This window comes from Polypterus senegalus, chromosome 2, assembly GCF_016835505.1.
Source record: "Polypterus senegalus isolate Bchr_013 chromosome 2, ASM1683550v1, whole genome shotgun sequence".
Taxonomy (NCBI): domain Eukaryota; kingdom Metazoa; phylum Chordata; class Cladistia; order Polypteriformes; family Polypteridae; genus Polypterus; species Polypterus senegalus.
This window is the reverse complement of record NC_053155.1, coordinates 3,392,536-3,536,714: the sequence shown is the minus strand read 5'-3', so window position 1 is coordinate 3,536,714 and position 144,179 is coordinate 3,392,536. Positions and strand designations below refer to the sequence as shown.

General features: G+C 42.1%; 2 protein-coding genes and 1 long non-coding RNA gene across 3 annotated transcripts; 2 read left to right on the top strand and 1 right to left on the bottom strand.

Annotated features, from left to right (window-relative positions):
• Positions 1–12,355: 12,355 nt before the first annotated feature.
• On the bottom strand, positions 12,356–14,851 carry LOC120521643. The gene is made up of 3 exons (XR_005632181.1): positions 14,769–14,851; positions 14,492–14,611; positions 12,356–12,499 (listed from the first exon to the last, which is right to left on the bottom strand). It is a non-coding gene; the product is annotated as an uncharacterized LOC120521643 (long non-coding RNA).
• A 22,892-nt stretch (positions 14,852–37,743) lies between these two features.
• On the top strand, positions 37,744–44,688 carry LOC120521534 (E3 ubiquitin/ISG15 ligase TRIM25-like). The gene is made up of 4 exons (XM_039743099.1): positions 37,744–37,770; positions 37,903–38,488; positions 42,864–42,959; positions 44,639–44,688. The coding sequence occupies exons 1-4, from the start codon at positions 37,748–37,750 to the stop codon at positions 44,657–44,659; spliced, it is 726 nt and encodes a 241-aa protein (XP_039599033.1). The 5' UTR covers positions 37,744–37,747; the 3' UTR covers positions 44,660–44,688.
• LOC120521452 (NACHT, LRR and PYD domains-containing protein 3-like) lies at positions 44,661–135,836 on the top strand. The gene is made up of 10 exons (XM_039743055.1): positions 44,661–44,871; positions 49,597–49,756; positions 58,824–58,889; positions 58,979–60,164; positions 112,660–112,833; positions 118,201–118,374; positions 124,499–124,672; positions 128,287–128,460; positions 133,957–134,130; positions 134,802–135,836. Exons 1-10 carry the CDS (start codon positions 44,776–44,778, stop codon positions 134,899–134,901), a joined length of 2,478 nt encoding a protein of 825 aa, XP_039598989.1. The 5' UTR covers positions 44,661–44,775; the 3' UTR covers positions 134,902–135,836.
• Positions 135,837–144,179: the final 8,343 nt, after the last annotated feature.

Genomic DNA, 144,179 nt, shown 5'->3' with positions numbered 1-144,179 from the left:
TTGGGAACACTTCCGAGTCAGGGTATATAAAAGGACTGTGGGAGCTCCCAGACGGCGAGCTGAGCTGGGTGGAAGGGTGGCAACGCATCTGGGAGTGGAGGATTGTGTTTGTGATTAGTGATTGTATTTATATGAGTATAGTGGAGGAGAGGGTGCTTTGTGCACTGTGGCATTTAAATAAAGTCGATTATTGGACCTTTACCTGGTGTCTGGAGTCTTGGACAGGGGTTCAAGGGAGCGATACAGCCCTAATCTGTCACAATATATATATGTGTGTGTATATATATATATATATGTGGTTTATATGTACGTATGTATGTGTGTGTATATATATATGTATGTGTATGTATATATATGTGTGTATATGTATGTCTGTATATATGTATATATGTATATGTATGTGTGTATATGTATATATATGTTTATATGTGTGTGTGTGTGTATATATATATATATGACAGTAACACTCATAACAGTGACAAAACAATTACATTGACAATCATGTTACGTTATTTTTAAAATGTTTCCTTTTCTTTTTCATTACTTCTTTAACACACTACTTCTGTGACAGGTGTCTGGTCACACTTACAGGTAATCTAACTTAGACACCATCCAAATATCCGACTACTCCACCCAGTTTTATCAAGAGACTGGGAACTCCTCAAATTTACCAATAATAGCACACAGGTTTCTTTAAATTGAGTGGTGAGTAAACACACAATGAAAGACACAACAGTAATTTCAGGAAAAGCAACAGTAACTTCTATTACACTAGACAATAATAAGTACATGAAAAAGATAAATGAACATAAACAAAATCTAACACTATCAAGAATAAATTTCCTCTTTCTAAAAGGAAAACACACAGTCCACACTCTAAAAGTTCGTCAAAAACAGAATTGGAGGATACAACCTTTAGTGGTGCAGAGTCCAGTTTGTTCTCTGTGTTGCCCCAACACTTAATTGTTCAACGGTCCATGGATGCACTCTGTTTCCTGGACACTCGTTCCCCTACAGAAGTTGTGTCAAATTGTTGAATCCCTGTCAGCGTCTCTTTGTTGTTCCTTTTTCTTTCACTCTGGGCTCCTTGTGTGGCTGTGACCTAGGCACACCTCATTTCTCGTCTGTCAGCTTCGCTTGGTCCTTTCATGCAGTTTACCTCTCTCGCTGAACCCACATCCGGCATCTCTTTGTGGAACTGTCTCTTCCTCCCTGGAAGTGTTGCCGTCCTTGTGCCTCACGTCGTGCCAGCCAGGTACCTTTGTCTGCCTGCAAGCCCCTGTTCTCTGTCCGAGTGCCTTGGCAGCGTTTTCAGTGGACTGTCCCCTCTGCCTTCTGTTGCCAGGAGTTTGTATCTACTTCAGTCCCTGCCATTATCAGTTCTGGACAATCAGATTAAACAATGGTACATCTGCATTTCCTGTGTTTAACAATTAATGAAAACACAAGCTAAAAAAAGGAATTGTTACCAATCATGAATAAGTACAGATATGCTGATTAGAAACCAATATTTCCAAGTCAGGTAAATCCAGACATCCTCCAAGGCCAGACTTCAAATCGGCGACTCCTTTGCAAGACAGCAAATACTTACACAAGCAATCCTGACACAATCAGTAACTGGATTATCCAGGATCCTCCAAGGAAGCAGCAGTTCTGTTATCACACGTGGTATTGTTTGTAAATCTCAACCAGCCATAAACTTCAAAATGGTGACACCTTTGCAATACAGCCAATACCTACAATCTGCAGACAGCCTTTTAACTTCTTGCCCCCACTGCCAACAATGGGTGCCCATTGCCTGTTCATCTGCTGGGCTTTAAATGTAATATTTGCATGTTTCTTTTCCTAAGAGAGAAATGGAATGACCCAGTGTACAAAAATGTCCCCCCTCTGACACTTCTCCGCTGCGAAGTGTGGGTATTTTGCTAGTGATCAATAAATCTGAGAATCAAAAGCATCTAAGAATGTTATATTCCTCCATTATGGAAGGAGTGTCTAAAGTAGCAGACCTGCCAGCCTCCAGACTGTTAACCATAAAACAGAGAAACAGCTGCTGAAATCTGAGGTGGAGAGTGCAGTCCTGAGCAAACTCTGGTCTACACGTGACACAGACATAGGCTTAGTGGTCACGGCTGATTTAGTTGAGGTGGGAGTGAAGCCTGAAAGCGGAGCCCCTTGGAAAATTCAGTATCCACTAAAACTAGAGGTCAAGGAAGGAATTTACAGCAAATAACAGGCTGATTGCAGCAGGAGTGCTAAGAGAGACACCAAGCATTTGTAACACGCCCTTCTGAAAGCTGACGGATCAAAATGGAGGTTAGTGCAGGACTAAGAGCAGTCGATGAAGTAGTGCAGGATCGGCCAGCAGATGTCTCTAACTCCACACGCTGCTCACAAATGTTCCAGAGACTGCAAGATATATTTCAGTCATTGAGCCGTGTGCAGCTTATTCCAGCGTTCTGTTAGTTGAGGCAAATGAGCCACTGGTCACCTTTACATAGAGAAAAGCTTTAAACATTCATGGCACATCTTCAACCAAGTTCTTCAAACTGACCTGGAAAATTTAGTTTTAGACAGCACGTCAATCCAGCATGTGATGGTCTATTGCTCTGCTCATTAATAAAAAACCAGTAACATGCTATTAAAGTGCTTGAGAAATTGGGAAAGGGGGTCACAGGGTCTCAAAAGCAAAACTGCAATATTGTGAACCTGAGGCTGAGGATCAGCAGAGCAACGGCTCCGTCACAGCAGGAGGGAATAAGTGAGATACCTCAGGCAATGACTGTGGGACAGATGGGGACATTTTGAGGAGACTTTCATGTACTGACTTTAGCTCAGACTGGATTCTGGAATACATTTTAAAAACAACTCCTCTGAGAAACACAATGAAGGCTGCAGGGTTACAAAATGTGAAAAATCATTTGAATTGGACAATTGCTGCTAATATGCCATTTATCTCTATTAAGTAGGAGCTGCAAACAGCTGTTTTTCTGAAAAGTATAAAATAATAAGAATGTCTTAACATGTGGCAAACTGAAAGATAATATAATGAACCAGAGAGTAAAAGGATGTGTTAATGTGTTAAACGTAATAATACTGAGGTGAGTTTGAGTGTGTTAAATACAGTTTGGTTATTATGTGTGTGTATGTGTTAAAGAGATCCCTGTGCAGGCATGTAAAACAAGCATAACTGTGTTTGAGAGAGTTAACACATGTGCTGCTGTTTGTGAGGATGAGGCGATTGATAAAATGTGTGCAAGAATGGAAGTATATTTGTTTGTTTAAATTAAAGGAGCTCTTCATTCTAAATTAAAGAGAGATGAATAGGTTGTGGAAAAGGTCTACAGATTAGACATGACACTGTATGAGCACCTCATTCCTTTGAGTACTGGCCAGGCTCAAACGGAGAGAAGATTTTTAATAAATAAATAAGTCTTCTTCTTCTTCTTCTTTTGGCTACTCCCGTTAGGGGTCACCACAGCAGATCATCATCTTCCATATCTTCCTGTCCTCGTCATCTTGTTGTGTCACACCCATCACCTGCATGTCCTCTTTCACCACATCCATACACCTCCTCTTAGGCCTTCCTCTTCTCCTCTTCCCTGACAGCTCTTCCTTAACATCCTTCTCCCAATATACCCAGCATCTCTCCTCTGCACATGTCCAAACCAACGCAATCTCGCCTCTCTGATTTTGTCTCCCAACCGTCCAACTTGAGCTGACCCTCTAATGTCCTCATTTCTAATCCTATCCATTCTCGTCACACCCAATGCAAATCTTAGCATCTTTAACTCTGCCATCTCCAGCTCTGTCTCCTGCTTTCTGGTCAGTGCCACCGTCACCAACCAATATAACATAGCTGGTCTCACTATCGTCCTGTAGACCTTCCCTTTCACTCTTGCTGATAACCGTCTGTCACAAATCACTCCTGACACTCTTCTCTACCCATTCCACCCTGCCTGCACTCTCTTTTTCACTTTGCTTCTACAATCCCCATTACTCTGTACTGTTGATCCCAAATATTTAAACTCATCCACCTTATACTAATAACCCAATTGTGCTCCACTCACTTAGAATCTGGAACCAATGTAGAAAGCATTTTAAGATGGAGAAGCTTCTATCTGTGGCACCTCTGCAAGAGAACCACCTCTTTCAACCTTCACAAACATATGCAGTTTTTAATATCTGGAAAAAATTTGGAATTAACTTGCTTAGAGATCTTTATATAGACAACGTCTTTGCATCCTATGAACAATTACATTCCAAATTTAACATTCCACCTACACATTTCTTTCACTATCTTCAAATCAGGAACTTTGTTAAACAGAACCTTCCAGATTTTCCTCATCTTGCACCCTCATCCATGCTGGAAAAAATATTGCTCAATCTCAAGGAGTTAGACTCCATCTCTACAATATATAAAATCATTTTAAAATCCCTCCCTTTCAAAGATCCAAGAGGACACTGGGAAAAAGATCTCTCAATTAATATATCAGAAAAGGAGTGGGAAGTAGCAATGCAGAGAATTCACTCGAGCTCCATATGTGTAAAGCATACAATTATACAACTCAAAATTATATATCGAGCACATCTGTCTCGCCTAAAACTCTCTAAAATGTTTCCAGGACATGATCCAAACTGTGAACACTGCAAACTAGTGCCAGCCTCACTAGGTCACATGTTCTTAGCCTGCACCAAATTAACATTATTCTGGACAAAATTTTTAATTACCTCTCAGACAGCCTTGGACTCACAATCCCTCCTAACCCATTAACAGCTGTGTTTGGGGGTCTTCCAGAGGGTCTTAAAGTGGAGAAGGACAAACAAACTGTGATGGCATTCACTACACTCTTGGCACGCAGACTTATTCTGATAAACTGGAAGAACCCAAACTCTCCTTTTTTAAGTCAGTGGGAAACTGATGTGTTATATTATTTGAAATTGGAAAAAATCAAATATTCAGTTAGAGGATCCGTACAGACTTTTTTCAAAACATGGCAGGATCTAATCAGTAATATTTTAAAATAAGTTCATAAAGCACAGAGAATTTATTAATTTAGAAGTTAGTTAGTTTACAAGTCTTAAATTTAACGCCGTTTGGCTTGCTCTCTCTCTCAGGGGTGGGGATCGATCTGTTCTTACTCAATTTTTTTTTTTTGGAAAAACTTGATTGCTGTGTATGGATTGCAATAAACATAATAAAAAAAGAAAATAAATAAATAAACTCATCGACCTTCACCAACTCTTCTCCCTCATCCTCACCATTCCACTGACCTCCCTCTCATTCACACACATGTATTCTGTTTTGTTCCTACTGACCTTCATTCCTCTCCCCTCTAGAGCATATCTCCACCTCTCCAGGGTCTCCACAACCTGCTCCCTACTATCGTTACAGATCACAATGTTATCAGCAAACATCATAGTCCATGGGTACTCCTGTCTAATCTTGTCTGTCAACCTGTCCTTCACCATTGCAAATACGAAAGAGCTCAGAACTGATCCCTGATGTAATCCCACCTCCAACTTGAATGCATCCGTCACTCCTACCTCTGACCTCACTACTATCACACTACCCTCGTACATATCCTGTAGTACTCTTACGTACTTCTCTGCCACTCCCGACTTCCTCATCCAATACCACAGCTCCTCTCTCCTCACCCTGTCATATGCTTTCTGCAGGTCCACAAAGATGAAATGCAAATCCTTCTGGCCTTCTCTGAAATTCTCCATCAACATCCTCAGAGCAAACATCACATCTGTGGTGCTCTTTCTTGGCATGAAACCATACTGCTGCTCACTAATCATCACCTCACTTCTTCACTGAGCTTCCACTACTCTTTCCCATAACTTCATGCTGTGGCTCATCAGTTTTATCCCCCTGTAGTTACTACGGTCCTGCACATCACCCTTATTCTTAAATATCAGCACCAGTACTGATATAGTTAAGCTTCTCAATCTCACTTGTATGGATACTCTGGATCTGGTCAAACCCTTAAAGTTAAGGAGAGCCAAGGTAAAGGTCAGTGTTCAGCTCTCGTTAAATGACGCCACTTGTGCGCTCAGACAGGAATGCAGGCAGGCTGAATGGAGATGGAAAAAGGACAAACTGCAGGTCTCTTATGAAATTCTCAGAACTCTCTTGAAGTCCTATCAAGAGGCTGTGAGATCAGTAAAATCACATTTTTTATTGTGTTTAATTGCAAATGCTGCCTTGAGTCTCTGTGCGCTGTTTAGCACCATTAACACTCTTTTAAACCCACCTGTCAGCGGCTTCCCTGAGAGTATGCCTGAGACCTGTGAGCTTTTGCTCAACTATTTTATAAATAAAATCCAAGTTATTCATTCCAGAAATACTCTTTCAGGTGTTGATCACTGTGGGACGACAGCAGCCCCTCTAAGGCCGGTGCACAGCCAATTTACTTCTATTCAACCTACTGACTCTTCTCAGCTGGCTGATATAATCCTGCATATGAAACCTTCCAATTATCTGCTAGATATCTTACCCTCATGCCTATTTAAAGATACTTTTGGAGTGTTTAGTCCAATTGTGTTGGTTGTTATTAACAACTGTTTAACATCTGAAGTGTATAATGCCAGACAACTTTAAACACGCAATTGTTCAGCGTTTGCTGAAGAAGCCCACATTTGATCCTACAGCTCTTTCAAACTACAGGCCTATTTCTAAGCTCTCATTTCTGTCCAGAATTATGGAGAAAGTGGTTTCAGAGCAGGTAATTTCATATCTGGAGGATAACAATGTATGTGATGAGTTTCAGTCAGGTGTTAAAAAACTGCATAGTACTGAATTGGCTCTGCTGAAGGTAACAAATGATATTCTATTAACTTTGGACTCGGGCTCTTCTGTAATATTAGTCTTACAGGATCTCATTGTGGCATTTGAGACAGTGGACTATGGGGTTCTGGCAAAATAGCTAGAAAATGAAGTGGCCATTCAAGGTTGTGTACTGAGATGGTTTGTGTCCTACCTGAAAGGCAGATCTATGTCTGTTAACACAGATGGGAATTTCTCTCAGCCAGCTCCCCTCACACGAGGCGTCCCTTAAGGTTCTGTCCCAGCTCCCCTTCTATTTTCCCTTCATCTGCTCCCCTTGAGGGCCATCTTTTACAAACATAACGTCACTTCTCATTGTTATGCTGATGACACACAGCTCTACCTCAAAGTTAGTCCTGACTTCACTTCATCTGTAAACAAGCAGTTGAAATGCTTTGAGGATATTAAAAATTAGATGGCACAAAATTTCTTACAATTAAACGAAAATTAAACAGAGGTCATTATTTTTGGTCCTACCATATCTGCAGTTGAAATCGGCATGCACTTAGGACCTTTGGCAGCAATGATTAATAATGATGTCAGAAACCAGGTATCATCTTTGAGTCATCACTAAGTTTTGAAAAACAAATCTCCATGGTAGTAAAGTCCAGTTTTTAGCAACTGAGACAAATCTCTAAACTAAAATCCTTTCTGTCACAGAAGGACTTGGAAACAGTCATTAATGTTTTAATGACATCTCAGCTGGATTATTGTAATTCCTTATATGTGGGTCTGCCCAAATCTGCTCTGTTGTACCTTCAGCGGGTTCAAAACACTGCAGCGAGATTCTTAATTAGGTCGAGAAAAAGGATCACATCTCTGCCATTTTAGCCTCAGTCTCCAGTGGCTACCAGTCAGGCATCGCATTGAGTTTAAAATCTTGTTAATTTTTAAAGCCTTGTGCCACCAAGAGCACTGAGGTCATCTAAACGACTGCTCCTTGTAGTGCTGAGATCTCGGCTGAAGTCGAGGGGAGATAGAGCTTTTTCATTTGTTGCTCCACGGCTTTGGAATGACTTGCCTCTGCACATCAGGTCTTCATCCTCTATTGAGGTTTTTAAAAGTCAGCTTAAGACCTGCTTGTTTTCTTCTCTTTCATTGTGTATGATGGGATTGTGGTGGATGTACAATTGGTTGTTTTATTAATCTGCTTTTGCATGATTGTTTGTATTGTGTTTATTTTAATGCTTTTTTGTACAGCACTTTGGCGCAACCTCTGTTGTTTTAAATGTGCTTTTATAAATAAATAATCTAATCTAATCAGTACACTTCTTGTCCACTCCTCAGGTATCCTCTCACTTTCCAAGAATCCATTAAACAATCTGCTTAAAAACTCCACTGCCATCTCTCCTAGACACCTTCATGCTTCCATAGGTATGCCATCTGGACCAACGGCCTTTCCATTTTTCATCCTCTTCATCGCTGTCCTTACTTTCTCCTTGCTAATCCGTTGCACTTCCTGATTCACTATCTCCACATCATCCAACCTCTTCTCTCTCTCGTTCTCTTCATTCATCAGTCTCTCAAAGTACTCTTTCCATCTGCTCAACACACTCTCCTCACTTGTGAGTACATTCCCATCTTTATCCTTAATCACCGTAACCTGCTGCTCATCTTTCCCAGCTCTACCCCTCTGTTTAGCCCACCGGTACAGTGTCCATTTTAGGACATCCTCCTCCCTCCGAGAAAACTCCATCCTTCCTACTACCTTGGACAAAACATTCCTCCTCCCAGCGAGGAATCCCCCGTCAACCCTCCTCCCTCCTCCCTCGTTCCACCACCGTCCGCTCTCAGTTCTCAGTTCTCCGATGTCAGTTTTCTGTCATCCGCCTTCAGGTCTACGTCATCCCCAACCCCCCTTGGCATTTTCATTAAGGAAGTGACGTAATACTCCAGCTCCCCTTCTTCACAAGTTCATTCACCGAATTGTTTGTCAATTATATTTCACAGTAAGAATTTACAGCACGACTCAAACGTGGGAACGAAGGTAAATGACGTTAATTGTTGAGTGTCTTTTAATACTGTGTAAGTATACATATGAACACGTGTGCATTAAAACGTGTGCATTTACGGGGCGATTTTGCAGGCTTAAAAGCTCAACTTTTATTAAAAAGGTAAATGCAAACTTTTTTCTTTCTGAAGGGCACAAACCACTTCGAATTTCAGCCATTAATAAATGCGCGAATATTTTGTTACAGATAAATAAGCGCAACATATTATCAGTTGTATTGTATGCTTACAATACATGTAGAAACGTGTTAATCATTAACTCATAGTATGGGATGGGGTTTTTCTACTCAGCTACAGATGCCGATGGAGAGCAGAACTGCTTTGGAAAAATCCGAACGCCTTGGGGCCGATCTGGAAGAAGGCAGCGCAACGCTTTGATTTAAACGACTCCATGTCTTGGTGGGTTTGCGTAGCTTGTTGTCAGTATCTTTACACCTGTTTTTAAGGCTTATTGACTGAAAGGGGCTTTCATGAAAAAGTTAGGGCTTTGCTACAGGATACGCCCTCTACAAGTCAAGGAAGTTAAAATAAAGGTATATATTTCTGTTTTATTTAAACCTTTTTAAGTTCCTATGTTTAACTATGACAATTGAAACATGTTAAGTGCTACAAAAGGCATCGTAAAAGGGTAAACAGCTACACTAACCCTGTTAAATCAATTCTAATAGTATTAAGGTAACATTTTAAATTGTACATGTGGAAAGTATGGACCATCTATGCAGCTATAGTGTTAATTTTACTGTTTATAGTGATATAGATATTAGCGTTATAAATAAAATTATACCTGGAAATTACAAGTTCACATCAGCTTTTTTAGGATAACTTCCTGACCTTGATGCATTGAATATTACTTGGATAATTCAGGTTGATTTTACAAATCATTTCTCATTTTGTAGTTAGAAGCAGAAGAAAAAAAAATATGTTGCACTTGATGTGTCAATGGCTGTGCAATACATCCATTCTAAGAATGTAATCCACCAGGACCTGAAGCCTGCAAACATCCTGGTAGGATATATTTTTTAAACAGAAATTGAAAATACAAGGAAAACAAAAGAGTTACTGTGTTAGTATGGTTTCACTTTGATACCTCTTTTGTAAATTAACATGGCCTATTAAACCCCATTTAGACATTCTTTATGTGATTCTGGGCCATATAAAAATAAATAGCTGTTTTGGGATGTTTTTCTATATCAGTCACAATTGCAATTTTAACATTTTGAATTCTAAACTTGTGTTTACCTTTGTGCAAAACGCAGGGTAGCCATGTATTCTGTTTAGGTAACAAACCTATGCTTTGTTGATCATTTGTGTTTCATTAAGTACATTTATTTTCATTTCTGTAATTTTTGTCTTCTAGATTGAAGGCAGCAGCAAAAAGGCCTATCTTACCGACTGGGGTTTAGCCAATGTTCGTGACTCAGTTTCGCTAAGGCAAGGGAGCAAAATATCTGGGCTTTTAAGTGGACCTCTTGGTGGTACTGCTATTTACACAGCTACTGAATGTCTGCTAACTTATCAACCTTGTTCTGTACATTCAGACATTTGGTCCATCGGCATAACATTTTTAGAGCTGGACACAAACACTGTTCCATGGTCTGTAAAGAGCTGTAAAGAGCTGTGCCAGTTAATGTCAAAAGAGGCAGCTCCAAATGCTTTAAACAAATTTGATTCATTTTGCACACAATTAATATGTACATGTTTAAAATATACACCATCGGAAAGAATTTCGGCCTCAAACCTAGTTCTTCTGTTAAAATCATTGGACAACACTGATTTAAAAAAACATTATGGATACCATTGGTAATTAGAAAATGAAATGTTTTAGATGATGACCTTTGTTTTATTCATCCCCAAGAGGAAAGTGAAATGTTTAGTTTTTCCTGTCATTAAAATGTTGTGTTAAATTATATACTGTATGCAGGAAAAAAGTCCATACAATTATTTTGATTGTTGTTCTTCTTGATGTTATGACTGTAAAATTGTGATGCAAATAAATAATGTCTCTCCCAGAGAAGAAAATCAGCCATCTAAGTTGTACTCAACAAATTCATAAATGGTGCTTGATTCTTCTGTCACAAGGAACTCTAATATCAGTTCAAGTTCATACAATTAATGGACTGATAATGGTTAAACATAGATTATGGAAGGATACTAAAGGTTCTATATAAATATCCTCTGGGTTGTTTTAAATTTTTATAATGGATCTTTCTATGTGTAAAGGCTAAAAAAAAAAGTATGATTAAACCAATTTATTTTCACAACAACAAAATTTATTTAGCATGAGAAGAATTTACTATTTTTTCATATATTTCAAAAGCCTGTACAAAGTTATCTGGCTCAATCAGATTCAAACTGGCCATAAGGGTTGTGATGTGATTTGCAGTTGTTAGATAGGAAGCCACAGCATCATCAACTGAATAACCATCCATTGATCGAGGGAGAGTAAACACAGTGGAGCACAACTGCCAACACTGGCCACAGTCAGGGTGGATCCCTTTTCACAAGCCATAGTGTCTGCATGGCATGCTGCTGAAGATCATCATCAATTGTGCACAGCATATTTGGAGTTCCTATTAATGACAAAAAATAAATGAGTGGAATGAGTAGACAGTAAATGAGCACTCTCCATAATACCATATATGCAAAATACAATACTAAAAAACAGATTAGACAATGGGTTAGGCTTGGCAGATTTTATTATCTCACAGGGAAATTTGTTTGCAGTGGTAAAGTGTAAAAGCACAGAATATTGTTACAGACACAGGAAAACAAGCCAAGACTAATCACATGACAGGAAGTCAGTACATACTCAAAGGCACACAAGATTCTTACAAAGAAAAATAATTTTAATACTATGTAATAACTCCTACAACTGCTGGAATTCAAAATGCTTATAACTGTGGGAATCAAAGAAATCTCAAAAGTATTGATCTTAAATCATTTAGAACCTTAATCTGCAGCCTTATGGCAACAAATAAAATGTGGGAAACAGAAGATTGCCCTGTGTGAAAGAATTGAGCTAATCTAACTTTTTTTGTGGTGTAGCTCAGTGAGAGAGAAATGTATTGCTACTTTTGACAGTGTTGTTTATACAGTTTATGTTCTTCAAGGCTGAAGTTTCTGAGCTAACAGATAAAACCATCCATCCATTCTCTAACCCGCTGAATCCGAATACAGGGTCACGGGGGTCTGCTGGAGCCAATCCCAGCCAACACAGGGCACAAGGCAGGAACCAATCCAGGGCAGGGTGCCCTGCATGTCTTTGGATTGTGGGAGGAAACTCCACGCAGGGAGGACCCGGGAAGCGAACCCGGGTCTCCTAACTGCGAGGCAGCAGCGCTACCACTGCCCCACCGTGCCGCCCCCAGATAAAACCAAAAGTGACAAAATAATTAATAGTTGGCTTAAATATGTTATCATAGTTTTGTCCAAAATAGTTTAAACATAAAACCTTATCAGGTAAGCATGAAAATGGATTTGGATAGGCTGTGTTTAAAGGTAACATTACCGGATGGAGGACAAAAATAAAGTATGTCTGGTTTTCCAAATGGTCCTGCAGCTAAAGTCTGCTTACGAATCCTGTGGTTGTTCCATTCAATGCGCTCAGAGTAAAGCTGCCTTTCAATTAGAGGTAAAAAGCAATATTGGACACAGTGTCTGAAACAGAAGGAAATATATAAAAAAACATTTTTTTTTTTAATTTTCTGATTAAACTGTTTTATAGTGATGTAGACAACTATCCTAGTGTATCCAGTCACAAGCAACTGTGAATAGCATGGCAGTCTTGTTGTATTCTCTCACAGGTACACACAGTTACAACATTCACCAAAACTTCGGGATGCCAAGTAACCTTAACACATGTCTGTGTGATGCAAAGGAAAACACGTTTCTGGAAAAAGCTACTCTTAAATGTGGTTAACATGAAGATTCCATATAGATAGGTACCAGGCCAATACTTCCTACTGGCAATACAGTAGAGCTAAATACTGAACCGTTATAATGCTCAAAAATACAGCATTTTTGCTGATTACTTCATAAGGTCCTTCACAAAAAAACATCTTTATTTCCAACATACAATTTTCAGATGCTTCTCCATCATAGGCTGCATTAATAATGGAGATGAGTCAAGAGTACAGGATGTTTATAGAGGACTTTGTCTTGCGGTGCCAGGACAACCTGCAACTCAGTATCAGCAAGACAAAATGCCTTTGACCAATCACCATCCAGGGGAGGACGTGTACGTGGAAGAGGTGCAGAGCTACAAGTACCTGGGGATTCACATAAACTACAAATTGGACTGGTCTGACCACACAGTGTCTCTGTACAAGAAGGTCCAGAGCAGAGTGTACTAGCTATGGAGACTCAGGTCTTTTGATGTGTGCAGCAAACTGTTCGAAATGTTCTACCAGTCCATAGTAGCCAGTGTGATGTTCCATGCTGCAGTCTCCTGGGGAAGCAACCTGAGCACAAAAGAAGCACAGTGCCTGAACAAACGTATCAGGACAGCCTGCTCCATGACAGGGCAAACCCTGGACACACTGGAAGCTGTTGTAAAAAAAAAAATGAGGACTGTGGCAAAATTGGATGCCATCATGAAAACTCCCCTCCAGTAGGCAGTGTCTTGGAGTACTTTTAGCCACAGGCTCATTCCACCATGGTGTGCTAAGATGCACCTCTGGGGGTCTTTTCTGCAAACTTCTATCAGGCAATTCAATGCTTCCACCAGGGGCACTTGTGAAGTCCTTTTTGAAATATCTGCACAATATACATTATATTTATAGTTGCTTATCGACTGATTGATAGTTTGGCAATATTATTTATCCTGTGAGTCTGCTGCTGTATGTGTTTCAATTTCCCCATAAATGACACCTTTAATTGGCTAACTAAAAAGAAACTCAGGCCCCTTTACATCTTACCTTACATTCAGTCTCCATTATGTAAATACAATTTTTAATTAGAAAAATATTAACTAATAAAAAGATAAGCATTTACATATACTGTATACTGTGTATATGAATCAACTTATACATATATATATATATATATACATACACACACACACATTTATATATATATATATATATATATATATATATATATATATATATATATATATATATATATATATATATATATATATATATATATATATATATAAAAATAAATGTACAATACATACATATGTATGTATGGGATTGGATAGTTCCAAAATTTCAGCTTCCACCATTGCCTGTCAAAAAGGCTAAATTTCTTAAATGTACTAAGGGAAAAAATGCTAACAATACTATATGTAATCATTAGTTAATCTTACATCTACATTACATACCTCAAAATGTTTTTGCCAGGGACATATCCATGATTTTTTAGGTATCCATTAAAATACTCTGCTCGCTTTTAGAAATAAAAACGGAATATAATAATATTGGTGATTTTTTCACCCAAAATATTAAATTCAGTCATTTAAATCCTGTCAGCAAACACTCACAAGGGATATTGTCACACATCACATTACTTATGATAGGCTTTATGATGCAGTAATTGTTGAAAGCATGTGCATTTTCCTACTGTACATAGGTCTTTCATCTTTAAAGGTAAAGTCACAATAATGAAATATACAGTACAACAATCTGGTATTTTTTGTATACTTACTTGATTATGTATAGACTTCCCATATCTGAAACTGTTAACTCCTGCTAAGCTGTCATGGTGACGGGGTGGCAACTAAAGAATTTTCACAACCCCTATCTGCTCTCACAAGGTGTGGACAACCTATAGCCATAGCAATTCAAAAATAAATAAAACAGCAATTTAAAGCACACAGCCAGAAAAGTGTTTTATAAAATATTAAGAAAATCTTCTAACAATATACAGCTAAAGAAACTAATTTATTATAGGAATTAGCTGGAAACGAAAGTAAATGTTTCACCATTTTCTGTTTCCACAGCATCAAGAAAATATCCAGCAATGAAACGTGGATTCCGATTGTAGGTCCCTGCATGTAGAAATATAACACGTCTTGAATATCTACATAAAGATATGAAAGTATGCAAAAAAACATACATAGAGAATATAAATATTAACAGAACAGTACTGATTACAATAATACCGATTCAGCTTGTCTCTACATTCCCATCAATACACAGATGAATCCAGATTCCATAAAAACGCAATTTATCATTTCCTGTAACAAACAAAATTCAATAAATGAACCCTGCAAACACAGTAATAACATTGCATCTACATTAAAAAACATTGGGTTTAAAGTACCTTGTAAGAATCTCAGATTTCACAGTTTTGCACTTTCTATTCTTATCATATGGATCATGTACATTAGAAAAAAAACAGAAAAACAAAGCCAATATAAGACATGCCATCAATGTGCCAAGTGTGACTGGGGCCCTTTGTTGAGTACTGGCATCTCAGAATTTTGCGATTTCCTGGCTGTCGTCTGTGCAGCCCCCTTGCATCCAATTGACGCATTACTTCATGTACATCATTTCTACAGAAAAAAATAATTTTTGAAGTCACATATTTAAGGAAGGGAATGAGTGTTTACTGTTAACCAAGTAGTCAAAGAAACAACATAAATAATAGATAAAACATGAAACATGCTGTAGAATTAGACACAGGATACCGACAGCATGGTCGAATTCCTCTGAAGTCCCTCACACGTCTATACATAGCTCGAACACCTTTCATTGGGGGCCACTTTTTTAATTCACTCTAAGATACAAAAATAATTTGGATTTAATTAATTCACTTAATGATCACCTCCATAATCAAGGAGTCAGTAATACTGGTACCTCAACTGCAGCAAAAATTTCATTTTTGGGGCGGTCATTACTCCTTCTGAACAATTTCATTTTGTGCAAAAGTCTTCTCAGTTGGCGATCTCTGAAAATGTTACAAAAATTAACCATGTCCTTCTGTTCTTTAAATCTTAAAACAATGCATAATATTTGTAATTGGTGGAACAAACTTTTATGTTGTAGTCATCTGCTGCATTAACTCACTAAGAAATATATTATCTGAGATAAAATTTGATAAAAAAATCATTTGCATATGTTTGTTCTACCAAAATAATTTATAGACTAAGAAAAATATTAATGCTTTATACTGAACTATGTTTTTACACAATACACACTAAGTGAACCAATTACAATAGCATATGGTACAATGAAATTTGAAATTAAAAATAATTATGAATGACCTTTCCCAAAGTATAAAGATATAATCCAAAATCTTATGAAAATTTATGAAAATATTTAACTTACGATATTTTTCCTCCTCCAAACACTTCAATTACTTTAACCATCTCCTTCTGAGTATACCCTTGCTCAAATAAGTTTCTGATAATACGCAAACCTATGACATGAAACATTTTGATACCAGAACTGTACATACTAATTCAGATTTTTAACAAAAATGTATTTTATTCAGTGTGCAAAACATATTAACATCCTTATGGGATAATTCTTTGTGAGGTAAGTTTATAAAATTTAAATTATATTACAATTGTATTATTAAGGCTAGTTACTTACGATCATGGTTCTTTACTCCAATGACATGTGAATCTGTGATACAAAACAAGATATGCACAATAAGCCAACACATTAAATACATTCTGAACAATACATATTGCTGAAAAAATAATATCTCTGTAGAAAGCCATGCATTTTGTTAACGTTAAGTATGCAACTTTTTTTGTATTTTCAACAACTTGCAAGTGATTATACTACTGATAGTCAAGTATCTACGTTATGTCTCTAAAATTACACTTTAAATATCAATGTTGTTAAAGCGGCCAAATGGCGCTATGCATACGAACTTAAAAGGTTTAAATAAAACAGAAATACAGTATATACCTTTACTTTTACTTCCTTGACTTGTAGAGGGCGTATCCTGTAGCAAATCTTTAACTTTTTCATGAAAGCCCCTTTCAGTCAATAATCCTTAAAAACAAGTGTAAAGATATTGACAACAAGCTACGCAAACCCACCAAGACATGGAATCGTTTAAATCAAGGCGCTGCGCTGCCGTCTTCCAGATCGGCCTTAAGGCGTTCGGATTTTTCCAAAGCAGTTCTGGGGCCTCATGTATAAACGGTGCGTACGCACAGAAATGTTGCGTAAGAACTTTTCCACGTTCAAATCGCGATGTATAAAAGCTACACTTGGCGTAAATCCACGCACTTTTCCACGGTACCTCATACCTTGTTGTACGCAAGTTCTCCGCTCGGTTTTGCAGACTGGCAGCACCCAGCGTCAAAGCAGTGCTACTGTTCCTGTGTGGTTACTCCTTATTTTCCTGACACGGCTTTATAAATACACTGAAACTAACCGCATATTGTTTATTATTGTAACGCATCTGATTGTAATTAACTTGTAACAATATAATGGTCCAGGGAATAGCTATAGTATTCCAAATACCATAACTGCTTTAGCGTTGTTACTCTCACTGCACCTTCTTCTTCTTCTTTCAGCTGCTCCCGTTAGGAGTTGCCACAGCGGATCATCTTTTTCCATATTACTCTCACTGCAGCACTCGGAGTATTTATATCACTGTATCTGAGTGTGAATCACAGCAGCAGCTGATCAAAAAGAGAATTATCGGTATACAGCTTCAAGGACACGCTGTCTCAGCCACTGCAAAATGTTTTAAAGCCTTTCCTGTACGGACCTCGCGGTTCAGAAACAGTTTCATCCCAAGAACTTTAAACGCACTCAATCAATTGCTCCTTGTAGAACTGTTTGTACTTATAAGTACAATCACCCCACTGTAAACTTGTACTACAGTTATAATATTACACAGCCTGAGCCACTTTATAAAGTGCGTATTTACATATGATGACGATATCATTTTTAAGATGAAATGCAGCAAAATATGTTTATTATATTATACAGGTAAAACTTTAACTTCATTTAAATAATCTGTATTCTTCACTGGGACTGGCGTGAAGGATAGAATAATTAAACATGTACTACGAAGATATTTCAATGTTCTTTAAACGTTTTGAAGAATCGGCGCTAAGCTTACAGATGGCTTAACATCTATTACAGAGCTGATTGTGTGGCAATCGGTTACTTGGAGAAAGAAAAGCAAGAACTGCATGGGCGGCCACGCCAATACATATTGAATATAAAACAGAAAGAGAAAATAACGACACAGCTAAAAATGCAGCGGCAAATTTCGACAAAAGTTAAATGCTTGTGTCATGAGCACGAGGCGGCTAGTGTCTGCAACGGACGTGGCCATCCGCCGTGCATAAGCTACCTCACTGACATTTGCGGGCGAAGGAGCCACCAATTCTTTTTCTGCCCAGTGCCACCACAAACCTAGAGCCGCCCCTGAGTACTGCTGCAATAAATAATTTCATCGATGGTCGTGCACAATCGCTGCGCTGTAAAACCCATTTTTAATAACGTGCTTTAACTCTTAATGATATCATGTATACATCTCAGTATTTTAGTTATTCAGAGAGCTGTAATATCACAAATGTAATGGATTATGTGTACAGTCGGAGGAAGAGAGCCGGTTTAAAAAGCAAGTAGTGATTCACACACATAGATCACATAGAAGATCAAATACAAAACAAAGCATTTAACGTGCTACTTTAATTACGATGTGATTTGAGAAACTGGTTAAGTAAATGATTTTAAGATGACGTTTATGATGTTCTACTTTAATGACAAAATAAACTACGTGATTAAAGTGTAAATTTCGAGATTGAAGTTGACATTTCGTGCTTTTTTTCCCCACTGTGCCTTTTTTCTCTGTACCCTAAAAGCTTTCATATGACACTCAGACGGTAGGCTACGACTCGCCTTTTCACGGCGACTGATATCTGAGCTTTCAAGTTTCTCCAACACGCTATGTCACTCGATCAACTTCATTTTGTTGATTATACCACGGTTTGTTTGAACAAATAGTATGTTTTTCCTTTTCCCCCGTGCTTTTCCCATTGTCTTTTCACAGAAGGCTGAGCTTAAGGGTGATTTATATTGATTTGCATATTCAAAGAGGCGTAATTCTGGGAGGATTTGGGGCGTTACATAATGCGCGTGCGAAGCGTTAGTTTTCACGCTGATCGGGATTTATGTAACGGAAGAACGTGGAAGTTGGAGTACGCACAGATTCATGCATCTGGATTTTTCTGTGCGTAAGCACATTTCGGCTTTTGTGCTTACGCCATGTTATAGTGCGAATTCTACGCACGGCGTTATACATGAGGCCCCTGGTCTCAATCGGCATCTGTAGCTGAGTCGAAAAACACCATCCCATACTATGAGTTAACGATTAACACATTTCTACATGTTTTGGAAGCATACAATAAAACTGATAATATGTTGCGCTTATTTATCTGTAACGAAATTTTCGCGCATTTAATAATGGCTGAAATTCGAAGTGGTTTGTGCCCTTCAGAAAGAAAAAAGTTTGCGTTTACCTTTTTAATAAAAAGTGAGCTTTTAAGCCTGAGAAATCGGCCCGTAAATGCACACGTTTTAATGCACACGTGTTAATATGTATACTTACACAGTATTAAAAGACACTCGACAATTAACGTCATTTACCTTCGTTCCCACATTTCAGTCGTGCTGTAAATTCTTACTGTGAAATATAATTGACAAATATTTCGGCGAATGAACTTGTGAAGAAGGTGGAGCTGGAGTATTACGTCACTTCCTTAGCGAAAATGCTATGATGGGGGGGCAGTGTGGGGGATGACGGAGAGCTGAAGGCGGATGACGGAAAACTGACATCGGAGAACTGAGAGCGGATGGTGGTGGAAAGAGGGAGGAGGGATGACGGGGGATTCCTCGCAGGGAGGAGGAATATTTTGTCGAAGGTAGTAGAAAGGATGGAGTTTTCTCGGAGGGAGGAGGATGTCCTAAAATGGACACTGTACACTTGGTTTGCATCTGTACTTGCACTGTTACTTCGAGTCAGATCGGGTTTTGTTAGAGCGCGTTAGCTTATTCAGTGCAGCAGGAACAACGCACATGTTGATCTTTTTTTTCTTTCAGTACATGTGCCTTCCCTGTTTATTTGTATATCTAGTGACTTATCTGCCTATCTGTCTCTCTATTACGCAGTGCTCTGTCTGTCTGTGTTTTATGGATCTTAAAAGTAACAGTTATAAGGACACTTGTTTATGTTAATTGCAGTCTCAATTGTTAAAAAAATATTTAAAAAGGAGCATCCCACATGAAAATATAACAATCTCATTAACTGACAGTGCACACCAGTTTATAAATTGTATATCCGTTTAAAAGGTTTAAAAGAAGAAAAAAAAAAAAGAAGTCATCCCCAGAAGGGGAATTGAACTTGGGTCTCTGAGGCACGGCAAGCCCACCACACTAAAAAAAATCAACGACTCTTATCACTAAGCTACAGAGCCTATCCAATTGTACTTGAGCCATTTGTGAAAATGTTTATTTGATGTTTGGACTTTATGTTTTTACACTTTCTATAGTTTATGCCTACATTTTGAAACATTTATTAATAAAATGTGACAAAGTTTCTGTTTTAACAATGTGTTTACACAGATTACTGTAGAAACGGAATACACATGAAATGCATGTGTTCCAAATATCGATCTATTATTTACACTCTAAAACTCCACTTCACTTCCGGGTAATCAATCAAGGCATGAGCTGGGAGAACTTAGTGAACGTTCTGCGACAGTGGGGGATGGAATAGCCGGCTGCTTGATGCTTGTCTTAATCGGCACATTTACAGGACAAAAGAAGCTGGCGGAGAAGTGTGAACGGTTTTAAGGAGGGCCGGATCTACGATTTTTTTCATAGACTCTGGTAATTCTAGTGTTAATGGAGGATCCTTGTCAGAATATTCAGGCTCAAAGCAGTGCTTTATCTGTAATGATGGTGCAGTCAGCCCTGAATGTGAAGTGTAGCCGATGGTTGAGGCCGAGATCACACCCCACAACATACACAGTGCTGATGGCGTCCTGGAGAAGAACACTCCGACTGCGGCCGGTTCAGAGTCTGCTGGCAATGTTATTTAGCCATTTATTTGGTTTATAAAGCCTTAAATAATCTTGCTCCATCTTATATATCGGAATGTCTGACACCTTATATTCCAAATCGTAACCTTAGATCCTCAAATGAGTGTCTCCTTAGAATTCCAAGAACAAAACTTAAAAGAAGTGGTGAGGCGGCCTTCTGCTGTTATGCACCTAAAATCTGGAATAGCCTGCCAATAGGAATTCTCCAGGCTAATGCAGTGGAGCACTTTAAAACACTGCTGAAAACACATTACTGTAACATGGCCTTTTTATAACTTTAATTTAACATAATTTAACTTAATCCTGATATTCAATTCATCATAATAACTATTCATGGTGGCTCTAAAATCCGTACTGACGCCTACTCTCTCTTCTGTTTCTTTTTTCCAGTTTCTTTGTGGTGGTGGCCTGCACCACCACCATCTACTCAAAGCACCGTGATGTTCCAGCATTGATGGATTAAAAGCCAGAAGTCTGCATGACCATCATCATCAAGTCCTTCCGTGAGAACCCTAAATCCAATTTCATTTATGTTAGGTAGAATGCCCAGAGGGGACTGGGCGGTCTCATGGTCTGGAATCCCTACAGATTTTATTTTTTTCTCCAGCCGTCTGGAGTTTTTTTTTTTCTGTCCCCCCTGGCCATTGGACCTTACTCTTATTCTATGTTAATTAATGCTGATTTATTTTGTTTTCTTATTGTGCCCTGTGTTGGCTGGGATTGGCTCCAGCAGACCCCCGTGACCCTGTATTCGGATTCAGCGGGTTAGTAAATGGATGGATGGATGTCTTCTATTTTTCTATTCTTTATTATGTAAAGCACTTTGAGCTACTGTTTGTATGAAAATGTGCTATAGAAATAAATGTTGTTGTTGTTGTTACTGTTGATAAGCACACACAAGTGACAGCGCCAAGCCTCTTGCGAGTATGGATGTGGGAAAAAAATAAAGCAGTTCTGCTCAGTGTTGATATCAAAGAAACCGATATTATACTAAAGAATGTTACGGCTGAGCGAAGTGCTGAGGGTGACATCGATAAGTTGAGCACTCCAGCAGAAAACAGAGCGCAGTTCAGGAAATGGAGGATGTAACAGAGCTGGTAAAGCCCATGACATGAAAAAGAAAAGATGCATCGGCTAATAGACGGGTAGCCATAAAGCACAATAAAGTCGAGAGCTCAGTCAATGCAAATGGCGGCCCTTTGAAAGTTCAGGGTGTGACTGAGGTGCCTACAGACACGAGTCCAATGAGTGAGGGAGAAGAGGTTAGAAGGCAGTGACTCGTGGACATCTGTCAGGTGCAGTCTGTTATTTCAGCTGAACCTCCTCGGTGACTACAGCAATGAGAGCATAATCCATTTTTTTAAGTTTATTGCAGACAAGAGGGGTGTAAACTTTAGTCTCCATTTCCCTGATCTCCAGCAGTTTCTGAGTTCACCTAAGCGGGTTCTACGCCAGGATGACAGCTTTAGGTTTAAAAAAAACAGAAACATGTCACGAGTTGATTTAAAGGTTTTCTCAAAGCCAAACTGATATGACACACTGCTGGAAATACCATGCCATATCTTTATTGAATTTGATTTTCATGACCGTCTTTCTTTTCTGCTTTTTGATGCCTTTGTTCAATTTTGGCAAACTTAACATCAATGAATGTCAAAATACAAATAAAACAGACAGCTGTTCTTGATTGTTTGAAAAGAAAACAACTTGCCGTTATACTTTTGCAGGAAACCCCCACAGATTCTGCTGTCCAGGCAGACTGGCACCGAGGCTGGCAGGGGCAGGTGTTTTTAAATCACGGGTCAAGTGTTAACACCAGGGTCGTCATTCTCTTTTCTGCTGGTTTTTCATATGACTTGGCTAGAATGACAGAGGTGGTCAAAGGCAGACTGCTAAAATTTGAAGCCTGCTTAGAGGGGAAAAAGTCTTGTCCTTCTCAAAGCTTACCTTCTATTTCAAATGTCCTTTCCTTCACACTGGCACTTCAATAACAGCTTGCTGAAGGATGCCCATTTCCTTAGAGTATCCGAGTTCTTCTAGAAGAGCTGGAGATCAACAAGTAACTCCTTTTCATCTCTGTGACAATGGAGGGACTGTTCAAAATCAAGTTGTTATGTCAACAGCACACCCAGAATGTAACACAGAACTTGAAGAATTTAATGGTAGAGCTGGAGTAGGACATTTTGGAACTCTCTTCACTTTTAGACAGCTCTTTCAATGATGGCATTTTTGAGAATTTAAAATCAAAGAAACAAGAGGTTATGAACTTATTTGACAGACGGGTGCACGGATTCAAGAATTGGCTCAAATGGATTCCCCCACACAAGACTTTTTTGGACTAGAAAAAAAAATCACAGAGTAAAATGATTCACTGTGTGAAAAATGCAGATGGACGCATCATTTAAAAGTTTAAGGTCATCGAGACTCTAGCACTGAACTTTTATAAAAAGTTTTATTGTGCTTCTGAGACCAGAAGCCTCATAGAAAATCTGCCATTAATTCATAAAACAGAAAAGGAGCTTCTGGGAGCAAACATCACCGTGGAGGAGTTGACTACAGCCCCTGCGAACTAAACACTGGAAAATCACCTGGAATAGACGGCCTGACAGTTGAATTGTTTTTTTATTCAGTTTTTAATTTTATTGGGAGCTGATTTATTGGCAGTATTCAAGAAAAGCATGCGAAATAATGAATTGCCATTGCCCTGCTGAAGGGGTGTGCTTGCTCTGCTTCCAAAAAAGGTGGTCTGTCTGACCTTAAGAACTGGCGACCCGTTAGCCTTTTGTGTCCAGGACCCTGGCTAATTGCCTGTGGAGGGTAATGGAATGCATCATCAAGCAGGATCAGATCCTACTGCGTGCCAAATTGGTCCATTTTCGACAATATACGAGGGGGGATCCAAAAGAAACAAGACTGGCCTCCGTGTGGCTGGACGGCGAGTGTAGGGGGTTGGATCAAGGTCAGTGCTTGTTCTTTCATCCCTCACCAGTCAATAGACAGGTGGACGCCTTTGTGAAAAGATGTCACGCAGTCATTGTTTTTAGAAGCTGTTCTTGCGACCCTGTTTAAATTGTGATGTCGAATTTCACGGAACAAAGAACGTGTTTGAAATTTTGTTTTCTACTTGGCAAAACACCAACGGAATCGTTCCAAATGCTTCAGATGGCTTTTAAGGAAGAAGCTCTGAGTTGGGCGAGAGTTTTCGAAACGTTTTCGTGCTTTAATAATGGACATTTAAGCATCGAGGATCAATCCCATTCTGGACGCCCTTCAAGCACCTGGAATGAAGAAAACATTGCAGATATCCACAGAAAAAATAAATGAAGACCATTATTACACAATTGACAAGTGGTCAGAAGCTACAGGAGTAACATGGAGCTCAGTTCAGTGCATTTTGACTGAAGATGTGGGCATGAGGCGTGTTTCGGCCAAATTTGTCCCCCGTCTGCTAACAAATGACCAGCAGAACACTTGACTCAATGTCTGCAAAGTCTTAACAGGTCATAACAGGTGACGAGAGTTGGTGTTACGGGTATGACCCTGAAACGAAACAAACATCGAGCCAGTGGAAGAATCCTGATTCACCATGGTCCAAAAAAGCCAGACAGGTGAGATCAAACATGAAAACAATGCCGATTTGTTTCATTGACATTAGAGGCATTGTGCACAAGGAATTCATTTCAAGGGGTCAGACGGTCAACTATCTGGGGGTCTTAAGATGGCCGGAATTGTGGCAGTTGGGTGAATGGCTCCTTTACTGTGACAAATTCCCGGCACACACAGCGTTGCATATTCACCAGTTTTTCAGTCAGGGCATGACACTCGTGCCACCACCTCCCTTACTCACTGGACTTGGCCCCCTGTGACTTTTTCTTGTTCCCCAGAATGAAAAGGGACTTGAAAGGGCACCGATTTAACAGTGTGGAGGACGTGATCGCTGTTTTGACGACAGCACTAAATAGCATCCCAGTTGAAGACTTCCAAAAATGTTCTGATCAGTGGAAAAGGATATTGAACACGTGTGTGTCTTCCAATGGGAAGTTCTTTGAAGGAGACTAGTACATTTTTTGAAATATTTTAAATAAAATGATTGCTTTTGAAAAAGTTATGTTTTTTTGGGTCTCCCTTGTATATCTAGCACAAGACCTAATTGTAACTTCAAAGCTTCTTGGATTCAAGACAGGATTGATCTCTTTAGATCAAGAAAAAGCTTCTGACAGAGTGGATAATAAATATCTTTTTAAGGTCCTGGAGGCTTTTGGGTTTGGGTACTCTTTTGCTAAATAAATTTAAATACTTTATACAGACGTATTTGGCGTCTTAAAAATTAAAGGTGCTCTGAGAACCCCCTTCTCCGTCACCAGGGATATTTGCCAGGGCTGCTCCCTCTCAGGGATGCTCTACTCTTTACCCACTGAGCCCTTCTTGAGCAGCTTAGAAGTCATCGTTCTGACCTCAGCATTCCTGTTTGCCGCAGTACACATTTTAAGATTGTTACTATGTGGATGGTGTGACTGTGCTTGTGTCCTCTTCTTATGAGGTGAACACTTTAGTCGGCTACTTTATTGTTTTTCAGAGAATGACATCAGCAAAAGTTAAATTGGTTAAAAAGCAATGCACCTCCTCTGGCTCTTCTCGAGACCCTCCAATGGAACAAGAACGTCTTTCGGTACCTGTGCGTGTAGTTGGCTGAGGAAGGCACCGCTGAAGACAATTGGGTGGTGTGGACAGAGAAGATTGAAGCTCGGCTGAACTGTTGGAAGTGGCTCACCTGATTGCCTCCATGTTTCGGCACAAACTCAGGTGTGCTGATCCACCCGTAGCACCGAATAAATCCATGCAGATGATCATTCTAAACTTGCTTTGAGACAGTATGTGCTGGGTCCAGAGAGGTGTGCAGCACCTACCAGTGGCAGAAGGAGTAAAATGGAGGCCTTCAGGCTCCAAACACTGCAGAGGTTCTTCAAAAGGCCCAGCAGACATCTGGCTTTTACACTCTTACAAAAAGTGAACAATTTGAGATTTGATAGGCAGCTACTCCTGTTAGACCTATCTAAACTGACTTGATCATCTTTGCCAGAGTTTTATCAGTCCATGTTTTTACATGGGAAAGTAAGTTTATAAGAACTCGTTTTGTTTTCAGTAATCTTCATTGTTGTCTGATTTAAAACAACATAACGAAATCTCCTCTGCTGTGCTCATATCATTAAATCTTAACGCGCACACGTACCGGTCCCGGGACAAACAGCGGTTCAAAAACGTTACAGTAATGTGTGCATGCCCATCTTGCCATGCATCTCGACACCCTACCCATCAAATGAAACTTCAAAGTCTCGTCTTTCCGATGATATAAACCATTTTGACACACAACAACCACAGCACTGACACTAAAGCCTTTTTTACAGAGAAGTACATACTTTTAAGAGTTGACTGTGCCTACCTTTGAAGACCCCCTGCAAGTCAAACATCAATATTTCCGAGCAGTATTGATCCCATTGTGTCCGTAAGGCTCCAGCGAATATAATCCAGTAAAACGATTAGGTCCAAAACACACGATATATTCTCAAAGGGACAAAAACTCCAGAAAATGTTTCATAACTTGAGACCACCTAAGTAATTTTTTTTCACTTATATTGCTCATATTAGACGTACTTTGTTTCTGTCGGCGATAACCATGCTACCGCATGAAACACGGAAGTGTTAGCTTTCGAAAGACACCTAAGTTGGCCAATTACGACGGGTCTGGGGTTGACTGGCACCTCGTATAGCCAACCAGTGTCACAGAAAGCTTGCAGGGTGACGTATAGCTTCAAACTCTGGTAGAATCTACCAGTTTGATTGGACACTGTGACTGACACTCAAAACTTACAGCCAATGAGCAGACAAGCATTTTGATAGGTAACTTGCTATACTTGTAAAAAAAACAATCAGAGCTGCGTGAAGGTGGCATTTGTGCCAGTCTGCAGAGTTGGTGCGTGGTTGTTTATTGTGATTTCGCCAAGTTTTTTTGCAGTTTAAATATGAATAAAAGTAGAAGTTTAAACGTAAATAAACGCTCGATTAAATAATAGATGCATGTACGCGTTGCGAAAGTATTCAACCGGCACACGGGGCATATAATGGGAGAGAGCGACGTGCCACGCCCTTGTGCTTTCTGCTTGCTAGTGATTGCTGCCATCAAGTGGCACATGGAAAAACGCTGAGCTGTGTTGTAACAGTTTGTAAAAGAAATATATATATAGTTTGTGTGCATTTTATAAAAAAAGTAAAAAATAAAAAATATAAATATATTTTTGGCCCATAACTTGTATTGACCATTTTTACATAGAAATGTGTATTTTTTATTGTTTTTATTATGGAACATGAATTTCCATAACTAATACAGTGACACTGTGTGTAGATATAGATTCCTTTAGGTGTAAGCTTTCAGTAGAGCCCTCATTGATATCTGTGGGTTGAAGCATTCAAAAGTTATTACACTTTTAACATACGTTCCAAAATGTGGATAATGGTCCCTCTAAAAAGCCCCTGGGCATGCCCACATAAAAACTGGTGTAAAAAATGTCATTTTTACAGGTATTCTTTTCAAAATAATGAAATTTGAGTAGTCAACAAGTTATTCTGTTGGTACATAGTGTGTTTCTGTCCCCACCTACCTACTGCAGCTATAGAGGCCTTTATTTTCACAAAAAAACTTAGGCGAGAACAAAAAAATTCGTTTTTTTTGTGAGTTCTAATGTGCATAACTTTTGATCAGTGACACCTACAGTGATTCTGACTACTAAGGGTGAAACTAGAGAATGTTACCTTTACAAAGAGACCAAACGTGTTTATACTCCAGATAGTTCAATAACAGCAATGATTCAAATTTGGAGAGGTCAAATTACAGGCGATTTAGCAAAAATGACCCCAAATGATAAGGGGTTAAATCTCAGTCCTTCAAATGAAAAAATAAGGAATCACAAAGATTTGTCCCGTTATAGACAGCTAAACGGGCATGTAGTCCACTAGAGTGAACCTCACATCAGTCCTGGGCATGAGGTCTGAACGGCTCACCAACCAATTTCTGTGCCAGTTTAAAGAGGCCTTAGTCAACTTAGGCCCAGGGTCACTATGGGAGTACATCTCTCCTACCAATCAAATCTTTAGCTCAGAGGTCACAGAGCTCATCATTCAAATCAAACCAAATATCACAGATTGCACCGATCAGCCGAGCTTGATTCTTAGATTGGTAATTTAGTAGGCATTTTGGTGCAATAGGAAAAAACGATCAGAACCAGTTGTGTGTTAAAGGGACCGTTTACAGATTCCTCAGAGATTTACCAAGAACTGCATGTTGAAGTAATCAGAACTCCAGCGTAGAGAGCTTTTTACAAGCTATCTCTGCAGAAGAGACTTGGTTACCAGCAATGGAGGATTGTCTCTCCTGGAACTCCTGACTGTTGTTCTTCTTGTCAGCAGAGATAAACTGTCTGTCACCTTATTGTACACTGCAACAGACTCAAACCTCTCTTCACATTTCTAAGGGTCTCTTTTTGATGGGATAGGACTGTCTCTTTATCAACTCCTGATTTATTTTTGGGATCAATTATAGTCTGAAAAGAGAAGAATGTGAGTGCTGGGCCATACACTTCTTGGCCCAGCATAGCTGTCAATTTTTAAAACACGAAGAAACAAAGAAGAAAAACTCAATGACAACCAACATGCTCCTGATGTTCAAAGTACTGGTGAAGTGCAGAGTGAAACTGGAGTTCATTCACCACCACCTTTTTGGAGACCTTCTGTGATTTATGGGAGCTTGGGGAACACCGTGTTCTGTTGAGATGGGCGAGCTGGTGACTGGGTGACGACTTCCTTCAATGTCATTCTCAACATTTAAACTTTGGAGGTTTGAATGCACAGAAGAGGAGACGTAGTGGGGAGTGGCAGTGGTGATACAGTGTTGGTTTTATAATAAATATTTGAATTATAATGTGTGGAATAAGGAGGCATGTACTGGGGGTAGTTGTGAAGTAAACTGATTTGAGTTAATTCTTTGTTAACAAATGTAACTTTTTTTATCACGGACAATTATGTGAATTTGTGTGGTGTAGGTGGCATGTACTGGGGGAGTAGTGATGGAGTAATATAATTATTAACTTTCTTGTGAAATTGTTATTTATTAACTGTACTGTATAATACTGATAAGTTTGTGTTTTCTATTATTGTGCAAAATAAAGTTTATTTAAAAATAAAAATATCTATTATATAGTGTCCATCACATCTATTATATAGTGCCTTTAACTCTATGTACCTGTTATATAGAGCCTTTCTTGTGTATTTGTCTACCCATTATGTAGTGCCTTTCACATCTGTTATATAGCGCCTTATCTCTCTCTCGATTACTGTGGTCTGCAGTGGGTGAATTCGAGTGGTGGTGTGAGTAAAGCTGAAGTGGATGTCCATCTGTCAGTTTGTCTTTTATCTTCTTTCTTTGATTAGTATTGTCACTGTGTAGTTATTGTTCACTGTTGATTATCGATAAGGCTCAGCTTTAACATCTTCCGCCTCAGATGCTTCTAAAATAGCACCACCTGGCTTGTTGCCTGAACAGTTTGAGAGTCTTCTTACCTGAAATGGAGTTAAGCTTTTGGTGGGCCTACAGGGGTCTGCTGAAGTGTGTGCGGTGGAGGCAGCGAAAGCGATTGGTTACAAAAACGTTCATTATGTCTCCAGAATGAATTAATCCGTAGTGGTTTTTGTGAATAAGGAGGCACTATCTAACAAACTTGTTGAAGGATTAGTGATTTGTGGTGCTTTACCTCATCAGCTCTGGTGAAAAAAACATAATTTAAAACTTCCCACCTTTTCTTAAAAAATGACATTTTGTTAGGAGAACTAAATTGTTAGGAGAAGTTCTGTCGAGTATTATTATGATTCCTTTAGGATGCAGAATGTAAGAATTTCAGAGGCAAGTGTACGTGATTTTATTAACAATGATTTTAATGTAGCACTTCAATTTCTAGCTGATGGCAGTAACTATGTGGTGTTTGTGACCTCTGACACAATGAAGTGCTTTAACTGTGGCAGACCTGGACAGGAGACGTCACAGCGTCAAGTGGAAATGGGTGGGTTACCGTGTAGCTTTGCTCCTTCAGTGGAGAAATCAACGGAGGTAAACACCAGGAATGAAGAGACGAGTCAGAAAGGGAACTGGGAATCGAAAGTATGGATGATTGTGAGGTTGTTGTGAACGGGGCTGCTGCAGAAGTGGGTGCTGTGAGTGATCAGCCCACCAGTACAGCACAGCCTGACTGAACTGAATGAAGTCACACCAGCTGAGGATGAGTGTTTGTCTGAGTCTGTGCCCTTTATTAGTGCAACAGGTACGCCTGTGAAAAGCTACTTGGAAAGAGTAAATGGAACATTTGAAGTAAATAACAGCGGGGAGAAGACTAAGAATGTGTGCTCAGAGCAAGCTGTGCTAGTCGTCTCCACTGAAAATGAGTCTCTGACAACGGAAATAAATGAAGTATTGACTTCTGGTGACAAACCTCAATAGCGAGTGCCATGAAGTGGACCGTGGAGGGACACTTGAGTGAGAAAAGCCAGGGTGAATGTGGAGAGAGCGTGTGTGCACAGATTGGGAGTGCAGGCATGTGTGCGTATCTGAAATGTCTTTTAAAGATCCTTCTAAAAAATGAAAAGTCGAGCAATCAAGGCTAAAAAAAAAGAAACGTTTGGTGTCTGGCGAGCGGTCTGGGGGAGGCAACAACTGTTTTAGATGCCAAAGAGACATAGCGAGTGATTTGGGTGACAGTGATGGACGGGACAACGACATAGATGGCTCAGCGAGGAGTAGGACCTCCACACACTGCCAGCATGAGAACGGTTTTAGAATTTACTGACAGTAAAAGAAAAGTAAATGTAGAAGACCACTATCCTGATTTTAGCCTCTTTTTATGTGTCAGCTTAAAGAGTCGTGAGAAAGGCAGTTCATTTAAGAATGGACCAGAAAGAGACCACCAGGCTGAAAAATGTCATGAGTAACATGCACAAGGCCATCTATCACAAATAATGACTCCTTCATTTAGTTTTACTTTGTCAGTTTTGCGGTTTATTTTGTTGTTTTTTCCACTTTATGTTTTCACCATGCAGTTCTTGCATATTGGCAGCTTAACTATAAAGGGGGAGCTGCAAAGAGATCTGGGGTCTCATGTATAATGCCATGAGTAGAATTCACACTAAAACATGGCAAGGCATAAGGACAAAAGCGGAAAAGTTCGTATGCACAAAAAAATCCAGATGCATAAATCTGTGCATTCGCCAACTTCCACATTCTTCCACTCCATAAATCCCGGTCAGCATGAAAAGTAACACACGTGCACGCACCTGCTGTCCCGCCCCAACTCCTGCCAGAATTACGCCTCTTTAAATATGCAAATCAATATAAATAGTCCTTAAGCTCAGCCTTCTGTGAAAAGGCAATGGCAAAAGCACAGGGGGGAAATAGAAGGATATCAGCGAATCCCAAGTGGAGGCAAAGAAAAACATAGTATTTGTTGGTTTAAACAGTGGGATAAACAACAAAAAGAAGTTGATCGAGTGACATAGCATGTTGGAGAAACTCGAAAGCTCAAGATCACAAAGTCGCACAGTGCCCGAAATAAAAAAAAAAAAGTTGTCAGATATCAAAGTCGTAGTGAAAAGGAGAGTCGTAGCCCATCGTCTGAGTGTCATATGAAAGATTATTAGGGTACAGAGAAAAAAAAAAATACGGACACAGTGAGAAAAAAAGATCAAAAGTCAATTTAATCACGTAGTTTATTTTGTCATTAAAGTAGAACATCATAAACTTCATCTTAAAATCGTTTAATTTACTAGTTTCACAAATCCCATCGTAACTAATGTAGCTCGTTAAATGCTTTATTTTGTATTTGATTGTCTATGTGCTTTATGTGTGTGAATCACTACGTGCTTCTTAAACACGCTTTCTCTTCCTCCAACAGGACACAGAATCCATTACATTTGTGATATTACAGCTCTCTGAATGATTAAAATACTGAGATGTATACATGATATCATTTTCATGATGATAGGAATTAAAGCATGTTATTAAACATGGGAACACGGTGGCGCAGTGATAGTGACGACCGGGCACCCCAACCAGAGATTGTTCCTGCCTTCCACAAGATGCTTGCTGCGCTGTGCACAACCTTCGATGAAATAATTTATTGTAGCAGTACTGTCTCTTTCAAACGTTCTAACTCCCAATTCCTGTCTTTCCTTTTCTTTCTCCAAGTAACCAATCGCCACACAATTACCTCTGTAATAGATGTTAAGCCATCTGTAAGCTGAGAACGCAGATTCTTCAAAACTTTTCAGGAACATTGAAATATCTCCATAGTATGTGTTTAATTATTCTATCCATCTATCCTTCCAGTGTCGCACCAGTCCCAGCAAGAATACAGCGCGAGGCAGGAACAATCCCTGAACGGGGTGCAGGTCATCACTAGTGCTACAACACCATATCCTCACATGTTAAATTACTAACAATACAGATTATTTAAATGATGTTAACATTTTATCTGTATAATGTAATAAACATATTTTGCAGCATTTCATCTTAAAAATGATATCTTCGTCATATGTAAATATGTGCTTTATAAAGTGGCTCAGGTTGTGCAATATTATAACTATCACAAGTTTACAGTGAGGTGATTGTACTTATAAGTACAAACAGTTCTACAAGGAGCACTTAATGGACTGATTGAGAACTTTTAAAGTTCTTGGAATGAAACTGTTTCTGAGCCACAAGGTCCGTACAGGAAAGGCTCTGAAGCGTTTGTCGTATGAAAGAATTTCATATAGACTGTGTGCATGGCTGAGGCAGCATGTGTTTGATGCTGTATACCAATAATTCTCTTTCCGATTAGCTGCTGTAGAGCTGTGATTCCACACTAAGATACAGTGATATAAATACTCCGAGTGGTGAAGTGAGAATAATATTGAAAAAGATGATCTGCTGTGGCAACCCCTAACGGGAGCAGCTGAATGAAGAAAGTGTAGTGAGAGTAACAATGCTAAAGCAGCTATGGTATTTGGAATAGTTTGGCCATTCCGTGGACCATTATATTGTTACAGGTGAATTACACTCAAATGCCTTAAACTAATAAACAATATGCCGTTAATTTCAGTGCATTTGATAAAGCCACGTCAGGGATGTGGATCTAAAAAAGAAAGGGAAAATACACTTGAACAAAAGCACTGCTTTGATGCTGGGGGCCTCCAGTTTACAAAACCAAGTGGAGTACAGTTTAGTTTTTATACATCGCGATGTGAGCATGAAAATGGACATGCGCAAAATTTTTATGCATACACAGTTTATTCATGAGAACCCTGGAGAGGGCATCAGCACAGCTCCTCCCCATCACTTTGTTGTCTTTGTTTAACAGGACAGAACTGTGGTCCAGAAAAAATAGACTTTCTATCTGGCAGAACAACAGCCGTCACAGGACAGGACACTTCAACCCCACAAGTCTCCACTGAAGGAGGGGCAGTGTGACAGGCAATCTCAGCCATTACCTGGCCAGGACACCACCTGGATGGATGGACCAGGGGAGAGAGCATCTGTGTGGCATTATACCTCCCCTGGACACTAGAGGGCAGCTCTCCTGGGCGGCTGTGGTGCTACGGGCTCAAGGGTATGGGGTTCTACAGGCTTATAACACAAGAGGTAATGTTAAATCAAGCTAAAATAGTGCAAATAGGCACACAAATCAAGATCATTGCTCCAAATTTTGATAAGCCCACATATGTGAATCACAAGTGATATCACTGTATGAACACACAGGTGCTCACAGGGGCAAACTGTATTATAGTAGGCAGCATATGACCCTGAAGACAAGCGATGCTGGGTGGGTGATTGACTGTGAAATGCCACACAGGTACACTGAAATGTGCACTTCATGAACCTCTTAACATTCCTGTTACACTTTATAACACCAGAAAGCTTTAAAGAGACAGGTGAAGACTCCTGGAGTATTTGATAATTAGAACCACACAGAAGAAAATGGGGGGATCATGGAGAGAGGGACGGCACACAACTCTGGAAGATGATCAGTGACACTGGAAGAGTGAACGTGACTTTAGAAACAGCGTAACATACAGCAGTAGGCTGCGTTCAGTAACTGATAGTTTATGAGGCGTTTGTCATGGCCACAACAGCAGGAAGGTGGTTCTTCTGAAAGTACGGCTGTGGATCATTGAATGTTTAATATATGTGCCTGTTATCGAGCTTTACTCCTAATCTGTGTCTATGTGTCTCGGCCTTTTCATTTTGTTGTAGTATTATTCTTTATGTTATCACAAAGTTGGAAAAATGAAGTGCAGCTGAGCGCAGCATCCCACCTTAGTATGATTTGCTTCCTCTTCATTTTCTTTTACTTTAAATATTATTATTATTATTATTATTATTAAGCCATAGCATTAGTATTAGAAAAGTACAGAAGGTCATAATGAAACTACAAAACGCCCTCATGAGCGAGAGTTTGTGGCTGATCGTGATGTCACTCATCCTTGAACATGAACCTTTACACCTAGCTGGTAGTGAGTGTAACACTCCTCATAACTACTTCTCATGTCCTACTCTGTAGTAGAACAGACTCTTATCTTAGTCTGATGTTTAGTGCAACACCTAATTGTAATTCTGAGATGCTTGATAAAGATGGACATAGAAGAAGATCATAAACAAATCTGGCACATTGATGATCAGAATGACCCATCATGACTTTACATTTCAGAAAATGGAGGGAGAAGTTGCTTCTTATATTTCCAAATTCAAGAGTTAGAAACTGAAAAAATATTATTCACATACAGTAACAGGAATCAAAGTAAATGCAGAGAAAGGCAACCCAATATGATAAAAAAATGATGTCCAGCTATTCAAATATTCACCCCACCAATTCAAAGATCCAATAGAGTATAAACTCCTAATGAATGTTCTTCACACTCGAGGGCCTGATAATGAAGTTTCTCAGCTGTGTTGATCTTCAGACAGGTCTTCTGGAAGTCTGACAAATCCCTAATCTTTCTTTTCTCTCCTTCCTTCACTTCTTCTCCTAAGTGCTGACTGATCAGTTGAATGCAATGAACGCTGCACTTCAAGCTTTTTGGCTCTGGCCAATTCAGATGTTACTTACCCCGTTTGCTGTCTGTTGCCCACCTCCATATTGTCATGGTGGTCACATCAATTATGAATATGAAGGATTCACAGGTCTTAAACACGTCTGTGGTAAGCCACCTCAGACCACCAAAGTGAAGTTCTGTTAGCAGGCCATATTGCAGAGATGAATAAACACTTCACTGATACTTAGTAAGTGTTATGAAGACCCAAAGAAGTGTTTCTTGTGGTCTTGTCACATAATAGTAAATGAGTAGTAGACACATTCTGGCAATACCTAAACTGAATTATTACCAGAAAGGTCTCAGCAAGTACATTCTACAGTTCTGTCCTCTTTCCATTTCAGATCTTAGGAAAATAATATTAAAGAACACAAGCAGCTGAACAAAACAATGACAACTTCATCACCTAAACGCAGGCCCTGATCTTTCACTGTGCAGACCTCTTCAAAGATGATGCTGCTTACGTCACACAGAGAAACAACCAGAATTGAAAGACCCCACAGGTAGTGTGAGGGCACCATAGCAGGGCACATTTACCTGAAATACCCCACACTGTTGTTAAAATACGACCTTAAAAGTCAGAAAACACTAAAACAGATTGAAGAATTAACAATGTGTACGGTCGGTTGATGCACCTTGAAGGACTCTAGAACTCATCTCCACTTAGATACAGCACTGCTTCACATACAGCATAGAAGATACTGAGACTGAACTACTGAAGGCACCTGAGCTCAGAACGATTATTGTGTACCTCAGCGTCTTAGAATCACATCTCAGGAAAATCAACTAATAAAGAGAAGTTAATGAAATAACAGAAAGAGAAAAAGGACAAAAGTAACTGTGAGTGAAAATGAGGTCCCAGGGTGGGGTCTTATTGGTGGTTCATGCCTTAAAGCTTGGGGACGGCTACACCCTTCGCTGAAGTGATGAGACAGTGGGCACAGACTGGCAGTGATTTGGACTGTCCAGCTAGAGGCCTCTTTCAAAGCCTTTAAGACAGATTCAGGTATCTCCACTGAGGGCTCTCAAAATCCCCAGATGGACATGCGTGAAAAATGACAGCAAACAGTGTTGTCCTGGAGCTTTGAAGGTGTAGACTTTCTTACTGTGCACATCAGCTGCCAATCACCACCCTGAAAGGCTGTGCTGCCACTATGGGTTAGGTGGGTATTGGCACAGTTCAACCTGATGAGACAAGAACCATGTAGTAGAGGCAAAGAGTGCCCTCCACCACAGGGAAAGTTCTCTGTTCTAACCCCAAAATGACGACATAGAACTGTACACGGCATTGGACATCATCCTTAAAGGCTTGGTGTCATAAAACTGTTCATCTGCACTAAGCTACATCAGAACTCTAAGAAGCAAGTAAAACAGCCAGCTGAAGACCACCTTTGTCATGTTTGGTTGCGTCCGTGTGTGATGATGCGGGTTCCGCTCCATGCTCCCAGCTCTGGAACCCGACACCGTCGGTAATGTCACCGATGAGCTAGGCAGTGAGGCACAAACAATGAAACAAGGGGATGGTGCAAAAAGTGCAAAGTGCTTTTATTTAAAACCAACAAACAAAACAAGTCAGTGTCCAAAATAAAGTGCAGTGCTTCTCAATCCTTAAATAAATAATCCATTAAAATAAAGGGACATTGTGGAGGTTAAAATCCATTAGAAAAAAAACTTTTAAAAACAACGAAGTTAAAACAATGGCTGGAAGATGTCCCTTTAAATAAATCAGCCCGGTGCCTTACTTCTACTGGTGACTCCTCTGCTTCTCCCTTCCAGGCTATGCACCAGGGGAGCGTACCGCGACTTGGGCTCCCCAGCGACTAGGGCACTCACGCTGGGCCTTTCACGTCCCAAGTCCCGACTCCTGTTGCCTTCTTGGCCTTACGCAGCGAGCCATCCTTCTTCCGGTCACTCCTGCTCTTCACAAAATGCTCAGCAGGAGCGACCACAATCGACTGCTCCTCAGGTGCCAGCCTAATACCCAGGCTCACTGCTCAGCTGCCCTCGAGCCTGCGCTCATTTATTCTCACTCTCTAGCACCGGCTTTCCTCTCCCTGCTTCCTGCCTTCTTCTCCTACAACCTCTATTCATTTTTTCCTTTTCTTTTTTCATTGCCCCCTCCTAGCCATCTTACGCTTCTGTTTATCATGAGGACATGGATCAGGTGTGGCAGTCAGTAGCTCCCAGCGACAATTATGGATGCGGATGACTCCTCACCTGTGTGCTTAAGCAAACTCCCACATCACGAACTTTCCTGGGAACTGCTTCCAGCCACACTACCACACCCTCTCTATAAGCCGCGAAGACAGCGATTATTTATTTAAAAAGTGGCCTTTTTGACATGAGCTGTGGACCTGCTACACCACACCGTGTAACAGGCTCAAGACCGGGTCAAGTAAACTTTTTACAAGCCTTCTATTACCCAAACACTAAGCATCTAAGGAGGCCGAGCTGACTGTGACGTCAGGTGGTTAAAATTCTAAAGTAAAATGCTGAACTGAAAAGCCAAGAAAATCTGAAAATCTGGAGAACATCCAGCATCTCTAATGTGGACTTCACTATGTAATAAATAAATAATATATACTGAAGTGAGTTAAACTTTAACAGACACCCTGGGACAGTGCATCTCGTCTGTCAGTGTATGTCATATTGTCACATTGTGATCTTCACTCTCTGGGCTCCTGTCTCACATTAACTGTTCACCCTCATTGTCTCCTCAGATGTTCTCTCTGTCAGCTCTCAGGTTTCTCTTTAAATCTCCTCCTCCTCCTCCTCCTCCTCCTCCTCACTGAGCACAGACAAACTTTCACTTTCATTTCTTCACAACTCACTTCCTTGTTTGTCTGACTGACTCTCTCTGCCTGTTTCTCCTCAGACTGACGATGGCCGAAGCCCAGCTGTATGGATTACAAGATGAGATCACCTGCTCAGTGTGTCTGGACATCCTGACTGACCCCGTGTCACTGCATTGTGGTCACAGTTTCTGTCTGAAGTGCCTCACTGACTGTTGGGATCAGAGCCAAGTGTTCAGCTGTCCTCAGTGCAGAGAAATCTACAATCTGAGGCCGCAACTGAGAAGAAACACTGTGCTGAATGAAATCGTAGAGAAACTAAAGAAGACAGGACTCAGTTCTTCTCCATCTCAGAATTATGCTGGCCCTGGAGATGTGGAGTGTGACGCCTGTACTGGGAAGAAGTTCAGAGCGGTGAAGTCCTGTCTAACCTGCTTGGTCTCCTTCTGTCAGCCTCACCTGCAGCCTCACACTAAAGGACACACCCTAAAACACCACAAGCTGACTGATCCTGATGGAAATCTGAAGGAGAAACTCTGTGCAAAACATCAGAAAAGTCTGAAGATATTTTGCAAAACTGATGATTCGTGTATCTGCATGATGTGTGTGGTGACTGGACATAAAGGTCATGAAATAGTGGAGCTGGAGACGGAAAGAAAAGGAAAAGAGGTGAGTGGGATTTGGTGTTTAATTGAAACAAATTACATAACAAGAGTTAAGGGATTTGTAAATGCAGTGTAACAGAGAAATCTCTTCATCCATCTTATAAACCTGATTTTCCAAGGACTTAGAGTAGTGTGATGAAGTCTAACCTGGTGAAACCTTGGGCAGGGCATGAAACAGTCCAGGATGGGATACCAGGCATTACCCATGAACAGCCGAGCGAGTTCATTACGCCAAGCTGAGTATTTGTCTGCTCTAATCAGTTTGTCTTTTGAGTATCTAATGCTGTGGAGGACAAACTACAGAAACTACAGAACGGGTCCCTGGCAGGGGTATGAGTGGCATGTGGGCTACTCACAGAAATATCTAACATCCCAGCCCTCTTAAGGTGTGTTTAGCAGGATCATGTTACAGCAAGCATAAGCATAGGAAGTCACCAGGCAGTGTCATTAAAAACGTAATTCAATACCTCAAGCTTTTACCAAATGAATGGAGACAATCCAGGGTGCTGCCACATACACAGTAATTGTGTTTAGCTGCTTACTTCCATTGTCTTCTTTGTGCATTTTTAACAATTTGAGTGTGCATGTGGCTGATCTCAGGCCTTTTAAAGAGACACGTCAACCAGACGATACTGCACTACAGAACCAAGTCTAAGATTCTTACAATGAATTCAGCTCAAATATTTCAATGTAGCATTGCTGTAGATATTCTCATTGTAATTTAAAATAAGTAATCGTGCACTGAATTAGTGATTATTTGTGATCATTAAGTGCAGTAGAAAAGATATTTTGAATGTTAACCCCCTGGTTATACCAGCTAATGTCTGATTGTCAGATGAACTTTGACCTTCACCAGTGTGATAAATGCCCACCAAGCCCAGCAGGTGTGTAGATAACTTGTGAAGATGCCCGTTTGACCATCAATGCCAGGGGTGTCCAGCTCCAGTCCACGAGCACTACGGTGGCTGCAGGTTTTCATTCTCACTCTTTTCTAAATCAGTTACCAGTTTGTGCTGCTAATTAACTTCTTTTGTCTTCATTTTAAATGACTTGTTATTTAAGACTCAGACCCCTCAATTAGAAGCTAAACATAATGGGATACAAAATGGGCCAACACATAACCAGCTCCCTGTGTCCGTCATATAATATCTGAACATAAAGAAAGGTGAAGGTCTCCATCATGTTGATCTGCTCAGGTCCACAAAACACTTGGGCTTTAAGAACAAAGAAAACCAACAGTTTGGGAAATGTCTGCCTTTGGAGAAGAGAGGCAACAAGCCATGGGATTAAATCACGGGTTTAATTAACGACAAGAACTGACATCTAATTAAGAAACTGGCTGGAGTTTGTGGCTCTGAGTTTGCTGTTGGCTCCTCACTTCATATCTCATTTGTGTTTGAATGCCATTTAACAATTCAGAGGAACGAGTCTTAAAAAACATAGCAATTAAAATGAGTGGAAAAGAAGTCAATTAACAGCAGAAATTGGTCACTGGGTAAGAAAGTGGCAGCAAGGAAAACTGCCAGTGCAGCTCTCCAGGATCAAAGTTGTACCCCCGTGATCTGTGCCAACATTAAAAACACCCATCATCTTGAGATCTTAATGTGCGCTCAGGTTTGTAAGTCATGATAAGTTCAGACAAGTAAGCGGACCTCAGCTATTTAATGCTTTATATGTTAAAAGGAGGATTTTGAAATCTGCCCTAAACTTAACCGGGAGCCAGTATGAAGATTTAAGAACTGGAGTTATGTGTTCATATTTTCTTGTTCTTGTAATAATTCTTGCAGCAGCATTTTGGATTAACTGGAGCTGTATAAAGAACAGTTTGAACATCCAGTGAACACCGCATTGCAGTAGTCAATCCTACTTGAAATAAATGAATGAATTATTTTCTCAGAATTCTGTTTATTTAGAAAATGTCTTAATTTTCCCAACATTTTTAAGATGAAAGAAACCTGATTTGGACAACTTTGTAATGTGTGCTTTAAATGACATGCTAGAATCATCATGACAGTGCAGGCTCTAGAAACTTGATAAGTAACTAGGAATTGATCCATCTAACCTTCTGAAAGACCAGAAGTGAAACAAGAACATTTAAAATCCAGCCCTGAATCAATAATGTTTCCTGGGAAATTCTATTGAGAAAAATTAGATCAATAAAAATCACAAGTTATGTGCCTTTCTCTATGGGAAACAGGAAAAAGATCAAAGTAAAGTAACACAGTGTGGCGGATGGCTGGGGTCCATGGGGCACCGCCAGGGGGTGCTGCAGCTGGAACTCCTGAGCCCTTATGGGCAGTGTTTTCACACACCCAGAAGTGCAGCCGGAACTTGGAATCAAGCACCTGGAGCACTTCTGGGGAAACTATAAAAGGGGCCAGCAGCCACCACTACTCAGGAGGCAGAGTCGGGAGGAGGAGGACGAGGTTGTCTGAGAGGAGTGGTGGAGGAAGAAAAGAGTGCTGTGTTGTGTGTTTTATTTGGTATATTTGTGCTTGGGACTGTGTTGTGCCTGTGGGGATTAAGGGGAAGACGTGCCCCACAGGTGAAGAAAAATATAAGTTTATTTATTTTACATGTGCCTCAGTGTCCATCTGTGTCGAGTCAGGCCCCCATATAGTGCCTTTTGTTATAATAGATTTATGCGTTTTCATTGTTGTCCTTTGTCTGTATATACTTTTAGACCTGCAGTACTTCTTCTGTTATCCTTATGTTATTAGCATGTTACATTTTTTCATTGAGATTCATTTCCGAGGTGCTCCGTGTATGAAGTTTGTATGTTCTTCTTGTATACACATTGGTATTCTTTCAGTGCACCAGATTCCTCCCATAATCCAAAGACATGCATGTTAGGTGGGTTGGGGTTGCTAAATTAGCCTTTCAGTGTGTGTGTGTGTGTGTGTGTCCTGTGATGGACTGGCACCCTGTCCAGGTGTTGTCCCTGCGTTGTGCCTGATTATTACTGGGATAGACTCCAGCTACCCCACCACCTTTGCATTGGATAAGCAGGTTAAGAAAATGGATGTTTGGATCATTTAGTGCAGCACGCGTGTTTGGGTTATTTGATGATAAATATTCTAACAGCAGGTCTGAACCACAGACATAGGAAGTGAAAAGTGATTTGTGTGGACCTTTGACAATTTATGAACTTCAGCCATAAACTGAGCAGATCTCTTCATAGTTCTGGTGTCCTGGCTGGAAGGTGGTACAGAGACCTCCATTGCTGGATTTACTGTTTGGTAGTTTCATAATTTAATACATTTTATTCTGCTGTATCTGAGTTTCCAGATGTTTTGGTATTTTTTGATGTAAAGTAAGATTTTGACAGAGTTAGATGAGGATATTTGTGGACCTTATTGTATAAATTTAGGTTTGGTCTCCATGTCTACATGTGGATTCAGCTACTATACTGTAGTTGAGAAGTCTTTGTGTTAATAAAATTCATTTTCACTATTTCAGTTTACAATGTGGAAGCAGACAGGGTGGGGGGGTAGATTACACCAATGTTGTTAATGATTGTATTTGAATTCCTGCCTATCCACCTTTGGAAGCTGTCAATGCTAAAAGATTTTAATAGGTAAAGGTTTAGAAGAAAAAAGTTGTTTCTTTCTGTTAATGATATGGTGCTCGGTATCTCAGATCACAGTCACGTGTATTAAATCTATTGAGTGAATATCATGACAGTCTATTGAATAAGAGTGATCTCCACTCTGTGAATTCTCTCACATGCCAAACCAAACCTGATCGCTTTTGTGTGATTGTCTCTGAAGATTTTGTTCTCCATGAAAACATGAGATCAGTCATCACTACACAACACATGGGGTAAGCAACATAAAATACAAAAATATAATTTATAGTGCAGAGTGGACCATTAAATTTACCTTCTTACTGAACTGATCACAAACACGTCTTAGTGGCTTCACTTATCTCAACTGACTCAGAAAAATGACAAAACACATCACAATGTTCTCACGAGTCTAACTTTGGTTATCAGATGATGTTGTAGGTCCTACCATTGCTGCCACTACGTGTCCATGTCCTCCTGGGTTCTGAAATCCCATATCTTCTACATCTACAGTGTGCCTTCAAACTCTTGTATTCATTTGTCACTCTCTTCAAGCTCAAACTCCATCTTCACTCTTACTGGTAAGTTAAACTTTTCTTTTAATCTTGTGTTGCTATTCATATTTATTGAGTCAAATCTGTGGATCACCTCGAGTGTCAATATGAAGGCAAGTGTGACAAAAAAGTTAGTTGTGCCACAAAATGCAAAACAAATGTGTTGTAAAAAATTTCAGGACTCACAAAGAGAACAAGAACTCAAAATGTGAAAGTAAATGTTGATAAGACCATGTGTGTCCTCTTGTGTGTCCAAACAGAAACAGTTGGGGAAAACACGGAGTGAAATCAGGAGGAGACTTGAGGAGAGAGAGAAGAAAATGAAGGAGATGAGAAATGTGGTGGAGCAGATAAAAGTGAGTTGAATTAAGACGACCCTTCAAATTATGGACATGAGAAATAAATGAAAACTAGAAAAGCCAGCAAAGCTTCACTGGTGATGACGTGTAGGGGCAGACAGAAGGACAGAAGACATTTTATTTTATCATCCATGGTATTTCACTGTCAACAGTGCTTCTTGTTATTTCATTGCAGATTCAGACAGTAGGACCCTAAATTAGTGAAACCTGAACTCACCCGTCTAAACCCATGCTGACCGCTCACTAACACTCCTTTTCTTAACATGTGTTGCTTAGTATTTTATTTATTAATGATAGTAAAAATAGATACATGTTAATCTTACAGGTATGTGTTGCACCTTCTTATCCCCTCAGTCTTCCTGGACTGCCACAAGGCACAAATAGACTTTTTGAGATGATCACTTTGTCAGTTCTGCTCCTCAGCTTTATTCTTTAAGTTTGTCCGGCAGATCTGGCACTCTGTAGATAACAATGACAATGACAGCTGTCAGCCAGGAAGGTAACACACCGCATGAGTCTCTGGAACAAACCTTCATCTCATCTCCCCTAATATTTGAATCCCCAACTATCACTACTTCCCTCTTTCAGCAGACTAGTATGGATGTTAACCTTTAGGGTTTTTCATTCCTGCCTGGTATCTCAGGATTACCTGAGTCAACTCCTAACAATACAAGGTCTTGAAAACAGGTGGACATCTCCAGCTTTGTGGTTAATGAGCTTAGACAGTGTGTACTGCTTACCTTACACTTACATCAGACTGTGACCTACCTGTCACTGCTCTAGCCAGTGCTGTGTCCTATGCCACTTTGGAGTGCACACTAACACCCCCTACAACACCTGGGTGAGCCATTCAAATATAAGCCATAGTAGCAAAGGCTATCAGTAATAATAAAAAAGTTAATAAGTGAACTAGAAATGAAGACTCAGCCCTGAGTTTGACATTGGAAAAAAGAGGGACAATAAATAAGCCAAGAGTTCATGAAGTGAAATTAAATCAGAATTCCTTACCAACCACAACACACTTGTGTGTAATATCTCCATTTATGTTTGATATTGTCACCAACAGGGAGCATCAAACCAGAACCAAACCAAACCAGAACAAAACTACCCCACACACGTCTCTGGTCCTAAAGACTCTAATTTTCACACAATTACCTTCCATCACACAGGCATTTGTTTACAATACCCAAAATCATCATCATCTTCATCATCATCTTCTTCTTCTTCTCTAATTCCATGTCCATTTCACCTGGCTGGGCTGGAGAGACAATTTTTACTAAGAGACCCAGTGGTACTTCCAGTACATAAGAGAAACACGAGAGAATCCCTTCTGTGTTAGAGTCCTCATAGGATAATGGAACTGTCCCCTCAGTAGGTCCTTCTAATATCTCTAAAGGACCTCTAAAGGGCTGACTGTTCAGATGTCATATCCCATTCACCCTTGCAGACACCCTGCCACCCAGAATACTAGATGAACATGTTGTCCTGGCTAATAATTCTCTGACTGCCCTCCCATTATTCTAGTCTGTTGTTTCAGTGAGGTACCACCAAACATCTTGACCAGGATGCCAGCCAATCCAAACTATCCTTTACAACATTAAAATGCCCACAAAGTGTTTCAGGACTGGTAATTCTTATTATGTGACTCAATTCAATGTCTTTCTTTATTCAATCAGATATCTGTGGAAAGAGAGTAAAGGAAAATGAGAAAAGCTTCATTGATCTGATCCACTGCATTGAAGAAGCTCAGAAGAACTTGTTTGAGAGGATCAGAGAACAAGAGAAGAGAGAAATAGAGAAGGCTGAAAGAGTCATGGAACAACTAGAGAAGGAGATTGAGGAGCTGAAGAAGAGAGACACTGAGCTGAAGGAGCTTTTTGACAACAAGGATCACGTCCACTTCATGCAGGTGAGGGAAGCTCCTTACAGGAAACCTAGTCAGATTGGGATGTGTGGGACCTGAGAACATTTAAAAAGAAATTCAAAAGATCTGAGGAGTTTTTACAACATGACAAGGATAGGCCATTCAAAACAACACAGAATGTCTTTTCATATTCCTCTAATATTGTCAAAATGTATAAAAGTCTCTGAGTCTCTGCTTTTTAAACATCTCTGTCATATCACCTCCTAATATTTCTATTCTAAAACTCATAAGATTCAAATCCTTCAAATCCCACAGTCCAGTCTCTCTTCCCTCGTCTTTCTTTTGTGCTGTTTGTTCATTTCTCTAATATGGAGACCAGCACTGCACACAATATTCCTGAACTGGACTCACAAGTGTGTTCTTCATGTGATGGAGATTCTCTTCTTGATTTATACTTCACACATCATGGACACTATATAACTCAGCTTCTCACTAGCCTTCTCTAATCTCTACTAGCTGAGGATGGTGATGAGTACACAAAGGGCCACAAGTCTTCATCACAAGTTACACCTTCTAGTGCAGACCTTCCATTGTGTAATTATACTGAGGAGCTCTCTTACTTCATGTATATTTATTTACATTTAATTGAATTGATTTCACCTCAGAACTCTGAAAAGCCCAATGTCTTGCTCTCTTTGTCAAGTCAGTTCTTTGCCCACCTGGCCGCTGTCCCCTCAGTCCCCTTATCTACAGTCTGATTACTCTGCTCTTATGGTGTCCTGCATGAACAGCTTATTGAAAGTCAAGTCGATCTCTTATGTCTCACTACACTGAAATACTCTGTCATTAATAACCAATAAATGAATGAGAGGTGATCTCCACATTTCAATCCCAGTTGACTGCCCATCATGTGTGGCGCGGACACATAACGTAGTTTACTGGTTTGTCTTCTGTCTCTCTGTTGTGTCATCCTTGATGTGAACCCTGTCTCCATCTGGGGCACGTATAAGAAACTGGAAGGAATAAAACAGACGTCATAAGCATACTGCAATATTGAAGACCTTTGTACAGTATAGTCAATTGTGACAATTTCTGGGATATTGCCATGGTGATAGATACCAACCAATAGTTAAATAAGCAGCATGAAAAGGAAAGAAATAAAGAGCAAAACAAAACACAAAGTTTACGGTGAATGTAACAAACACAAACTATCTAAGACCAGAGAGAAGATCGTCTCACTTGGGTATCGAGTCCTCTTTCTTTTTGGAAGTGGCCACCTTGAAGAATTTCCCAAAGTAACTTTTCCTGAGCTGAGGTGGTACAGCAAGAAACGATCCATTAACACAGGAATCCCCACCAAACTTGTTTCCCTTGATCACCTTATTTTTCCCAACACACGTGAGGAAATTCGAATGGCCTTACCACCTCAACAAATTTCCTGCTGATAACTGCCAATCGCACTTCTGTGACATCTACCGACACGCAGACCTAAATTGTAATTTCTTATTAACTTTTGCAACCAAGAAACCTACACAGACAGTAACTCAACAGAAGTGTGTTTATTATTTCAGGTATGACTGAATGAATGTGAAACACACACAAACACACACTCATGTATGAAGACGTCTTGATATGGAAACGCTATTTGGGCTTCCAAGACTGTACACATTCAGCAACATGTCATTTAAATGATTCTTTTTATTCAGTTTTATTCCTGAATAAAAGCACACTTGTTTCGTCATACCTTTTGTGAAAGTGTTTATTTAATATTCCATGTCTTTTTTGTTTTTAAATTTATTGATTTTATTAAAATCCAGTAGCATTCCATATTAGCAAGTCAAGTTTAACAAAATGAAGTTCGAAACAAATCAACTCCCACCCATGACAAAGAGAGCTAGGCCAACCGAATAAAACTTTAATAATAGTAAAAATAAATAAATAAATAAATAAGAGGAGACAGAATCCACTTCCTCAATTTAAATGCTTATTCTAAAATGTTATCGATTAGATCCTGCCAGGTTTTGAACAAGTTTTATAAAGACCCTCTAAGTGAGAATTTACTTTTTTTTTCCAATTTCAAATAATATATAACATCAGTTACCTACTGACTTAAAATGGGAGAGTTAGGAGTCTTCCAGTTGAGCAGGATAAGTCTACGTGCTAATAGTGAAGTAAAGGCCATTACAATTTGTTTGTCCTTTACTTTAAGCCCCTCTGTGAGCCCACCAAACACAGCCGTTAGTGGGTTAGGAGGGATTGGGACACCAAGGCTGTCTGAAAGGCATTTAAAGATTTTGGTCCAAAATGATGTTAATATGATGCAGGCCCAAAACATGTGACCTAGTGAGGCTGGAGCTCGATTGCAATGTTTGCAGGTTAGATCTTGGCCTGGAAACATTTTGGACAATTTTAAACAAGAGAGATGTTTTCCAGACATTAAAAGCTGCGTACGTTTGAGAGGGCGGAAAAAGGTGATTATCGTGCAGAGGTGCCACAGATAAAAGCTTCTCTATCTTAAAATGCTTTCTACATTGGTTCATATTCTGAGTGAGTGAAGCACCATTGGGTTGTTAGTAAATTGGCGATAACTTGTACTTATTGGGGTACAAAGCAAGGAATATAAACAAGAGCTGCAGGATTTTATTTCTATTGTAGACCAAGCCTGTGTGTGTTTGTCTATTTGTGTCCATGTCCAGGTTTTTATTGCTTGTAAATTTGCTGCCCAGTAATAAAATTGAAAGTTAGGTAGAGTCATGCCACCATCTGCCTTAGGTCTTCGTAGGGTCGCTCTTTGAATAAGTGGATGTTTTGAATTCCAAATAAATGAGGTTATGGTTGAGTCTAATTTCTAAAAAAATAATTTATTGAAGTATATTGGAATGTTATGAAATAAAAAGAGAATTTTAGGAAGGATATTCATCTTAACAACTTTAATTCTTCTAGATAAAGTGAGATGAAGGGTTGACTATCTGTGCAAGTCTTGCTTAATTCTTTCCATGCAGACAGCAACATTTTGTTAATAAAGAGCTTTATGTTTACTTGTTATGTTAACCCCTCGGTATTTAATCTGATCTGCGATGATAAAAGGGAAGGTGTCCAATCTAATATTGTGTGCTTGAGAATTCACTGGAAAGAGCACACTTTTAGTCAAATTAATTCTGAGACCAGAGATCTTTTGAAATTCTGTAAGTGCTGTTAGGACTGCAGGCACAGTATTCTGTTGATCTTATATATCTACAGTACCATATCATCTGCAGAGAAATATTTGGTTCAAGTCCTTCTCTGATAATCCCCTTTATCTCATAAGCGTTTTGACAGTGAACTGCCAGTGGCTCAATGGCGATTGCAAAGAGCAGTGGTGACAGGGGGCATCCTTGTCTGGTACCACACTGTAGTTTAAAGGAGTCTGAATTCATGTTGTTAATACAAACTGAACATTCTGGACTGGTATACAGTAGTTTGATCCATGCACAAATGTTTGGGCCAAACCTAAATTTCTCCAATGTAGTGAAGAGATAGTTCCATTCAATCATGTCAAATGCTTTTTCTGTATCCAATGATAATAATATCTCTGGGATGTTAGACTTTGTGGGTGAGTATATTACATTAAACAGGCGTCGGAGATTGGAAGCTAAGTGTCGGCCTTCAATATATCCAGTTTGGTCTTGTGATATTACTGAAGGCAGCACTTTCTCCATCCTTCTAGCTAGGACTTTGGAGAGTATCTTCACATTCCACATCTTATTTTGAAAATATTTGAACTTCACAGTCACAAAACAATTTGGCTTTTATTCAAAAATAAAAACAAATGTAAAGAAATCGCTTAGATGACATGTCGCTGTGAATGTGTAAAGACTGTGAAGTCCAAATATCAGTCGGTACAAAATAAGATGTTTGCATTCATATGTGTGATAACGTGTTTCATTTTCAAACGGACATATCTGATGTAATAAAAACGTGCATTTGATCTGAGTCTGTAACAGTCTGTGTAAATGTATGGTTCTTGTAAAAGTAAGCTCAATAAAGACAAATTGTTTAATGGTTGATGTCACAGAAGTGCGATTGTCAAAAATAAAAACTCACATTCAAGCAGTTATATTTGATATAATAAAGACATACATTTGCTTTGTGTCTACAAGACGTAACATTTCTTGTTTTGTCGTACATTTACACAGATTGTTGTAGCATGGAGCACACATGAACTGTCTGCATTTCAAATACTGATATATCATTGCTAACATATCTCTGCTCAACTCTTTGCCATATAAATTTTCAAAGCAGACTTGTGCTGTAAGTTAGAGAATTTGAGCTGGTGGTGTTACACAGAGAGTGTCAGAGTCAGGAGTGGCAAACGGCTGGCTGAACGAGGGATGGGTCAATGGAGGTTCAGCGCTGCTAACTGACACAGTTACAAAACAAAGGTGTAGTACGAGGGTGTTGTACCGTGTTGGCCATTATGGATGTAGTGAGAAGTCAAGTGAAATGACACCTTTTATTGGCTAACTAAAAAGATTATAATATGCAGGCTTTCATGACAACTCAGGCCCCTTCTTCAGGCGAGATGTAATCGAAACAAAGGTGGTTATCGGTGGGCAGTTGCTGTGACAATAAGAACATAGGAGTTTCTTCATGTGTGTTTTGGGGGAAGTAGGCTTTACAGGGTGAATGAAAAATTTTGAAGACATTGGCACAGTGTTAAAGATCTTCTAATAAATGATTTTTGTTCTTGATCCTCTCTGAAATCTCATCCCCTCTTCTCTCCTGATGCAGACTTTCTCATCTCGCTGTGTCCTTCCTGCTGATGGAGACTCGCTCAGCTTCACTGTCACTGCTGATTTCTCTTCTGAGGACCTGAGAAATGAGCTGTCATGTCTGAAAAAGAGTTTGGAGAAGATCAGCCAGTGGGACATCAAGACATCGACTTCATCAGGTACAGCGTCTGTTCATGTTGTTGTGAAAGGCCACTCAATGTCCTCTTATTGTCCTCCTTAGAAGGACCAGAGTGACGACAAGAGGACATTGAGTGGTGAGACATGAAGAAGGCCTGCTCTTTGACATTTATTTTGATATCAAGAATGTTTTATTATACACTATGTAGCTGCGTTTATTCAGAATTACTAAGGTTCTGCAGCTTTAGTTTGCTTCATGGGATTCAACGATAGCTTGACACGTTGAAATGATTCCACAGACAAAATATCTTCATTTCTAAAAGCTTTAGTAAAACTTCAAAGTAAAACAGTTCACAAAAATAGAGAAATAATTGATACAGCAAAGAAAAGAAAAGAAAAGATTAAGAAAAGTCCTGTTTAAAGCTTCTATATCTTATTTGTTTCTTGAAGTTATCTCACTTGTAAACTGCAAAATGAGTCTACCAGGCCATGCTAGCAATGAGACTAACTCCAAACACACACTGACTCAATTAACACACATTATTATTTATATAGCAAGAAAGTTCAATCTCATATTAACTTACATGGCGTGAAAGACTACACCATATTCTATGTAGAAGCTAATGTTCTGTAGAGATCACACAAACACTAATATGAATTTAACTTAAGAATTCACTTTCTAAGATTGGCTCTTACATTTCTGACCCCTAATTAGCTATGCAGGAGCTGACATAATTACTATACTATACTTTACTTAATAAGAGCCACTAACTTTACTTTTACATTAACTAACGCAGTTTTCAAGTCACTAATAAGAACACTGCAAACAAACATTTAAGGATTTCTTATTTCAAACTTTGGCAGTTTCTTGCAGCAGGCCCAGTTTATTCACAGGTCTGTCCAGTGTGCTGCACACAAACTCTTCTGACTGCCCCTTTGCCATCTGCCATTGTCTTGATGAGTCGCTCCTTTAATTACTCAGGAATTGTGAGGTGCAGCATCATCTACAATTAAAACAACCTCCCTGTTCAAAGTTTCTTCTTGCTGTAAGCCATTTCTGACGTTCTTGAAGTGTTGGTAAATGCTCCTTAGTCCATCTTTTACAAAACAAACCAGCTGTGTATTGAAGTTACTTACAGCGTCTCCGAGTGTGTGTTGGTCGTTTTTAGACAAGAGTCCAGGAGGCTTGTCAGGTTGTGTCTTCATTAACAGCAAGTGATTGGGTGTGAGTGCCTCCAAGTCATTTGGGTCGTCTGATGTCTTTGTCAGAGGTCTGTTATTGATGATTGAGTCAACTTCACACATCATTGTTTGGAGTCTTTCATCATCGAGTGTCTGTTGTTTTAGTGTTGAGTTTAGAATCTTTCTTATGCTTCTGATTTGTCTCCCACACTCCACCTTGATGAGAGGCTGATGGTGGATTGAAAAGTCTTTAATTCTTCTGTAAATTTTTGCAGTTGACTGAGGCGTATAAGCTCTGTTTCAGCTTTAGCCAAGTCTTCTGCTCCAAGAAAGTTTGTTCCTGGTTCTAAAATCAGTTTGTACTTTTCATGTGCTTTGTGATGAGTGATTTTTGTTCTTCTGGATTACTTTCAGACTGACTGACTTCTAGTTGAAATGTTTGTCTTTCATTTTTTAAAAGCAGCAGTATGTCTTTAAACTTGAGGAGCCAAGCCACTGCTTTCTTCAAGCTTGGCCAATCTGAAAAGTGAGTGATTAGTTTGTTGGTGGGCTCGGTCGCCTCCTCTGTTCTTGTCATGTTAACTGTACAGATTTTGATTTCTGGATCATCTTCAGAAACTGAATCGTTCAGTTGATCTGGTCTTTTGGCCACTCGTGTTCAGGCTTCAATAAGAAACTTGGACCTTGTGACCATGTGGTGCTTTTGAGAAAGTTTTCTATGCTTAGCCCTCTGGATGCTTGATCAGCCGGATTAAGGGCAGATGTGACGCACCTCCATTGTGAAGGTTGTGAATGATCTCTGATCACGGAGATTCTGTTTGCAACAAAGGTCTTGAATCGAGTGCTTTCATTTGAAATGTATTTTAGCACCGAGGTGCTGTCAGTCCAAAATGTAGATGAAGCTCACCTTTTAGCATTTTGACTGCCACAACGGCTGCTGTCAGGTCTAATCTTGGAGTCGTGACCTGCTTCAATGGTGCAACTCTTGACTCCCCCATCAGCAATGAACAATGTTTTTTGCCTTCTTTGTTAGTCAGGAGACGATATGTGACAGTGCCATATCCATCTTCACTGGCATCTGCAAAACGGTGCATTTGTGCTGACTTTATGGTTCCCAAACCAGGCAGGTTTGATGTATCTGTTCACTTTATAGTCTGTAAGTAACTGTAAGTCATCCATCCATTTTTTCCATTTCTGAGTGTGTTTGACTTCTACTTCTTCATCCCATCCACATTTCTCTTTACACAAGTCTATTAGAATAAGCTTTGCTGGCAGTATAGTGGGTGCTAGAAAGCCAAGTGGATCATAAACTGAGCTAACAACAGACAGAATACCACGCCTTGTAGTGGGCTTGTTTTGTAACTTCATCTGAAATTTGAAACTGTCTGTTTCTGTGCACCACTGGACACCCAGGGCACGTTCTGTAGGAAGAAGACTGTGGCTCAAGTCTAAGTCCTTTTGTTCATGAGCTCTGTCTTCTTCAGGAATAGACAATAAAACTGCTCTGTTGTTACTCATCCACTTGGTCAAATGAAATCCACCTCTATGGCATAGAGCTTGGTGGTCCTTTGCCAGCTTTATTGCTTGTTCTTCTGTTGCCACCGACTTTAAGCAGTCATCCACATAGACATTATTGAGAACGGTGTCAGCACCTTCCTCAGGAAATGTATCTCTGGCATCTTCAGCTGTTCTACGCAAAGCATAAGAAGCACAACTGGGTGAAGAAGTGGCACCAAAAAGATGTACTGCCATTTTGAATTCTTCACGGTCTTTACTTAGATTACCTTCAGGCCACCATAAAAAGCGTAAAAGATCAGTGTCTTTATCTGGTACTTTAACTTGGTAGGACATTGACTTAATGTCTGCCATTAATGCTACTGGCTCCTTTCTGAATCTTGTAAGGATGCCAATGAGTGTGTTAGTTAGGTCAGGGCCTTTTAATAATTGTTAATTAAGTGAAATCCCCTGGTAGGTGGCAGTGCAATCAAAGACCACTCAAATCTTATTTTCCTTTGGATGATACACACCGTGATGTGGGATGTACCACACTCTGCCTTCATTGTAATTCAGGCTTTCTTTTTGTACCTTGACAGCGTAACCTTTCTCAATAATGTCTCTCATGAACGTTTTATAGTCTTTGTGGAAACCTGAATTTTTGCTCAGTTTTCTCTTGAGTCCAATAGCATCCTGTTCAGCAATACAGCGATTATTCTGCATTTTAAGTGTTTCATCCTTCAAAGGCAAATTTAAACAATAGTGGTCACCTACCAGTCTCACAGATTCTGAGGCTATGCACATGAACTTGATGTCCTCTTGTGACATCTCCTCCTGTTCTTCACAGCTGCGCTCTGGAAATCTGTGCTATACTGTTGCAGCAGCATATCCTCAATCTCTGTTATTGACACACGATTGATCGAATGTTTGGACAGCTTGCCACTTTGTTTTAAGAGGTCATCTATCTCTTTGTATTGTCCACCGACCGCCCATCCAGGTGTAGTCTTCACATCATGAGGTCCATCTCCTTGGCTAGGTATGATTCGTGACTGCCTGAAGATTTCTGGGTTGTTGATTTCTATTAAAAGATCAACTTCAGAGTCAGTATGAGATAGACGTACCTCTTAAAGATATGCCCACTTATCGATATCTTCTTGTAGTGGAATACTTCCTCTGTTCACTGGAATGGAGACCTGTGTGAAGACCTTTGACAAATCAATATATTCATCATCATTGAGACCACAGACTGGCAAATCTGACAGAGCATTCAGTTAGCATGTTTGAATCATCATCATAATAGTTACTCATAGTTTTGAGGTATACTTGTGTTCTTCTCTCTTGAAGGTTTAACTGTCTCTGGAGCCTTTCAGTGCAGATTGTTACTGTACTGCCGAGGTCTATAAAGGCGTATGTTTCTACATACCTTTCACTCTTCTTAGATTTTAACTTAACAGGAACCACATGCAGTACACATTCTTCACTGGCCCCAGTAAAGGCACAAGTTCCAGTCTTGGTTCCCCTTCAGTAGATGTTGCTCCACCTTCTTTTTATATGCAGGATATCTGAGTGCTGCAAAGAACGTGACTGACATTTCATTCATTCTTTACAATTCTTACCAAGGTGCCCCTGTTTTAGATGGTGAAAACATAAACCTCCTGATTTTAAAAGTCATTTCTTTACTTTATGCGGTAACACTTTGACTTTACTAATTCAATGAGAGTATGCTGGCTATTGCAGAATACACAAAGCTTTTTAAATCCACAGAAGTCAGTAACAGTCTTTTTGACGGAGGTTTCTCGAGTCCCCCTTTCAGCAGCATCAGAAATACTTGTAGTGAAGATACTTCCTGATCTCTGGCCGTACTTTAGAGGTGACCTACTCTTGTCGAAGCTTTTCCATAAATGGGATGCATTAACATCTTAGCCTGTCAATGTAAAAAGGTAGCTAGATCATCAATATCTGCCTCTCTGTTTTCTCTTGCTCCAAGTTTATAAGTTGTATTTCACCACTTATCTTGTAAAGTATATGGGAGCTTTGAGATTATGGTACGGATGTATCGGTTGCTGTTGAACGCATCACGGCTCCTTGCATTGGCCATGGAGTCCATACAGTTGTCAGGAAAGGTTGCTTTTCTCTCAGAGCCTCTCCATCATTTTGCTTTATTTGAGACCACTTCAATGTTTTATCTGTGTATGTATCAGCTATGAATATTTGGTTGCCATAGTAACTTTCAACTCGCGTCCTGGCCTTTGCATAGCCTTTTGGTGGCAGTCACACACAGCCCTTAATCATTTCCTGAGCAGGACCTGTTGTATATTGAATTAGGTGATCTAATTTATCTTCAGGGTTCTCTTAAACATCTCCAACAGTGTGATCAAAGGCCCTAATGAAAGCCACTTAATCACCTACAAATAATGGGACCTGTCTGTGTGGTACTTCACCATGCAGTGCCGGAGGTGCAGAATAAGGGGCTTCCTTTATTGGGCTAACATTTTAGCCATTTCAGTGACTGCCTTCTGACATTCAGCTTGATTCTGCGCGAGCACATCTATCAGCTCTTGTCTGGAAATCTGAGTGTCAGCCCTTGCGCTAGTGGAAGGTGTTTCGATTGTTCCTGTTTTTTTACTATAGACTCAAGCTCATGGAGATTTTGTAGGAGTCTATCGAATTCTGACTGTTCAAGTGTGACTGTCGATGAAGGCGCTGGTGCCACGGTGCTTGACTGATATGACGGGCCGCACTTACTAATGAAAGCGCACTTCAACTGAGAGGTGTGTGAAACTCTTGGTTTTGTGCTTTCTCGAACTTGCAGTTTCATCTCTCCAAGTTGATTAACACTAGAATCCCTGAAGCCTACTAAAAAACTTGTAATCCTAGGCCAACTTTAATTCCTTCGTTCCTCTCCTTATCAGCGTCTTTTGTTTTGTAAAGGTGTCGATCAGCATAAGCAGCAAGCAGCCTGCTATAACACCCCCACCACCACCAGAGCTCATCTTGGGCAAAAAGATCTCCCAGCTCAAATCTCTTTATCTACGTGTGAGGTGCCTGGAGATTCATAGGGAAAATAACATCTCGTTATTTGGAGCTCATGCATTTCATGTGTGTTCTGTATCTACTACGTGTAAGTGTAGCTTGACAGGAAATGTGAGAAATACAAGAAATATTGAACACATAACTAAAACAGAAACATTTTTCATGTTTTAGTACTAACAACAAAATTTGACATGAAGTGTATAATGTGGGGAGGCACAGTGGCTCAGTGGTAGCGCTGCTGCCTCGCAGTAAGGAGACCTGGGTTTGCTTCCCGGGTCCTCCCTGCGTGGAGTTTGCATGTTCTCCCCGTGTCTGTCTGCGTGGGTTTCCTCCCACAGTCCAAAGACATGCAGGTTAGGTGCACTGGTGATTCTAAATTGTCCTTAGTGTTTGCTTGGTGTGTGTGTGTGTGAGTGTGTGCCCTGCTGTGGGCTGGCGCCCTGCCCGAGATTTAATCCTGCTTTGCGCCCTGTGTTGGCTGGGATTGGCCTCGGAAGACCCCCTTAACCCTGTGTTAGGATATAGCTGGTTGGATAATGGATGGATGGATGGGTGTATAATAAGTGTGGACTGAAGTCCAAATATCAAATAAGCACTTTCACAAAAGGTACAAATATAACAAAACAAGTGTGCTTTTATTCAAGAATATAACCGAAGAAAAAGAAATCAGGTTAATGTACTCCATTGTCATTACAGCTTTGGTAATACAGTGGTAAGAACTGCTGACTCCTAATCAACAGGTCGCGATATTGAATCCGGGTGCTCTCCAGAATTACCATGTTGGGTAGTGGGCTGCTCTTATTGTTACTATTATACACTAAAAACATACATTTGATTTGAGTCTGTAACAGACAGTGTAAATTTACAGTACTTGTAAAGGTTAGCTTTTTTTTTTTTTCATTTAGTTTTATTCTGTCAGTCGCATTCACACTCCCCCTGATCTGACACTGCTGTTTTCACATAAAGATATGCTATAGCAGAGAAGAACTCAGATGAGGATGAGGGTTCTACTTCAGAGGAAGAGAACAGAAGCCCTCACCACAAGAAATGTCCACTCACATATAAGAACAACACAGCTGCACCAGGCATAAAGGTGAAAGATGGCACCATTTGGATAAAGGATGAGGTCGGGCGTCATCCTGCCAGTCAGTCTGCTCCACACTTTTTCTTCAACGAAACAACACGACCTACAGAGCTCGCCAACGTATCGGGCAAAGTCGTGTTTGTGATTGTCTTTATATGAAATACATGTACATGTTACTTATATAAAAGCCAGGTTGAATGTTATTTACCTTGATTTATTTCCTTATCTTCCTACAGTGTAAAGTCACAAGTAGACTACAGAGCTTCCTGTGTTTAATCGACACGGGCATGCTGACAAAGTACAAGTGTACTGAAGTGACTTTAGCTGCAGGTGGAAGCTCCACATAACTGTTGTTACTGCTCTGCCTTTGCCTAGAAGCAGTTTTATAAGTTTTATGACCTTAGTCTCTGAAAGTCTTTCTCTCGTGGGAGAGTAGAGGAGACCAGGAAAGAGAAACTGGTGGGAGTGAGTGAGCTGACAGTAGAAAGGACACAGTGAGAGGAACTGTAATGGTAGAAGCAGGAAGAAACATGGAGAACAAAACTAAAAAGTGGTCTGATGTGTGTAAGTGGAGTGACAGTTCATTTTGTGGGGGTGCAGTTTTGTGAGAGAACAAGTCCAGCAGTTTGCCAGTTTTGTCAGTTGGTGCTCTGTGGAGTCTTTTAGAGTCCTTTTAGAGTCTTTAGAGTCCTGGTGTTTCCTGTCTTGCTATATGGTTGCGATACATGGAGGCTATCCAGCGACCTGAGACAAAGACTGGATTCCTTTGGTACTGTGTCTCTCTGGAAAATCCTTGGGTACTGTTGGTTTGACTTTGTGTCGAATGAGTGGTTGCTCATGGACTCCCGAATGAGGCACATTACCTACATTGTGAGGGAGAGTCAATTAAGGCACTACAGCCATGTGGTGTGTTTCCTCGAGGGTGATCCAGCTTGTAAGATCCTCATTGCTGGGGACCCGAGTGGCTGGACCAGGCCAAGGAGTAGCCCACAAAACACCTGGCTGCGGCAGATAGAGGGTCATTTCCGGAGGGTTGGACTGTCTGCCTGGGGGGTTGTAAACTGGGATCCCGAGTTGTTTCGTCATGTAGTGGGTGTGGCAACACATTGTACCAGTGCAAGCTCCACAACTTGACTTGTGGTCTGTGGAGCTGTAACAGTTGAAAGAATAAAGAAGAATGAGTTTACTAGCAGTTGGACTGTCCAGGTAAATGTTCTGGATAACAAGGAATAGAAGTGGACATCAATCATCTGGGATGGAGGAGAGAAGCATGCCCATCTCATTGAAGCCCCTTAGCAGAAGCTCCGAGGGAAAGTTCTGTAGGCGTTGCCATATTTTCTGGATGGATCCATATCTCAGTCAATACCACAACCTAGAGAACACTTTGGGTGGCCAATGTTGGCATAAAGTTCGCTTTGTCAACTTCAGACTGACAGTTCCACAGGCCAAGAAGAAGGGAGTCTCTGAAGGAGTGGCTTGAAGAAGCAGTTGAAGATTGCCGTTATTACGCTCTTTCCTGTTGACAGGACAAGAGAAACATCAGGTATCATCCACAGGAATGTCCTGTACACACATGTTGAGAAACAGAAGATTACAGAGAAACAGTTCATCTTGTTAAATAAGAGGACCCATTGCCTTGTTCTGTGTCTTTCCTTGATGGACTTGTGTAGGTTTACCTTCTTCTGAATGAGGCGACGTTAAAAGTGGTGTCCTTTAGGGTTCAGTGCTGGAGTTGGTGCTCTTTATAATACAAATACACAATCTGATAAGAATATCATAAGTTAAATTTCACAATCATTACATACTAGATGGAAGGGCAGATAATGGAGAATTAGTTGAATTATTACAGAAGTACCTAAAAAGAACACAGGAGTGGGGAGATTTGTAGACAATGAAGTTTAATGTAAGAAAATGTGAAAAGTGATATGCTGTAATTTGAATTGGCCTGTTTTTGTACATTGCTCACATGTCCAGTACTCCGATGTTCTGATTCGTCTATCCTGTCTGAGTTTTGCTCTGGACTCTCTACATTGGCATTGCCCTCAATATGCCCACTATTCTACTCTGTGGATTTTCTCATTTCTGATGTCTCCTTCATGTGAATGACTAATAGCTTCCAAAAAAACTGGATACATGTCACTGGTCTGACCCTCATGTCCCATTATATGTCTATCACTAATTCATCAAATTTATTCACATTTACAATAATGGAGCCCAGTTTTATAAAGTTCAAACGTCAGGAAGTAAAGCTTTGTCCAGGATGGCCCCCCTCACTGCTGTGATTGATCCACCTGTCTTTAATTCTTTTATCACAGGAAAAAAACTCTTAGAGGAGATTGACACCAGAAACGAGCCACCTGTCCTTGACCCTCATATTAAAGGTAACTCCTTTCATTTACACATCTACTCAGCAGTTCCTCCAGTCCTGTGCTCATCAGGTCTCCTCATGCATTCTCATTTTGACTTCTAGACCTCCATGAGACACTCAGACAAGCTGTGTCTGAATTCACAAGAACTCTGGGGACTCAGGCTTCTCCTGGAGATGTACATACCACAGCTGTGGGCTTTGAGACTCGATACACAGAGTTGGTGGCCATTGAACAGGACCCAAGAAACCATAAGGAGACTGATCATGAACTTATGAAAACTGGAAGGATCCATGAAGAGCTCATGAAGAAAGGAGAAGCAGAGAAATGTGAGAGAATCAGGATTGAGCAGCTGTTTAGGAAAAGTCCTGTAAGTGTAAATCCAGTCAACATCATAGTGGTCAGTGGGATGGTGGGAATAGGGAAGACCACCATGGTTCAGAAGATCATGTATGACTGGGCCAGAGGCACTCAGTACCAGAGGTTTGCATTTGTGTTCCTGTTTAAATTCAGAGAGCTTAACCTCTTAGACAATGAGAATGAGACACAAATGTCACTGACCAAACTGATTGAAAGGCACTATAAATATCTCAGTAATGATCCACTGAAAGATGTTCTGAAGAATCCTGAAACTCTCCTGTTTATATTCGATGGATTGGATGAGTACAAACACAAACTGGATGTGACACAGAGTCAGCTTTGCTCAGACCCAGACGTTGAGGTGCCTGTCCACATCCTGGTCACCAGTCTGGTCAGTCGGACATTATTGAAGGGCTGTTCAGTCCTGATAACAAGCAGACCAACAGCCCTGGAAGCCATGGACATGGAAAGAGTCGATCAGTTTGTAGAGATCCTGGGGTTTTTCCCTGAACAAAGGCTGATGTACTGTAAGAAGTTCTTTGGTGACACTGCTCTGGCTGCTGAGGCTTTTCAGTATATCGAGGAGAACACCATCTTGTACACCATGTGCTTCAATCCATCATACTGCTGGATGATCTGCTCTGCACTGAAGAGCCACTTCATGACACCTGAAAAAGTAAAAAATGAAGCTCTGCAAGTAGGTCAGTGGCTCTGTGAGGCTCAGAATAAGGAGTTAATTAGAGACACCATTGGAGAGGATTTAAAGATGAACTTTAGAAAGATGACTTTATCTGCTGTGGACTGTGCTGTGCTGGCCGCTGTCATCAGTTGCTGTGGAGAGCTTGAAGAACTTGACCTGTCAGGCACACCTCTGACCCCTGAGAGCATCAAGAGACTGGAGTCGGGGCTCAGCTGCTGCAGTGCAGTTCGGTGAGTGATGCGACTTTGACAAGTTTTATCTGTCAGTAATGGCACTTTGTGTCAGGGCACTGAGCTCCTCTGTCATAGGACCTTCTAATAAGCCCCACCTACTCAACAGGAGGTGAGGTCAACCGCTAATGACATGATAATTATGCCATCTTATTCTTGATGATCCTTTACAACTCGTCTGAACAATCCTGACCTCACGCTGTCATATCTGTTTCATACTCTTAGAGTCATTAAAGCCGCCTCGTGCAGACAATGAGCCGGTACCACTGGTGTAGATCAGCAGATTAAAAAGATGGATGAAAATTTTCATTTTCTTACTGTATTAGTTAGTAATTAAACAACGATGTGAAACATTATATTGTGTGAATGTGACCATAGAGGCTGAGAAATAAATTTAAAGTGTGTTCACGAGAATGCAGAGGAATGTGAATCCCAGAGAATCAATGAATCTCCAGTTCCTTTGCACCATCTGCAGACAGACTGTGGGCCAAAAAATGGATGGCCAGGAAGCTGGAGGATTGATTTTTCACAACTAGGAGGCTTCGCCCCCTGCTCACTTCGCTCGCCAACCCATGTGTTTGGTTTTCCAGATACACACTTTTAAGGTTTTTTTTTTCTTTGAATTGTTGCTATTTCATTATTTTCACTTTTATTTCAGAACTTCTGTAAATACAATATTTGGAATCTTGCAAGTCCCAATATGCTGAATCTTTTTAATGAGGTCAGTGAAACATGTGTTTAACACTAGAATTACCAAAGCATATTAAAATAACTCGTAGATCCATCCCACCTTAAATCGCTTTGCACCTTTCCGTCAGCGTCTTCTGTCCTGTAAATGTGCCGATAAGCAGCAAGCAGCCTGCTCTCACATCCCCCACCGGCGCACAGTTTTCTCAGCTCAAGTCTGTTTACCTGCATGTCAGTTGCTTGTAGTTGTACAGAGTGAGAAGTCATGCAAAATGACACCTTTTATAAAAACTATATCGTTATTTGGAACACTTGCATTTCATGTGTGCTCCGTGTCTACAACGATCTATGTACACACATTGTTAAAAAAGAAACATTTTTCATGTTTTAGCAATAATTGACAAAATGTAGACATGAAGTTTATAATGTGTGAAGCCTGAAGTCCAAATATCAAATGAACACTTTCACAAAAGGTACAAATATAACACAAATATGCTTTTATTCAAGAATATAACTGCAGAAAAAAAACAACCCGCATTAGGGTGCGACATTGACACATATTTACTACGACCGCTTCCGTGGTGCAACGGTGTCAGCTGTTGACTGGTAATCAAAACGTCATGGGTTCGACCCCAGACGAGTCAATTTTGAGAAGTGAGCTACTCTTATTACTACTGTACTTTAGAGTAAAAACATACATTTCATTTCAGTCTGTAACAGCCGGTGTAAATTTATGATGAAAGGTTTGCTTTGTTTTTTTTATTCAGTTTTATTCTCTCATTTGCGTTAACTCTCCCCCCCCCACCCCTCCCCATCTGACACTGCTGTTTTCACATAAAGACGCGCTATAACAGAGGTGAACTCAGATGATGACGACGGTTCTACATCAGAGAGAGAATGCATGTCGCACTTTTGTCATTGCTGTACTTTGTATATGTACCTGAGAAGCTCTGCAGTCTACTTATGACTTTACGCTGTAGGAAGTAAGTAAATGAATAAAGGTAAATAAGTAAATAACATTCGATCTGGCTCTTATATACAAAGTACAGCAATGGCAGCTTCCACCTGCAGCTATAGCCTCTTCAGTACATGAGCGACTCTCTACGCTTGTGTTTAGATCTGGACGGTGCATGTGCCGAAAACATTAACATTTATATGTTACTTACATAAAAGCCAGATCGAATGTTATTTACCATAATTTTTTACTTACTTCCTACAACGTAAAGTTACAAGTAGACTGCAGAAATTGTTTGATCAACGCGGGCATGCTCAAAAAATATATGTGTAATGCCAGAAAAAGTGCCTGCTGACACTTTAGTACGTGAGCAATGGTACGAGAATTCAGTTAGACCTTTTATTTTTGGGAACATGCATCCTCCAGATCTAAACACTAGTGTTTAGTACATTTAGTACATGTATGTTTTTATTCTAAAATAGTAAGAATAAGAGCAGCTCACTTCTCAAAATGGACTCATCCGGGGTCAAACCCATGAAGTTTTGATTATCAGTCAACAGTTGATACCGTTGCACCACCAAAGCAGTCGAATCAAAGGGGTGCCAATGTCACATCTTACCGCGGGTTCTTTTTCTGCAGTTATATTCTTGAATAAAAGTGCACTTGTGTTATACTTGTACCCAGAGGTGGGTAGAGTAGCCAAAAATTGTACTCAAGTAAGAGTAGCGTTACTTCAAAATAATATTATTCAAATAGAAGTAAAAAGTAGTCATCCAAAAAAATTATTAAAGTAAGAGTAAAAAAGTATTTGGTGAAAAGACTACTCAAGTACTGAGTAACTGTTTGATCATAATAAATTGTTATTTTTTAGAAATGTTGTAATAAGACAGACAAAAATAAAAAATAATGTGCAAATTCTGCTATTTCCAAATAATAAAATAAAAAATGAGTAAAAATAAATAACATGTTTACAAAGTAAAGATGCACAAATAACACAAAGTTCCAAATCTCAGTTTTTCACAACAAAGCTTTTGAAGCTGATACCTACAGTAGATAACATGTATGTCTGAACAGTGCAGACTACTTACAGTGACGAGATCTCCTGCACACTGACAGTACAATACTGCAGATTCACTTGGCCTCCAAATAGCACAGCTGATAGAAAATAACATTAGAACAAGGCAGCTTGTGCACGTACAACAAGTCTCACTTTACCATGACTGACCAGTCGCGGAAAGTTGACACAGTTACTGTATAATAGATGTGGGATGCTCTGTTTAAAATATTTAAAAACTGAGACTGCAATTAACATGAACTAGTGTCCTTATAACTGTTCTTATTTTTAAGTTCTCTAAGACACACACTGTCAGACAGATCACTGAATAATACACAGACAGAGAAGTTACTAGACAGATAAACTGGGAAGGCACTGTGTAATAGATAGATAGATAGATAGATAGATAGATAGATAGATAGATAGATAGATAGATAGATAGATAGATAGATGGATAGATAGATAGATGACTAAATAATGACTATATAATGATAGATAGATAGATAGATAGATAGATAGATAGATAGATAGATAGATAGATAGATAAATAAAGGCACTATATAATAGATAGATAGATAGATAGATAGATAGATAGATAGATAGATAGATGTGAAAGGCACTATATGACAGATGCCGCAGAAAGGCAAGCAGGCAGTGAGAGTACATTCACATGTGAAAGGCACTAGATAAACCGATTGATCGGGAAGGCACTTATTTAATTGGCAGACAGAGAAGACACTAGACAGATACATAACAGTATTAGCTATATAGTAGTTTCATTTTATATATAATGTATATGTATTTTACAACTCTGAGAATTATGTCAAAAAGAAATACATTAAATCAAATACAGTGGAACCTCGGTTCACAACCATAATTTGTTCCAGAACTTTGGTCGTAAACCGATTTGGTCGTGAACCGAAGCAGTTTCCCCCCATAGGATTGTATGTAAATACAATTAATCCGTTCCAGACCGTACAAACTGTATGTAAATATGTAAAAATATGTAAAGATTAAGCACAAATATAGTTAATTACACCACAGAATGCACAGTGTAATAGTAAACTAATGTAAAAACATTGAATAACACTGACACAAAACACCCAGGCTCCCTGCTCAGCTACACGAGCTGGCTCGCTCACGCTCTCTCTCTGTAGCGCACACACACACACACACACACACACCCCCTTTCCTCCCCCCCATCCCTTCCCTGTCAGCTGCCCCCTCTCTCTCTCTGCGCTTGCTCGCTCACGCTCTCTATTCTCTCTGTAGCACGTGCTTGCAGCATTTTTTTAAAAATGAGTTTTAAGCACAGCAGAAAAAAACGAACATTAAAACAAATCCGAAGTGCAGTGCATGCAAAAACCAACTCGCAAGCAACCAGAAAAGAAAGATTGCAGGAGATCACGCTATTAAACTTAAAGCCTGATCGCTGTAAACACTGTTTTTAAAATGAGTTTTAAGCACAGCGGAAAAAAGGAACATTTGAAAAAAGATAAAAGTAACATTGCAACAAATCGCGTTATGAACTGAAAAATTAACTTTTGAAAAATCCGTAATACAAAAACCACCAAGAAAACTAACCTTGCATGAGTTCTGGCATGAAGTGTTTTCCTTCAGGTGTTTTCTCTCTTGTGATTTCTTGGGTTTCTGGTGCTTTTAGCTGGTGGGAGTGAAAGCCTCATGCAGCCATTCCAAAAACAAACTCCTTGTGACCCAATCCTTCGTGTTTGCGCCCACATTACTGGCAGTCTGGCTTTGTTTACATTGTGCTGCTTGAAAGCACGAGGGTTCTCAGATTGGTAAATGAGTAAACTGGTAAACAGTTTTTCCACCTCTTGTAATTTCTTTCTTTACTTCGATTTCAATTTTCTTCAAAACTTTCTTCACTTGCTTAAAAGTCAATGGAAGGAGAACAATGAACAGAGCTCTTGCAGCCACGCGGCTTGCTAGCTCGCTTTCTCTCTCTCTCTCTTTCTCTCTCAGCATGTACAGCCTGCAGATAGGCAGACAAACAGTACAGCAATCTCCTCCTCCCCCTCCCCAGCAGGCACGTGCTCGCTTGCTCGCTCTTGCTCTCTCTCTCTCTCTCTCAGCTCAGCTCAGGCAGGCAGGCAGGCAAGGGAAACTGGCTTGTTCGTATACCGAGTGCGTGGTTGTAAACGAGGCAAAAGTTTGGCGAGCTTTTTGGTCGTGAACCGAGTTGTACGTGAACTGGGACGTTCGTGAACCAAGGTTCCACTGTATCAGTCGACACATGCTGCACACAGGCAAGCGGGCAGTGAGAGTGGAGATAGATGTGTAAGACGCTAGATAGATTGTATACAACAGGCAAAAATAGAGACCACTTGATAACAGTATTAGCTATAATCAATGAAAGCATTAATTAATCAACAGAAATAACCGCGATCGACATTTTAAACTTAAAGATTTACTTAAGAAAAAAAGAAAAACGCCCCAGCATGTCTATGAAGGCAGATGCTGCAGGGAGGCAGGCAGGCAGAGCAGCAAAAAGCACAGAACAGCGCTCCCAGAAACGGAAGTGACAGAAAATAGATTGCATCGGTAGTGGTTTAGCACTACCATAGAGAATGAATGGGAAACAGTTTAGGGAGTTTTAGCTAAAGAATACGCAGCTTCCGCCTTCCGGCAGGGCATGTTTGGAATAATGGAAAAAAAGTAACGATTTGAGTGTCGCCCAATGTAGCTGAGTAAGAGTAGCGTTTCTTCTTCACAAATGTACTCAAGTAAAAGTAAAAAGTATGATGCAGTAAAACTACTCTTAGAAATACAATTTTTTTTAAAAAGTTACTCAAGTAAATGTAACGGAGTAAATGTAACTCGTTACAACCCAACTCTACTTGTATCTTTTGTGAAAGTGTTTATTTGATATTTGGACTTCAGTCTTCACACATTATACACTTCATGTCTACATTTTGTCGTTAGTACTAAAACATGGAAAAAGTTTGTCTTTTAGGTATGTCTTCAAAATTTCTGTCATCCTACACTTACATAACTGTAGATCTTTGTAGACACGAAACACACGTGAAATGCATGTGTTCCAAATAACGATATATGTTTTAGCCTATGCAGCTCGAGGTGTCTGACTCCGTGATAATCAAGGGACAAACAGTTGGGAGAGGGGGGGATGGTATAGCAGGCTGCTTGCTGCTTGGGATTATCGACACATTTACAGCACAAAAGACGCTGAATGGAGACGTGCGAGTGGATTAAAGGTGGGCAAGAATTTTTCTCGTAAGCTTTGGTAATTCTAGTGTTAATGACTTTGTACCATAATACAGGATAGGTTTCTCTGTTTTGAATTTCAGCACAGAAAAAAATGATCTGCACCATCAGCAGTTAATAATTTGTTTTTACAAAGTAACCAATAAATGCATGTGAGGTAAACCTCATTTTTGAAATTCTCTGTCTTAACCTTCAAAGGCTTACAATATTTACATACTGCTGACATACCGTATCACCTGTGTCCATATATTCGATCTCTAGTCGCCTTTTCGTTATTTCTCTGAGTAATAATTTCTCTTTCTTTCCGCTAATGCGATTTTTACTTTCTTTTTTTGACACTCGTTTCTTTCTGCTTTCATATTCTGTATCTTGCTCTGCATGTGTATCGTGCCTATGTTTTTTTTTTTTGAGTCTTTTGAATTCCAGTGTTCATTTTCTCTAACCTGCTCTGAATGTGTTTGGCCCCCTTGTTTTTAACCTCTTTATGATGTTTTACTTTGTTTTCTACTCTTTGTCTTTTATTTCTGACCTCGCTTTGTCCTGCTTTTGTTTCAATGACACCTGGTCTGTGGTGATTATTTTCCCTTTTTTGAGTAATAATTTCCGTTTGTTTGCGCTTCTGCAATCTTTACTTTCTTTTTTTATACTTTCTAATTTTCCTACTTTCATATTCTTTAACTTTCTCCACATGTGTATCGCGCTATTTTTTTTTTTTTGAGCCTATTGAATTCCACTGTTTTCATAATCTCTAATCTACTCTGAATGTGTACCATATAGCGCCAACATTTGTGAACATCTTTATGAAGTTCTACTTTGTGTTTTACTTCTGAGCTAGATTGGATGTGCTTTTTGTTCAATTCCACTTGTTCCGGGCTGATAATTACTTTCCTTATTTTCTGAATTTACACCTAGATTATTCTTTTTCTTTTTTGCTCTTTTTTCTCTCCAACGCTTTTGAATCTCTTTTCTCTGCGCTGCTTTCTTCTTTGCTTAGTCATCGATGTTTCATTTATAACGTATTGTCCTTTATATGCGCTGAGAGCCCTCGATCTGTGTGAGCTCAAATCCTTTACACGACTGAATGTTTTGCTGCATTTGGGATTTTTTTATTTTGATTGTAAGTAGGGCGTGTCTTGCAAGAATCTGAATTTCCACGTCATCGCGAGACGATCCTCGGTCAATCTCTTGAATGCTCTGTGGCCATTCTCTTTCATCTTGCGGTTTCTTTTAAGTGTCTTACCTGATCTTAATGTGAAGATCACGTATCGTCTCTTAGTCATTCCCTACCACAGGATTTTTATTTTTTATAATACAGAGATGATGCATTGATTATTGGGTTGAATTCTTTTTATTTCTTGTTATACTCATCACATGCCCAGACCACCTCATGTACCTCTCATGGTGGTTCAGTTCAGAGTTCCTTGTGTATTCCTAAAGTACTTACCTTCTTCATGAGATGGAGTTTAATAGTCCGGTGCAGGACTCTGGTCTCAGCCCCTTGTCCTCCTAAATGTCTTCATTCATTCACTACTCAGAACTCATGACCACATGTGAGGATCTGTTGGTAGGCTGATCACTAAATAATGAGCTTCATTTGAGGACTTTGCTGCTCTTCACCACCTGTGGTAATGTGCTGCCTGTGCATTACCAAATTTAAGTTAAGGCAGCCTTGAAATCGAAGCAGCGGTACTTATATTGTTATAAGGAAGTGCGCTTACCATTTGTGTGTTGAGGGCACTGCCGTGGGAACATGGGGCCATCTAGCGGGTTAACACTGTGAGGCGCGGTGTGTCTGGACACACATGCAGCCAGTATAATGGCCAGTATGGGCTCCTCCGCATGTGTTCATTTTTACACACTGGTGTCCTCGCAGCCTGCCCAGCTTAGGAGGTTTGAGGTGCGGCGCGCCTGAAAGAAAAAGCCGACATTATCAACTAGGTTGAGTCAGAGATGGGGATCCCATATTGTAAAGAAATTCTTTTACTTACTGGTGAGTCGCCAACGGGTGTGCTTGAGCTTGGGTTCAATTTTAAACACATAGTTGCTCGGGGGCGTGGCGTGAACGCGCTAGCGTCTACCTGGATAGGTGCGTGAGGTAGACGGATTGGCAGATTGGCTGGACAATCTTGCTGGTTATATTAAGGAGTCACTGGCCAATAGGGTTCATCAGTGGACCTGAAGGCGAGGGAGGAGTAAGCACTGCTGAGATATTTGGTGGAGCAGTTGTGATGTTGGTGGCTTTGGATATATTCTTTTGTATATAGAGTTATATATCTCCTAGTGATCATTTTTGGTGGAGGTATGTATACTTATTTGGTGCTGGGATAATTATGATTTTGGGTGTGGTGCAATTGGTTTTGTATGTACAAACACTTGTTTTTGTGCATTTTTCTTTCCTGCTGGAGGAGCGTCTTGAGCCAGAGATAAAAGAAGACAACCTTCATAATTGGAGTGTGTGTGTAGTTTTTGTAGGAGTGCACTGTTTTTGTAAATACACCATATTTTTTCTTTTTGTTTATTTCTAAAGAAGTTTCAGTGTTGAAGGCCTGTGTCTCAAAGCCCACCAGACACTACTGCATTTTGGTTGTACCGCACTTTCGTAATTAAACTTGCACCATTCACATTTCAATTTTTGTCTGTGCCTCATCTCTGCACTGATCCTGTTCGGTTCATAAACTATCAGATGTCCAGAGTTTAGGCTGGGGCCACTACACTCCCACTACACGGATATCACACCACCCCTGCCATCTTTAGAGGGGCTTTATCCTCCTGCTTCTTCTGATACTTCAGATTGTATGTTGAATATCAAGGCTGGACTGCTTTGTTTGTTTCCATCGCACTAAAGCACCTCATAGCGCACTGACACTCAGCCCACTTCGGTGCTTTTACTACTAATCGGCCTGTTATCATTGTGTTTGTGATTTGAAGGAGTAGTTCACTTTGCTGGTGATGTTCTTCAAATGTAGCGCCTCTTTTTTATCCATTCCTAATTTAACAACCCAGTGTATCACATGAATTGTCAAACTTGAGAATAAATGCAAGTCAGGAAAGTGTTTGATAATGCTGACCCCAACACTTCCCTTTTACAAACTCCAGAAACTGCATGATGCTCTCGATACTGTACCCCCGTGTAAACACAAATGAGATGGACAGTCAGCCCTGACTGATTGGTCAGACTCATCACAGTCATTCCTCTCATCCTCCTCTTCCTCTCTCACGTTACTTTTACATTTGGTGCAGTCTGTGCTCTGCTGACCCGTGGTAATGGTATCCAAACTCTCTGCCTTGTTACTCTTTTTTTTGCTAGTCCACTTGCTAGTAACTTTGTCTTTAATTTTCTTTACCTGGCCCTGTTCACTATATTGTCCTTCTGTGAGCATCTCTTGTTGACCATCTGTCCCTTCAGGTGTTCTCTGTCAGTGGCTGCCCACCAACGCTCTCCTCACTTTTTACATTTGTTTTGGAGGAGTCACAGCAGTGCCATCTTTAGGACTTTGTCCTCCGGTGCCACTTTAATGACTGACACTTCCTCCTCTTCAGTGCTCACCTCCATATTTTTACTGACACTGTCTTCAGACATTCTACCAGCTTCAGCCGGTGCACTCTGTCTTGTGTTAGCTCTCCGACTCATTTCTAAATGTGTGCATTATATTTTTATAGTCAATTATTTTGTCTCTGTTTGTGTTAGTGATTGCTGGGATTGCATTGTAAATTTCTTGCTTGTGGATTTGTTGAGCTAAGATCTTATTAGCTTTCTCTTCATGTTCATAGTAATAATCTCTTGATTTAAAGATGAGTTGTTCAGTTTATTTAGTTGTTAAGGGGTTGAGTTCTGAATGCAGAGCCTTATGATGTGCCTCACCTGGACACCTGACATATTCTTGATCTATTCTAGTAATTTCGCTGATTAGCTCTGATACTTTCTTGGTTTCCAGTTTATTGTTGTGGGAAAGATTTGAGATAATCTGTCCTCTTAAGAAAACCTTCAAGGTTTCCCAGGGTATTCCTGCAGAAACCTCCGAGGATGTATTGGTGTCTAGAAAGAAACTGATCTGTATGGATATAAATTCTGTACAGTTCTCGTCTGCTAATAAAAGTGGTTTAAGACACCATCTGCGAGAAGAGTACGTGGGGCATAATGATTTTAGCTCCAAAATCAAAGGGACATAGTCAGAAATAACAATAACATCATACTTACAAGATTAAATCATAGGCAAGAGATTATTATCTACAAAGAAATAATCAGTTCTTGAGTTGAAATGATGCACTGGTGAGTAGAAGGAATATGTTCTTGAGTTTGGGTTTAGAAATCTCCAGGGGTCTGATAAGTTGTGGTCAGTTACAAACTGTGTAATTGTCTTTGCAGTGTTAGATGTCATCCCTTCTGTGACAGGAGTCCTATCTAAGAGTGGATTTAAAACACAATTAACATCCTCAGCCATTATAATTTTATGAGTGTTCACATTGGGAATGGGTGTAAATACATTTTTTATAAATTCCTTATCATCGAAATTAGGTGCATAAACATTTATCAAAATCATTTTACAGTTAAATAAGTTGCCCATGATCATCACATATCTTCCTTAAAGATCAGATACTACATCTGATGTTACGAATGAGACTGTTCTGTGTATGAGAATTTCCACACCTCTAGTTTTCTTTATAAAGCTGAAATGGAACATTTGGTCAGCCAGTCTGTGCAGCTGGAACTGATCCGTGCTTAATAAGTGGGTTTCCTGTAAATACTATTTTTGTGTTTACACCTGTTAGGTGAGAAAGTACATTCTTTCTCTTTAATTCATGATTGAGACCTTTAACATTCCAGCTCACATAGTTAACTGTTTGGTTATGTGGTTATGAAGACATTGCTTCTGAGCTTTTGTTGTCATTTTGTAGTCTTAATTTAAGATAAGACAGCTTTGATCTTAATTTCCAGTTTTCCCAGGAGTTATTGCCATGAAGCCAATTGTTATGTTGGTACTTTTAATTATAACGATTAAAAGGATTGATTAGAGGTAGCCTGCTCTCTTTCTCCACCCCCAGTCCGCCGGCTCCCCCATTTTGCCTCCCCACGTGAGGCTGGACCCCACTTCATAAAGTCCCAGTCCTCTGACATACCTAGAGACAGAGCAGGTCCAAAACAAAACAAGCCCCCCAGAAGCAGCGTATAAGGATCAAAATAGAGATATTGATTGATAATACAGTCCAAATACTGTAAGCATGAAATATAATCTTGAACAGTCTTGAGAGAGTAACCCAGGGAATGATGTTAAACAGTAGCCCTGGATAAGCATAGTAAGCCCTAATACAATAAACCAAGGCTATGATGTTAAACAGTCCACTAAAAAAAAAATATGCATATAATAGCAATTAAAACATAAACAAAAAGTGTCCGAGAAGGAAATAGGATGTATAGTTATTGTATCAGTATCATAGCATGCAGATCAAACAGCAGGTAAGATCTTCTTTGCCATGCCAGGCCCAGATGCGACTCACAATCATTTTCCAAAAAGTCTTGGGATCAGTTTTCTTAGCTCTTTTTCTGCTTCTTCCGTAGAAGTAAAAATGTGGAGCTTGCCTTGAATATCAGTTTGGCAGGAGTCAACAGGCTGTATCCGATCTTGGCTTTCCATAATTACTGTTTAATGTTATAAAATGCCTCACGTTTAGCAACTGTTGAAGGTGAGAAATCAGGAAAAATAAAAAATGTGGTTATTTTCAAATATAATTTCTTATTTCTGTCTGAGAAATAACATTATCTGTAGTTTAAATTGCCATTTTTCAAAATGCACGATGAGATTCCTTGGTTCTGAGGTATTGGATCCAGGTATGTGGTAAGCTGCTGCTATCTTGGTGTCTGATTTGTTTCATTTTCCCTCTCCAATTACTTTAGAGAATAGTTCAGCTATGAGTTTCACTGAGTTTGGACTTTCATGATTCTCTTATGCATCCATCTTCTGGTGCAGCAAGTCTGTCTCCAAGCACTTTGCACTCAGAATTTGCAGCCTTTGCCAGTTGTTCAGCTATTTCAATATGAGTTGTGAATATTTGCTTAACGTCTTTAGCTCGATCAGATCATTTCAATCTTCTCTGTCCTCCGCAGGTGAAGTGGCAAGACCAGTTAGAGTCAACTTTGTCGGCTTGCGAGTAGTAGTTGACATTGTGGACAGTATGGCCATTTTCAGTTTCAATGATGCTTCTGGAATTGATGAGTTCTCCTGGCCAGAATCACTTGCATATTCGCTCCCACTTTTGCTCTCGGCTGGAGATGATGCTGCATTGTCCGGTCCTAGGAAATCTGTGCTTTCACCTGTCTCGTAGAGCGTATGAGAACATGAGGGCAACCATTAAGAAGGATATCAGGGAGGCTAAAAGACGGTTGGGGTGGAATATAGCAGATAAGGCGAAAGGAGACCCCAAGAGATTCTTTCAGTATTTTAATAGTAAAAGGACAGTCAAGGAGGAGGTGAAGTGCATCAGGAATAGTAAAGGGGAATTAAAAGATACAGACAATGAAATAGCAGATGCCCTAAACTTACATTTTTCTGAGGTGTTCACAAGTGAGCAAGTGGATAACCTCAGAGCGGTAACAGGGACTACTAAGGAGGTACTGAGGGATTTGGAAATTGTAGAGGGAGAAGTGCTGCTCAGATTAAATAAGATGAAATCAAACAAATCACTAGGACCAGATAATATTTATCCTCGTGTTCTTAAGGAGGCTAGTGAGTACAGATATAAACCCTTGACACATATTTTTAGGAAGTCACTGTGCACTGGAGAGATTCCAAAGGACTGGAAAATGGCAAATATCATCCCATTATATAAAAAGGGTGACAGGGCAGATCCAAGCAACTATAGGCCAGTAAGCTTAACAAGCATCACAGGAAAATTAATGGAAGGAATTATTAAGGATAAGATTGAGCAACACATGACAAGGATAGGAGTTATTAGGAACAGTCAGCATGGGTTCAGAAGAGGGAGGTCATGTTTTACTAACATGCTGGAATTCTATGAGGAGGAAACAAAAGGATACGATCAAAGTGGAGCTTATGATATTATTTATCTGGACTTTCAGAAAGCATTTGATAAGGTGCCACATGAGAGGTTGGGCATCAAATTAAAAGAAGTGGGAGTTCAGGGTGATGTTTTTAGATGGGTGCAGAATTGGCTCAGACACAGGAAGCAGAGGGTGATGGTGTGAGGAACCTCATCAGAACTGGCCAATGTTAAGAGTGGTGACCAGCAGGGGGCAGTGCTAGGGCCGATGCTATTTTTAATAAATATAAATGATTTAGATAGGAATATAAGTTACAAGCTGGTTAAGTTTGCAGATGATACCAAGATAGGTGGATTAGCAGATAATTTGGAATCTGTTATATCATCACAGAAGGACTTGGAAAGCATACAGGCTTGGGCAGATTTGTGGCAGATGAAATTTAATGTCAGTAAATGTAAAGTATTACACATAGGAAGTAAAAATATTAGGTTTGAATACACAATGGGCGGTCAGAAAATTGAGAGTACATCATATGAGAAGAATTTAGGAGTCATAGTGAACTCTATGCTATCAACTTCCAGACAGTGTTCAGAAGCCATTAAGAAGGCTAACAGAATGTCAGGTTATATAGCGCCTTGATGTGTGGAGTACAAGTCATAGGAGGTTCAGCTCAACCTTTATAATGCACTGGTGAGGCCTCATCTGGAGTACAGGGTGTAGTTTTGGTCTCCAGGCTACAAAAAGGACATAGCAGCACTAGAAAAGGTCCAGAGAAGAGCGACTAGGCTGATTCAGGGCTACAGGGTTTGAATTATGAGGAAAGATTAAAAGAGCTGAGCCTTTACAGTTTAAGCAAAAGAAGATTAAGAGGTGACATGATTGAAGTGTTTAAAATTATGAAGGGAATTAGTACAGTGGACCGAGACTGTTATTTTAAAATGAGTTCATCAAGAACACGGGGACACAGTTGGAAACTTATGAAGGGTAAATTTCGCACAAACATTAGGAAGTTTTTCTTTACACAAAGAACGATAGACACTTGGAATAAGCTACCAAGTAGTGTGGTAGACAGTAAGACATTAGGGACTTTCAAAACTCGACTTGATGTTTATTTGGAAGAAATAAGTGGATAGGACTGGCGAGCTTTGTTGTGCTGAATGGCCTGTTCTTGTTCTAATGTTCTAATGTTCTGTCTGTTCCAGGTCAGTTTCTGACAGGCCGTACCTTGAGGTTGGACTTGATGCTTGTCTAGGTTTGAATGAAGCTTTAGCTGTCTTTTCCTGTTTCTTTCTGAGCCATTTTTCTGCTGCTCATTTTTACATATCCTTGCTTATACTGTAATTGAACCCCATTGGGTTGAGTAAATACAGGATACTTTGAAATGATAAAAAAAGAGAATAAATAATACCGCTGTAAACAGAGTTCCACTTCAGATGTCCATATCACGTAACGGATGAGACTCCATCTCATTTCTATCTCTGGCTGTGTGCTGGACATCACTGGCTCACCTGTTTCATATCCTGGTGCTACTGAAACACTTTCTCCTGTTTTCACTTCACCCTGAGCTTCAGTCATTGCTTCAGATTTAAATGCCAGTTTATCCTCCATTTCTGATTCACCAGTCACTGAATCTTTCACTTTGTCATCTGATGTTCTCCTTAACGAGTTCTCTGTACTCACCGGACATTCCTGACGTATCTCAGTTATCTTTTATCTCACTGTGCTTACATTTGTTTGCCTTGTGCCCTGTCTGAGTACTTTTAAAGCACTTCATTGACTACATAGAGACAAACACAACATAATCACACCGTCTACTGAGTTCAGGTCTGCATTGAGTTCTTCATGTACTGTATGTCATTTAATAATATTTTCACCTGTCATCTGAATGGGATGCCATGTTTCCAATCAGGAGATTTGCACATTAGCATGCTCATCATCATGTCCGTCATGACTTCATCATATCTCCAAAATCAATTTATTAACATTTTGTTTCTCGTAAATGAAAGTACATTAGACATGATGACTTGCTTAGCTGGAGTTGACAAAGATAACACTGTGACTAGCGAGCAGCTTATTAGGAGCCCATCTTGTACCAGGACAAGAACCAAAGTTTCATCATTCAAGAAAACCACAACTGTTTTTTTCATTTGTGAGGCTTATTGTTCATCCTTACAAACCACTCTTTTTGACATCACAAGTACACAGGCCTCAACAGAGACTATGGGTGAAGCCTGGGAGGAATCCTTCAGGACACGGTTATGGCATGAGCATCCATACCTGACTTGTGCAATAAAGACCAGAAAAGAACAAATATAACCTCAAACAAAAAGCAAATCATTAAAAAAAGAACTAAACTTTAGGAAAAAGGGTAAAAATAAATTTAAAGAAACCAGGAATATTCACAGAGAGAGACCTGTGTGGACAAAAACAACCAGCAATTCCAGACACGGCCATAACAGCCCAGAGCAATCGACAGACAGAGAAACAGGAGTCATAGATAGATAGATAGATAGATAGATAGATAGATAGATAGATAGATAGATAGATAGATAGATAGATAGATTTAAAAACTTGATGTACAGTTGTGCTTGAAAGTTTGTGAACCCTTTACAATTTTCTATATTTCTGCATAAATATGACCTAAAACATCATCAGATTTTTACTCAAGTCCTAAAAGTAGATAAAGAGAAACCAGTTAAACAAATGAACTAAACTAAATAAAAACATTTATTTACTAAGGAAAATGATCAAATATTACATATAAGTGAGTGGCAAAAGTATGTGAACCTTTGCTTTCAGTATCTGGTGTGACCCCCTCTTACTAAACGTTTCTGGTAACTTTTGATCATTCCTGCACACCGGCTTGGAGGAATTTTAGCCCAAAACAGCTTTGACTCTGGGATGTTGGTGTGTTTCCTCACATGAACTGCTCGCTTTAGGTCCTTCACAACGTTTCGATTGGATTAAGGTCAGGACTTTGACTTGGCCATTCCACAACATTCACTTTATTCTTTGGTAGAACGACTTGTGTGCTTAGGGTCGTTGTCTTGCTGCATGACCCACCTTCTCTTGAGATTCAGTTCATGGTCAGATGTCCTGACATTTTCCTTTAGAATTCTCTGATATAATTCAGAGTTCATTGTTCCATCACTGAAGGCAAGCCGTCCTGGCCCAGATGCAGCAAAACAAGCCCAAACCATGATACTACCACCACCATGTTTCACAGATGGGATGAGGTTCTTATACTGGAATGCAGTGTTTTCCTTTCTCCAAACATAACGCTTTTCATTTAAACCAAAAAGTTCTATTTTGGTCTCGTCCGTCCACAAAACATTCTTCCAATAGCCTTCTGGTTTGTCCACGTGATCTTTAGCAAACTGCAAACGAGCAGCGATGTTTTTTTTGGAGAGCAGTGGCTTTCTTCTTGCAGCCCTGCCATGCACACCATTGTTGTTCAGTGTTCTCCTGATGGTGGACTCATGAACATGAACATTAAACAATGTGAGAGAGGCCTTCAGTTGCTTAGAAGTTACCCTCGGGTCCTTTGTGACCTCGCCGACTATTACACGTGTGCCTTGCTCTTGGAGTGATCTTTGTTGGTCCACCACTCCTGGGGAGGGTAACAATGGTCATGAATTCCCTCCATTTGTACACAATCTATCTGACTGTGGATTGGTGGAGTCCAAACTCTTTAGAGATGGTTTTGTAATCTTTTCCAGCCTGATGAGTATCAACAACTCTTTTTGTGAGGTCCTCAGAAATCTCCTTTGTTCGTGCCATGATACACGTCCACAAACGTGTGTTGTGAAGAGCAGACTTTGATAGATCCTGTTCTTTAAATAACACTGGGTGCCCACTCACACCTGATTGGCATCCCATTGACTGAAAACACCGGACTCGAATTTCACCTTCAAACTAACTGATCATCCTAGAGGTTCACAAATACATTTGCCACTCACAAATATGTAATATACGATAATTTTCCTCAATAAATAAATGACCAAGTATAATATTTTTGTCTCATTTGTTTAACTGGTTTCTCTTTATCTACTTTTAGGACTTGAATGAAAATTTGATGATGTTTTAGGTCATATTTATGCAGAAATATAGAAAATTCTAAAGGGTTCACAAACTTTCAAGCACAACTGTATATATAAATTATATTCCGGTTTTCCTTTCTTCAAATTAATTTGATAAAACACACCTCTTGTCCCCACACATTATTAAATGCAAAGTTTAATACATCTTCTTCATCACCACCACCACCCCAGTATGCACCTCCGACTCTGCACATAAATTTAAAAAATTGCTTGAAAATTCAGAAATAAAACAATCTCATTATTCTCAAGTATTAATAATTTTCATATATAAAGACCAAATGACCCCCTATTGTGTTCTTTATCCCACCCCACATTCTTCACATAAGTCAGCTCATCTCCTGAGCAGACCACAGCACTTGTCCAACTCTCCACATTTCATCAAACATATCCAATCAGCAGACCCCCAATCACTGATCACAAGAGTCCTGCTGTATTTCAGTTCAAATTTACAGAGTAAAGCTTCTCAATCCTGTGCAGAACATCTGAAAGATGAGAAATAAAAACAGTCAGGTCATCTGCACAGGCAAGCATTGTAAGTCACAGATTAGAAACCTGGGGCCTCAGGTGTAAACCTCGCTTAGATTCCAAACTAAGACTTTATTTGCGCTCAAAAGACAAAAATGGCAAACACACAAAAATCTGATTTGTCAAACTCTATTTACACCACATGGCACATAAAGTTCCTCCCTAAATCTCAAATGAACATAAAACTCTGAGCTTGTGCCCACTCGTTTAGCCACTCCAATAACCAGGTATGGCTTAAAAAAGGCCTCATTTGAATATTCATGACCTAATCACCATATTAATCTGACCCTGCTCCTGAGGGATGTCTTTACTTTCAAACTATGGGAGAACACCAACAATGAAACTTCAGTAAGTGTGAACTTGAGGTGTTACTGAAATATGACAGAGTTTAAGGAGCCATCTAAGTGTCAAATAAATGGTATGTTTCCTCTGTTTTTTAATTTCAAAGTTAATATATATATGTTAAATAAAGAATTAGGTGCACAGTGACACAGTGCTAACGTGCTGCCTCATAGTAAGGGGTCTGAGGGTTACGTCCCGGTGCTCCCTGTGTTTGTTTGCTCTCACAGTCCAAATACCTGCAGGTTAGATGAACTGGTGATGCTAAATCGTCCACTGCTGTGTGTGTGTGTGTGTGTGTGTGTGCGTGTGTTTGTGTGTGTGAGTGTTCACCCTCTAATGTGCTGGCACCCTGTCCAGGAGTTGTTTCTGCCTGTGCCCACTGTTTGCTGGGATTTGCTCCAGCTGCCCCCTGCCCTGAATGTTATAAGCCGTCCTGCCTAAAGCAACTCTCCAGCACAGGTCGCCGATCTTTAAAACAGACAGACAGTCACCGTGTAGAGTTTCAATGAAAGGTTAGTTCGCCATTTTAGGTTCCGCATAAGAGGTGATGTCAAGATGTCTAGAGAATTTTCTCTTTTACACACCTGAAAGACGCTCCTGTTGGTAGAACAGATCATCAGTAGTCAGCACAAGCGATTGTAATAGTAGCGTGTGTGGCTGTAGCTTATGGCTGCCAGTACAAATAGCGGCCTGGTGGTCTGAGTGAATCTCCATCACATGTCACACATTCCACTGTGACAAAATATTTTAAATGAAGTGATAACAGAAAATGCTTCAACTTTCAAATCAGTTAACTCAGTCGCACTGATTGTTGACTACATTTTCTAACTTCTTAAAATAGGAAGGAGCTTATTTTATCACAATTAAAATACATAGATACACAAACTTCAAAACCAAACCTTTCTGTTATTTAAATATGTTTAATGTTATTTGTGACCTTTTTCCTGATCACACCTGAGTTATCAGTAGACTTAGACATCTTCGAGCGGTCCTCATTACAGAGACCTCCGCCCAGAACTCACTCGACACGCCGCCAGTTCTGTTACAGGTTAGAAGAACCAAGTTTAGAAAATGGATGGATGAACATCAGATTGTCATTGAAATGCACAAAGAAACAAGATTTCCAGTTCACTTCACTCTCCTGCTGCCTTGAGTCACTAAAATGGCAGCACCAAACAAGTCAGTGTAAGATTTACGAATGACTGAAACTTTAATTTAATTTTCATGCCACGTTCAGCTTTTATAAGTCCTGTCTTTTGCATAGGAAATGGCTTACGCACGCTTTGTACATGAGACCCCTGGGTAATAGTGGGGCCTTAAAGACAGAGCATCTAATGTATGACGCTGTGCGTAGAATTCACACTAAAACATGGCATATGAACAAAACTAGAAACGTGCATATGGACAAAAAAAATCCAGATACATAAATCAGTGTGTACGGCAAGTTCCATGCATTTCCGCCTTATAAATCCCAGTGAATGTGAAATTTAACACACGTACACATTCCTACAGCCTCACCCTGGCTCCTTACAGAATTTCTCATATTTTAATATACGAATCAATATAAATATCACCTTCTATTCAGTGTTTGGTTAATAGACAATAGAAAAGGCATGTGAGAAAAAGATGAATTTCAGCAAATGTGAACTGGAGGCAAAGAAAAACATAAAAACATACTATTTATTGGCTTAAGCAGTGGTATAAGCAAGAAAAGCATGGCAGAGAAACTGGAAAGTTCAAGTTCAGAAAGTCGCACATAGCCCGAAATAAAAAAGAAGTGGTCAGATATCACAGTCAATGTGTAATTGTGAGTCGCAGCCCACCGTCTGTTTATTTTGTTTTAGACAATATTAGAAAAGCTGACCCCCGTGCCGAGGATGCTGTTTCAAGCAGTGATGGTGCTGCTGTGCCCACCACATCTTCAGTTGCTGGCTTCTCACACACCTTTGCCTCGGAAACCACTGGGTGACCATCTGGCTGTGTGCTGATGGACTGTTCTGGAGTCACAAAATGCAATAGTGGACGCTGTAAGAGATGTGGCCAATAAACTAAGGAGTATAAGGGCTGTACTATGTGATATTGAGCAGAATTTAAATGAATTAGTTAGAAAAATAAATGCTGCATCTGATTATCTGTTTTTACATTCTGTTAATTGCATTCAAGCAAAGTTGTAATGCTGTCTGAATTGGCTGATCATTTGGGGGGTCAGGGTCAGAGTCATCATACCATATCATATATCCTCAGGTACGGGCAAGACATGACTGTGTGCCACGTTATACAGCACACTACATGCCTGCGCAATGAGACACACTTTCTGTGCACATTAATGGAGTGGAAATGCTTTCTATTTACATAAACAAATTCATTCACTGAAGGCGCCTTTATAGTGGAGCATCAACTCTAAGCGCTACAACGGATCAATTCTCTAAACTCTACATGGCTCTTTGAGGTGACTCGCTATCCTTAAAAGGACTACTTGCCTTTTGGCGTGCTAGTTGGAACAAAAGCACCTGCGATTGTATGGGTTTGCCATTTTTATAGGCTCTTCTGCTATTGATGATGTGACACCAGCTCATTCTTTTAGTGATTCATCCCTCACTGATGTAACTTGTCTTTGAAATAGCAATGTGTGTGCAGCTGACCACTGCAATTAGATTTAGAAACTTTACATTGCTGCAAAATGCTCTTTGATGTTTCCCACTTCAACCACAGTGTAAGGAAATCTTATCTATCTGGATGACAAGATCATCCTATACAGCTGTCACGGTGCGACTCAGTGATGTTTGTGAAATACCCGATCAGTCAGCAAGTTCACGTTGAAAACCTCCTGTGGCTAAAATCCCAAGAATGGACAGAACTTGTAAAGTACCAGGTAGAGCGCAATTCCTCAAAGTCTGCCTTTGTAAAGCCAGCGCCAGTTCAGCACACAGCGCCAAGAGGAGAGCTCTGGGAAATAGAAATCAACTTACAAGCCAGTCATCATCATCTATAAATACACACTCTCTTGTAATTCTTCCATTTCTGATGTCTCATAACAACACTAAAGCAGCTATGTTAGTTGGAATAGTCTGCTCATTCCATGCACCATTATATTGTTACAGAATGATTACACTCAAGTGAATTAAATTTGTAAACAATATGCAATTAAGTCATAGTCATGGATGTGAATATGAAAAAGAAGGGAAACAAAACAGAAACAGTAGCAAAACCAACAACAACAACAACATTTATTTCTATAGCACATTTTCATACAAGAAAAATGTAGCTCAAAGTGCTTTACAAAATGAAGAATAGAAAAATAAAAGACACAATAGAAAATAAACATAAGTCAACATTAATTAACATAGAATAAGTAAGGTCCGATGGCCAGGGTGGACAGAAAAACAAAAAACTCCAGAGGCTGGAGAAAAAAAATAAAATCTGTAGGGGTTCCAGACCAAGAGACCACCCAGTCCCCTCTGGGCAATCTACCTAACATAAGTGGAACAGTCCTCTTTGTATTTAGGGTTCTCATGGAAGGACTTGATGATGATGGTCACGTAGACTTCTGGCTTTCAGTCCATCAATGTTGGAGCATCATGATGCTTTGAGTAGGTGGTGGCGCAGGCCACCACAAAGAAACCGGAAAAAGAAACAGAAGAGAGAGTAGGGGTCAGTATGGATTTATAGCCACTATGAATAGTTATTATGATGAATTGAACATACAGAGTATCAGTATTAAGTTAAAGTGAAGTTAGGAGAAGGCCATGTTAAAGTAATTTGTTTTCAGCAGTGTTTTAAAGTGCTCTACTGTATTTGCCTGGCAAATTCCTATTCTATTCCTATTCCAAGAAGAAACTTATGTACAGAAGGGGTGACACTGCCAGTGGCATTTGGAGAAGGAAAGGAAACTTGAAGAGAGACCAGACTGTGGTCAGAAAAGACCATGAGATTGATAGAGCAGTTAGCAATGAGCTTTCTGTGGCCCTGGCCATGGAGATTGACCCTGCAGAGGAAGCAGAGCCCTCCAAATATCAGCAAAGTTATTCTTTTTAGCAATAGACCCCCAGCTCGTTCACAGACCCTGGATGTGACTCCAGCCTACATCTGTCTACCAGTTTAGTGAAGCTGCCCCGAGAAACAGCAACCCCTCATCATCTTTATTATATGTGCCTTTCACATATCTATCTATCTATCGCTACTGTCTTGCTGTCGGTGTCAGGACACGACTGAGAGAATAACAGAATAAAAAAAACAAAGCTAACATTTACAAGTATCATAAATTACACGGGCTGTTACAGACTGGAATCAAATATATGTTTTTATTCTAAAATAGTAAGAATACATGCAGCTCACTTTTCAAAACTGATTAATTTGGAATCAAACCCGTGAAGTTCAGACTACCAGTCAAGAGCTGATACCGTTGCGCCACCACAGCGCTCCTAGCAAATGCATGTCAATATCGCACTCTAATGCGGGTTGTTTTTCTGCAGTTATATTTTTGAATAAAAGCGCACTTGTTCTGTTATATTTGTACCTTTTGTGAGTTTTTCTTGATATTTGGACTTCAGGCTTCACACATTATAAACTTCATGTCTACATTAGAACATTAGAACATTAGAACACTCTAGTCGAGAACAGGCCATTCAGCCCAACAAAGCTCGCCAGTCCTATCCATTTATTTACTCCAAGAAAACATCAAGTCGAGTTTTGAAAGTCCCTAACGTCTTACTATCTACCACACTACTTGTTAGCTTATTCCAAGTGTCTATCGTTCTTTGTGTAAAGAAAAACTTCCTAATGTTTGTGCGAAGTTTACCCTTAACAAGTTTCCAACTGTGTCCCCGTGTTCTTGATGAACTCATTTTAAAATAACAGTCTCAATTCACTGTACTAATTCCCTTCAGAATTTTAAACACTTCAATCACGTCACCTCTTAATCTTCTTTTGCTTAAACTGTAAAGGCTCAGCTCTTTTAATCTTTCCTAATAATTCAACCCCTGTAGACCTGGAATCAGCCTAGTCGCTCTTCTCTGGACCTTTTCTAGTGCTGCTGTGTCCTTTTTGTAGCCTGGAGATCAAAACTGCACACAGTACTCAAGATGAGGCCTCACCAGTGCATTATAAAGGTTGAGCATAACCTCCTTGGACTTGAACTCCACAGATCGTGCTATATAACCTGACACGCTGTTAGCCTTCTTAATGGCTTCTGAACACCGTCGGGAAGTCGATAGCTTAGAGTCCACTATGACTCCTAAATCCTTCTCATAAGGTGTACTCTCGATTTTCCAACCGCCCATTGTGTATTCAAACCTAATATTTTTACTTCCTATGTGTAATACTTTACATTTACTGAAATTAAATTTTATCTGCCACAAATCTGCCCAAGCCTGTATGCTATCCAAGTCCTTCTGTGATGATATAACGGATTCCAAGTTATCTGCTAATCCACCTATCTTGGTATCATCTGCAAACTTAACCAGCTTGTTACTTATATTCCTATCTAAATCATTTATATATATTAAAAATAGCAGCGGCCCTAGCACTGCCCCCTGCTGGTCACCACTCTTAACATCGGCCAATTCTGATGAGGTTCCTCACACCATCACCCTCTGCTTCCTGTGTCTGAGCCAATTCTGCACCCATCTAAAAACATCACCCTGAACTGCCACTTCTTTTAATTTGATGCCCAACCTCTCATGTGGCACCTTATCAAATGCTTTCTGAAAGTCCAGATAAATAATATCATAAGCTCCACTTTGATCGTATGCTTTTGTTGCAACCTCATAGAATTCCAACATGTTAGTAAAACACGACCTCCCTCTTCTGAACCCACTCTGACTGTTCCTAATAACTCCTATCCTTGCCATGTGTTGCTCAATCTTATCTTTAATAATTCCTTCCATTAATTTTCCTGTGATGCATCTTAAGCTTACTGGCCTATAGTTGCTTGGATCTGCCCTGTCACCCTTTTTATATAATGGGATGATATTTGCCATTTTCCAGTCCTTCTGAATCTCTCCAGTGCACAGTGACTTCCTAAAAATATGTGTCAAGGGTTTATATCTGTACTCACTAGCCTCCCTCTTAACGCGCACACGTCCCGGTCCCGGGACATAACAGTGGTTCAAAAACGTTACAGTAATGTGTGCATGCCCCTCTGCCATGCATCTCGACACCCCACCCATCAAATGAAACTTCAAAGTCTCGTCTTTCCGATGATATAAACCATTTTGACACACAACAACCACAGCACTGACACTAAAGCCTTTTATACAGAGAAGTACATACTTTTAAGAGTTGACTGTGCCTACCTTTGAAGACCCCCTGCAAGTCAAACATCAATATTTCCGAGCAGTATTGATCCCATTGTGTCCGTAAGGCTCCAGCGAATATAATCCAGTAAAACGATTTAGGTCCAAAACACACAATATATTCTCAAAGGGACAAAAACTCCAGAAAACGTTTCATAACTTGAGACCACCTAAGTAATTTTTTTTCACTTATATTGCTCATATTAGACGTAATTTGTTTCTGTCGGCGATAACCATGCTACCGCATGAAACACGGAAGTGTTAGCTTCAGATCGACACCTAACTTGGCCAATTCCGAGGAGTCTGGGGTTGGCTGGCACCTCGTATAGCCAACGAGCGTCACAGATAGCTGAATGATGACGAGTAACTCTAAACTCTGGTAGAATCTACCAGTTTGATTGGACACTGTGACTGACACTCAAAACTTACAGCCAATGAGCAGCCGAGCATTTTGATATGTAGCTTGCCATGCTAACTTGTAAAAAACGCGATGGGAGCGGCGTTGAAGGTGGCATTTGTGCCAATCTGCAGAGTTGGTTCGTGGTTGTTTATTGTGATTTCGCCACGTTTTTTCGCATTTTAAATATGAATAAAAGTACCGAGAAGCGTAAATAAATGCTCGCGGAAGTGTTAGCTTCAGATCGACACCTAACTTAGCCAATTACGATGGCTCTGGGGTTGACTGGCACCTCTTATAGCCAACCAGTGTCACAGAGAGCTTAGTTGATGACGTCTGCGTCAAACTCTGGTAGAATCTACCAGTTTGATTGGACACTGTGACTGACACTCAAAACTTACAGCCAATGAGCAGCCGAGCATTTTGATATGTAGCTTGCCATGCTAACTTGTATACAACGCAATCGGAGGTGCGTGAAGGTGGCATTTGTGCCAGTCTGCAGAGTTGGTGCGTGGTTGTTTATTGTGATTTCGCCAAGTTTTTTCGCAGTTTAAATATGAATAAAAGTAGAAGTTTAAATGTAAATAAACGCTCGATTAAATAATAGATGCATGTACGCGTTGCGAAAGTATCCAATCGGTCCTAATGGCAGAGAGCGACGTGCCACGCCCTTGTGCTTTCTGCTTGCTAGTGATTGCTGCCATCAAGTGGCACATGGAAAAACGCTGAGCTGTGTTGTAACAGTTTGTAAAAGAAATATATATAGTTTGTGTGCATTTTATAAAAAAAAAAAGTAAAAAATAAAAAATATAAATATATTTTTGGCCCATAACTTGTATTGACTATTTTTACATAGAAATGTGTATTTTTTATTGTTTTTATTATTTTTATAACTAATAGAGTGACACTGTATGTAGATATAGATTCCTTTAGGTGTAAGCTTTCAGTAGAGCCCTCATTGATATCTGTGGGTTGAAGCATTCAAAAGTTATTACACTTTTAACATATGTTCCAAAATGTGGATAATGGTCCCTCTAAAAACCCCCTGGGCATGCCCACATAAAAACTGGTGTAAAAATGTCATTTTGACTGGTATTCTTTTCAAATTTGAAATGTGAGTAGTCAACAAGTTATTCTGTTGGTACATGTGTTTCTGTCCTCACCTACCTACTGCAGCTTTATTTTCCTTTATTTTCATAAAAAAACTTCGTTTTTTTTGTGAGTTCTAATGTGCATAACTTTTGATCATTTACACCTACAGTGATTCTGACTACTAAGGGTGAAACTAGAGAATGTTACCTTTACAAAGAGACCAAACATGTGTTTATACTCCAGATAGTTCAATAACAGCAATGATTCTAATTTGGAGAGGTCGAATTACAAGCGATTTAGCAAAAATGACCCTGAATGTTAAGGGGTTAAGAACACGAGGATAAATATTATCTGGTCCTGGTGATTTGTTTGATTTCATCTTATTTAATCTGAGCAGCACTTCTCCCTCTACAATTTCCAAATCCCTCAGTATGTCCTTAGTAGTCCCTGTTACTGCTCTGAGGTTATCCACCTGCTCATTTGTGAATACCTCAGAAAAATGTAAGTTTAGGGCATCTGCTATTTCACTGTCTTTATCTTTTAATTCCCCTTTACTATTTCTGATGCTCTTCACCTCCTCCTTGACTTTTCTTTTGCTACTAAAATACTCAAAGAATCTCTTAGGGTCGTCTTTCGCCTTTTCTGCTTTATTCCTCTCCAATTGTCTTTTAGCCTTCATGATATCCTTCTTGATGGTTGCCCTCATGTTCTCATACGCGCTACGATTCTCTTTGCAGTCATTAGTCGTATATGCCTTATACAGCAGTTTTTTCCTTTGCAACTTCTTTTTTAAATCTTTATTAATCCATTGTGGAGTTTTTCTTAGTTTCCTATTAATTCCAAATTTAGGTCTGTATCTGTCCTGCATTAAATTTTTCACCTGTTCCACTGCTCGACTGTCTCCACATTTAAAAGCTTATCCCAGTCTATCCTACTTAGACTTTGTCTCATCTGCTCAAAATTAGCCCTACTAAAGTTCAACATAACAATTTTAGTCTTTGCATCTGCACTCTTACAAAATACTGAGAATTGTATTACATTATAGTCACATGACCCTAGTGGTCCAATCACCTCTACACCCTCAATTCTATCCTGATTATTACAGAATACTAAATCCAGACAGGCTTCACCCCGTGTTGGTGCTTTAACATGTTGTGTTATAAAACAGTCACTGATTACTTCTAAAAACTCCTGCTCTTGTGCTCCTCCATCTGCAAGGTTATCCCAGTTAATATTTGGATAATTAAAGTCCCCCATGACTATAATATCTCCCTGTAAATTTGCCTTTTTGATATTACTAAAAAGATGTGTGTTGAAATTACTGTCTGAATTGGGTGGTCTATAACACACTCCTCAAATAAGACCTCTTTCCCTAATATTTCCCAGGTGAAGCCATACGTCCTCACTAAGATGGGGCTCATCATCCAACTGAAGATGACTTACATTTAAACCCTGTTTGGCATAAACAGCAACCCCACCTCCTTTTCTGTTCTGTCTATCCTTCCTAAAAAATGTGTATCCCTCTTTTTGTCTATTATGACTAAAACATGAAAAACGTTTCTTTTTTAATGATGTGTTTACATAGATTGTTGTAGATACGGAACACCCATGAAATGCAAGTGTTCCAAATAACGATATAGTATTTACTGTATAAAATGTGTAATTTTGCTTGACTTCACTCTATACAACTCTAAGCAACTGACACGCAGGTAAACAGACCTGAGCTGAGAAAACTGTGCGCCGGTGGGAGATGTGATAGTAGGCTGCTTAGCCACAAATGTAGAAGACAAAAGACACTGACCTAGAGGTGTGAAGCGTTTTAAGGTGGGACGGATCTACGAGTTTTTTGTAGGCTCTGGTAATTCTAGTGTTAAACCAAAAGGCTCTTCAGTTCACTCTCTTACAGGAAACTCACTCTGATGTTAGAAATCACTCAGACTGGTTGCGTGAGTCGGGGGGTCAGCACACGTCAGTGCTGGGGTGGCCATACTGTTCTCAAAAACGGCAAATTTACAAATTACTAACATTAGTGAGGTGGTGGCTGGGTGCCACGTGGTAGTTCAGGTGAAAGATAAGAGCCAAGATCTGGTGTTTTTTAACACTTACGCTCCAACAAATGGAGGAGAGAGACTTTGCTTCTTTAAACCTCTGAGGAAGGTACTGGAGACCTTTGTTAATGGGGAGATCCTGTTGGTCGGAGGAGATTTCAGTTGTACTGTGTGACAGATAGGGGGCACTGTCATCCCCAGACACCAGACACCAGATAAAAGTCCAATTATTAAATTTATTATAATAATAATGTGCACAAAGAACCATCCACTCCACTGTATTCATAAATCAATAACAATAACAAATACAATAAACAATCCTCCTACTCCCAGACGCGTTGTTCCCTTCCTCCCAACTCAGCTCCTCCATCTGGGATTTCCCAGAGTCCTTTATAGTCCATGACCCGGAAGTGTTTCTGAGCCCTCAGTCCAGGTGATTATCCAGCACTTCTGGGTCAGGTAAAAACTCCTCTTCTTCAACCCTGAAGCACGTCATTTCCTCTGTCCATGTGACTGGGACATACTTCCGGGCTGTAGGGAAAATACAAGTCTCTGGGCCTCCCTGCAGCGTCCTCTGGTGGTTCTGACGGTATCCAGCAGGGCTGTACAGGAAAACTCCAATGTCCATGATGCCGTGCTGGAATTCGGGGCACCTCCATGCTGTTGGAAGGGCTCCATCTGGCGGCCTGGAGGTATTGGCTGGGATGAATGGCCGGCCATATATCACAACTGAAAATAATCTGCTGGATCGTAATGGTGCTGAGCCTCATCCAGCGTCTTTCCGAGCTTTACGCTCCTTATTAGACCACTCGGACCTGGTGGACATCTGGAGAAGTAAATTTCTGTCAGATAGGGAGTAAACCTGGCTAAAGGGGGGTGATGGGTGCATTTCGATGGCACGTTTGGACAGTTTCCTACTGTTTGAAGCACCTGCTGAAGATGATCACAAAGGCTTATATCTGCCCAGTCGGATTCTCAGATCACTCTCTGGTGGGAATGAATGTCTCTGTCCCTAAAAAGCCTTTCTCTAAATTTCTTTGGCACTTTAATGTCTCCTTGTTAGAGGATTCTCATTTCTTCAAGTGTTTCGAGTTTTTCTGGCAGCTGTGGACACAAACCAAGCCCAGATTCCCATCTCTTAGGCAGTGGTGGGATGTGTTGAAGGTACAGATAAAATCATTTTGCCAGCAGTACACTCAGCATGTGACCAGGTGGTGTCTTTACGAAATGAAGAGCTTGGAGGAGGACATCACAAATCTGCACAGCATTTTACAAGACTACTTTAGTGAAGATACGCTTGCTGTTTTAAAGTCCCAAAAACAATCCCTTTCTTAGTTCCTGGAGCTCCGTGCCCAAGGTGCTTTGGTGCGCTCACATTTCCAAACTTTAAATCACCTGGACATGCCTACAAAAAAGAAAGAGGCCAAGAATAAAGTGATCCACACGTTGCAGGACACTGAAGGTTGCGAGCTGACAACCACAGAGGAGATCAGGACCTTTGCGGTATCTTTTTATTTAGATTTATTTAAGGATGGTGTAATTGATGATTCAGCCATGTTGGACAATGGATTTCCCAAACTTACAGACATGGTCAAACTGAAGCTGGAGGCAGACACCAGCTTTCAGGAGTTATCAGATGCACTGGCAGGTTTAAATACTGGGAAGGCACCAGGACTCGATGGCATCCCAGCTGAATTCTATAAACATTTCCTGCTGGGTGCAGAGGTGTACGCGGTGTTCTTACAAAGTTTACAGGATGGAGAATTGCTGTTGAGCTGCAGAAGAGCAGTCATCACTCTTCTGCCTAAGAAGGGAGACCTTTGCCAAATAAAGAACTGGTGCCCCATGAGCCTACTGTGCACGGACTATAAGATCTTCTCAAGGGCCCTGGCCAGACACCTGAGGACTGTGATGGACCTACTCGTCAGTTCCTGTCAGATGTACTGTGTGCCTATTTATGACAATATTTTTGTATTGCGAGATATCATTTCAGCCTCAGATCTTTCTATGATGAATTTAGGAATCTTATCCATTGACCAGGAGAAAGCTTTTGACTGAGTAGATCACCATTTTTTGTTTCTGTTCATATGATTGCACTGCTGTACACAAATGTTTTTGGTATTTTAAAAGTTAATGGCACTCTGAGCGCACCGTTTCCAGTCAGGAGGGGAATTCGGCAGGGCTGCCCCTTGTCCAGCATGGTCTATGCGTTGGCCATCAAGCCGTTTCTCTCTCAGCTGAGGCGGAGAATACAGGGGGTGACATTTCCTTCTTGCCCAAATGTTAATTTCAAATGTTTGGCCTACGCTGATGATATTGTTGTCTTCATCAAATCGAAGGGTGACATTGAAGTTTTAATTTCTTGCCGACAAATATTTGAGAACATATCATGAGCAAAAATCAATTGGACTAAGAGTTACGCTTTCTTACTGGGCTCCTGGGGCCTCATGCATAGGGGCCTCATGCATAACGCCATGCGTAGAATTCACACTATAACATGATGTAAGCTCAAAAGCCGAAATGTGCTTAGGCACAGAAAAATCCAGATGCAGGAATCTGTGCTGTCACCAACTTCCGTGTTCTTCTGCTCCATAAATCCCAGTCAGCGTGAAAAGTAACGCTCGTGAACGTGCCTGCTGTCTCGCCCCAACTCCTCCCAGAATTACGCCTCTTTGAATATGCAAATCAATATAAATAGCCCTTAAGCTCAGCGTTCTGTGAAAAGACAATGGGAAAAGCAAGAGGGAAAATGGAAGAATTTCAGCAAATACCAAGTGGATTCAAGGAAAAACTTACTATTTGTTGGTTTAAACAGTGGTATAAACAACAAAAGGAAGCTGATCGAGTGACATAGCCTGTCGGAGAAACTTGAAAGCTCAAGTTCACAAAGTTGCATAGTGCCCGAAATAAAAAAGAAGTTGTCAGATATCAAAGTCGCCGTGAAAAGGCGAGTCGTAGCCCACCGTCTGACTTTCATATGAAAGCTTATTAGGATACAGAGAAAAAAATAGGCACACAGTGAGGAAAAAGCATGAAATGTCAACTTTAATCTCGAAATTTCCACTTTAATCACGTAGTTTATTTTATCATTAAAGTAGAACATCATAAACTTCATCTTAAAATCATTTAATTAACCAGTATCTCAAATCCCATCGTAATTAAAGTAGCACATTAAATACTTTGTTTGGTATTTGATCTTCTATGTGCTCTATGTGTGTGAATCACTACATGCCTCTTAAACCGGCTTTCTCTACCTCCGAAAGGACACAGAATCCATGGCAGCCCAGGGCAGAGAAAAAATCGGTGGCTCTTTCGCCCGCCAATGTCAATATGGTATCTTATGCATGGCGGATGGCCACGTCTGTTGTGGACACTGCATAGCCGCCTCGTGCTCATGACACAAGCGTTTAACTTTTGCCAAAATTTGCCGCTGCATTTTTAGCTGTATCGTTATTTTCTCTTTCTATTTTATATTCAACTAGCAAAATACCCGCTTCGCAGCGAAGTACTGCCTTAAAATATTTATTAAGAAGAAAATTAAACCTTTTTAAACTGAGGGAAAATATACCAATAATTATTTGTTAAGGATCTCCTTGTAAACCACATTGTCAGTTCGGCCCTCCGGTTGTAATATGACCAAGCTGTGCGCTGAGCTTACTCTTGAGCATGCAACGTACAGTTAGCCATGTGAACAGTAATCTTGTCTCAAATCTCACAGCCTGGATTACTGCCGTCATAATCGGTTTGAGTTTCATGGTTTGTTTCAATTATGACAGTATTTGCAGGACTTGTGTTGAAGTGACATTCGGCATCTGTCAAGCGTTGTAAGCATACAACCGGTTTCATCGATAACTTCACATCCAGCTTTTGAGAGTTTAAACGTTCATAAACATCAAAGTGTCCACTACTGAAATCGTCACCTGTGAATCTAAGATGTTTAAGAGGCATTGGTGGTTGTTGAAAGGTGTAAAATATTTGGCCATTTCGGTACACTTGAAAGCAACAACCAAACAATTCAGCGGCAGCCATCAACTCACATGCAGAACCATAGGTGAAGGGCTTAAGCATTTCACTCTTCTACTGCTCCTATGTAGTATAATTATCTCCTGTACCGTCATCAGTCCACACCTTGAACCTGTCCCAGTCATTCAATACATAAGACAGAATGTTTCTCAAGATATCAAGAGTGAGCCTGATATGGCCGTGCAATATGTAACAAAGAGAATGGAAAAGGCAGGTGCCATCTCTGGGCATGGAAACCACTCGGTAAATGACAGTTCTTTGATCGATGGTGATCACCTCGATTGACATGTTAATGTGGGTACGGTTGGAATGATAAAGGAAATGGGTACCTGAACAATGTTAAGTAAGTCTAAAATACCTACACAATAACTATAATCGTAATAAATGAACAATAAAACAGCGGAGAAGCCGTGGATTAAATAAAAAGGCTGTAGTTATCAGCAGGGAGATGTGAATCCTGTGGCGAAGCAAGGAAGGGAATGTAGAAACTGGAGTGACGGACAGCCTTATATAGGCAGGCAGCCAACAACGTGGGAGGAGTTGGGATGGGGGACCCAACGCCGCCTCACACGGTGACCGAGCTGTAGGCTATGGACGTATATATGTAAGTAAGTAGGATTCAGTTAGCGTTGGGAACCCGTGTACCAAATTTCTTGAAGATGGGCCCATAAGTAACAAAGACCGTTGAAAACTTCAATATGGCGGCCGACAGTGGCATCGTTACACCGAAATAAGTACCAAATTTCAGCCTTCTACCTACACGGGAAGTTGGAGAATTAGTGACGTTGGAAAGTTCAGTATGGTGGCTGACAGTGGCGTCATACCACCGAAATAAGTACGTACATTGGTTTCGGTTAGCGCAGGGAAGCCGCCTACCAAATTTCGTGAAGATGGGGTCATGAATAAGGAAGTTCAACATGGCGGATGTTGTTGACCGTTATGACCATTACGCGTAGAATTTCGAAATGAAACCTGCTTAACATTTGTAAGTAAGCTGTAAGGAATGAGCCTGCCAAAGTTCAGCCTTCTACCTACACGGGAAGTTGGAGAATTAGTGACATTTGAAACTTCAATATGGCGGCCGACAGTGGCATTATACCACTTAAATAAGTACGTACATCGGTTTTGGTTAGCGCTGGGAAGCCACCTACCAAATTTCGTGAATATGGGGCCATAAATAAGAAATGTTCAACATGGCGGACGTTGTTGACCGTTATGACCATTACGCGTAGAATTTCAAAATGAAACCTGCTTAACTTTTGTAAGTAAGCTGTAAGGAATGAGCCTGCCAAATGTCAACCTTCTACCTACACGGGAAGTTGGAGAATTAATGACGTTGGAAATTTCAATATGGCGGCTGACAGTGTCGTCATAGCAACGAAATAAGTATGTACATTGGTTTCGGTTAGCTCAGGGAAGCCGCCTACCAAATTTCGTGAAGATGGGGCCATGAATAAGAAAGTTCAACATGGCGGACGTTGTTGACCGTTATGACTGTTACGCGTAGAATTTTGAAATGAAACCTGCTTAACCTTTGTAAGTAAGCTGTAAGGAATGAGCCTGCCAAATTTCAGCCTTCTACCTACAAGGGAAGTTGGAAAATTAGTGACGTTGGAAAGTTCAATATGGCAGCTGACAGTGGCGTCATACCATCGAAATAAGTACGTACATCGGTTTCGGTTAGCGCAGGGAAGCCGCCTACCAAATTTCGTGAAGATGGGGCCATAAATAAGAAAGTTCAATATGGCGGACGTTGTCGACCATTATCGACCATTATGACCGTTACGTGTAGAATTTTGAAATGAAACCTGCCCAACTTTTGTAAGTAAGCTGTAAGGAATGAGCCCGCCAAATTTCAGCCTTCTACCTACACGGGAAGTTGGAGAATTAGTGACGAGTGAGTGAGTGAGTCAGTCAGTGAGGGCTTTGCCTTTTATTAGTATAGATATACACTCACCTAAAGGATTATTAGGAACACCTGTTCAATTTCTCATTAATGCAATTATCTAATCAACCAAACACATGGCAGTTGCTTCAATGCATTTAGGGGAGTGGTCCTGGTCAAGACAATCTCCTGAACTCCAAACTGAATGTCAGAATGGCAAACAAAGGTGATTTAAGCAATTTTGAGCGTGGCATGGTTGTTGGTGCCAGACGGGCCGGTCTGAGTATTTCACAATCTGCTCAGTTACTGGGATTTTCACGCACAATCATTTCTAGGGTTTACAAAGAATGGTGTGAAAAGGGAAAAACATCCAGTATGCAGCAGTCCTGTGGGCGAAAATGCCTTGTTGATGCTAGAGGTCAGAGGAGAATGGGCCGACTGATTCAAGCTGATAGAAGAGCAACTTTGACTGAAATTACCACTCGTTACAACCGAGGTTTGCAGCAAAGCATTTGTGAAGCCACAACACGCACAACCTTGAGGCGGATGGGCTACAACAGCAGAAGACCCCACTGGGTACCACTCATCTCCACTATGAATAGGAAAAAGAGGCTACAATTTGCACAAGCTCACCAAAATTGGACAGTTGAAGAGTGGAAAAATGTTGCCTGGTCTGATGAGTCTCGATTTCTGTTGAGACATTCAAATGGTAGAGTCAGAATTTGGCATAAACAGAATGAGAACATGGATCCATCATGCCTTGTTACCACTGTGCAGGCTGGTGGTGGTGGAGTAATAGTGTGGGGGATGATTTCTTGGCACACTTTTGGCCCCTTAGTGCCAAATGGGCATCGTTTAAATGCCATGGGCTACCTGAGCATTGTTTCTGACCATGTCCATCCCTTCATGACCACCATGTACCCATCCTCTGATGGCTACTTCCAGCAGGATACTGCACCATGTCACAAAGCTCAAATCATTTCAAATTGGTTTCTTGAACATGACAATGAGTTCACTGTACTAAAATGCCCCCCACAGTCACCAGATCTCAACCCAATAGAGCATCTTTGGGATGTGGTGGAACGGGAGCTTCATGCCCTGGATGTGCATCCCACAAATCTCCAATAACTGCAAGATGCTATCCTATCAATATGGGCCAACATTTCTAAAGAATGCTTTCAGCACCTTGTTGAATCAATGCCATGTAGAATTAAGGCAGTTCTGAAGGTGAAAGGGGGTCAAACACCGTATTAGTATGGTGTTCCTAATAATCCTTTAGGTGAGTGTATATTGGCGTGGCAGCCCCTGAAATTTGGCGGCCCTGTGCAGGTGCACAGTTTGCACATGCCTAAGGCTGCCCCTGCAGTATTGTCTCTTTCAAACGTACTAACCTCCAATTCCCGGCCTTCCTTTTCTTTCTCCAAGTAACCGTTCGCTACACAATCGGCTCTGTAATGGATGTTAAGCCATCTGTAAGGTTATAATGCCGATTCTTCAAAACTTTTAAGGAACGTTGAAATATCTTTGTAGTACATGTTTAATTATTCTATTCTTCACACCAGTTCCAGTGAAGCATACTTTAATTATTAACAATATTATTATTTAAATGAAGTTACAGTTTTATCTGTATAATAAAATAAACATATTTTGCAGCATTTCATCTTAAAAATGATATCGTCATCATATGTAAATACGCGCTTTATAAAGTGGCTCAGGTTGTGCGATATTATAACTGTAGTCCAAGTTTACAGTGAGGTGATTGTACTTATAAGTACAAACAGTTCTACAAGGAGCACTTGATGGACTGATTGAGTGCATTTAGAGCTCTTGGGATGAAACTGTTTCTGAACCGCGAGGTCCGTACAGGAAAGGTTTGAAGTGTTTGCCATGTGAGAAGCAGTTAACATAGGAAGTATGGCTGAGGCAGCGTATGCTTGATGCTGTATACCGATAATTCTCTTTCCGATCAACTTCTCCGAGTGGTGACATGAGAGTAATATGGAAAAAGATGATCCGCTGTGGCCACCCCTAATGGGAGCAGCTGAAAGAAGTAGAAAAAGAAGGTGCAGTGAGAGTAACAACACTAAAGCAGCTGTGGTATTTAGAATAGTTTGACCATTCCGTGGTCTGTTATATTGTTACTGTTTAATTACAATCAGATGCATTACACTAATAAACTATATGCGGTTCAGTGTATTTATAAAGCCGTGTCAGGAAAAGAAAGGATAACCACACAGGAACAGTAGCACTGCTTTGATGCTGGGTGCCACCAGTCTGCAAAACCGAGCGGAGAACTTGCGTACGACAGGGTATGAGCTACCGTGGAAATGTGCGTGGCTTTACGTCAAGTGTAGGTTTTATACATTGCGATTTGAATATGGAAACATTTTTACACAACATTTCTGTGCGTACGCACCATTTATACATGAGGCCTCTTGTCTGGATGTCCTCTCCAGACTTGCCTGGAGGCCTAAAGTGGAACAGGAAGTTCTTCAGGTATCTTGGAGTGGTCATGGGCAGTGAGGGGGTGGACGAGAGTAATTGGGAGGGACTCTTAGAGAAGGTGACCTCTCGTCTGAACAGGTGGAAGTGGATTGTACTTAAACTGTCATACAGAGGGCGGGTGATCGTCATCAATAATTTAGTGGCCTCAATGCTGTGGCACCAACTCATGTGTGGTGACCCCCTCTGGGGCTTTTAAAGAAGATCCAAAGAATATTGCTTGATTTCTTCTGGGATGGCTTGCATTGGCTAAAGCAGAGTCTGCTGTTTTTACCGTTGGAAGAAGGCGGTCAGGGACTTCTAGATATCTCCTCAAAAGTTGCAGCCCTCAGGCTCCAAGTCCTACAGAAGCTTTTCTGCGTTTCATATTCCCTGAGTTGGAGGGAGTTAGCGCTGAGTTTCCTTCATCGTGTGACCGGGTTAGGGTTTGATGAAGCACTTTTGGTTATAAATCTACAAAAACTGAACCTTTCTGTGTTACCAAAATTTTACAGAGGTGTCCTATTAACATGGCACGTGGTGTTTAGGAGGAACTTTAATACAACTGGGTGGCTTCAAAATGAGCCTTTAATTTATAATTCTGTCTTTTCATGCCCCCTCTTGCACAGTGACAGTTTTGTTTCAATTCTTATTAAGCATCAAGTACTGAAACTGGCACAGATTTATGATGCCACTATCAAATCATTCATAAATGCTGAAGTCTTGGCTTCTCTTCTCGAAGTAAAGTCAGTCAGGATGATTCAGCAGTTTCTGTCCTCCATAGCTAAAGACTACCACTTGCTAAATGAATCCATCGGCTCCACTGTTAATAAGTTGGATGTTTGCCCCGCGGTGGACCTCTCATTACTACGAGAACATTCAGTTGTTCACTTCACCAAAGGAACAGTGGTGGGCTTTGATTCTCTGACCAAGAGAGAGCTCTATGAGTACTGCGTCAAGGTGATTCACTTCACTGCATTGGTGTCTGTGCTGGACACTCCATGGAGGGAGAAGCTGGCAGTGGAGGGGCACAGGGGGCCTGCGTGGAGGGAGTTCTACAAGCCACCGAGCAACAAAAGAACTGCAGACTTACAGTGGAGAATCGGGCATGGGATCATTGCCACAAGTCCTTTTTAAAAATTATTAAAGAAGCTGAAAATGATTCTTGCATTTTCTGTGGACAAAAAGAAACGATTTTTCATTTGTTTTTGTATTTTAATCGACTGGAGGGATTGTTCAGATTCTTTGAAGCTTTGTGTACTGAATTGACTGGAACTTTTAATGAAGTCCTGTTCATTTTTGGAAGTAAATATAATAAGAAAACTCGATGCAGGATGCAACTGTTCAACTTTCTGTTAGGTGAAGCAAAGCTGGCCATTTTAAAAAGTCGACATATTAAGCAATGTGGCTCAGAACCGACGGATATTTGTTTGATTTTTAAGTTGAATGTCTATCTATCTATCTATCTATCTATCTATCTATCTATCTATCTATCTATCTATCTATCTATCTATCTATCTATCTATCCTTTCTGTCTGTGGACTCTCTGTCAGGTGAGTGCTCTGGTCTGGGTGGACGTGGTTGTGAGTTGCTGGCCGGCTTCGTTCGTGGAGGGTCTCTGTGAGTATCTGTATTTTTCTATCATATTTTTCTTTTCTTCTTTTCTCTTAGCTATATTACTGTTGTAAAGTTTGTTGTCAGTTAAGACATGGTCACGGCATGTTTTTGGCCATGGCTGTGTCCAAAGAGTCAGTGCCGGGTTTATTGCCGAAGTCTTATGAGAATCTCTCCCACTTCAATGGCGCTAAGATCTTTGCAGATCCGGTGGTCTCTTTTGAGACGTGTGTGGAGGCAGTTGGAGGAGTAGTTGGATATAAAAATGTTCGCTCGGCATCAAGAATGAATAAATCAGTGGTGATTTTTGTAAATGAGGAATCCCTGGTGAATTAGTTGGTAGAGGGAGGATTAGTTATAAGCGGAGCACTTGTCTCTGTTTTGCCTTTATCAATACCAGTTAAAAAAGTAATGGTTTTAAATGTTCCTCCGTTTTTAAAGAACAAAAGAATTTTTCTGGTAAATGAACTGAAGCGCTATGGCCAGATCGTTTCAGAATTAACAATGATCCCTCTTGAATGCAAACGGCATGAATTAAAACACGTTGTTTCATTTTATAGACAAGTATATATGATACTAAACAACATGAATGACGATATCAATGTAGCCCTCCGATTTAAAGTGGACGGCAGTGACTATGTTGTGTTTGTCACGTCTGAATCCATGAAATGTTTCACTTGTGGTAGAGCAGGACACAAGGCCTCACAGTGTAAAACTGGATCAGTGGCATTTGTGGGTTCTCCTACTCACCCTGAGGAGAATTTAGATGACGTGACCACTGAAGATAGTGAGCATGAACCTGAGAGTGGCGAAGAGGTTGAAAGTATGGATGAGTGTGACTCTGATATGAAGGAGGTGATGGCTGCAGCGGGTGTTGTTTGTGATCAGCCCCTTAGTACTTTGGTGACGGCGGCTCCTGAGAAGAGTCTGCTTCTGAGTATTACAGATATGTCGGACAAGGCCGGCGGTTCAGCTGATCGCCTATCAGTCAGTCCTGAGCTCTGTGAGCCGGCAGAGAGCACAACGACTGAAGTTCATGTATCACCTGATATCAACAGCACTGGGATGGTGGCAGCGGCAGTTTGCTCGGGAGAAGCTGCGTCACTGGTGCCAGCTGTAAATGAGCCTCAGATCACTGATAAGATTGTAGAAGTGAACGTGTCCAATCACAGTCTCCTGCCGGAGAGCTCATTGAAGGGGGCTGCTGAGAGGCAGAGATGTGAGAGAGCCGAGACTGACGGCGGAGTGGCCGCTGTGGTGAGCGGCAGTGCAACGGTGTGTGAAGGAGTGAGTGCGAGCAATGAGCCCGTTAAAGTTTCCACATGAAAAAGGAAGGAACAATCAACGGATAGAGGACAGGTAAAGAAAAGCCTTGTGTCAAATCAGTCATCTGTGGAACATAGTGAGTGTGTGACAAACCAAAGTGACATCGCCAACGTGTTAGGGGACAATGTGGAGGGTGAGAGTGACATTGACACCTGTCAGTATCTGCTAAGAGGCAGTTATAGCACTGCCAGTATTCAGACTTTTTTGGAGTTTATTGCTAGCAAGAAAGGAGTGAAGGTTGAAGATCAATTTCCAGACCTGCAGTTATTTCTCGTGTCTGCACAAAGAGTTATGTGTGAAGCAGTTCAGTTAGGCATGGAGCAAAAAGAAGCAACCCATTTAAAGTATGTTATCAGTAAAGTGCGCAAGTCACTCAACCCAAAATAATGGATTGTCTCTTTAGTTGTCTCCTTTGTCTGGTGTGGTGTCTGTTACGGTGGACTCCCATTGGCAGTCACTTCACATTGGGAGTCTGAGTGTTAATGGCTGTAGAGGAAGGACAAAGAGGGCTGTGGTTTTTAAATTTGCATGTCAGCCTGCTCCAGGAGACCCATTCTGACCTTCAGAATCAACCAGACTGGCTACGAGAATGTGGGGGTCAGGTTTTTCTTAGCCATGGTTCTAGTCTTAGTGCTGGGGTGGCCATACTGTTTTCCAAATCTGTGCATTTCCTGGTCACTGCCATCAGTGAGGTGGTTGCTGGACGATTGCTAGTGGTTCAGGTCAAAGACGGGGATCAGGATGTGGTGTTCATTAATGTTTATGTCCCTACCAACAGGAGAGAAAGGATTTGTTTTTCGATTCATTCCAAAAGGTGGTTGATTCTTTTGTTAATGGCGAGTTGGTGCTGGTGGCTGGTGATTTTAATTGCACAGTTAATTACATGTTGGATCACAATGGCATTGAACCTCATCCTGCCTCTGCTCAAGTCCTAGCAGCTCTTTTAAAACGGGCCGATCTCGTGGTTGTCTGGCGTCCTAAATTCCCATCAGACAGACAGTACACCTGGGTGAAGGGATGGGATGGAAATATTTCTATGGCTCGATTAGATCGCTTTTACTGTCCCAGTCACAATCTGAACACTGTCACTTCTGCCCCTATCAATGCTGTTGGCTTTTCTGACCATTCTTTGGTGGGGTTGAAAGTTGTCATCCCTAAAAAGAAACCTTTTTTCAAAACTTTCTGGTATTTCAACATTTCACTACTAGAAGATGCCCATTTTGTCAAATGTTTTGAATTTTTTTGGAAGCAGTGGACAATTACCATATCTAGATTTGATTTACTCAAGCAGTGGTGGGACATTTTGAAAGTTCAGATAAAGGCCTCTTGTCAACAATACACACAGGAAGTCACTCGAAAGTGCCTGCTGAACATGGCAGCCTTAGAAGAAGACATTTTGAAACTGCAGGATTTTTACAAAAGGGATTTGATGAGGAGATGTTTTCTGCTCTAACATCTAAAAAGCGTTCCCTTGCTGATCTTTTGGATTTATGTGCACAAGGGGCCCTGGTGAGGTCACGTTTTCAAAATATTAATCAAAATTTTTCTTTGGGTTGGAGAGGAAAGAAGCCCAAAGCAAACTAATTCACATGCTGAACGACGCAGAGGGGAGAGAACTGAGCACCACTGAAGACATCAGAGACGTTGCTGTTTTTTTTATACAAATTTATTTAAGGACAATTCTATTGATCATTCGGCAATGACTGATTTTCAAAATGGACTTCCTAGGATCCCAAATGATTTTAAGCTAAAACTGGACTCTGAAATAACTTTTCAGGAAATGTCGGATTCACTCTCCCATCTAAACACAGGAAAGTCTCCAGGGATTGATGGCCTTCCTGTTGAGTTCTACAGACAGTTCTGGTCTTTACTGGGGGCTGACGTGCATGCAGTGTTCATGGAAAGCTTAAGAGATGGGGAGTTACTTCTGAGCTGCAGAAGAGCGGTGATTACTTTGCTTCCGAAAAAGGGAGATCTATGCCAAATAAATAACTGGCGTCCCGTGAGTCTGCTCTGTACAGACTATGAGACTCTCTCCAGGACTTTGGCAAACCATCTGAGGACTGTAATGAGTTTGGTGGTTAATTCTTGTCAAGCTTACTGTGTACCTGACTGCTTAATTTTTGATAACATTTTCTTCATGTGTGATGTGATTGCAGCATCCAAAATGTATGGCGTCGATCTGGGAATTTTATCTATTGATCAGGAGAAGGCTTTTGATAGAGTTGATCACAGATATTTGTTTAACACCTTGAGATGCTTTGGGTTTGGGGAAAATTTTATCAAAATGATCAGACTCTTGTATACCAAGGTTTTTGGTATTTTAAAGATTAAAGGCACATTGAGTGCCCCTTTCCTGGTCAAGAGGGGGATTCGACAGGGGTGCGCCTTATCAGGGATGTTGTACTCTTTGTCGAATGAGCCATTCCTTTTTCAGATCATTCAGAGACTGCAAGGTGTAGATTTCCTTTCTCACCCAATTGTCACTGCCAAATGTTTGGCCTATGCAGACGACGTGTCCATATTTGTCAAATCTGACCATGATGCTGATGTGGTAGTTTCGTGCCAAAAACGTTTGAAAGCATCTCCTCAGCTAAAGTCAGCTGGGCTAAAAGTAATGCTCTCCTACTCGGTTCTTGGGTCGAATGTCCACCGCCAAAGCTTCCTGCAAATTTGATCTGGAACAGGAAGTGTTTCCATTACCTTGGGGTGATGTTGGGAGATGAAGTACTGGATGAGAGTAATTGGGATGGCATTTTGGATCAAGTCAGTGCTCGGCTGAACAAATATCAATCAATCAATCAATCAACATTTATTTATATAGCACATATTCATACAAAAAAATGTAGCTCAAAGTGCTTTACAAAATGAATAGAAAAATAGAAGACACAATAAAAAACATACATAAGTCAACATTAATTAACATAGAATAAGTAAGGTCCGATGGCCAGGGTGGACAGAAAAAAAAAAACTCCAAAAGCTGGAGAAAAAAAATAAAATCTGTAGGGGTTCCAGACCACGAGACCGCCCAGTCCCCTCTGGGCAATCTACCTAACATAATTACCTAACATAAGTCAAACAGTCCTCTTTGTATTTAGGGTTTTCATGGAAGGACCTGATGATTATGGTCACGTAGACTTCTGGCTTTCAGTCCATCAATGTTGGTGCATCATGATGATTTGAGTAGGTGGTGGTGGCGCAGGATGGATTGTGGCCAAACTGTCTTTTAGAGGGAGAGTAATTGTGGTGAGCAACTTAGTTGCATGCAATACTTTGGCATAAACTCATGTGTGGAGATCCCCATCCAGAGATGTTACATAAGATCCAAATGCTGTTGGTTGATTTTTTTGGTATGGTCTGCATTGGCTGCGACAGAGTGTGCTGTTTCTACCAGTGGAACAAGGAGGTCAGGGACTCATTGATGTACCTTCAAAGGTCGCAGGCTTTCGACGTCTGGTATTTCAAAAGCTTTTGTTTGGTTCTCACCATCTGATTTGGAGGGTTTTGGCACTTCATTTCTTTTTTCGAGTAGGGGATTATGGATTTGACAAGCAACTTTTGGTAATGGAAATTAATGACATGGACCTTTCAGTTTTACCCAAATTTTATAGGGCTTCTTTATTGACCTGGCATCGTGTTTTTAAAAGACATTTCAGTACATCGGGTTGGTTGCACGATGAGCCTTTGATTTTTAACTCATTGTTTTCGTGCTCTCAACTGAGGAGTAAAAGTTTTACTGATTTATTGATTAGAAATGGGATTTTAAAAATCAGCCACATATATGATAAGGAGCAACAGGCATTTGTGGAGCCTTCAGTTTTGGCTTCAATTTTAGGTGTGAAGTCAGTCAGATGATCGAGGGCTTTCTGTCTTCTGTGGCCAAAGAACATCACAAACTTGAGGACTCCATCAGCACCACCAGCACAGATCTACAGGTCTCTCCGGCTGTCGATGTCAACTCCATCCCCAAAAACTCGATTATCACATTTGACAAAGGAAATGTGGTGTCATTTATGTGTTTATCAAAAAAAGAACGTTATCAATATTCTATGAAAGTGATTCATTTTCTTTCCCTGAAGACAATCGTCGATTCACAATAGAGAGGACATTTTAGGGGTAGTATGTGGGAGGGTGCCGGCCTGGAGGGAGCTGAACAAGCCTCCGAGTGACAAAATGACAGCCGACCTGCAATGGAGGATTGGGTATGGCATCATAGCCAAACTCCTTCTTAAAAAGAATCAAACTTACAGAGGATGACAGATGTGAGTTTTGTGGGAAAAGGGAAACCGTTTTTCATCTGTTCACATCATGCATAAGATTAGGAGTGTTTTTCAAGTTTTTAACTGATTTGTCTAGAAAACTAAGATCAGATTTTAATATTATGATGTTTATTTATGGAGCCGTATATGATAAGAACAACAGGCACAAGACACAGTTAGTGAACTTTTTGCTGGGTAAAGCAAAATTAGCAATTTTAAAAAGTAGGAAAAATAAACAATGTGGGAAAAGAACTGTGGACATCCACTTACTGATTAGGCTGAATATTCACTTGGGTATTAAACTGGAATTTACTTACTAAAAACTAATGCACAAAATTCACATTTTACAGGATATGTGGTGTTCGAAAGGGGTACTGTGTGCTGTTGAGGAGGGTGAACTGACAATCAATTTATAACTCGTTGGAAAATTGTAAAAATTGAAGTTATTTGTAGCAAGTGATACTTTGTGAACAACACTGGGAATTGATGCTGACTGGGCCTTAGTTTTATTTATCCATCCATCCATTATCCAACCCACTATATCCTAACTACAGGATCACGGGGGTCTGCTGGAGCCAATCCCAGCCAACACAGGACGTAAGGCAGGAAACAAACCTCGGGCAGGGCGCCAGTCCACTGCAGGGCACACACACTCACACACTAGGGACAATTTAGGATCGCCAATGCACCTGACCTGCATGTCTTTGGACTGTGGGAAGAAACCCACGCAGACACGGGGAGAACAGGCTCGCTGGTCCCGGTGCTGCCTTTATCAACTTCTGATAAAAGAGTTATAATTTCAAATGTTCCATCTTTTTTGAAAAATGAAATTTTATTAAATGAGCTTCGTAGATATAGTGAAGTCCTATCAGACTTAGTAATGATACCGCTTGGCTGCCGTTCTCTGGATTTAAAGCATGTCGTGTCTTTCAGGAGACAGGTGTACATGTTACTAAATACCTCGCGTGAGGAGCTTGATGTGGCCTTGAAATTTAAAGTAGAGGGTTATGAATATATTGTATTTATCTCTACAGAATTAATGAAATGCTTAAAGTGTGGTCACACAGGGCACAAAGCGAGTCAGTGTAAGCGGGGTGAGATGACAGACAACTTGGATATGCTGGGACCATCTGGTGAGCACAGAGAGCCTCATAAAAGAACATCGGACAATGAAGAGAATGAGTCGGTGATTAGTGACTCAGAAATGGAAGATCAGAGTTACGATTCTGATGAAGCAGCTGAAGATCAGGGTGTAATAACAGTGGTACAAAGTATCACAGCAGGCCCGAGACATGCAGCAGAGGGCTGAAATGGTTACGGGCACAGCGGAAAATCCCAGGCAGATGTGTGAAATTAATGAGAATAAGAAGGCTGAAGTCGGCCATGAAGAGGAGGAGGAGGTATCTAAAGTGGCACCAGGGGTCGAATGTTTTCAAGATGACTCTGCTGTGCATCTCCACAAGACTCCCACCATGAGTGTTGCCGCTCCAGACACAAGCCCAGGCGCTGCGCCTTCTCAAGAGGAGGTGGAGGAGAGCCCACTGGATGTGCAGTCATTGACTGCTGAAAGAACACACGAGATGGGGGCCGATGGAGAAATGCTCATTGAGGAAGGAAACAGTGAACACGGTTATGTTAAGCTGGTAACCAGAAACAGAAAAGAACCAGTGGTGGACGCACCCAGAAGAGCACGAAAACTGAAAGTGTAGAGGCCGCCGCTAGTGGTCTGCAGCAGACAGACGGCACTGACAGCACAGTGAGAGAGGAAGGAGATGAGGACGGCAATGAATCTGACCTGTCAATCAGGATGGATCTGTCTTCTCACTTGAGCTTACGTGAGGCCTACTGCACAGAAAGCATTTTGCATTTTCTAGAGTTTTTAGAAGGGAAGTGCGGGGTCAGCTTTGTCGAATACTTTCCTGATCTTCATCTGTTTCTGAGCTCGGCGAAGCAAGTGCGGCGGCGGGCTGCTAAACTACGCATGACCTCCAAAGAGAGAGTCCGCTTAAAGAACATTATCAGTAAAGTGGAACAATCCTTAGAAGCGCAATCATGATGCAGTTTTAATGTAATTCCCTGTTTCTTTAGTTAATTTAGTGTTGTTGACCGCCACCTTATTTTCCTGTACAATGCCTGTCTATTACCTGTGCTCTTTAAATATGGACAGCTGCAGAGAGTTAGTGAAAAGAACGGCGCTATTTGAGCACTTAGCACAAAAACGATTAACGTGGCCTTCCGTCAAGAAACACACACCGACCAGGCTAATCAGTTTGACTGGCACAGAGAGTGGCCAGGGGTGGCACATCTAAGTCATGGCTCCAATCTCATTGCGGGTGTTGCTGTCCTGTTTTCTAAGAGTTTTGTACCAGACAGTGCGGTTTGTACGGAGTTAATTCAGGGGAGGCTGCTGAAGGTAGAAGCGCAGCTGGGGGAGAAGAAATGGGTGTTTATTAACGTGTACCCCCAAATGTAGGGGCTGAGAGAACTCACTGCTTCTCAGTTTTAAATGATGTCCTGGGGACATGTGACGATGATGAGCTGGTGTTTGTGGGGGGCGACTTTAACTGCACAGAGAATGCGCAGCTGGACAGGAATGGGCTAGAACCGCACCCGGGTCCGTCCAAGCACTGGGGTCTGTGGTCACCAACAATAATCTCATTGATATTTGGAGAGAATTTCATCCGAAGGGTCCGGCAGTATATGTGGGTGAAGGGCTCAGCTGGGCTGCTTTCTATGGCTAGACTTGACCGATTCTACATCCACAAACATCTTCCAACTGGCTTATTTGATCCTGTCTTGTTTCCCTTCAAATCTCTTTTCTCTCTGCTCATTCTGTTAAGTCCTACTGGCACTTTAATAATAATCTACTGAAAGACCCCCACTTCATCAACTGTTTCAAATACTTCTGGACACAATGGAGATGCAAAAAGAAAAACTTCTCTTCACTGAGGCAATGGTGGGATTGCTCAAAAACTGAGATACGCGTATTGTGCCAACAATACACCGAGCAGACCACCTGGGATGTGAATGCGGCCATTTTAGAGCTACAGAAGGAAATCGAAGAACTTCATTCAGTTTTATGTACAAACTTTGATGGCAGTACTTTTGAGTCCCTTAAAACTAAAAAACAATTATTGATGGACCTTATAGACAAGAGAGTCAACGGCGCACTCGTCCGCTCGAGAATGCAGTCGCTCACCCAGATGGACGCTCCCATACAATTTTTTTTTAAACTGGAAGAAACAATTGGCCAAAGTAAGACCATCAACTGTTTAAAAAATGACAAAGGTCAGGACCTGCTAGAGCCTGAAGCCCTTCTATCCTGGGCACACCAGTTTTACCAACGTCTGTTTTCTGCGGACATTGAAGAGGTACCTTTATAGTCGACAATTTTTCTCAAGGACTTACCTCAGGTTCCAGATGGAGAGAAAGACATCTTGGAAACTACGATCTCTCTGGATGAGTTGACCACAGCTTTGAATGGGCTGAACATTGGGAAGTCCCCAGGAATCGACGGGTTGCCTGATAAATTTTTTAAAGCCATTTTGGTGTCACCTTGGCGCTGATCTGGCAGAGGTTTTCTGTGAAAGTCTGCGAGTGGGTGAACTGCCCCTTTCCTGTCACAGGGCGATAATCACAGTAATCCCAAAGAAAGGAGAAATCACGGAGCTAAAGAACTGGCGCCCAGTAAGCCTGCTGTGTGCTGATTACAAAATCTTCTCCAAGGCCCTGGCTAACCGGTTAGGAAGAGTCATGGCGAGTATCGTGAACCCGGAGCAGACATACTGTGTCCCCAACAGGTGTATTCTTGACAACATCTTCTTAGTTCGGGATGTGATTGATGCTGCCAGGCTCTTTGGGTTTGACGCAGATCTTTTATCACTGGATCAGGAGAAGGCATTTGACAGTGTGGACTATAATTATCTTTTAGTGGTGCTGAAGGCCTTTGGCTTTGGACCTTCGTTCATTAAACACATTGGACTTTTATATCAAAACATGTTTAGTGTCGTGAAACTAAATGGGACACTAACAGCCCCCTTCAAGGTTACCAGAGGGATACATCAGGGCTGCTCTCTGTCTGGTATGCTCTTCTCGCTCTCCATCGAGCCGCTACTACAACAACTTCGCATCTGACTTCAAGGTCTGAACATCTCTCAGTGCCCGGACTTACAACTTAAGGTGGTCGCGTATGCGGATGATTTGACCGTGTTTATCTGTCATCCTGGAGACATAACGGCGCTGAAATATTGTCTGGATGAATCTGAGAAACTCTCATCTGCAAAAATTAACTGGGATAAAAGTAATGCATTTTTAATTGGCAACTGGAGGGATGGGACCTACCAGGCCTGCCTGGTTATCTTAAGTGGAACAGGAGAGTCTTCAGATACCTGGGAGTGTTTTTAGGACAGGGAGGCATAGCTGAAGAAATCTGGGCAGACTGGGTGGAAAAAGTTCAAGCCAGACTGAAGAAATGGAAATACCTTCAAAAGGAGATCTCCTGTCGAGGCAGGGTCCTCATTATTAATAACTTAATAGCCTCCATGTTCTGGCATAAGTTACAATGTGTTGACCCCCCCAATATCTGTCCTCAGATCCATCCAGGGCATTATTTTAGATTTCTTTTGGGATGGCCTACATTGGGTAAAGCGCAGTGTCCTGTATCTGCCTGTAGAGGAGGGCGGTCAGGGACTCATTGACTTGTTGAGCAAGATGGAGGCTTTTAGGTTGCAGGCGTTACATCGGCTTTTATACGACCCTGAGCACCTGCCTTGGAGACAGCTGGCCTTTGTCTTATTTCGTGGGGTAAGAGGCTTGAATTTTGCTGAACATTATTTTTTCTTACACTCTGCCAACGTTGTTGGGTCTGACCTGCCGGAATTTTATCAATCTGTACTTCAGGTCTGGCACAGAAACCTCAGGAGGACCAGGCTAAATCTGGAAAATATTTTTTGGTTCATGGAAGAATCTTTAGTCTGGAATCCTCTTTTAGAATGTCCGTTATTGCTTTATGAATCATTCATATCAATTCTTTTAAACAAAAGAAATTTGAAAATAAGTAACCTGATTGATACAAACATGAGGTGCGGGCACACCCCTGCCCACCTAGCAACAGTCCTGGGCATCATATCAATATGCCTGGTTGACCTTTTTATCAGTCAGGTAAAAACAGCACCGCGGAGGTCAGGCGCGAGTTCTCTGTGTGCCGTGTATGTCACAGGTGTGGGGACACCAGAGGCAGAGATGACATCACCCGCCATTATTGTAAGACCACATGTCACTGACAGGCCTGGACACCTTCTCAAGTTTGATACTCTAGTTGAGAAAGACTTTGAACTGTTTAACAAAAAAGAACTGTATAAACTGTGTGTCAAAGTGACATTTTATAATCAAACTGAAAGGTTTGCCAGATACAAGCCGGAGGAAAGAACTGCAGGTCTCAGAGAACATCACACCATCATGGAGGGCTTTCTATAAACTCCCATTGCAGAAAAGACTTGGGGATCTGCAGTGGAGGATAACACACTCGGCCTTAGCCACAAACTCATTTCTGAATACAATTACAGCTTCAGAGACTGACCAGTGCCCATTCTGTGACACGAGGGAGACCATCTTTCACCTCTTCATTCACTGTGAACGGCTGAGGCTGTTGCTCATGTTCTTAGCAGGTCTTCTTAATGATAGATGTATTTTGTCTTTGGTATTTAATCAAAAAAATCGGAATAAATCTGTTATTGGGAATCTCCTCTTAGGACAGGCCAAATTGGCAAAAAACGAGGAGAAATAAAGAGAAAAGCCTCATTGGGACTGACGCTCTGCTGCTCTTCAAAGTTTTAATTAAAAGTCGACTGAAACTCGAATTCATGTACCATAAACTGACAAACAATTTAGAAATGTTCAGCAACATGTGGGGGACACGACAGGTACTGTGTGCTGTGTAGGGGGGCAAACTGGTGATCAACTGGGAATGAAAAGTATTGGTGGGCTTTCAACAATATGCTCAAATTAATGTGCGGAGTAGGAGGAGTGTAAAGGGGGAGTAGTGGTAGTTGTCTGATATTTACCTTTTTGTTTTATCCTGAATATTGGACTTGTTTGCCTTTTGACTGTGTATATTGTTAATATTTTTCTTTTTATGGTCATAATAAAGGTCATGTTAAAAATAAAAAAAGAAATATCTATCTATCTATCTATCTATCTATCTATCTATCTATCTATCTATCTATCTATCTATCTATCTATCTACAGTGATCCCTTGCTATATCGCGCTTCTACTTTCGTGGCTTCACTCTATCGTGGATTTTAAATGTAAGCATATCTAAATATATATCACAGATTTTTCACTGGTTCGCGGATTTCTGCGGACACTGTGTCTTTTAATTTATGATACAGGCTTCCTCAGTTTGTTTGCCCAGTTGATTTCATACAAGGGACGCTATTGGTAGATGGCTTAGAAGCTACCCAATCAGAGCATGTATTACGTATTAAATAAAACTCCTCAATGATATACGACGTGCTTCCCGCGCAGTGCTTGATTGTTTGCTTTTCTCCGTCTCTCTCACTCTCTCTGCGCCTGACAGAGGGGGTGTGAGCAGAGGGGCTGTTTGCACAGAGGCTGATTGCCTAGTGGATACGGACTCTACTCTAAAAAATGCTGAAAGATTACCTTCACATTGCTCCCTTCTTTGCGGCTGCTTTATCGCGGTGCGCATACTTAAAATGTTAATTAATGTTGACTTATGTTTATTTTTTATTGTGTCTTCTATTTTTCTATTCATTTTGTAAAGCACTTTGAGCTACATTTTTTTGTATGAAAATGTGCTATATAAATAAATGTTGATTGATTGATTGATTAAAAAACCAACAGCACGTATTAATTTTTGAATGTTTGCTTTTCTCTCTCTATGACATTCTCTGCTCCTGACACGCATTCCTTTGAAGAGGAAGATATGTTTGCATTCTTTTAATTGTGAGAAAGAACTATCATCTCTGTCTTGTAATGGAGCACAGTTTAAACTTTTGACTAAAGGGTTTTATTTCATGTCTAGAGGGCTCTAATAATGTTAACAGTGTGGGAGAGTTTATAAGGGCTTAAAATATATAAAAATAACCACACAAACATATAGTTTCTACTTCGCGGATTTTCACCTATCGCAGGGAGGTCTGGAACGCAACCCCCGCGATCGAGGAGGGATTACTGTATCTATCTATCTATCTATCTATCTATCTATCTATCTATCTATCTATCTATCTATCTATCTATCTATCTATCTATCTATCTATCTTGACAATCCAGTTAGACAATCCAGTCATTTCCTGTGACCTCAAGTGTCCATCACAATCCCCAGCACTTTCTATTAGTTTGTGATTTCAGTTGTCCTCCCTTGTGACCCTTAGTGACAAAGTGACATTTGCTCAGCCCCTCTCTGACGTCACTTTTCTGCTCCTGATGTCCACGTGCCCCTCTGTTGGTGTCCTGCTCATCAGACTTGTGATGTGACCCCATTGTCGTGTATTCTACCCTCACAGCTCAAGTCTCGCCTGTTTCTTAGACAAATCGTCACTTGACTGATGACAATGGTGTCACCCTTTATTACAACGCTGGCAACTTGAACAGGGGACATGTCCTCATTTGAATGTTCAAAGTGTCTGCAGACATTGGCCTTAACCAGCGTATCCTAATGTGACATTAAGAACACACAAATGACGGGGGTCCTAAACACGGGGACAGCTGCAGTGAATGCCAATACTCTTTAATGTCATTGTCATTGTCACAGAGTGACATTTTTAGGATTTATTTAGTAACGTGTGTTATGTTTTATTGTTTGCCCTGAAGAAGTCATTGAGAGAATTGCTTTGGCCCTCAGACTGTGAGGTTTATGTGGTCGGACCTCGAGAAGCAGGACCCCTCAAACAGACTGCCATGGGGGGCTTCACTTGTGTCTTCAGAACTAAAAGGATTTGCTTGTGATTTAGGACTGAGCTATGAAGAGATGATTGTTTGGTTTTCTTTTCATTCTTTCATATTCTGTCTGTTTATTATGGGATGTGTTGTTGTTCTTGTGATTTGTTTCCTGATCTTCACAGGTGAGTTAATCCTGGTGGTCCGGACTGCTGAATTCCTGATGATTCTCCTCCTTTTCTGAGCCCCTGACGTGTTCTTCTTGTGATCTTCTGATTCTTTTCTCTTTCAGTGGCTCAGCTGCTGTTCTTCTTGTCTTTTTATTCTTTAATTCTCCGTGTGGTTTGATGTCACTGAGATGTCACTTGTGTCATTTCTAACTCCTACCAGCAGGTGGCGATGCCAGCAGGTCACTCTGCCATTTTGCTCTGAATGGTCAGCTCAGGTCAGAGGAGAGCTGGGAGTGGACAGCAGTGGTCATCAGTAATGGGGGTCACTTCACAGTCCACTCAGACCACCTCTGTGCCCAGGGGACTGGACTTTGGGATGCTGAGTGTCCATTCAGAGCTCGTCCACTGGCTTTATTACAAATTAGGAGAGAAATAAGAAAACTGAGGTGACCAGCAGTGAGGCCTTTAGTGGACTGAGGTCAGGTGGTCAGTGGCACCGGTCAGCATGTGACGTGTGAGTGTCAGAAGTGTCACATGTCAGTCCTGGCCACCCTGTCCATTATGTCACTGATCACACAGTCATCCAGTCTTTGTCACAATAGACAGACAGAGTGTCCTCATCGTCTAAGTGGTCTGACATCAGGAGAGCCCACCATGACAGACACTCGAGTGTCACACTCTCCGATGTCCAGCAGTGACCGGCGTGTCCAACAGGAATCAGTGGATGGGATCCTGCAAATCAGTCAAAGCCCCTCCATGTGCTGAGTCCTCAGTTACAGACACAAATCCAAGGTGGTCCCTCCGCTGTCATCGGCTTTGACTAGTCTGTCTGGACCCTCGAGTGCAGGACACTGTCAGCCTCATGTCCTTCACATTCCTGTCCAGTGTCCACATGTCACTTTGAGTGACGTGTCACCAGTCAGTGTGGCAGGAAGGCAGAAGATGCTGTCAGGAATATAGCGCCTTACCTTATAAGGACAGTGGTGGTCTCAGGGTCAAAGTGCATTTCAGTGAAGACAACGCAGTCATTGAGCCCTTGTGCTGTCTGTGTGTCCTTCTGTCTGTCTGTCTGCCCTCACTCGTCTCTCTTCTTCTTCACAGGTTGTGGTCTTGTGGTCTCACCTCGGCCTGCTGCTCAGCTCTCTCCTCGGTCCTCTCGTCTCCAAACTCACGGCTGACATATCTGGACCTGACTGACAACAAGCTGGGAGATCCAGGGGCTCATCAGCTGAGTGAGGGGCTCAGGAGTGACAACTGTAAATTAAAGAAACTGGAGTGAGTAAAGAGGGGGATGGGTGGGGGTGTGAATGTGTTATTGATGGGCGGGCTGATCACATGACAGCACACGGAGTGACCAGAGTGACAGTGACAAGTGGAGCTGACTGAGGTGACAGACAGGAAAGACATCAAAGATTATGAGAGACAGACAGAGGAAGACGAGGAGGACCTGCTCTGTCAGATGAGACCACCTACTTGAGCAGCGGACCCTATCTCCACAATTCTCCTCAAATCCTATCTTCATGTCCTAATCCTGACTGTTCTGACAATAATAAATCCATCTTGTGACACCGGCTCTGTGCCATGTGAAATGTGAGGCTGAGAAGTCTGAAGGACTACGTGATGTCAACATGGAGACAGAAATCAATAAGGAGCCATTCTTGTGTCTTAAGGGGTCAACGCCTTGGGAAATTCAGGTTCTTTAGTGGCAGAGGAGGCCTACTTGGCGTGCCTAATAAAGTGGCCACTGGGTGCCCCTGCAGATCTTGAGCACTTTGCTCTTCTCCTGCACACCCACTTTACACTCTTTGGTCCAGCGGCCATGTTTTTGTGCACACGTCATCATCTGCACTCACACTCACTCGTCACTCTTTGTGTCTTCTGCTCGTCTCTCCTTGTCGTCCCTCTTGTGTCCCCTATAGCAGGTTTGTCCCCCGCATGTCCTTTTCTCTGACACCCCACCAGCTGCCCCTCTCACTCACACACTTGAACCTTTGCTCCTGTATGTGCAGATCTCATCTTCATGACACTCATTTCTATTTCTCTTATTTGGATCTTCCTCTTCTTCTTTCTTCTCCCAGTATGTCATTCCAAATTCCCAGTTCACATGTGCACCTGCCCAGTAAAGTCACTTTGATTATGGTCACTCCTGGTTTGGGTCACTAAGTGGCAGGGTCTCTCCCAGTAGCAGGAACTGAACACAAGCAGGATGGACAGGCCATCACAGAGGGTCCAAACTCAGGGGGTCTAACTGACCACCTCAGCGGCTCAAAGTCTTTAAACATGAAATAAGAAAAAGAAGAAAACTGTGAAGGAAAAACTACTGAGAGAAAAGGAGGAAACACATGTGGACCCCCAGGTCTCCTGCCCGTCCTAAACATGTCACTTGTCACTGAGGTCTGACCTCGGCAGGCTAAGCTGGTGCAGGAAGTGACATCAAGCCGAGTCTTCAAAGCAGGCGTTCTAAGCACATGGCAGACCACCGCAGACCTTCATGGTTGTTGTCCCCTTCACTCAGATGACTTTCTTCTCATGAGAACATTAAAGATGTCCCCTCACTGACTGTGACGTATGTTGTACTCGAGTCTCTGTGTCCTGTAGACACACTAAGACTGTGTGCTGTATGAGCCGATCAGTGACCAAACATCAGCAAATGTCACAAACTTCAGGAAACAATGACTGACCTGCAGCATTATGGGATAGGAGGAGTGGCCAACATTAAAGGAGATGGAGGAGTTATTATGGGATATCAGGGGACAGGAGGAGTGGAGAACAAAAAGAGAAGCAAATGTGCAGTCAGGAAAAATGGAGAAGAAGAAGTGAGAGGTGGAAATGAAGAAGAGAAACCCAAAGAGACGAGTGACACGGCCTCACCAGCAGAGGGCAGGACTTGGGGACCTGCAGGACACTTAGATGTCTTATAAAACGTCCTGGACTGTCAGATGAACATGTCTGATCATCTTGAGAGAACTTCCTCCATCACAGTCCTGATAATAATAAGAATATTAATAATAATAAGGACAAGACTGTCACCTGATGTCACCACTGAGCTGCTTGTCCTTGTCCCATCTCGTTCCTCATTCTTCACATCTCGTTGTGTCCATTGATGTCATCCAAACATGTGAAGTCAGCGTCACTGATGGGCTTTGGCTTACAGCTGTGATTTGAACTCACGTCCTCTGATTTGAACGTTTTCTCTGAATATTTACTGACTGACTTGTCACAGCACATTCATCCTCATCGTCGTTTTCTCGAATGTTATTCATATTTTCAGTTCAGTTCACTTAATTGTCACTCTTGTCTTTATGTCACTCAAAGTCCTGTGACCTCCTTGCTGTGTCTGTGTCCAGGTCGTCATTCAAGGTGACACAGTGAGTTAGCGGTGGGATTTGAACTGGCATCACCAAGATGTGTCAGGCCTGTCCCTGAGCCACTGGGCCACACTGAGGTGACACCTGAGCTTTGACAGAGCAGATGGTGGACTTGTGTTACTTTTCATGGAGGCTTGAGATTTCAAACCTTGTGAAGGTCCTTCCATCTTTAGCCCACCCACTTGCTGTCCATTGACATGTCCTGCCTGATTTGATGGCAAAGATGGCAGTCATGTGACCCCCAAATGTGTCAGAGTTGTGCATTTCTAATGTCCAAGAAGAAGCTCAAATACAAAGATGGAAGAATCAGAAGACCCTAAAGAGAACTGTGATGGTCTGAGAGGAGCTCAGGGTTGACAAAACAACAACATTTATTTATAGAGCACATTTTTATACAAACAATGCGGCTCAAAGTGCTTTACATGATGAAGAAAGAGAAAAAAGACCAAATAAATAAGAATTAAAATAAGGGAACACTAATTAACAGAGAATAAAAGTAAGGTCCGATGGCCAGGGAGGACAGAAAAAACAAAAAAACTCCAGACGGTTGGAGAAAAAAATAAAATCTGCAGGGTTTCCAGGCCACGAGACCACCCAGACCCCTCTAGGCATTCTACCTACCATAAATGATCAGACCTCATGGTATTCAGGGTTCTCATGGAAGAACTTGATGATGACGGTCACGCGGACTTCTGGCCTTTAATCCATCAATGTAGGGACATCACGGTCACCTGGAATTCAGCAGCTCAGCTCATCGTCATCGGCCAGTGAAGGTCAGGAAACAAATCAAAAGAGCAACAACATCCCATAATAAACAAACTGAATGTGACGAGAACATCAAATAAGCATCTGTTCATAGCCCAGTCCCACATCACACACACAAATCCTTCTAAAGGTTTAAGTGAAGCCCCCCATGGCAGCCTGTTTGAGGGGTCCTGCTTCTCAAGGTCTGACCACATAAACCTCACAGTCTGATGGCCAACGTGTTCTGTGATTCTCTCAATAATGTCTTCAGGTCAGACTAACAGATGTCAGTATTCTGGAGTACACACACACACACACACACACTCCACATAAATGTCACCTTATTTAATAAAGGACACCGCAGACCACCCGTCACCACCAACTCCTCAAAGCCACTAAGCCCTCGTGTGCTCCTCGTCACCTCAGCAGACCAGCAGCTGCTGTTGCTCCCAGTTTGACAGTCCAGTTCACTTCCTGTGGCCTCAAGTGTCCATCACAATCCCCAGCACTTTCTATAGTTTCTGATTTCAGTTGTCCCCCCTTGTGACCCTTAGTGACAAAGTGACATTTGCTCAGCCCCTCTCTGACGTCACTTTTCTGCTCCTGATGTCCACGTGCCCCTCTGTTGGTGTCCTGCACTTCGGACTTGTGACGTGACCCCATTGACGTGTATTCTACCCTCACAGCTTGAGTCTCGCCTGTTTCTTAGACAAATCGTCACTTGATTGATGACATTGGTGTCACTATTTATTACAATGCTGGCACCCTGAACAGGGGACATGTCCTCATTTGAATGTTCAAAGTGTTTGCAGACATTGCCCTTAACCAGCGTATCCTAATGTGATATTAAGAACACACAAATGACGAGGGGTCCTAAACACGGGGACATCTGCAGTGGACGCCAATACTCTTTAATCTGGAATACCTACAGATTTAATTTTTTTCTCCAGCCGTCTGGAGTTTTTTTGTTTTTTCTGTCCCCCCTGGCCATTGAACCTTACTCTTATTCGATGTTAATTAATGTTGATTTATTTTGTTTTATTATTGTGTCTTTTATTTTTCTATTCTTTATTATGTAAAGCACTTTGAGCTACTGTTTGTATGAAAATGTGCTATATAAATAAATGCTGTTGTTGTTGTTGTTGTTTAATGTCATTGTCATTGTCACAGAGTGACTTTTTAGGATTTATTTAGTAACGTGTGTTATGTCATTGAGAGAATCGCGTTGGCCCTCAGACTGTGAGGTTTATGTGGTCGGACCTCGAGAAGCAGGACCTCTCAAACATGTTGCCATGGGGGGCTTCACTTGTGTCTTCAGAACTTAAAGGATTTGCTTGTGATTTAGGACTGAGCTATGAAGAGACGATTGTTTGGTTTTCTTTTCATTCTCTCATATTCTGTCTGTTTATTATGGGATGTGTTGTTGTTCTTGTGATTTGTTACCTGATCTTCACAGCTGAGTTGATCCTCGTGGACCAGACTGATGAATTCCTGATGATTCTCATCTTTTCTGAGCCCCTGACGTGTTCTTCTTGTGATCTTCTGATTCTTTTCTCTTTCGGTGGCCCAGCTGCTGTTCTTCTTGTCTTTTTATTCTTTAATTCTCCGTGTGGTTTGATGTCACTGAGATGTCACTTGTGTCATTTCTAACTCCTACCAGCAGATGACGATGCTAGCAGGTCGCTCTGCCATTTTGCTCTGAATGGGCAGCTCAGGTCAGAGGAGAGCTGGGAGTGGACAGCAGTGGTCAGCAGTAATGGGGGTCACTTCACAGTCCACTCAGACCACCTCTGTGCCCAGGGGACTGGACTTTGGGATGCTGAGTGTCCATTCAGAGCTCGTCCACTGGCTTTATTACAAATTAGGAGAGAAATAAGAAAACTGAGGTGACCAGCAGTGAGGCCTTTAGTGGACTGAGGTCAGCTGGTCAGTGGCACCGATCAGCATGTGACGTGTGAGTGTCAGAAGTGTCACATGTCAGTCCTGCCCACCCTGTCCATTATGTCTCTGATCACACAGTCAGTCCAGTCTTTGTCACAATAGACAGACAGAGTGTCCTCATCGTCTAAGTGGTGTGACATCAGGAGAGCCCACCATGACAGACACTCGAGTGTCGCGCTCTCCGATGTCCAGCAGTGACCGGCGTGTCTAACAGGAATCTGTGGATGGGGTCCTGAAAATCAGTCAAAGCCCCTCCATGTGCTGAGTCCTCAGTTACAGACACAAATCCAAGGTGGTCCCTCCGCTGTCATCGACTTTGACAAGTCTGTCTGGACCCTCGAGTGCAGGACACTGTCAGCCTCATGTCCTTCACATTGTGTCCACATGTCACTTTGAGTGATGTGTCACCAGTCAGTGTGGCAGGAAGGCAGAAGACACTGTCAGGAATATAGAGCCTTACCTTATAAGGACAGCGGTGGTCTCAGGGTCAAAGTGCATTTCAGTGAAGACAACGCAGTCATTGAGCCCTTGTGCTGTGTGTCCTTCTGTCTGTCTGTCTATCCTCACTCGTCTCTCTTCTTCTCCATAGGTTGGTCTCTTGTGGTCTCACCTCGGCCTGCTGCTCAGCTCTCTCCTCGGTCCTCTCGTCTCCAAACTCACGGCTGACATATCTGAACCTGGACAAGAACAACCTGGGAGATTCAGGGGCTCGTCAGCTGAATGAGGGGCTCAGGAGTGACAACTGTAAATTGAAGACACTGGAGTGAGTAAAGAGTGGGAGTGGTGGGGGTGTGAATGTGTTATTGATGGGCGGGATGATCACATGACATCATATGGAGTGACCAGAGTGACAGTGACAAGTGGAGCTGACTGAGGTGACAGACAGGAAGGACAACAAAGATAAAGAGAGACAGACAGAGGAAGATAAGGAGGACCTGCTCTGTCAGATGAGACCACCTACTTGAGCAGCGGACCCTATCTCCACAATTCTCCTCAAATCCTATCTTCATGTCCTAATCCTAAATGTTCTGACAATAATAAATCCATCTTGTGACACCGGCTCTGTGCCATGTGAAATGTGAGGCTGAGAAGTCTGAGGACTACGTGATGTCAACATGGAGACAGAAATCCATAAGGAGCCATTCTTCTGTCTTAAGGGGTCAACGCCTTGGGAAATTCAGGATCTTTAGCGGCAGAGGAGGCCTACTTGGTGTGCCTAATAAAGTGGCCACTGGGTGCCCCTGCAGATCTTGAGCACTTTGCTCTTCTCCTGCACACCCACTTTACACTCTTTGGTCCAGCGGCCATGTTTTTGTGCACACGTCATCATCTGCACTCACACTCACTCGTCACTCTTTGTGTCTTTTGCTCGTCTCTCCTTGTCGTCCCTCTTGTGTCCCCCATAGCAGGTTTGTCCCCCGCATGTCCTTTTCTCTGACACTTCACCAGCTGCCCCTCACACTCACACACTTGAACCTGTGCTCCTGTCTGTTCAGATCTCATCTTCATGACACTCATTTCTATTTCTCTTATTTGGATCTTCTTCTTCTTCTTTCTTCTCCTAGTATGTCATTCCAAATTCCTAGTTCACATGTGCACCTGCCCAGTAAAATCTGATTCTGGTCACTCCTGGTTTGGGTCACTAAGTGGCAGGGCTTCTCTCAGTAGCAGGAACTGAACACAAGCAGGATGGACAAGCCATCACAGAGGTTCCACACGCAGGGGGTCTAATTGACCACCTCAGCGGCTCAAAGTCTTTAAACATCAAATAAGAAAAAGAAGAAAACTGTGAAGGAAAAACTACTGAGAGAAAAGGAGAAAACACATGTGGACTACCAGGTCTCCTCCCCGTCCTAAACATGTCACTTGTCACTGAGGTCTGACCTCAGCAAGCTAAGCTGGTGCAGGACGTGACGTCAGGCCGAGTCTTCAAAGCAGGCGTCCTGAGCACATAGCGGACCACCGCAGACCCTCACAGTTGTTGTCCCCTTCACTCAGATGAGTTTCTTCTCATGAGAACATTAAAGATGTCCCCTCACTGACTGTGAAGTATGTTGAACTCGAGTCTCTGTGGCCTGTAGACACACTAAGACTGTGTGCTGTATGAGCCAATCAGTGATCAGAGTTCAGCAAATGTTATAAACTTCAGGAAAAAATGACTGACATGCGGCATTATGGGATAGGAGGAGTGGCCAACATTAAAGGAGATGGAAATAGAGGAGTTATTATGGGATATCAGAGGACAGGAGGAGTGAAGAACAAAAAGAGAAGCAAATGTGCAGTCAGGAGAAAAAGAGAAGAAGAAGTGAGAGGTGGAAATGAAGAAGAGAAACCCAAAGAGACTAGTGACACGGCCTCACCAGCAGAGGGCAGGACTTGGGGACATGCAGGACACTCAGATGTCTTATAAAACGTCCTGGACTGTCAGATGAACATGTCTGATCATCTTGAGAGAACTTCCTCCATCACAGTCCTGATAATAATAAGAATATTAATAATAATAAGGACAAGACTGTCACCTGACGTCACCACTGATCTGCTTGTCCTTGTCCCATCTCATTCCTCGTTCTTCACATCTCGTTGTGTCCATTGATTTCATCCAAACATGTGAAGTCAGCGTCACTGATGGGCTTTGGCTTACAGCTGTGATTTGAACTCACGTCCTCTGATTTGATGTCATTTAACGTTTTCTCTGAATATTTACTGACTGACTTGTCACAGCACATTCATCCTCATCGTCGTTTTCTCGAATGTTATTCATATTTTTAGTTCAGTTCACTTTATTGTCACTCTTGTCTTTATGTCGCTCAAAGTCCTGTGACCTCCTTGCTTTGTCTGTGTTCAACTGGTCATTCAAGGTGACTCAGTGAGTCAGCGGTGGGATTTGAACTGGCGTCACTGTGGTGGTCAGGCCTGTCCCTGAGCCACTGGGCCACACTGAGGTGACACCTGAGCTTTGACAGAGCAGATGGTGGACTTGTGTTACTTTTGGTGGAGGTTTGAGATTTCAGAGCTTGTGAAGGTCCTTCCATCTTTAGCCCACCCACTTGCTGTCCATTGACATGTCCTGCCTGATTTGATGGCAAAGATGGCAGTCATGTGACCCCCAAATGTGTCAGGGCTGTGCATTTCTAATGTCCAAGAAGAAGCTCAAATACAAAGAGGGAAGAATCAGAAGACCCTAAAGAGAACTGTGATGGTCTGAGAGGAGCTCAGGGTTGACAAAACAACAACAACATTTATTTATAGAGCACATTTTTATACAAACAATGCGGCTCAAAGTGCTTTACATGATGAAGAAAGAGAAAAAAGACCAAATAAATAAGAATTAAAATAAGGGAACACTAATTAACAGAGAATAAAAGTAAGGTCCAATGGCCAGGGAGGACAGAAAAAACAAAAAAACTCCAGACGGCTGGAGAAAAAAATAAAATCTGCAGGGTTTCCAGGCCACGAGACCACCCAGACCCCTCTAGGCATTCTACCTACCATAAATGATCAGACCTCATGGTATTCAGGGTTCTCATGGAAGAACTTGATGATGACGGTCACGCGGACTTCTGGCCTTTAATCCATCAATGTAGGGACATCACGGTCACCTGGAATTCAGCAGCTCAGCTCATCGTCATCGGCCTGTGAAGATCAGGAAACAAATCAAAAGAGCAACAACATCCCATAATAAACAAACTGAATGTGACGAGAACATCAAATAAGCATCTGTTCATAGCCCAGTCCCACATCAAACACACAAATCCTTCTAAAGGCTCAAGTAAAGCCCCCCATAGCAGCCTGTTTGAGGGGTCCTGCTTCTCAAGGTCTGACCACATAAACCTCACAGTCTGATGGCCAACGTGTTCTGTGATTCTCTCAATAATGTCTTCAGGTCAGACTAACAGATGTCAGTATTCTGGAGTACACACACACACACACACTCCACATAAATGTCACCTTATTTAATAAAGGACACCGCAGACCACCCGTCACCACCATCTCCCCCAAAGCCACTAAGCCCTTGTGTGCTCCTCGTCACCTCAGCAGACCAGCAGCTGCTGTTGTTCCCAGTTTGACAGTCCAGTTCACTTCCTGTGGCCTCAAGTGTCCATCACAATCCCCAGCACTTTCTGTTAGTTTCTGATTTCAGTTGTGCCACCTTGTGACCCTTAGTGACAAAGTGACAATTGCTCAGCCACTCTCTGACGTCACTTTTCTGCTCCTGATGTCCACGTGCCCCTCTTTTGGTGTCCTGCACATCAGACTTGTGACGTGACCCCATTGTCGTGTATTCTACCCTCACAGCTCGAGTCTCGCCTGTTTCTTAGACAAATCGTCACTTGATTGATGACAGTGGTGTCACCCTTTATTATGACGCTGGCACCTTGAACAGGGGACATGTCCTCATTTGAATGTTCAAAGTTTCTGCAGACATTGGCCTTAACCAGCGTATCCTAATGTGACATCGAGAACACACAAATGACGGGGGGTCCTAAACACGGGGACGTCTGCAGTGGACGCCAATACTCTTTAATGTCACACACGTCATTGTCATTGTCACAGAGTGACTTTTTAGGATTTATTTAGTAACGTGTGTTATGTTTTATTGTTTGCCCTGAAGAAGTCATTGAGAGAATTGCGTTGACCCTCAGACTGTGAGGTTTATGTGGTCGGACCTCGAGAAGCAGGACCCCTCAAACAGGCTGTCATGGGGGGCTTCACTTGTGTCTTCAGAACTAAAAAGATTTGCTTGTGATTTAGGACTGAGCTATGAAGAGATGATTGTTTGGTTTTCTTTCATCTTCTCCCATATTCTGTCTGTTTATTATGGGATGTGTTGTTGGTCTTGTGATTTGTTTCCTGATCTTCACAGGTGAGTTAATGCTGGTGGTCCGGACTGCTGAATTCCTGATGATTCTCGTCCTTTTCTGAGCCCCTGACGTGTTCTTCTTGTGATCTTCTGATTCTTTTCTCTTTCAGTGGCCCAGCTGCTGTTCTTTTTGTATTTTTATTCTTTAACTAGCAACTTGGCGTGCGCTACGCTGCGCATTGGATGACCACAGTTGAAGGACTCAATCGTAAGGACCTCTCGTCAGGTGTCTCATTGGCATGCTTTTGCCTCTTTCTTTCGCGATCACGGCGTAATCTGTCTTCTCTCTCTGTAGGGGTTTCAGTTGCCTTTCGTTGTACGGTAGAGACGTGTTGTTTAGCTAATCTGTGTGATTGCTGAGTGTCTGTTTCTTGCGAGCGACTGTCACGCCTTTGCCTCTTTGCTTCGTGATCACGCTGTAATGTGTCCTCTTTCGCAACAGCAGGTTTAGTTGCGTTTCGTTTCGGCATTGTTCTGTAAGGTCTCCTCCGTATAAGTGCACATGGGTAGCTGAAGACAGAAAGGCATAGTGGGCATAGTGAAACACACGAATTGGTGACCCGGGGAACCATCCGACTCAGACGCGGGGCTCGAAATACTCAAGTGCACATGTTATTTATAATTTAAGTTTTTTTTTTTTGTTATGAACTTCCCCAAAAGAGTTGATCCCTGTAAATAGTTAATAGTATATGAACAATATAGTCTGTTGTAGTTCGGGCGTTAATTATCGTCACACCTCATAACCTGCATACACCACGTGTTTGGCTGTAACGCCAGAAGCGTGGTGGACGCTGTAAGGGTAGGTTGTGGTTTCTGTTTCTTTCGTGATTTTTTTATTTCATTTTATTGATTATTTAATAGGCAAAGGGGAGAAGACGTTAATGTGAAGCTCTGTCTATTTCTTTACTTTTGTTTTGAAAAGATTTTCGGGAACAGGAAAAATAAAAGCAAAGGGGAAAGAACGGAGGTGGGTAAGCAGGAATTCTAAGAGGGGACAGACTGGGGCTTTTCTACGGGGCGGCTATACAGCCAAAAGGAACGCGGACCCGGACACAGACACGGACACGGACACCGCGCTAGGCTTTTATTATATAGATTCTCCGTGTGGTTTGATGTCACTGAGATGTCAATTGTGTCATTTCTAACTCCTACCAGCTGGTGGCGATGCTAGCAGGTCACTCTGCCATTTTGCTCTGAATGGGCAGCTCAGGTCAGAGGAGAGCTGGGAGTGGACAGCAGTGGTCAGCAGTAATGGGGGTCACTTCACAGTCCACTCAGCCCACCTCTGTGCCCAGGGCACTGGACTTTGGGATGCTGAGTGTCCATTCAGAGCTCGTCCACTGGCTTTATTACAAATTAGGAGAGAAATAAGAGAACTGAGGTGACCAGCAGTGAGGCCTTTAGTGGACTGAGGTCAGCTGGTCAGTGGCACCGATCAGCATGTGACGTGTGAGTGTCAGAAGTGTCACATGTCAGTCCTGCCCACCCTGTCCATTATGTCACTGATCACACAGTCAGTCCAGTCTTTGTCACAATAGACAGACAGAGTGTCCTCATCGTCTAAGTGGTCTGACATCAGGAGAGCCCACCATGACAGACACTTGAGTGTTGCGCTCTCCGATGTCCAGCAGTTACCGGCGTGTCTAACAGGAATCTGTGGATGGGGTCCTGCAAATCAGTCAAAGCCCCTCCATGTGCTGAGCCCTCAGTTACAGACACAAATCCAAGGTGGTCCCTCCACTGTCATCGGCTTTGACAAGTCTGTCTGGACCCTCGAGTGCAGGACACTGTCAGCCTCATGTCCTTCACATTGTGTCCACATGTCACTTTGAGTGACTTGTCACCAGTCAGTGTGGCAGGAAGGCAGAAGACGCTGTCAGGTATATAGCGCCTTACCTTATAAGGACTGCAGTGGTCTCGGGGGTCAAAGTGCATTTCAGTGAAGACGGCTCAGTCATTGAGCCCTTGTGCTGTGTGTCCTTCTGTCTGTCTGTCTGTCCTCACTCGTCTCTCTTCTTCTCCACAGGTTGATCTCTTGTGGTCTCACCTCGACCTGCTGTTCAGCTCTCTCCTCAGTCCTCTCATCGCCAAACTCACGGCTGACATATCTGTGGCTGAACAGCAACAACCTGGGAGATTCAGGGGCTCATCAGCTGAGTGAGGGTCTCAGGAGTGACAACTGTAAATTAAAGGCACTGGTGTGAGTAAAGACAGGGAGGGGTGGGGGGTGTGAATGTGTTATTGATGGGCGGGCTGATCACATGACATCATATGGAGTGACCAGAGTGACAGTGACAAGTGGAGCTGACTGAGGTGACAGACAGGCAGGACAACAAAGATAAGGAGAGACAGACAGAGGAAGACGAGGAGGAGGAGGACCTGCTCTGTCAGATGAGACCACCTACTTGAGCACCGGACCACATCTCCACCACTCTCCTCAAATGCTGTCTTCATGTCCTAATCCTGACTGTCATGATAATAATAAATCCATCCTGTGACACCGGCTCTGTGCCAGTGACCCTGAAGGTCTCCTCTGTATCCCCCCATTAGGACAGTCTGGTCTTGATGTGACAATCTAAGATAACAAGTCTCAGTCCATCACTCACTTCTCTATTCTCTCTAAAGTTCTCAATAGTGTCGTGACCTCCTAACTCACCGTCACATAACTGATAATCAGCTGAGAGCGGACACTTTTAAAAATGGAGGATCTCAGCAGGATAACACGACATGTCACAGAGCAGGTGTCACCTCAAGGTGGCTCATCTAACATGACGGTGACTTCAGTTGACATCAATGGCTGCCTGTCCAGTCCAATAAAGCACTTCTGGGATGAGCAGGAACTGCAAGTGAGGAGCAGAAATGTGAGGCTGAGAAGTCTGAAGGACTGCGTAACGTTGAGATGGAGACAGAAATCCATAAGGAGCCATTCATGTGTCTCAAGGGGTCAACACCTTGGGGAGTTCAGGCTCTGTAGAGGCCAGGGTGCCCACCTGGTGTGCCTAATAAAGTGGCCACTGATGGCCCCTGCAGATCTTGAGCACTTTGCTCTTCTCCTGCACACCCACTTTACACTCTTTGGTCCAGCGGCCATGTCTTTGTGCACACGTCATCATCTACACTCACACTCAATCGTCACTCTTTGTGTCTTCTGCTTCTCTCTCCTTGTCGTCCCTCTTGTGTCCCCCATAGCAGGTTTGTCCCCCGCATGTCCTTTTCTCTAACACCCCACCAGCTGCCCCTCACACTCACACACTTGAACCTTTGCTCCTGTCTGTGCAGATCTCATCTTCATGACACCCATTTCTATTTCTCTTATTTTGATCTTCTTCTTCTTATTTATTCTCCCAGTATGTCCTCTCAAATTCCCAGTTCATGTGGTGCACCTGTCCAGTAAAGTCACTCTGATTCTGGTCACTCCTGTCACTTCAATGTCAAATAAGAAAAAGAAGAAAACTGTGAAGGACAAACTACTGAGAGAAAAGGAGGAAACACATGTGGACCCCCAGTTCTCCTCCCCATCCTAAACGTGGTACTTGTCACTGAGGTTTGACCTTAGTATGCTAAGCTGGTGCAGGACGTGACGTCAGGCTGAGTCTTCAAGGCAGGCATCCTGAGCACATGGTGGACCACCGCAGACCCTCATGGTTGTTGACCCCTTCACTCAGATGAGTTTTTTCTCAAGAGGACACTAAAGATGTCCCCTCAGTGACTGTGACGTGTGTTGAACCCGAGTCTCTGTGGCATGCTGTCCTCAGGTCAGACTAACAGATGTCAGTATTCTGGAGTACACACACACACACACACGGCACATAAATGTCACCTTATTTAATAAAGGACGCCGCAGACCACCCGTCACTACCATCTCCCCAAAAGCCACTACTGTAAGTCCTTGTGTGTTCCTCGTCACCTCGGCAGACCAGCACCTGCTGTTGTTCCCAGTTTGACAGTCCAGTTCACTTCCTGTGGCCTCAAGTGTCCATCACAATCCCCAGCACTTTCTGTTAGTTTCTGATTTCAGTTGTGCCACCTTGTGACCCTTAGTGACAAAGTGACATTTGCAAAGTCCCCCTCTGACGTCACTTTTCTGCTCCTGATGTCCACGTGCCCCTCTGTTGGTGTCCTGTACATCAGACTTGTCACATGACCCCATTGTCGTGTATTCTACCCTCACAGCTCGAGTCTCGCCTGTTTCTTAGACAAATCGTCACTTGATTGATGACAGTGGTGTCACCCTTTATTATGGCGCTGGCACCTTGAACAGGGGACATGTCCTCATTTGAATGTTCAAAGTGTCTGCAGACATTGGCCTTAACCAGCATATCCTAATTTGACATCGAGAAGACACAAATGACGGGGGTCCTAAACACAGGTATAGCTGCAGTGGACGCCAATACTCTTTAATGTCACACTCGTCATTGTCATTGTCACAGAGTGACTTTTTAGGATTTATTTAGTAACGTGTGTTATGTTTTATTTTTTGCCCTGAAGAAATCATTGAGAGAATCGCGTTGGCCCTCAGACTGTGAGGTTTATGTGGTCAGACCTCGAGAAGCAGGACCCCTCAAACAGGCTGTCATGGGGGGCCTCACTTGTGTCTTCAGAACTAAAAAGATTTGCTTGTGATTTAGGACTGAGCTATGAAGAGACGATTGTTTGGTTTTCTTTCATCTTCTCTCATATTCTGTCTGTTTATTATGGGATGTGTTGTTGTTCTTGTGATTTGTTACCTGATCTTCACAGCTGAGTTGATCCTCGTGGTCCAGACTGATGAATTCCTGATGATTCTCATCCTTTTCTGAGCCCCTGACGTGTTCTTCTTGTGATCTTCTGATTCTTTTCTCTTTCGGTGGCTCAGCTGCTGTTCTTCTTGTCTTTTTATTCTTTAATTCTCCGTGTGGTTTGATGTCACTGAGATGTCACTTGTGTCATTTCTAACACCTACCAGCAGGTGGCGATGCTAGCAGGTCACTCTGCCATTTTGCTCTGAATGGTCAGCTCAGGTCAGAGGAGAGCTGGGAGTGGACAGCAGTGGTCAGCAGTAATGGGGTCACTTCACAGTCCACTCAGACCAGCTCTGTGCCCAGGGGACTGGACTTTGGGATGCTGAGTGTCCATTCAGAGCTCGTCTACTGGCTTTATTACAAATTAGGAGAGAAATAAGAAAACTGAGGTCACCAGCAGTTAGGCCTTTAGTGGACTGAGGTCAGCTGGTCAGTGGCACCGGTCAGCATGTGACGTGTGAGTGTCAGAAGTGTCACATGTCAGTCCTGTCCACCCTGTCCATTATATCACTGATCACACAGTCAGTCCAGTCTTTGTCACAATAGACAGACAGAGGGTCCTCATCGTCTAAGTGGTCTGACATCAGGAGAGCCCACCATGACAGACACTCGAGTGTCGCGCTCTCCGATGTCCAACAGTGACCAGCGTGTCTAACAGGAATCTGTGGATGGGGTCCTGCAAATCAGTCAAAGCCCCTCCATGTGCTGAGTCGTCAGTTACAGACACAAATCCAAGGTGGTCCCTCCACTGTCATCGGCTTTGACAAGTCTGTCTGGACCCTCAAGTGTAGGACACTGTCAGCCTCATGTCCTTCACATTGTGTTCACGTGTCACTTTGAATGACTTGTCACCAGTCAGTGTGGCAGGAAGGCAGAAGACGCTGTCAGTTATATAGCGCCTTACCTTATAAGGACAGCGTTGGTCTCAGGGTCAAAGTGCATTTCAGTGAAGACGGCGCAGTCATTGAGCCCTTGTGCTGTGTGTCCTTCTGTCTGTCTGTCTGTCCTCACTCGTCTCTCTTCTTCTCCATAGGTTGATCTCTTGTGGTCTCACCTCGGCCTGCTGCTCAGCTCTCTCCTCGGTCCTCTCATCTCCAAACTCACGGCTGACATATCTGATACTGTACGACAACAACCTGGGAGATTCAGGGGCTCGTCAGCTGAGTGAGGGTCTCAGGAGTGACAACTGTAAATTGAAGACACTGGAGTGAGTAAAGAGGGGGAGGGGTGGGGGTGTGAATGTGTTATTGATGGGCGGGCTGATCACATGACAGCACATGGAGTGACCAGAGTGACAGTGACAAGTGGAGCTGACTGAGGTGACAGACAGGAAGGACAACAAAGATAAGGAGAGACAGACAGAGGAAGACGCGGAGGACCTGCTCTGTCAGATGAGACCACCTACTTGAGCACCGAACCCCATCTCCTCCACTCTCCTCAAATCCTGTCTTCATGTCCTAATCCTGACTGTCGTGACAATAATAAATCCATCATGTGACCGTGGCTCTGTGCCAGTGACCCTGAAGGTCTCTTCTGTATCCCCCCTTTAGGACAGTCTGGTCTTGATGTGACAATCTGAGGTAACAGGTCTCAGTCCATCACTCACTTCTCTATTCTGTCTAAAGTTCTCAGGAGTGTCGTGGCCTCCCAACTCACCATCACGTAACTGATAATCAGCTGAGAGCGGACACTTTTAAAAATGGAGGATCTCAGCAGGATAACACGATATGTCACAGAGCAGGTGTCACCTCAAGGTGACTCATCTAACATGACGGTGACTTCAGTTGACATCAATGGCTGTACGTCCAGTCCAATAAAGCACATCTGGGATGAGCTGAACTGCAAGTGAGGAGCAGAAATGTGAAGCTGAGAAGTCTGAAGGACTGCGTGATGTCAACATGGAGACAGAAATCCATAAGAAGCCATTCATGTGTCTCAAGGGGTCAACACCTTGGGGAATTCAGGCTCTTTAGAGGCCGAGGTGCCCACCTGGTGTGCCTAATAAAGTGGCCACTGGGTGCCCCTGCAGATCTTGAGCACTTTGCTCTTCTCCTGCACACCCACTTTACACTCTTTAGTCTAGCGGCCATGTCTTTGTGCACACGTCATCATCTACACTCACACTCAATCGTCACTCTTTGTGTCTTCTGCTCGTCTCTCCTTGTCGTCCCTCTTGTGTCCCCCATAGCAGGTTTGTCCCCCGCATGTCCTTTTCTCTAACACCCCACCAGCTGCCCCTCACACTCACACACTTGAACCTTTGCTCCTGTCTGTGCAGATCTCATCTTCATGACACTCATTTCTATTTCTCTTATTTTGATCTTCTTCTTCTTCTTTCTTCTCCCAGTATGTCATTCCAAATTCCCAGTTCACATGTGCACCTGCCCAGTAAAGTCACTCTGATTCTGGTCACTCCTGGTTTGGGTCACTAAGTGGCAGGGTTTCTCCCAGTAGCAGGAACTGAACACAAGCAGGATGGACAGGCCATCAGAGAGGGTCCAAACTCAGGGGGTCTAACTGACCACCTCAGCGGGTCAAAGTCTTTAAACATGAAATAAGAAAAAGAAGAAAACTGTGAAGGAAAAACTACTGAGAGAAAAGGAGGAAACACATGTGGACCCCCAGGTCTCCTGCCCGTCCTAAACATGTCACTTGTCACTGAGGTCTGACCTCGGCAGGCTAGGCTGGTGCAGGACGTGACGTCAGGCCGAGTCTTCAAGGCAGGCATCCTAAGCACATGGCAGACCACCGCAGACCTTCATGGTTGTTGTCCCCTTCACTCAGATGACTTTCTTCTCATGAGAACATTAAAGATGTCCCCTCACTGACTGTGACGTGTGTTGAACCCGAGTCTCTGTGGCCTGTAGACACACTAAGACTGTGTGCTGTATGAGCCATTCAGTGATCAGAGTTCAGCAAATGTTATAAACTTCAGGAAAAAATGACTGACCTGCAGCATTATGGGATAGGAGGAGTGGCCAACATTAAAGGAGCTGGAAATGGAGGAGTTATTTTGGGATATCAGAGGACAGGAGAGTGGAGAACAAAAAGAGAAGCAAATGTGTAGTCAGGAGAAAAAGAGAAGAAGAAGTGAGAGGTGGAAATGAAGAAGAGAAACCCAAAGAGACGAGTGACACGGCCTCACCAGCAGAGGGCAGGACTTGGGGACCTGCAGGACACTCAGATGTCTTATAAGAAGTCCTGGACTGTCAGATGAACACGTCTGATCATCTTGAGAGAACTTCCTCCATCACAGTCCTGATAATAATAAGAATATTAATAATAATAAGGACAAGACTGTCACCTGACGTCACCACTGAGCTGCTTGTCCTTGTCCCATCTCGTTCCTCATTCTTCACATCTCGTTGTGTCCATTGATGTCATCCAAACATGTGAAGTCAGCATCACTGATGGGCTTTGGCTTACAGCTGTGATTTGAACTCACGTCCTCTGATTTGAACGTTTTCTCTGAATATTTACTGACTGACTTGTCACAGCACATTCATCCTCATCGTCGTTTTCTCGAATGTTATTCATATTTTCAGTTCAGTTCACTTAATTGTCACTCTTGTCTTTATGTCACTCAAAGTCCTGTGACCTCCTTGCTGTGTCTGTGTCCAGGTCGTCATTCAAGGTGACACAGTGAGTCAGCGGTGGGATTTGAACTGGCATCACTGTGGTGGTCAGGCCTGTCCCTGAGCCACTGGGCCACACTGAGGTGACACCTGAGCTTTGACAGAGCAGATGGTGGACTTGTGTTACTTTTCATGGAGGCTTGAGATTTCAAACCTTGTGAAGGTCCTTCCATCTTTAGCCCACCCACTTGCTGTCCATTGACATGTCCTGCCTGATTTGATGGCAAAGATGGCAGTCATGTGACCCCCAAATGTGTCAGGGCTGTGCATTTCTAATGTCCAAGAAGAAGCTCAAATACAAAGAGGGAAGAATCAGAAGACCCTAAAGAGAACTGTGATGGTCTGAGAGGAGCTCAGGGTTGACAAAACAACAACAACATTTATTTATAGAGCACATTTTTATACAAACAATGCGGCTCAAAGTGCTTTACATGATGAAGAAAGAGAAAAAAGACCAAATAAATAAGAATTAAAATAAGGGAACACTAATTAACAGAGAATAAAAGTAAGGTCCAATGGCCAGGGAGGACAGAAAAAACAAAAAAACTCCAGACGGCTGGAGAAAAAAATAAAATCTGCAGGGTTTCCAGACCACAAGACCACCCAGACCCCTGTATGCATTCTACCTACTATAAATGATCAGACCTCATGGTATTCAGGGTTCTCATGGAAGAACTTGATGATGACGGTCACGCGGACTTCTGGCCTTTAATCCATCAATGTAGGGACATCACGGTCACCTGGAATTCAGCAGCTCAGCTCATCGTCATCGGCCTGTGAAGATCAGGAAACAAATCAAAAGAGCAACAACATCCCATAATAAACAAACTGAATGTGACGAGAACATCAAATAAGCATCTGTTCATAGCCCAGTCCCACATCAAACACACAAATCCTTCTAAAGGCTCAAGTAAAGCCCCCCATGGCAGCCTGTTTGAGGGGTCCTGCTTCTCATGGTCTGACCACATAAACCTCTCAGTCTGATGGCCAACATGTTCTGTGATTCTCTCAATAATGTCTTCAGGTCAGACTAACAGATGTCAGTATTCTGGAGTACACACACACACACACACACTCCACATAAATGTCACCTTATTTAATAAAGGATACCGCAGACCACCCGTCACCACCATCTCACCCAAAGCCACTAAGCCCTTGTGTGCTCCTCGTCACCTCAGCAGACCAGCAGCTGCTGTTGTTCCCAGTTTGACAATCCAGTTCACTTCCTGTGACCTCAAGTGTCCATCACAATCCCCAGCACTTTCTGTTAGTTTCTGATTTCAGTTGTCCCACCTTGTGACCCTTAGTGACAAAGTGACATTTGCTCAGCCCCTCTCTGACGTCACTTTTCTGCTCCTGATGTCCACGTGCCCCTCTGTTGGTGTCCTGCACATCAGACTTGTGACGTGACCCTATTGTCGTGTATTCTACCCTCACAGCTCAAGTCTCGCCTGTTTCTTAGACAAATCGTCACTTGACTGATGACAATGGTGTCACTCTTTATTACAACGCTGGCACCTTGAACAGGGGACATGTCCTCATTTGAATGTTCAAAGTGTCTGTAGACATCGGCCTTAACCAGCGTATCTTAATGTGACATTGAGAACACACAAATGACGGGGGGTCCTAAACACGGGGACAGCTGTAGTGGACACCAATACTCTTTAATGTGACACACGTCATTGTCATTGTCACAGAGTGACATTTTTAGGATTTATTTAGTAATGTGTGTTATGTTTTATTGTTTGCCCTGAAGAAGTCATTGAGAGAATCGCGTTGGCCCTCAGACTGTGAGGTTTATGTGGTCGGACCTCGAGAAGCAGGACCCCTCAAACAGGCTGTCATGGGGGGCCTCACTTGTGTCTTCAGAACTAAAAAGATTTGCTTGTGATTTAGGACTGAGCTATGAAGAGACGATTGTTTGGTTTTCCTTTCACATTCTCTCATATTCTGTCTGTTTATTATGGGATGTGTTGTTGTTCTGTTTTGTTTCCTTATCTTCACAGGTGAGTTAATCCTGGTGGTCCGGACTGCTGAATTCCTGATGATTCTCGTCCTTTTCAAAGTTCCTGACGTGTTCTTCTTGTGATCTTCTGATTCTTTTCTCTTTCGGTGGCCAAGCTGCTGTTCTTCTCTTTTTATTCTTTAATTCTCCGTGTGGTTTGATGTCACTGAGATGTCACTTGTGTCATTTCTAACTCCTACCAGCAGGTGGCGATGCTAGCAGGTCACTCTGCCATTTTGCTCTAAATGGCCAGCTCAGGTCAGAGGAGAGCTGGGAGTGGACAGCAGTAATGGGGGTCACTTCACAGTCCACTCGGACCACCTCTGTGCCCAGGGGACTGGACTTTGGGATGCTGAGTGTCCATTCAGAGCTCGTCCACTGGCTTTATTCAAATTAGGAGAGAAATAAGAAAACTGAGGTAACCAGCAGTGAGGCCTTTAGTGGACTGAGGTCAGCTGGTCAGTGACACTGGTCAGCATGTGACGTGTGAGTGTCAGAAGTGTCACATGTCAGTTCTGTCCACCCTGTCCATTATGTCACTGATCACACAGTCAGTCCAGTCTTTGTCACCATAGACAGACAGAGTGTCCTCATCGTCTAAGTGGTCTGACATCAGGAGAGCCCACCATGACAGACACTGGAGTGTCGCGTTCTCCGATCTCCAGCAGTGACCGGCGTGTCTAACAGGAATCTGTGGATGGGGTCCTGCAAATCAGTCAAAGCCCCTCCATGTGCTGAGTCCTCAGTTACAGACACAAATCCAAGGTGGTCCCTCCGCTGTTATCGACTTTGACAAGTCTGTCTGGACCCTCGAGTGCAGGACACTGTCAGCCTCATGTCCTTCACATTCCTGTCCTCATGTCACTTTGAGTGATGTGTCACCAGTCAGTGTGGCAGGAAGGCAGAAGACACTGTCAGGTATATAGCGCCTTACCTTATAAGGACAGCGGTGGTCTCAGGGTCAAAGTGCATTTCAGTGAAGACGGCACAGTCATTGAGCCCTTGTGCTGTGTGTCCTTCTGTCTGTCTGTCTGTCCTCACTCGTCTCTCTTCTTCTTCACAGGTTGGACTTTTGTGGTCTCACCTCGGCCTGCTGCTCAGCTCTCTCCTCGGTCCTCTCGTCTCCAAATTCACGGCTGACTGAACTGTGGCTGAGCGAAAACAACCTGGGAGATTCAGGGGCTTGTCAGCTGAGTGAGGGGCTCAGGAGTGACAACTGTAAATTAGAGAGACTGGGGTGAGTAAAGAGGGGGAGGGGTGGGGGGTGTGAATGTGGTATTGATGGGCGGGCTGATCACATGACAGCACACGGAGTGACCAGAGTGACAGTGACAAGTGGAGCTGACTAAGGTGACAGACAGGAAGGACAACAAAGATAAGGAGAGACAGACAGAGGAAGATGAGGAGGAGGAGGAGGAGTGTGAGATGAGCAAGAAGAAGAAGAAATGGACAGCAGCTGAATGTCCAGCCAGAGACAGGGGGACAAGGACACAGGGGGGATCAGGAGACAACAAGAAGAAACAAGATGGAGGATGAGAGACGAGCAGGAGACGAAATGAGAGAAGACATGAGAGTGAGGAGGAGAAGAAGAGAAGAAAATGAAGAGAGACGGAGCACTAGAGAGACAGACAGGAAGTGACCACAGGGGGACAGAGGGGACAACAGCACATCAACTGGACAGACCACCGTCTTTATGAAATGTGACGCGACCAGCAGGCCTTCAGAGGATGTTGACCAATCGGTGAGTGGACTGAGTGACTGACAGGCTGACACACACATCATGTGACTTAGATGACCACAGACACTGAGAGGAATTCTGGGTGACAACAAGGGGCGTGTCGGTATGACAGTGCAGTGTGTGTGTGGCGCCCCCTGCTGTTTGTAACTCACACTTGTGTCTCCTCACAGGCTGTCTGATAACGGGATCAGTGAGAGTGAGAAGAGGAACCTGAGGTCACTACAGGGGGAGCTGGGAAGGTCTGGACAACAGCTGACTATCAGTACATGAGAAGACCAGCAGTGGTGATCAGACTGACCCCCTATCAGTTACGGAGCCCCCCGTCCACTCTCCCCTAAATTCTCCTCTTTCTTGTTTTTCTTCTCCTCTCTGCTCTGCTCCTCATTTAATAAACTCTCCGTGTCCCCTCAGCCTGTGTGCTCCTCCTTTAACGTAATTTTTATTTTTAACAACTTGAGACCCTCAACTGGTGACAAAACTAAAGCAGACTTGGACCTGCAGACCAGCCGAGTTTCACCACTAGAGGCAGTAAAGCATTGGGGGTCATCCTGTAAAAAGCCCCCCAAGAAGGAGCAAAGAGAAGTGGACAGTCCAGCTGTGGGGTGACAGGGGGCCTGAGGCTGTAGTGACACTGGGGACGAGGCTGAGACAAACCCTGGACAGGACGCTGGTCCACCACAGGACGCCATCAGCGCTCGTCTCCATCGTCACTCGGTGTCATTTGAACCCGTGTCTGCTCCGTGTCCCACAAGTCCTGTCTGCACATCTGCTGATTGTCCTTTGGTGACACTTTAACTCCCACGAGGCTCAGTTTTGATTTTGATTTTCTTTTTTATTCCGTCGTCTTCACTTCACCGTCCCCTCCAGTCGTGTCCTCGTAGTGAGCAGCGGCCTGAACAAGTGAGTGGTTTAAAAATAAAGAAAAGAAAAGACGAGGAGAACATGGAGGAGTGTGGAGATGGGATGGACTGGCGCCGTCCAGGGTGGGGTTCTGACTTGATGTGGACAGATGGCCACTGAGGGACCACCACCTGAACTGGACTGAGGGGGCTTAGAAAATGGATGGACAAATAATGGGGAATAAACTGAACTGGGAATTAAGAAAGAAACTGGGAAATAAAATAAGAGTGCGAGTGGGATGAGGGTCTAAAGGAAACAAGTGGGGGACCCCAGCCTGAGGGTGGGCTTCTATAGGACAGCTGGGTTAGGAAAAGAGGGACAGTGACAAGAATGGGAGAGAAAAAAACAAACAGAGAGATGAAGAAGAGGGGCAAGGAGGAGAGAGTTAGAAAGTGAAGGACAGTCAGTGACACGAGGGGGACGAGGACAGACGAGGAGGAGGAGGAGGAGAGGAAGAAGACAAGTCAAGTCGAGTCCATTTTATTTCTAGAGCTCATTAAAAAACATCAGGGGTCCACTAAAGTGCTGCACAGCTTCACCATAAACACTCCAAATATACACAGCAGACACAGTAAAGAAATACTGACGGACAAGTTTAGGAAGCCAAGTCAGAAAGGTGGGCTTCAGGTGGGATTTCAAAGTGACCATCTGCAGTACAGCGCAGCGTCCAGAAGGAATATGAAAATGTGCAGAAAGACTCAGTTTAACTCCAGAACTGTAGACTGTGATCTCGTATGTCCTCCATTTCTAAAAGAACACAAACCAGGCAGCAAGCGCCCCCTGCTGAGCACAGGAGCCTCTTTAAAAACTGTGATGTGTGAGAAGTTTGAAGTCCAGGTGGCCACAGACCCCCATATCAGTGACAGCAGCGCAAGAATCTTCACGTCACTCGAGTAGACATCTGCTGTCTGTGAAGACGACTTCAGCCTCCTGATATTATAAAGTGGGATTACAAACACATTATATGTCCACTGCTAATTAATGGGCTTCTGAACTGAGGGCACAAGCGGCCCCCTCACATGCCCTGACACCCTATTAATGCCCACCAAGGCCACTGACACTCGTTGTCATCACCAGCTGCACCTTCATCTCTTTCTCGTCATTTTAGTTTTCATCCTCACCCATTTCACTCTCTTCTCAGTTATTTGTGTTGTTACTTTCTTCATCAGATTTCTCTCGTCATTTTCATCTTCTTTTTCCATGTTGACCAGCTGCTGATGTCAGTGGGCTTGGGCCAAATAAATCTGTGAGCAGAACCAAAGCTGGAGCACCAGGAGCTTCTTCTCAGTACACCTGACATGTGCTTAGCCATAGTGAAACAGCATATGGGGGGGACAAGCCTGGTGACGACAAGAAGTGGGGGACAAGCCTGGTGATGACAGGAAGAGGGGGACAAGTCTGGTGATGACAGGAAGAGGAGGACAAGCCTGGTGACAACAAGAAGTGGGGGACAAGCCTGGTGACAATGTGAAGCATTTATATGGCAGCAACAGCCAAACAGCGTCCTGTCAGATTTATATTATTTATACCACACTTCATATTAGGAGGTACCACTATGTGCTTTAGTTGTTTTTATTTTAGTCAGGATTGTGGATCCCCGTTAGAGTGTGGCTAGGAGTGATCGCCCCCTGCAGGCTCCACCACTGCTCTTACATGTCATTACATTCTGTGACTGCTGTGATTTGTGAATGTGACTCACTGTTAATAAAATATAAAATAAGCCAAGCTGTGACAACAGACCCTTTGATGTGACTAGAGGAGTCTCAAATGTCCCGACTTTCAAAGCAGCTGAGCGAGTCACCAAACACACCTGAATGTCACGTCACACACGCCTGTCACTTCTCATTTCTCCACTCGCTTGTCGTCTTCTCCACTTTGCTGCTCTTTGTCACCAATAACTGAGGATGTCATCCATCTTTACATCTTCACACCGACTCACATGTCTCACTGATCTGCATGAACCTGACCTGAGGCTCAGTGGAGTGAAGGTCTGGTGGTCTTTTAGTCCATGAGGGTCTCACTGCAGATGATGCCAGTCAAGATGGCACTAACCTTAGAAACACAAATGTCTGCCCTTGTTGAGTTGTTTGTCTGTTTTTCTTCTTCATTTTCTTTTAATATGGCTGCTCTCTGCTGTCTCCCACTCCTTGTCTTCCTCTCCTTCCTTTTCATTCTTCCTTCTTCTCCTCTTCTGTCCTCTACTGTCTCGTCCCTCTCATATCACTGTCCTTCACTTTCTAACTCTCTTCTTCTTGTTCTTTCTCATTTATTTTCTTCTCCCCCACTCTCAGTCCCTCTTGTTCCTTTGTTTCTTATTCAGCTGTCCTGTAGAAGCCCACCCTCATGCTGGGGTCCATCAGGCCCTCATTGGTTTTCATCCCCCCAATTCTTGTTTAATTTTGGACTCTCATCCCCGGTCCCACTCTTATTTATATTTTCCACTTTCTTTCTTAATTCCAAGTTCAGTTTATTCCCCTCTGTCTTTCCATCCATTTTCTAAGCCCCTTCAGTCCAGTTCAGGTGGTGGTCCCTCAGTGGCCGTCTGTCTACATCGAGTCAGGACTCCACCCTGGATGGCACCAGTCCATCCCATCTCCAAACTCCTCCATGTTCTCATCTTTTCTTTAATTTCTTTTTAATGGCTCACTTGTTTAGGCCGCTGCTCACTACGAGGACACAAGTGGAGGGGACGGTGACGTCACCTTACATCTGCCTTTGAGTTCCTAGCTTCTCACTGTGCTCTGATTACCCCATATACATATGGCAGCATAACGATCAAAATATGTCACATCCAGCCCAATATTCAGGTGATCAGCACCATCGCCTGGTGGGCTCTGTGTGACTGGGGAAGCAGAGGCACTTTCACCCGAGTGAAGCCGAGCCCACCTTATAAAGCTCCATTGGTATTGCAGATTTACTGGCTTAGCCATCAAGACTAGCACTTTCACTGTGCAGAATGATCAGCGTGCCAGAACAACGACAGAGCGGGCGCCATACTTCACAGCAGCACTTCCCACCCTTTACAGAGTCAGGACCCCGTGTTTCTCACACAAGAAAGTGAATCTTCAGAGTGTTGGGGGTCCTCAATGAATCGTGTGTGAGTGTTAGAATGGGGAGCTCTCAGTCATCAAAGCAGGCGTTTGTCCAATGGGAAACGGGTGCAGTGCCAGCACTCCTGCTCGTCAGCGGTGGTCCTCCTTGATTTACATGTTATTAGCATGTCAATATGGCGGCTCCAACTCAGCTGTTTCTGAGAAAAGGGAGAAGCGGCCATTTTGGTGTAAAATTTTAAAACTCAGGTGTGTTTAAACAGCGGTCATGTTTGAAAGTGGGCACTCTACGGTTTTGGATTACGTTTTTATTTAGTTTCAAAGATAAAGTCGCACTGAATTATTCATGGAAATAGAAGACAAAGCGCCTCTAAACTTACTGGGTGTCTTCTCCAGAGGGCTAAACCTCTAAAGGAATTCACACAAGTCCACCATCTGCTCTGTCAAAGCTCACGTGCAACCTCAGTGTGGCCCAGTGGCTCAGGGACAGGCCGGACCACCACAGTGACGCTAGTTCAAATCCCACCGCTAACTCACTGTGTCACCTTGAATGACCACCTGGACACAGACACAGCAAAGAGGTCACAGGACTTTGAGTGACATAAAGACAAGAGTGACAGTAAAGGCAACTGAACAGGAAATATGAATAACATTCGAGAAAATGACGATGAGGATGAATGTGCTGTGACAAGTCAGTCAGTAAATATTCAGAGAAAACGTTAAATGACATCAAATCAGAGGACGTGAGTTCAAATCACAGCTGTAAGCCAACAGCCATCAGTGACGCTGACTTCACATGTTTGGATGACATCAATGGACACAACGAGATCTGAAGAATGAGGAGCGAGATGGGACAAGGACAAGCAGCTCAGTGGTGACGTCAGGTGACAGTCTTGTCCTTATTATTATTAATATTCTTATTATTATCAGGACTGTGATGGAGGAAGTTCTCTCAAGGTGATCAGATGTGTTCATCTGACAGTCCAGGACGTCTTATAAGACATCTGAGTGTCCTGCAGGTCCCCAAGTCCTGCCCTCTGCTGGTGAGGCTGTGTCACTCGTCTCTTTGGGTTTCTGTTCTTCATTTCCAGCTCTCACTTCTTCTTCTCCTTTTCTCCTGACTGCACATTTGCTTCTCTTTTTGTTCTCCACTCTCCTGTCCGCTGATATCCCATAATAACTCCTCCATTTGCATCTCCTTTAATGTTGGCCTCCCCTCGTATCCCATAATGCTGCAGGTCAGTCATTTTTTCCTGAAGTTTGTAACATTTGCTGATCTCTGATCACTGATTGGCTCATACAGCACACAGCCTTAGTGTGTCTGCAGACCTCAGAGACTCGGGTTCAACACACGTCACAGTCAGTGAGGGGACATCTTTAGTGTTCCCATGAGAAGAAAGTCATCTGAGTGAAGGGGAGAACAACTGTGAGAGTCTGCGGTGGTCTGCCATGTGCTCAGGACGCCTGCCTTGAAGACTTAGCCTGATGTCACGTCCTGCACCAGCTTAGCTTGCCGAGGTCAAACCTCAGTGACAAGTGACATGTTTAGGACGGGGAGGAGAACTGGGGGTCCACATGTGTTTTCTCCTTTTCTCTCAGTACTTTTTCCTTCACAGTTTACTTCTTTTTCTTATTTGATGTTTAAAGACTTTGTGCCGCTGAGGTGGTCAGTTAGACCCCCTGAGTGTGGACCCTCTGTGATGGCCTGTCCATCTTGCTTGTGTTCAGTTCCTGCTACTGGGAGAGACCCTGACACTTAGTGACCCCAACCAGGAGTGACCAGAATCAGAATGACCTTACTGGTCACATGGACTGGGAATTTGTGAGGACATACTGGAAGAGTAAAGAAGAAGATCAAAATAAGAGAATTAAAAATTAGTGTCATGAAGATGAGATCTGCACAGACAGGAGCAAAGGTTCAAGTGTGTGAATGTGAGGGGCAGCCTGGTGGGGTGTCAGAGAAAAGGACATGAGGGGGACAAACCTCCTATGGGGGACACAAGAGGGACGACAAGGAGAGACGAGCAGAAGATACAAAGAGTGAGGAGTGAGTGTGAGTGCAGATGATGACGTGTGCACAAAGACATGGCCGCTGGACTAAAGAGTGTAAAGCGGGTGTGCAGGAGAAGAGCAATGTGCTCAAGATCTGCAGGGGCACCAAGTGGGCACTTTATTAGGCACACCAGGTGGGCACCTCGGCCTCTAAAGAGCCTGAATTCCCCAAGGTGATGACCCCTTAAGACCCCATGAATAGCTCCTTATGGATTTCTGTCTCCATGTTGACGTCACACAGTCCTTCGGACTTCTCAGCCTCACATTTCTGCTCTTCACTTGCAGTTTCAGCTCATCCCAGAAGTGCTTTATTGGACTGGACGTGCAGTCATTGGTGTCAACTGAAGTCACTGTCATGTTAGATGAGGCACATTGAGGTGACACCTGCTCTGTGAGATGTCGTGTTATCCTGCTGTAATCCTCCATTTTTAAAGTGTCCATGGTGGCCATTAATGGATGTGTGTGATCAGCCACCATGCTGAGGCATGCTGTGACAATCCAGTGACACTCACCTGACATCATGAGGTCTAAAGTTTAACAAGAAGACAACACTTTAGTCAACAGAGCAGGATGAGCTGTGGACACACACTGTTTAGGCCCAATCAGAGCAGACCAACATTGACATGTCATTGTAGAAACTGAGATAACATCAGACCAGGTGACATGTTTCAGATCTTCAGTTTTGCTGATCACACAGCCACTGTGGCCTCATTGTCCTCTTCAGAGCCGACAGCACAAACCCTGGCCTTGTCTTCAGCTGCTGTAGCCCACCAGTGTGTTGTGTCTTCAGAGATGTTGGTCCACAGAGCTCCTTCATAAAGCGGTGACATTTGAGTGTTTCTGTCCTTTATCTTATCTTGAATACGTCAGTAGTATAATGTCAGGCGGCTTCTGTCAAAATTTAATCCGAGTTTGATTGATGAGATTAAACCACGCCCCCTTTTAATCGAAGACCGGAAGTCCCGCCCCCACCCACCATCTGTTGTTAGTTGACCTTGGATGACCTTTCAGGAAGTCCCCTCCCCCACCACCGGTTGTTTTGTTGACCTTGGATGACCTTGATCAGGGCCCCTGTTGATTAATGACAGGAAGTCCCCACCCCCAACCACCGGTTGTTTGTTGACCTTTAGCCCAGCCATCTGTTTTCCCCAGGAAGCTGTCAAGGGCAATTTGATGGATGCCCCCACCCTCCTTGAACCCCCACCACCCCGCCCCCTGCTTGGCCACCTGCATTGCCCCATCTCACTAGGGCAAGTTCAGACATGCCCAAGGGCTGCCTAGGCCCCCCTTGAACCCATCACCACCCCCACCACTTCCCAGCCCCCACCCTCTTCCAAAGACAGGTTCAGGCATGTTGCAGCCGGTCCCTGGACAAGTTCAGGCATGTTCCTATCCATACCCAGACTGAATGGCCTGCCTAAGCCTCACTGCAGCACATGATGTCTGGCCCTCCGCTTCCTGGGACACTTCTGAAACTGTTGTATAAAAGTCGTGCATTTTCCTCAGTTCTAAACACTCTGTGAAGAAAAAATGGAATCTATGACCGACGCCCCGGTGAAGCATCAGTTCCGTAGGCTCTATTCTAAGGATCGTTTGAAAAAGGTTAAAAGATGTTTGGTTCCTGAGTTTCTTCAAGCTGGAGCGACCGGCGAGGCAGGTCAAGTTGTCTTGAAACAATGGTAGAATCATGCGCGATCGATAAGGAAAAATGTCATCCGCCTGTAGTATTCAAGGACTGAATTCTGCAAGCTGAAGCAACGGCCCGGTAAAGGACTAACTGGTTGAAACATCGTTCGAATCGGCGGCACGAATTGTAAAACCCCCTTTATTTCGCCACGCCCCATCCCTCTTACCATAAATACTCAGTCTGTCAACGGATCCAGACAAAGGATCAGACCGTTTCAGAATTCTTTGAAGCTTTTAAAAGCTCTCGGCATATAGTCAGCTCCGGACTCTGAAATGACGGATGCCGGCGTAACAGCCTCGGGGTTTCCGCCTAAGACTCCAAAGACTGCAGCTTCAAGACCTGAATCTTACCATTTCTATAACTCTGGCCGGATGGATTGCATTCAGGACCACCAAGAATCTGACCCGCGTTATTTTACTATACGGCCTGATTACACTCTCTGGTCAAGAGACCTTGAGACAGACAGCGGATTCCAGTTTCCTTGGTCTAGTCGTAAGGCGTCACCCGTCACAGCCAATGGTGATCAGCCGGACACTGGCGTCTCCGTTAATGGCGATCAGACAGAAACCTCTTACCTAGCTCCAGGACAGCCTTGGGTGCACAAACAAGTTCGCAGGAGCCGATGTTGATAGGACTTTCTGAGACAAATATGGATTGCCCGATGGGGTACTGCCAGAAACCTGGAAAAAGGCCCTGCAGCTTGTTAAAGGTCTGATGACTTCTCTGCTGGACATTATTGTCTACTGCGACCAGAAAAAGAATGTCAAGGCTGTGGTATAAATCACCCTGCCCAGGTAAGGCATACATGCCTCTTTGAACCTGAAATCGGCTACCGTCAAGGTCGCTTTCAGAAGATTCTGAATATTTTCCGTAAATATTGGCTGAAACGACTAGCTGTTAAAGTTCTCGGGTATTTTAATATTCTACTGCCGATTCCCAAAATATGTGTAGTGATTGAAAAGACTGTAGATGAATTTGAAAGTACCAGCTCTATTCATGATACTGTAATGCAGTCATTTTATGAAATGGATGAATACTCCTACTGTGTAACCCGCCGTGTGGCAAATGAGTTTTGTAAGCGAAATATTAATCATGAGGGTCATATGAATCTGTGGACCAAATATGACCTGGAATTTGATGATATGATAGAGCTGATGGGTCTTTCTGAGCCTGAAAACACAAACGCCTGAAAAAATTCAGACTCTTAAATAAAGGTTTTCTATTTTTTAACTGGTGTCAGTGTCTGTTTTATCACCGGCGATGGAGCAGGTCTTGGAAAAAACATATTATAACTCTGAGAATCCCGGATCCTTGGGGGGTAAGGATTCCTTGAAAAGAGCTCTCTCGCAAGCGGGTCACCATATTGGGTCCCAAGAAGTGTCAGATTGGTTATCTGGGCAATACACCTACGACGATACATAAACCGCCAGAATCCATTTTAAAAGGAATAAGGTGTATGTTTCCAATATTGACGCCAATGGCAGGTCGATCTGGCGGATATGACAAACCTGTCCGAGTATAACAGAGGTTACAAGTATCTACTGACTTGTATAGATATTCTTTCTAAATACGCTTGGGTCAGGGTTCTGAAAAACAAAACGGGTAAAGAAGTAACCAGGGCTTTTCGAGAAATTTTGGAGGAAGGTAGAGTACCCGTCAAACTTCAGGCGGATAGCGGTAAAGAGTTTCTCAATCGGAATTTCAAAGCCTGATCAACAAACACGGAATAAAACATTTCACCACAGCTAGTGAATTAAAGGCTTCGGTGGTGGAGAGGTTCAATCGAACTCTGAAGACCAAAATGTGGCGTTATTTCAGCTCCCGGAATACCCGGTCCTATCTGCCGGGGCTACAGGACT

Coding starts and splice junctions, on each gene's coding strand:
- LOC120521452 (XM_039743055.1), top strand. CDS start 44,776: ATGGAACAACTAGAGAAGGAGATTGAGGAGCTGAAGAAGAGAGACACT. Junction 118,375..124,498: donor TGTAAATTGAAGACACTGGA/GTGAGTAAAGAG, acceptor TCTTCTCCACAG/GTTGATCTCTTGTGGTCTCA. Junction 134,131..134,801: donor TGTAAATTAGAGAGACTGGG/GTGAGTAAAGAG, acceptor GTCTCCTCACAG/GCTGTCTGATAACGGGATCA.
- LOC120521534 (XM_039743099.1), top strand. CDS start 37,748: ATGTTCTCTCTGTCAGCTCTCAG. Junction 37,771..37,902: donor TTCTCTCTGTCAGCTCTCAG/GTTTCTCTTTAA, acceptor GTTTCTCCTCAG/ACTGACGATGGCCGAAGCCC. Junction 38,489..42,863: donor CGGAAAGAAAAGGAAAAGAG/GTGAGTGGGATT, acceptor GTGTCCAAACAG/AAACAGTTGGGGAAAACACG.